This window comes from Limanda limanda, chromosome 5 (genome assembly GCF_963576545.1).
Source record: "Limanda limanda chromosome 5, fLimLim1.1, whole genome shotgun sequence".
NCBI classification, from domain to species: domain Eukaryota; kingdom Metazoa; phylum Chordata; class Actinopteri; order Pleuronectiformes; family Pleuronectidae; genus Limanda; species Limanda limanda.
Genome location: NC_083640.1, coordinates 25,234,100 through 25,375,281, shown reverse-complemented (window position 1 = coordinate 25,375,281; position 141,182 = coordinate 25,234,100). Strand labels below are relative to the sequence as shown.

Below are 141,182 nucleotides of genomic sequence, written 5' to 3'. Positions count from 1 at the left end.
CTTATGTTTTGTTGTGACTTATGTTCAGTTAAGACACCGTGTTAAGGAAGTATTGAGATGTCCTGAGGGTCAGTGAACAGGTCGGGGTGGGGCATGTGACACTTCTAGACATAGTGTGACATCTTCGTGTTGACTTTAATAAAGTTACAAATCAAGAAGAACTTCCGTGTCATCTATTAGGCGATGATGTTACAGTACTTTGAGATGGTACAAGGATCTTCAGGATTCAGCTGCTCAGTGCGCTCAGTCCGTTCAACAGCTCAACTCCCTTAAAGACGTCCAAGGGGGTTCATCTTCTCTGATCAGTGTTTGGAATGTAAATTTCCCAGCAGCCTTTAGGACACTTGCCAGGAGAAACTGATTTAAGATGAATAATAACAACAACATTCGTATCAAACAACAAACAGCAGGAGGATACAGACTGTACCAGTGAGCTGAGACTGACCCTCCAATGAAGGACGGTGCATCTGTGGAGGAATATCAGAAGTGAGTGACTCAGAATCCTCCCTCCACTTCATTTTGCCACGTTTTCCCGCACAGATTTTAACGTCCGGTGTTTTGCTCTTCACTTCCTTAGGATTCTTGGTTACCGTGTGGATGACTCTGGGATTGAAGGTCAGGACAGTTTCCTGAAGAGGATGTCTGGGATGATCCGTCTGTACCCTGCCGTGATTCAGCTGGCTGGCCCTACGGCTCCAAGCAGGGGGTAAAGACATTCTTGACATCTGTTGAGGTTCTCGTCCCTCACGAATCAAAAGTGTCAAGAGCTGAGCTCAAGTAACACAAGTCAGGGATGATCAACAAGAACATGAAGATCGAACAACAAGCTCAGATGTAGGAAATATTTAAACTCACATTTGCAAACAGCTACAATTTACATGTGGTTCATGTGGTTGTCCTTTAAATCACTTGTTAAGTCTTATTAATAAATCCTATTGTAAAAACTTCTCATTTATATGTACATTTTTATTTTAGTTCCACAATCATTATTTTTCCTCTTATTTCAAGCCTGGTTATTTTTATTTTGCCTAATTTTTTTTGTTTTAGCCTCTTTTTGTCATAAATCACAAAGTTAGTTGCTGAAAATGTTATCTCATTGCACATTTGAATGGATTTTAACTGGTTATTTGTTGTGTTTCAGTCCGTCCGCAGGTTGTCTTAGTAGACTGGTGTGACCAAGCAGGTTAACATGACCAGGGCCTGTCGTTTATTTATGTCAAACCCTGAGAATCGCTTGTGTTTCTTTGAAAGCTGTAGATGGAAGTGTAACTGTTTGTCTCTCCCGGGTTTGTGGAAATGCTTTAATGAAGCAATACCAGAGCCAGTTCTGGAAACTCATCCTGCTGCTCAAAGAGGAATACTTCCCCAGGTGACCAACACGCTCCCTCGGGATTTAAAATACAGATTAACAGCAGCTGTCAACAAAGCTTTGAACCTTTTCTCTAAAATGTGTCTCCAGGATCGAGGCAGTGACCAGCAGTGGACAGATGGGCTCAGTCCAGGGGCGTCGTTAGGCCTGTTTTAGGGGGGCTGAAGCCCCCCTAAAATGTTCTTCAGCCCCCCCAAATAATTTTTGGGATTTTTAAAAAAATAAAATTTAATTTTTTTTTTTTTTTAAATTAAACTATTGTTTTACACTTGGACACGTTATTTATAACTCTAACATGCTACATATGTGAGTGCGTTTCTGGTTATTATGTTTTCTCCCCCTTCAAATTACAATCCAATAGCCTCTCATCATACTTAACTTTAAAAGACCGGGCACTAGGACCTTGGGGAGTCTGCATCGCTGGTGCGCTGGCTTTCTCACTCTGTCAAGTAACTAACGTCTCTCATCAAGACAGCAGGATTAAAGCCAAAGAGTTTAGCTCATAGTAAATGATGCACGGAGTGAAATTGTCAGTACAGGTAGTTACAGAATGTGGCTATCTGTAGTTTCTAACGATTGTTACCTGCTTAAATTTAGGTTTACTTGAGGCAAATGAAAGGGAATATTGTAATGAGCTATGTTAACACTAAGCTAGCTATTTTGTTAGAAAATGTTTCCAGTGAGCAAGAGTGTGAACGAGCACATTTGAAATGTAAGAAATAACAATTTTTTGAAATAATTTGAATGTATTTTTGTGTATTGTGTATCTTATTCCCTTCTGCTCATAATACAACTAATAAACAACTCAGAAGTTGACACTGGCAGGTCCATTCTCCATCCATTCTGTGTGGTCCCTTTAAGAATAAGGATTTGGGAGTGACGCGGATATGAAAACTAGTATATCTGTCTTTCCTTTACAAGCAGGAAAATTATTTCTCTCTATTTGAGAAAAGTTCATATTTGTGTTGTCAAATTTCACAATGACCCTGAAATTCTGTCTCTTTTGTTATCTTATACTGAATGAATGCAAGCAAAGATACAGAGAAAAATCACACTCTTTCTAATTGAACCAATCTATGAACTGTCTGAAACAATGGATATCCCAAATGCCCCAAATTAGCCCAAAAAAAATTGGCGCGCGCTGCGTGGCAAACATTCGCCACCATTAGGGGCTAAGCCCCCCCTTTCTTTCAATCCTAGAAACGCCCCTGGCTCAGTCCTCAGACTCAAAGAGTTCATGGAGGTAAGATACTCACCGCTCATGTTAGACGAAAGAACAACGATGAGTCTAAACGCTTCTTCTGAAAAGAGACGTTCATTACGAAGCTGCTTTCAGACGTTCACCTCTTCACACTTTTCATAAATGTCATCAGAACTTAATTCACATTAAGATGAGGGCTGCAACTACTGGTTATTCTCATTATCAATGAATCTGCTGATGATTGTCTCCATTAATCAGTTAGTTGCTAAGAGGGTTAGTTGACTTGTTGTGTAAAACTTTGAATCCCTCACACAGACATCGCTGCAGACAGAAGACATCAAACCTCCCAAAGGTCAACTGAGCTCCACGTTCTGGAGCTCATGAGGACGAGGACATCTACCAAAGCTTCTGCGTCTCTGCTTCCATGTTCTGGACAGTTTTTTCCATCAGCAGCTTTGTGTGACTCAAACAGTTTATCCAGGCAGATAGTTTGTTTTTATTTACCTGAGAAAGTTAAGAATGTTATTTTTTTATTTATCATTTCATTGATTTGCTTAGAAAATGCAAGAAAATTGTAGAAAATGCCTGAATCACAGAAAATATTTAGAATTTTTTCCTTAAAAGATGAGAAGAACCTTTTCGATTCTCAAAATAACTTCCCACCTCTCTCCCCTGTCCCGCCTCTCCCACTGTCTCCCCTCTGTCTTTCCTCTCTCCCACTCATATATATTTAAATATTTCTCTAAGAATACAATTAAGTGTCTTTTTAAAAAAAATCCTTTATGATCAAATTGATATTTAGGTCCCAAGAACCAACGTTGGGAGGCCCTATTGAAATTGTAAAGCAGTAGGAAGGCAGCAGGAGAACTGAGACGTGATCCGATTTGCCGAATGGGGGGCAGGGGAGCGCCTTATACGCATCCCGGAAGGGAGTGTAAACATGGTCGAGTGTGTTCGCATCGCTCGTAGGACAGCTGATCAGCTGAAGAAAATCCTGCCGAGATACCATCAGCAGGATGGTATCTCGGCAGGATTTTCTTCATCTTGGTGTTGTTAAAATCACAGGCCATAAAACACTTTTGAATGCAGGGCTGTAAGTGTATTGTTACTATATCTACTTGACAAATTAATATGAATATACATATTCCAGGACCATTATAAAACAAACATCATGCTGCACAGCAAAACATGAAACAGCTCAACATTTCACCTTGCAATTTTAGATATTTGTTAGTATCTGGTGGCTAAATACCATTATTAAAATACTATTTCAATACCTATTTTGAAAAAACAGCAATACCAGGGTCAAACATGTCATTTGTGAAGATTTTTATTTTAATAAAGTAAAATCTCTCAGCATTAAAAAGCTGATCAAACAGGACATCTGAAACATTCATCAGGTTTCTAGAGATCGATGGTTATCTTCTGTATTTGACATTTTACAAAAAACTTTAGGAGAGAAACAACAAATTAAACATCTGTTTCAGAACTTGTTTCAAAACAAGTGAGGTAACGTTATCAGTTAAAAAAAACAAATAAGAGCTGTTGACAGTGGGAAGCCATTTATTTGATTTAATGATCAACACGTAACAGCAAGATTTCCATGCATGCACCTCTTTCAAATAAAAAACAGAACATTACATGTCCAAGATCAACAAAACAGATTACCCATTAGTGAACTCTTGCCAAACACTGGAGCACAATTAAATTTCAAAGATGCAACCTATTTGATCATTTTGTAGCAAACTCAAAACTGTGAGCCAATACTCTAACTCAGGGGTGGGCAAACGTTTTGACTCGCGGGCCACAATGGGTTCAAAAATTGACAGAGGGGCCGGGCCAGGAACAGATGGATGGAGTGTTTTTGTGAACTAATATAAATGACATGGAAAAATCATTACATGAAAGGATTTGGCCTTTACCAAGTAGCAAAGCGCTTATTTGCAAGGCCATTTAACAAAAACCCGCCTTCAGAGAAAGGTTTGCTAGCCTTTACTATTTCGAAGGCCCCCCAAAAAACATGCCTCGGTAGATGACTCTTTAATCGCAGTTTGTCTGTGAAATTTTTTTTTAGCAAAGTGACTGCTGATGTTGTACTCCATGAAAACTGCGACAGTTTCTCAGCATATCAGGCATACAGCCTTCGATTGGACTTCAGTGAAAAAGTATTTTGTTGTCAACTCCGTGTTAAACACTCGGCACTCATTGTCCACTTTTCGTTTCCTTGATCCTCTCATTTTACAGAAGGGCTCACAGGGCAAAGGGTAAAAGTGAAGGGAGATCATGTGCCCTTTCGAGCCCTATACACCACACTCCCAGGCAAATTTAATTTAGCTGACGCTTTTATCCAAAGCGACTTACAATAAGTGCATTCAACCCCGAGGGTTCAAACCCAGAACAACAAGAATCAAGAAAGTAAGATTTCTTAAAAAATAAAGCAAAACTACAAAGTGCTATAAGTACGTGCCATGTAAGTGCTACTAAATTGTTAGTTAATTCAATATTTTTTATTTTTTTTTTTTTAAATTTTTTAAATTTTTTTTTTGGTTATTTGGACAAGTTCGGCGGGCCGGACTAAAAAGCCCAAAGGGCCGTATACGGCCTGCGGGCCGTACTTTGCCCATGTCTGCTCTAACTGCAAAATATCAAAAGCACAGCAAAATCGTTCTGCTTTTTTCCACCAGGTGGCTTCTTAGTTAACTCCTCTCAGACGGAGCGGAGCACAAGATGGAGGGTGGATTCCTTGTGGATGTGGGAGTCGGAGAGAGTGCGGCCGTCTTCCAGCTGTTTGCCCGCGAAGATCAGCCTCTGCTGGTATGGATGGATGCCTTCCTTATCCTGGATCTTAGCTTTGACATTCTCAATGATGTCACAGGGTAAAACCTCCAGAGTGAGAGTCTTGCCTGTGAGGGTCTTCACAAAGATCTGAATCTCTCTTCTCGGGCTGAGCACAAGACGGAGGGTAGATTCTTTCTGGATGTTATAATCTGACATGGTGCGACCATCTTCCAGCTGCTTGCCGGCAAAGATCAGCCTCTGCTGGTGTGGATGGATGCCTTCCTTATCCTGGAACTTAGCTTTGACATTCTCGATGGTGTCGCTGGGTTCAACCTCCAGAGTGATGGTCTTACGATTCAGGGTCTTCACAAAAATCTGCATTCCTCCTCTCAGCCGCAAGACTAGATGGAGGGTGGACTCTTTCTGGATGTTGTAGTCGGAGAGAGTGCGGCCGTCTTCCAGCTGCTTGCCGGCAAAGATGAGCCTCTGCTGGTCTGGAGGGATGCCTTCCTTATCCTGGATCTTAGCTTTGACATTCTCAATGGTGTCACTGGCTTCAACTTCCAGAGTGATAGTCTTGCCTGTGAGGGTCTTCACAAAGATCTGAATCCCTCCTCTCAGGCGGAGCACAAGATGGAGGGTGGACTCTTTCTGGATGTTATAATCTGACATGGTGCGACCATCTTCCAGCTGCTTGCCGGCAAAGATCAGCCTCTGCTGATCAGGAGGAATGCCTTCCTTATCCTGGATCTTAGCTTTGACATTCTCGATGGTGTCGCTGGGTTCAACCTCCAGAGTGATGGTCTTACCAGTCAGGGTCTTCACAAAGACCTGCATTCCTCCTCTCAGCCGCAAGACCAGATGGAGGGTGGACTCTTTCTGGATGTTGTAGTCGGAGAGAGTGCGGCCATCTTCCAGCTGCTTGCCGGCAAAGATTAGCCTCTGCTGGTCTGGAGGGATGCCTTCCTTATCCTGGATCTTAGCTTTGACATTCTCAATGGTGTCACTGGCTTCAACCTCCAGAGTGATAGTCTTGCCTGTGAGGGTCTTCACAAAGATCTGAATCCCTCCTCTCAGGCGCAGTACAAGATGGAGGGTGGACTCTTTCTGGATGTTGTAATCTGACATGGTGCGACCATCTTCCAGCTGCTTGCCGGCAAAGATCAGCCTCTGCTGATCAGGAGGAATGCCTTCCTTATCCTGGATCTTAGCTTTGACATTCTCGATGGTGTCGCTGGGTTCAACCTCCAGAGTGCTGGTCTTACCAGTCAGGGTCTTCACAAAGACCTGCATTCCTCCTCTCAGCCGCAAGACCAGATGGAGGGTGGACTCTTTCTGGATGTTGTAGTCGGAGAGAGTGCGGCCATCTTCCAGCTGCTTGCCGGCAAAGATTAGCCTCTGCTGGTCTGGAGGGATGCCTTCCTTATCCTGGATCTTAGCTTTGACATTCTCAATGGTGTCACTGGCTTCAACCTCCAGAGTGATAGTCTTGCCTGTGAGGGTCTTCACAAAGATCTGAATCCCTCCTCTCAGGCGCAGTACAAGATGGAGGGTGGACTCTTTCTGGATGTTGTAATCTGACATGGTGCGACCATCTTCCAGCTGCTTGCCTGCAAAGATCAGCCTCTGCTGATCAGGAGGAATGCCGTCCTTATCCTGGATCTTAGCTTTGACATTCTCGATAGTGTCGCTGGGTTCAACCTCCACAGTGATGGTCTTACCAGTCAGGGTCTTCACAAAGACCTGCATTCCTCCTCTCAGCCGCAAGACCAGATGGAGGGTGGACTCTTTCTGGATGTTGTAGTCGGAGAGAGTGCGGCCATCTTCCAGCTGCTTGCCGGCAAAGATTAGCCTCTGCTGGTCTGGAGGGATGCCTTCCTTATCCTGGATCTTAGCTTTGACATTCTCAATGGTGTCACTGGCTTCAACCTCCAGAGTGATAGTCTTGCCTGTGAGGGTCTTCACAAAGATCTGAATCCCTCCTCTCAGGCGCAGTACAAGATGGAGGGTGGACTCTTTCTGGATGTTGTAATCTGACATGGTGCGACCATCTTCCAGCTGCTTGCCGGCAAAGATCAGCCTCTGCTGATCAGGAGGAATGCCTTCCTTATCCTGGATCTTAGCTTTGACATTCTCGATGGTGTCGCTGGGTTCAACCTCCAGAGTGCTGGTCTTACCAGTCAGGGTCTTCACAAAGACCTGCATTCCTCCTCTCAGCCGCAAGACCAGATGGAGGGTGGACTCTTTCTGGATGTTGTAGTCGGAGAGAGTGCGGCCATCTTCCAGCTGCTTGCCGGCAAAGATTAGCCTCTGCTGGTCTGGAGGGATGCCTTCCTTATCCTGGATCTTAGCTTTGACATTCTCAATGGTGTCACTGGCTTCAACCTCCAGAGTGATAGTCTTGCCTGTGAGGGTCTTCACAAAGATCTGAATCCCTCCTCTCAGGCGCAGTACAAGATGGAGGGTGGACTCTTTCTGGATGTTGTAATCTGACATGGTGCGACCATCTTCCAGCTGCTTGCCTGCAAAGATCAGCCTCTGCTGATCAGGAGGAATGCCGTCCTTATCCTGGATCTTAGCTTTGACATTCTCAATGGTGTCGCTGGGTTCAACCTCCAGAGTGCTGGTCTTACCAGTCAGGGTCTTCACAAAGACCTGCATACCTCCTCTCAGCCGCAAGACCAGATGGAGGGTGGACTCTTTCTGGATGTTGTAGTCGGAGAGAGTGCGGCCGTCTTCCAGCTGCTTGCCGGCAAAGATGAGCCTCTGCTGGTCTGGAGGGATGCCTTCCTTATCTTGGATCTTAGCTTTGACATTCTCAATGGTGTCACTGGCTTCAACCTCCAGAGTAATAGTCTTGCCTGTGAGGGTCTTCACAAAGATCTGAATCCCTCCTCTCAGGCGGAGCACAAGATGGAGGGTGGACTCTTTCTGGATGTTATAATCTGACATGGTGCGACCATCTTCCAGCTGCTTGCCGGCAAAGATCAGCCTCTGCTGATCAGGAGGAATGCCTTCCTTATCCTGGATCTTAGCTTTGACATTCTCAATGGTGTCGCTGGGTTCAACCTCCAGAGTGATGGTCTTACCAGTCAGGGTCTTCACAAAGACCTGCATTCCTCCTCTCAGCCGCAAGACCAGATGGAGGGTGGACTCTTTCTGGATGTTGTAGTCGGAGAGAGTGCGACCATCTTCCAGCTGCTTGCCGGCAAAGATGAGCCTCTGCTGGTCTGGAGGGATGCCTTCCTTATCCTGGATCTTAGCTTTGACATTCTCAATGGTGTCACTGGCTTCAACCTCCAGAGTGATAGTCTTGCCTGTGAGGGTCTTCACGAAGATCTGAATCCCTCCTCTCAGGCGCAGTACAAGATGGAGGGTGGACTCTTTCTGGATGTTATAATCTGACATGGTGTGACCATCTTCCAGCTGCTTGCCTGCAAAGATCAGCCTCTGCTGATCAGGAGGAATGCCGTCCTTATCCTGGATCTTAGCTTTGACATTCTCGATGGTGTCGCTGGGTTCAACCTCCAGAGTGATGGTATTACCAGTCAGGGTCTTCACAAAGACCTGCATACCTCCTCTCAGCCGCAAGACCAGATGGAGGGTGGACTCTTTCTGGATGTTGTAGTCGGAGAGAGTGCGGCCGTCTTCCAGCTGCTTGCCGGCAAAGATGAGCCTCTGCTGGTCTGGAGGGATGCCTTCCTTATCCTGGATCTTAGCTTTGACATTCTCAATGGTGTCACTGGCTTCAACTTCCAGAGTGATAGTCTTGCCAGTCAAGGTCTTCACAAAGATCTGCATGTTTACCCTGTGAAGGAATTTTAAAAAGCGTTAGGAGTCGTCAATAAATTTCATTTAGATAAGGGCTTGAGCCACAGATAAAATTAGTTTTAAAGCTTCAACAGCTTTCAAGGCGAGTGACACTTTAGAATAGAGCCAACTTTTTTATTTAATTAAATCCATCAAATTTTTCAGAAACGTATCCAGCCATTGAGATCAGTGAGACTGAAACAATGCCCCATCTCATACAGACAAGTTAAGATGTCGAGTCAACATCTATATTGCTAAGCTAACAGTCACACATTGTAATGTTAATGTTTAATAACTCACTTTCAATCCATTTATGAAAATGTAAAAAAGCTGAAGTATCAAACAAAGCAGCATTAACCTAACAGAGTAATAGTGTTCAGTTTTTCTGCGAAATTAACCTGACGCTTCCCATTGTTGATGGCCTGCTGCCCAAACAGCTGTTAAAGCTAACCAGCTAATGCTAACAAGCTCATGTTAATATCACAGAATGATAGCATGAAGTCGGCGTTTGTCATTTACCACGAAGTTAATGTTCCCACTGAGTTTCTCTTCTTAGGTTTAATATCATGCCTTAATAGGAGTTAAAAGGTTTTTTAAGTGAGTTAATCATGAGCTAAACTGCGATAAACACTGTGGCTAACATCATTAGGCTAAGGCCCGGTTAACAACCAAAACAGCTGATGAAGCCACTTAATCATTGTCACCTGCGGCTGAATCACCGTTAATTCAACCCATACATAACATCATGAAGATTGAAAGACAGCATATATATGGTAATTGTAGTTTGAAAAGAAAAGCTACCTACAAATTGTTTCTGATAATGTTTGACGTTTCTTTCTCAGTAAGAGCAAGCCCAAATCTTGGCAGCGATAGTTCGTAGAGGCACTTGCGGTGTCTTCTTCTTTCTTTGTCTTGTTTAATGGCAGGTGGCACCTAACATTAAAGTGTTTGTGTTGGGGTCAACAAAAACTAGCACTGATGTAAATGAAGCTGCCTTTGATGACACACTGATTAGAGTCAGCTGCCTATGATGACACACTGTTAAGAAGACGTTGCCTTTGATGACACATTGCTCAGAGTCAGCTGCCTTTAATGACACACTGTTATGAAGTAGCTGCCTTTGTTTTAAGACTCTTTAAAGGCAAAAATCAACATCACGTGAGGAACGCAGGAAGTGAAGCATTTATCCTGCATGCCACGCTGCCCCCAGGTGGAAAGGAGCAGCATGGTGGGAATTGTGGGAAAACTAACAGACTCTGCCAGGCATCATGTGACCCAGGTGCTGCACGTCGGCTGTTCCTGTCTGAGTACACAATAATGATAAAGAGGTCTCTGGTTCAAGTACGGATGCCCCCTGAGTAACACTTATGCCAACACACAATTAGACTCAATGCCACAAACCATATTCCTGTCTTCTACACTCTGGACAATAAACACACAATGAATGTCTGAGGAAACATGAATAAAACCTACAGGAGGAGAACAGAGTCCCCTTCTCGTCAACATGTGTTTCTTTCTTACACATTAATGTACGTAAGACATTCCCGATGGTCCAGGCATTTTTCTCTCTGTCTGTTGCATCTGAGGTTTTTATCAGTTTGGCAAATGTTGTAACCTGAAGTTTGTTCTCCTGCTGCAGGTTTTAGATCTGTGTGATGACCTTAAGGTATCATATATATCCTGTCTGACTGTGATCAGTACAACTGGGGGTATATAGCTCAGTGGTAGACCATTTGACTGCAGAGCAAGAGGTCTCTGGTTCAAATCCGGATGCCCCCTGAGTCTAATTTATATCCACTCTCCACAGAGATGCTGCCAATGACCATGTGATGTCTGTGTCTTCTACATTCTGGATAATAAACACATGATGAATGTCTATCTACCAACTATAAAGACTTATTTCAACCAAACTGTCCTCTTACCATCGTGAATTCTCCCTGTAGCTAACGCAAACTAAGACACACATCTATATTTCTATAATATTCGGGGATTAAATAAATTAGAATATGAGTATTAAAAAGAGAAACTTAGTCTCACCTCTGCAACTCTTCCTCCATATGATGCAGTTGTGTAAAACCACCTTCCTCTGTTTCCAGATGCCATGTTTGTGTCTCTGTCACCATCATGTAGATTTACTGGCTTCACATTGTTTTTTCTGCACTTTTAAAATCTGGTTTCATACAAAATCTGAAGAAACTGAATTTATACAAACTCAGGCCTTCAAGGAGGGCTCGTGAAGTCCCAATCTTTATGAATAATGGAATTTAATGGAATTTTCCCACTGAGTTTTTCTTCTTAGGTTTTAATATCAGGCCTTAATGAGTTAATAGTTTTTTTTAACTGAGTTAATCATGAGCTAAACTGCGATAAACACTGTGGCTAAGGTCATTAGGCTAAGGCCCGGCTAACAACCAAAACAGCTGATGAAGCCACTTAATCATTGTTACTGCAGCTGAATCACCGTTAATTCAACCAATACATAACAACATGAAGATTGAAAGAAAGCATATATACGGTAATTGTAGTTTAAAAAGAAAAGCTACTTACAAATTGTTTCGGATAATGTTTGACGTTTCTTTCTCAGTAAGAGCAAGCTCAAATCTTGGAAGCGATAGTTCGTAGAGGCACTTCCGGTGTCTTCTTCTTCTTTCTTTGTCTTGTATAATGGCAGGTGGTACCTAACATTTAAGTGTTTGTGTTGGGGTCAACAAAAACTGGCACTGATATGCAAATGAAGCTACCTTTGATGACACACTGCTTAGAGTCAGCTGCCTATGATGACAGACTGTTAAGAAGACACTGCCTTTGATGACACTTGTTCGGAGTCAGCTGCCTTTGTTTTAAGACTCTTTAAAGGCAAGAATCAACATCAAGTGAGGACCGCAGGAAGTGAAGCATTTATCCTGCATGCCACGCTGCCCCCAGGTGGAAAGGAGCGGCATGGTGGGAATTGTGGGAAAACTAGCAGACTCTGCCAGGCATCATGTGACCCAGGAGCTGCACGTCGGCTGTTCCTGTCTGAGTACACAATAATGAAACAGATCATGAGGGGAATATGTGGGGGGTATAGCTCAGTGGTAGAGCATTTGACTGCAGATCAAGAGGTCTCTGGTTCAAGTCCGGATGCCCCCTGAGTAATACTTATGCCAACTCACACTTAGACTCAATGCCACAAACCACATTCCTGTCTTCTACACACTGGACAATAAACACACAATGAATGTCTGAGGAAACATGAATAAAACCTACAGGAGGAGAACAGAGTCCCCTTCTCGTCATCATGTGTATACTTTCTTACACATTAATGTACGTAAGACATTCCTGATGGTCCAGGTATTTTTCTCTCTGTCTGTTGCATCTGAGGTTTTAATCAGTTTGTCAAATGTTGTAACCTGAAGTTTGTTTGCCTGCTGCAGGTTTTAGATCTGTGTGATGACCTTAAGGTATCATATATATCCTGTCTGACTATGAATTAGGGGGTATAGCTCAGTGGTAGAGCATTTGACTACAGATCAAGAGGTCTCTGGTTAAAATCCGGATGCCCCCTGAGTCTAATGTATATCAACCCTCCACAGAGATGCTGCCAATGACCATGTGATGTCTGTGTCTTCTACATTCTGGATAATAAACACATGATGAATGTCTAACTACCACTTATAAACTCTTGTTTCCACCAAACTGTCCTCTTACCTTTTTGTATTCTCCCTGTAGCTAATGTCTAACACAAACTAAGACACACATCTATATTTCTATATTATTCAGGAATTAAATAATTTTTTAAACTGAGTATTAAAAAGACAAACTTAGTCTCACCTCTGCAACTCTTCCTCCATATGATGCAGTTGTGTAAAACCACCTTCCTCTGTTTCCAGACGCCCTGTTTGTGTCTCTGTCACCATCCTGTAGATATACTGGCTTCACGTTGTTTTTCTGCACTTTTAAAATCTGGTTTCATACAAAACTGGAAGAAAATACATTTATACAAACTAAGGCCTTCAAGAACAGCTCGTAAAGTCCTAATCCTTATAAATAATGTAATTTAATGTAATGTAATGTAATATAATGTGATGTAATGTAATATAATATAAACAGGATTTTATTTTCATAAAGGTAATTGCTATATTGGTTACCAGGGATCGCTCCACTCTTTTATCAATTGTAATAATATATAATATGTTTATAAAAATTATCTTTTCAGACACTCTGAATGCATCAGTGAAGTAATTTCCCACTTGTTACTGATTACTAAAACAATATAAAACAAAGTGAGCATGAAATGTAATGCATTACAAAGATGTAGTGGAGTAGAAAGATTTTTGCTGATACGTGGAGTAAAAGTGAAAAGTACCTGAAAATGAAAAATGTAGAACTTTATTTTCAGTACATTAAATATAGTAACCCCTGGTCGAGACTTCTTCCGTGTGGTCTGGTTGAGGCTGAGTTTACATGTTGCTGCAGCTCCAGCTCCTCAGCGACAGAGGTCAGTCAAGGCCGCGAGTTCCAGATCCCTCCTCTCAGGTCACATCAGTTCACATCGGCAGCTGTGCAGTGGAAATCAAACCTGCTGCAGAAAAACAGTCGTGTTTACACAGACGTGTTTGTGAGACAGACAGACTGACAGACACACACTGTCTCACCTGCAGCAGGAATGCAGCCAAGTGGAGCGACGAGAAAATAACTGTTATGAAATGTGAAGAGGTCAATGAGTCAGTTCATCAGACGCGCTGACTCAATGTTATTCCACTGTGTCCTGAAACCTCCCCCGGGAATACCATCGTGATGAAGAGCTGCAGGAGGCTTGGTGTCATTTTAAGACATTCATGCAACTACTCAGATTCCAAATACCACAGAGCAGAATATCATCAAGCATGAAAACACAGAAATACAACACAATAGTTTTTAATTAACTTTACATATTTTAAGACTTTTAATATAATTTAACATAACGACTTTGCCAATAATTATCTTCATAGAATGGAAAGGTGAATTGATCTTCTGAGTACTGATACGATTCTGAAACACAATCAATCTTCACATGCTTTAAGTATCACAAGTGAATGTATGAACGGCAGAAAATAATTCCTGTAAATATTGCACCATTATACAGTATATGATTAGATTATTATTTGCCATGGATTCATGTGCAAAGCAACATTTTACTGTTGTAGCTGCTTGAGGCGCAGCTCATTTTTAAACAAATTAAACAAGAGTCAAGACTGAAACTAATAATTATTTTCATTATGGATTGATCTCCTGATTGTGTTCTTATTTTATCGTTTCATTTAAAACAAAGCATCCTGTTCTGAAAGACTTTCAAATAAAAAAAATCTAGTAATTTAAAGTAATAACAATATGAAATATCTGCATCAGCTGCAGATAGTTTATCTTAATGTCGCCACACTTGAGGTTTGATGTGGAGTAAAAATGCTTTGAAACTCAAAAGATTTCCACCACATCCGACTCGGATTTAATCAGAAACCTGCAGCAAGTGGAGATTTGCTGATGTGAACTCAAAACAACTTATTATTTGACCGCAGAAGATGATGATGCATGACACGCATATAGGGGAAACAAAGATAAGGAGCCGCAGCAGAACACATTTCTGTCTCTGTTTTGATTCCCCGTCTTTCCGCCTTCACCACTTTGGCCCTTTTTTCTGTTGTGGCGAGGCCTGCCAGGGGTCAGCCAGGGTCGCGCCAGACACAGAGAAATAGGGTAAATGCTCTAAAACTCACTAATAACCCCTGGTGAGGTCCCCTAACCCCCTCCAAGCGTCGGAGGAGCAGGCGGCTGGACGGCGGCCGCTTCCATCCACTCGTCTGGTTTGCATTAAATGGACACATGTGGTCTCCGTTTTGAGAAGTGCGGCTAACACGAACCCATAACCAGCCGTATGACAAAAGGCAGCGGATTTAAGGCAACACTTTGCTCAGGGTCAGTGTTTCACTTTAAACAGGAACTACTGCATGGACAGGAAGCGTGTATGATTTGATTTTAAGCCCTTCGTTAAGGATGGCGGGCGGAGTGCCACTGCGATATGGAGCCGTTGATCTGAGGGGAACTTTGTGGACGATGGGAATCTGCTGCCAGGAGGACGCACGTTTGATGTTTCGGCTCAAACTTACATATCATATGTCAGACCGTTACAGCTGCGAGTTGCTATAAAACACGAGACAACTCTTTTGACCACGACTGAGATTTATCCTCCAGCTCCGCACACAATAGCTTAGTGTGTAGCTCAGGGACACATGGCGGGTGATGGACACGTTAGCTGTGGCAGGGATCAAACCTGTGACCTTTTTTGTTTACGAGCAGACAATCTGTCTAACTACCGGACCACCCTGCAAACCAAACAGCCACTGGATATTTTGATAAAGGGACAAGTCTGATCCAGAACCAACACTGAACACATCCCACTAACAAGCTTTGTGTGTTTGAAACATCTCTTTTTTCTGTGTGGACCCTATCACCTTCTGTGTGTTTGATAGAAACTAGATAGAAGCTTATGGATAATACTGAGGAGAGACGGTCTATTCAGTGGCTCTTCTGGAACTTTCAATCACATCCCATGATCCTCTTCAGCACATGGAGTTGCCCAGTCGTCATGACAGTGTATGAAATTCCCATTTTTGTACTGTTTGCTTTAAGCACTTTCTCCTCCGTGTTCGCAGTTTGCGTCACAAGGTCAATTGAGCTGATGTTCTGAAGCGCTCGACCATTTCAGGTTGATGATTCATGTCTTCAGTGAACAGTTTTCTACAGGCAGGGGAACCAGAACCTTTGGATTTGTTTGTATAGATCAAATATAGAAAAAATACTTTATGGTTTAAAGGCCGATGCTGAGGCCTTTCTGAGTTTTTCTCTTCTGAGGGAGGTGAAAGTTTGAAACTTTGGGTAAAAGGAGTTGCAGGTGTCAAAGCTCATTTCCCTCTTTCACAGGAATTAATTTCATCAATTCCATTATAGGAACTCGTCCAGCTTCCTCCCATCAGTGATTCATTGTGTCACACTCTGCCTGTTCTCAGTCACTTGAAACCAACAGGAAGAGCCTCCTCAGCTCGCTGACTTTCACGCAGCATGAACACAAATGATTTGCACACACACATAGTAACTCACGTTCAGAAGGTGGGACGTCATTGTTTTTTTGCAGGTAGGAAGTGAATCTCAAATTCTCATTACGAGACCTTCAGGGATAATCTTGGACTTATTCCAAAACTCTGCTTAACACATAAAATCAGCTTATTATATCTTCCGGTTATCCTCAAGATGTTTCCTAACCGCACCAAAAAAGAGAAAGAGGAAACATGGCCCAGAGTTCTGTGTTGTTTGGGCCAGAAAAGAAAATAGTGGGACGGGTCACTTTTTAATCTGGGACTTGTATTTGGCTTTTAAGGAGAAGTGTTGACTGACTTTATCACTGAATGTTAACATGTTGAATTGTAACAAACCAAACTGGCTTAAATAAAGAGTTGTTTTCCGTTTGGCCCCACACTTTGTTACTTCTATTGTAAATGGTTAAGCAGAAACTGAATCAAACATTTTCCAATAATATTGTTCGGAGAGACAGAGATTTTAGGTTGATCCCTGCTCTCACAGAAACAGAAAATTGTAAGATAAAGGTCGTTTTCATTCCCGTGTCTCTTGGTGCAGAGCCTTTTCCGAACCACAGTACGGATGTAAAAGATGCTTCGGACCACTGTTCAAACCAATTGAACCAGTTCAGTCATTTCCCCTTCCAACGTCATCAGATCCAAACGCGTCTACAATCCAAGTCATGTATAGATGGATGCCCACGTAGGTGATGACGACTGGAACATAACAAAGACACGAAGCTTGGTTCAGATTTTTACATGAGAAAATGTCATAATAGAAATTGGTTCAAGTCTGTGTGGTTTGAAGTCAATTTCACAAACAGACTTCATTCTCTATTTGGGTCAAACGGAAATATGAAGTTTCATCTTCACACTGTTTAGTATTTCAGAGCAAAGCCTTCATGTGCACATTAACCAGAAATAAATATCCATGCAGCTGCAACTAAGTTCCAGGTCTGCATCTAATCCTGTCAGCATCTCCCCCTCGCCCAGGTGAAATCAACCCAGGGATGTTTTCAGATGAAAAGCCTTTGTGGTTTCCATCTGGTCCCGAGGAAGCAGCTGTTGCTCCGTCATGAATGGAAGCCTCAACGTGTTTATTGCATGCACAGGCTCTCCTAGAGTGCCGTGTTTTGCTTTTGGTAAAAATTCAGAAACCATAAAAAAAAAAAAAGAAGAAAGGACCACAACAAAAGTGCCCAGCGTGACTTTCCTGTGAGCTAATGCTGAGTTTGTGTTTGAATGTGTGTGTTGGGGGTTGCTCATTCCAAGAGCTTGACTTGGTTAACCCTCACTGCATCTGCTCGTACACACACCTCAGCTCGCAGATCCACCCAGATTTCAATCTCTAGTGATGAAGTTCATTGAAAGGCGCCAATGTGTTTTCTCTGGAGCAGAAAGTAGGTTTTTTTACCAGGAGCACATGGTGGCAAAGTTTGCTTTCCAAGAACTTTGGCCATCTTTGGGTTTACACGACAAGAGGTTGTGATACGTGCTCCGGGTAGAATTAACTGGACATAACAGCGACTCGCTTTTGGAAAGTGACGGGGCTAGCTGGTTAGCATATTCACTTTGGTGGAAGCAGATCAGAAAATGCCTTGTTTTCCACCACTAGCTGTAAAAAATCGCCCTTAAAGACTTAAATATGAGGAGATGACAATACAATCAAGGCTGGAGAAGAAAGCTTGTGTCCAGCATGATCAAATCTGAATATAATCATTCCACCATGATTGCCTGATGTGCCTTTGAGCAAGGCACAACATCCCCAGACTCTGGTTGGACTTGACAGAAAGGCTTTTGATTGATGAGGTTTGGAAAAGTTTGAAGTTTGGACAACAATGTTTATACCAGTGTAGTGTGGGATACCCCACGCCGATCATGAGCAGAATCGTGATAAGAAAACGGGTTCCTGCTCTTTGCAAACCAATCATCTTGCAAACTGTAGGCGGCAGTGCATTGCAAACTCGTGGTTTCCCTCGTGTCCCAGTCCGTGTGTCTGAGATGAGCGGATAGGTGAAAAGAAAAGAGCATCTAGTGGCCATTAGAGAAACTGCATCCCAAAGCAGTTCATCATTGTTTTTCCTTTTTGCACTTGACTGTATTCTCATTAGGACTTTTACAGTTGCTGTGTTTAAATGACATCATTGTCCTAACACCCTTAATCACCATGTTATGTGAAACTCCAGTTGTTTTTCAGCATTCCCCCGCACCAGTGTCACTTACGCAGAATACTATATTTATGCGACTTGGCAGTGACTTGAATCCTGATTTTGAAGCGTATTTCTGGTGTAATTGAGAGCCGCTGTCATCGGCTGGATCTCTGCCACCTCTTGTAAAAAACACTGAGGAGGAAAATGTATTGGTACCATCTGTGTGGAGCATGAGATAACTTGTTTATATAATTCACGTTACGCCAGTGCAGTGCAGTTAATTTAGAGCTACACGAGCAGGTTTAAGTTTGCTCGGCACAGACAATAAAAGGGTTTGTGGAAGGTTCGGATTAAAAACACTCTTCTCTCAAACACAATAAAAATATACAGAGTGCGATTAAAACCTGAACGATCTAAGTTGAAGCTACAAACCTTCCTCAGATGCCCGAGATGAGATGAAGCGAACTGGGGAACTTAAACAGGAAAAACACTTGTGCTTGTACCTATACACTATAATTATAATGACTTATTTCATAGCAAATGAGCTATTGCAATGTAAACACTAAGGTTAGTTCAGAACACCACAGCCAAACATCAGGATCAAACACAGAAAGCCCAAATACAGCCAACTTTGTTATGTTGATATTTCGATCGCTTGTTTCTGGATCGTTATGAGTGTTGCACGATATCTTGTTTTCCTGACCAACAATTCTCTGGCAAGTGAAAGCTAAATCCAGCTTTGGAACGGATCCCTTTATCTAATGGGGCTCGCTTCATATGTTCAGAGAGAAACCAGCGCTGGCAAAGAATGAATGAGGAAATATTTGGTATGTTTGCAATAACAATTAGAATATTCCTGCAGCATATGCAGACAAAAGCTCACACCTTGTCCCACCTGATGCCATCTAGCTGCAGCCATGTAAAGGAAGTATTAAAACCTTTTATCGTGTTATACAGCGTGTTACAGTTCCTGTTTCCATTTCATTACTTCAGGAAACTCCTCCGAGCTGCAAACTACTACTACTACGAAAGTGGTTTTGACCAATATTTAATTTGTGCAATTTGACACAGTTGATAGGTAATGTATTTGTAGAGGAACAAGCCATTTTAATGACAGTGCTCTCCTCCCTCCACATGTGCCAATGTACTACCAACCCAAATGCTCCACCAAAAAGTTCTGGGTCTGTTGTTCTTCTAAATATAGCTCCACCACACTGGAATCAAAAGCTAGCAAGGCTAACTGTTTCCAGTCCTAATGGTGAGCTAAGCTAATTATCCGACTCCAGCTCTGTCTGCAAGAAACAAACCCTTCTTATCTTTTCATCTCACTCTGCAAGAAAAACAGCACACTTGCCAACATTTTTTGAACCTTTAATTTTTGCAGCTGCCCCTCGGATGGACTGTGCATCAAACAAAGGACAGAGTCATTTTGTGAGGGGATACGATGGTAACAGTACTCAGCCAGTTGTTTGTTCATAGACGTGACTTGTTTTTGGGCCAATGTCACAAATGCAACCTACAGGTTTTATCACCCAACACCCAACACACTTACAGCTTAAATCTGAGGGTAAAGGCCAAACAGCGCTGACATTTGACCAATCCAGTAACAGCCTTGAATCTAATTGGCCACCGTACGTAATACATCTGCATGTAGTAACATAAATTACAGTTTCCTATCCAGAAATGAGCAGTGTCACCTTCCTGGAAAGCCTTTCCCTTTTCTCTTTCATTACACTCAGATTTTACTAGGGCGACTTTTTTCATCACCAAAGAGCCTGCGGAAATCTGACAGCCATTACACAGGAAAGCACCGCTGAATTCTTTACTGCTATTAGTGGTCGTAATTATAGAAATGATCTCAAACCGACTCACAAAGAGTTATTTTCTGAACAAAGGGACCGAGGCGGGTCACAAACCACCGGTGAGTCCGGCAGGGGAGCTTCATTCTTCTGCCTCACACACTCTGAACCCCCTTTCTTTGAAACATTTTAATTGAGAACTTTGCCTTATGGGGGACTTTGTTTCTGAGGGTTGCACGAGAGGATTGATTAATCTCCTGCCTGTGCATTAACTACAGGGCTGAAGTGAGGAGGTGGTCAGTCTAACTGGAACCAGACTGGCTCAGTTCAAAGTTCAAACATCCACCTTCCAGCACCTGCAAAGCCCATTAAACATCAGGCTGTATCTTGTTTGTTTAAACTGTACAAATACAGAAACGTATATATATTTAAAAAAAAAGAGGAATGTATTTATCTGAGTACAGAATGTACTTCTGTTCAGTGTCTCTGTGATTCCCCCTAAAACCTCCATTATTTGTATGTTTACATTCTACAACTGTGGATATTTTATAGGCTTTTACTAAATCTTATTTCATGTCATGAGGAAATCAAGCCGTCTATCTCCAAGTGTAGTGATTTTAAAACTTTAAGTTTCTTGAATGTAAATTAACTCTGATGCCAAATGTGGATTCTCTCCAGGAGTAGGTGGTGGTGATGGAGTCTGGCTGAGAGATTCAACCACTGTTCACACAAGAGATCATCATACTGCTGCCTCCAAGCAGCACTACTTCAGTTCTACTTCTGGATGCTACAACGACTCGTAATTGCAAAAGTGACGAGACAGGCTAATTGGTTAGCATGCTAACTTCAGAAGAGAAGACAGCAGTGATGTTGCTTTTCAACCGCAGCCTCAGGATGGATGTGAGCGCTGCCGTCTCAAAATCGTGATATCATTCGGAGCCAGAATCTGCACAGTGGAGATCATAGAGCGGAGCCGCATCATCAAATAACTAATAAAAACGTATCAGCTGCGTCTCGATCCAGGGGACGCTGCCTTTAAAGACCCATTAAGACTTGACTGTCCCATTTCAAACGCTCCTTCAAATGTGTCCTTCAATCCCCAAGAAACGAAGGCTCCAACGAGCGGATGCGTCCTGACCGAAACTATCCCAGGATTCATTGGGTTTCAGTGACGGATAATGGCGCCTGCAGGCAACAAGATGATCAACGGAACAGCTAACAGTACACTTATTCTTTTAAATCAAGGTGCATTAAAACTTTTACGTTGTGTTGTACTTGGCTCTGTAGCTAGGCAACAGCTGTCTCATTCCGGTTCCGCCTTCGTGGTCGACACAACCCGTGGGGTCTATGACCTTTAATGCAGCCGGCCACCAGGGGGAGATCAAGATGTTTGTGCTTTACTTTTGCTATATCGTCCATCTTTATACACGTTCTTTGTGATGAATCTTGCTATTTGTGAGCTGGCCTGATAAGTAAACAGCTGTTGATGCTAACGGTGGCATGGAAATAGTTAAAACTTACATATACCTTTAAATATTCAATTGGTTGACGTCTTAGGCTTGTAATCGTATCTGAAGCTAAATTGTCTTCATTGATATAAAATAAATGAGGTGATTGTTAATCTCAGTTAATCTGTCATGAAAATAAAAATCGCTTTCTTTTAGTTCACGTATCTGCACAGGAGAGTTGTTCTCAATAATGACTAGTCTATGTTATTATCCTTATAAAAAAGGGTTGAGACAGACCAGCTAGGGCGGTTCAGTTGTTACTGTCGTGATTGTGTTCCTGTAAAACTCTTAAAATAATCCCATAATATTTCCATAGGTGCTGGAGTGTGTCTGTCTGTGCTCTGATCATTGGATCCTTCCTGACAAAGAACTCCATCTTGGATTTCTTGGTCTTTATCAAATCAAAAGGTGAAAAAAAAATCATCATCATCTGTTTCGAGTTGACGGGCACGCGGCGGAGAAGGGGTTAAGAGTCACGTGGTCGCGGTTGGTATTGTCAGCCTCGGGCTGTTGGGGAAAAAACTGCATGTGGAAGAAAAAAAAGAAGTGAAGGGAGAGAACAAAGAAATCAGAGTGTATTTAAAGAGGAGCAGCCCGTGAGCCCCGCACTGTGCACTGTGCACCTCCTCCTGAGCACCTCCTCCTGAGCACCTCCTCCTGAGCACCTCCTCCTCCTGGCTCCGGACGGCGGAGAGGATGCGGACTTCCCTGCTCGTGTGCTGCTGCGTCCTGGCGCTGCAATGCCTCCGGAGCACGCGCTGCCTCCCGCTGCGAGGCTCCGGGTTCAAGCCTCCGCCGGTGAGTTGCTCCGGTCCGGAGCCTCCTCTGCTGCAGGTTTGGAGACTTTCGCGAAGGTTCTGTTGCAGAACGAGACGAGTCGGTTCGACTTTGACCAATATTGCACGAATGAAAGGAAAAACGCGTGATTTTGCATTTGTAAATGTTCTGCAGCGTTGACTTATTCATTCTTTACCCCCTGCACACAAACACACACACACACACGCACACACACACACACACACACACACACACACACACACACACACATGCACATCCGCACGCACACACTCATGCATAACACTTGTTTTCTTGTTCAGACTTTGCAATAGAATGAGTCACTTTGCTCCAAAAATAATAACATTCACTTGACTGCATGCAGAATTAGTTTCTGGGTTTAAGTAAATATACGCTTGTCTGCAGCTAGTAGCCCCCCCTGCAAACCCCATTCACGGGCACGCACACGCACGCCCCTCTTCTTTGGAATCATCAGCACCAATGACACTGATGTTGTAATTAAGAAAATGGCTATTTTACGCGCGCACCCGCAGCTGACCTGTCACTGTAATTAGTCCGGGAGCTGCTCTTACTTTGAAGAAATGACTATCATCACTATTTATTTTGATTTTTTTTTTGTGCGTGCTCAGCAGCTCTGCGGGCTCTCAGGACTTGGCAACACAATGTGACGCGCTGCTCTCTCCGTGCGCGCAGGATGACACTAGAGTGTTTTGGTTTCTTTTGACCATGGTCTGATCTCTGGGGAGGAGAGAGAGAGGAAATCACTGCTGCTGAGTTGCCCTGTCTGCCGGGCAGGAAGCTGTAATAACAGGTCTTACAGGCATTTTGTCAACAACACCATAAAAGACAGGGGTCCTCCATATGGACCCGTCATGATGGCGTCAGTTGAACTAATACATATCGAGTTATGCATTTTTATCTTTATAGACTCACTCATACCGCGGTGTTAAACATCTACCATGTGTGCATAAACTTTATGTTTCCCACATTTCTATTGTAGTGTTGTCAGTTTTAATTTACAGCCTTACTCGTCTCGTAATACTCCCTCAAGCCAAACATCTAAAACTCTAATGACACAGAGAGTTGCTGGTTTAGCATTTGTGCTTTTGCACAGGAAAATAAGTCATTCATCAAAACAGACGGACAGCTGGGACGAGAAGAATGTGGGATTTCAGTGAGAGCTGTTTCAGAGGAGGATGCCAGTGTTTGGAATTGAAATCATTTTTGTTGCATCACAAGACACATAACGAGCACAGATTGAGATATAAGGGCCGCGGCTGGCCCTGCACAGCAATATTTAAAAGTGCAATATTCTTTAGATTGAAGATCATTCAATCATCAGACCTGTATCTACCTGCTAGGGGATGGTTGTTGGGTTCTGTTCCTAACTCTGATCCTGTCGCCCTGGCTGTGTGGAGGTATCTCATGTACCTGAGCAGCCGGTAGACGCTTGATGCTCAGTATCTTCTCTTTTGGCCCTGGGCTCCTCCATGCACACATTTAAACTGTATTACTTTAACAATACAAGGGGGAAAGAATGAGCATAAACAACACTTGTAGAATTGAGAGTTTTTGAGAAACTGCAGGAATGGAATGAGACAGAAGAAAGATGGTTTTAAGGTTAAAAGTAAAAGTAGAAAAATTATGTTTATCATTCAAATGTATCGTGATCAGCAAAACTTTTTTTTTCTAAGAGTACATGCATACAGGAAATGAAAACAATTGAGAGGCTACAATTTAAACATTACATAAATGATTGACAGCTGCAACAATCACTAGTATTTTCCTGCATAGTTCTGTCAAAGCAGAAGAATCCCAGGCAGCAGATGGCTCGTCTAACAACATCCTGACAAAATGACAGGGAGGTGATTATGTGACATGTTGCATTCAAGTACAATCGGATGTCAAATATATATGATCACCTACAGGAGGAACCACACAATTGAGTCAGGAAGAACCACAAGATAAACTGGAGGCGTCACAAGATGATTGACAGAAACTGAAAAACAGAACATTTTTCCACACTTTCCTCCAATCTTTGCTTTTTTACTTTCAAATGAACGGATACGTTTGTCTTCTTCAGGTCTCAGATTAGGATAGTGCAATAAGACAATATCAACAATTATTGAAAGATTTTCATCAATAGCAATGTATCAAAACTCAGGAGCAATAAACTTATATTGATCATTTTTAATCTATAGAAATAATTGGCCGTATCTCAAAGCTGATAGACGTTCAGTGTGCTATGGTGATGAGGAGCTTCAAGAGCATTAAACATAATCTGAAACCACCCCCACCCCCCCGTGTCTCAACAGGCAAAAACATTGAGCTGTTAGATGGCGTGTTTCCATTAGATTGATTCTGTAGCATTAACGCTGTGTTTTTACATGCTTGAGTCCTTTAGACGGTTTAATCCACAGTAATCACAGTCAGGCCGCTGTGGTGTTGTGAAACATCGTTTGTCGACTTTTACTTGATGTTTGATATTTCACCAGGTTTCCACACGTGAGAAATTCAACTATTTTCTGGCAACACATTATCAGGACCGGGCTGCACATGGGAAGAGAGCTTTGTTCAGTCTGCCGGTCATTTCACTGCGAGGTCTTATCTGTAGTTTTGTCAATTTGTTCCCTTGTTGTTGACAAAAGAGTGAGCGATTACACAGGCCCGGACAGGCCCCAGTGTCTGGAGCCTTCATGGCAGTGGGAGACACACAGGGCCTGTTTTCTCTCTGCACTGAAAACCTGAGTCCTTCGGCTTAGGTTTTTTGTTTTGTCCCATCATGTTGGTGTCTTGGGGGCGGAGTGATTGGTCGGGGGGAACTGTGAGAGCAAAGGTGACATCAGAGCCGGTCCGGGTTCCCATTGAGCAGATCTAGGTCACAGCTGCGTCGGCCTGTGAGTGGTCAAGGACACACAACAAGAGGGGGTGCAGTTAAACAGCAACATGCACCCGCCATCAGTGGATCAGATGCTTTTGTTAGTGAGCATGAGGAGGGACCATCACCGGGTTCTGAATCCAGCCATAAAAAGGTGAGGGTGGGGGGGGGGGGGGGGGGGCAGTAAACTCATTAGGATTCAGCTAACTCCATGAACCCTGTGACCGGGTACGATCGGCAGGATGGAGTCGGTTCTTGAAGTCATTAAAGTGCACATCACTGAATTTAAAATGTTCAAAAGAATCCCAAATAATTAAAGAAAATCAACTTCCTGATATAACAACTCTTACATCATCATTTGATCATTTTGAAAAGTGTGTTTCAGGTTTTACAACAGCACGAAGTTACAGATTTAAACAACAGTGCTAGCTCAGAGGTTAGCCTAGATGCTACAACAGAACCGGAGAGTGTTTATTTATTTAAAGAAAAGCAAACAACGGCACTTAAAGATTTTCTCCGTGGAAAATGCTCTGATGCACAACTATGAATTCTGACAACATATTTTCAAGGAAGCTTCCAGAGGTGGCTCCGTGTAACACATCAGGACATTTAACAAAAAATAATGAGCTTCAATTAGTTTAAAGGATGTTAAAGTAATTTCTTTTGCGATACTTGGTAATAAACCAAAGTATTGGACATGGTGACACTTTGGCCTGATGGTGGTGCTTGACCACAACTGAGGGAACCACCAATCTAATCTTTAATTTGATTCAACTCGATGGGGACGTGGATGTTGAAACCAAATGGCAATCCGTGTGAATTACTTTAATTAGATTGAGCTAAAATTATGGGTTTGGAAACACTCTAATTTCCCTTAGAAGTAGAACGACTTGTCTCTTATCTGTCGAATCAAATAATGACATGCATAAAAGAAAAAAGAAAAGATACCTTAAAAGCAAACTGAACAAAAGAGAAAGACACCTGGTAACCATCACTCCCCTGGGAAAATCTTCTCACTCATTATTTCACCTCAGTCATCAGTGGAATCATCAGCCGGTCATCGTGCAGCAGACGAACAGACGATCTGTGTCTCACGAGCCAGAGGAAGAGTTTCCTTTGTGCCAGGAAAGATGAGAGATTTCAGCGAGTGGCCAGATGTTGTGCATCACCTTCCACCGCCGCGTGTTTCTCATTTTCTGATGATATATCGGATGAGGAGATTAAGAAGAGAGATAACAAGGGATTTGCCCACTCCCCCTATCTGGCAAAATGACTCCTCTCCACTGGAAGCACACCCTTCAAATTGAAATCTTATCTGTCTCCTCAAGTAAACACTCGCTTATGACTTACTTCCTCTCATCCAGATTAGTTTCTGTTGGACACTAAGATACATGTTGACGAGGCACTTCTCAGTTTCCTGTGAGAAGCACTGGCAGCATCACCTGCAGCGAACAGTCAATAAACCAGTTTGTATTTTTTGATTCACACGCGTACATGCACCTCAGATACATGTGCTCTTTAGAGTTTACATGAGTTTGTGACGTTCAAAGCACTTCAGGAGGAATTCTTGGATCAACTTTTATCATTTCCTTTCAGATTAACCAAATTCCTGTCAATCTTTTTTTCTACCGCTGCTGCAGTTACCGATTTCCCACTGCACTTATATGGGAAACACATTTTGCGTGCATTCAATGTATTTACGTGTTTTATGTTTTTATGCACAAATTAGTCTCTCTTTTGAAAACAAAGAAATATACAAATTATTTAATTCAACAAAATTGCCTAAAATGGTTTGTCTGAGTAATTTTGTTTGTTGAATCAAACTTCACTTAATAGAATAGAAATAGAATGATATCTTTACCTGTACAAAATCAACAGAAATGATCAACTGAAGGATCCAGCTGCTGAAATTAAAAAGTTATTGGGCCGAAATAATCAGGAATGATTTAGTGGTCGAGATCAGTAACATGCGTTAAAGTCAGTAGTTTGAAAAGCAGACACCTGATTAACAGGGGAAATATTAATACTCCAGTAACAGATGAGTGCCGTCTGTCTTGTTCCACACATGTACCCATGTAATGCAAAGCAGCCGAAGGAAATAGTTCATTTGTTGGGGACTATTTTCACCAGCGGATTAATCCACATTGGCGCTCTCGCTAGCTTTAGGGGAAGCACCCGTCGCATGTTAAGTCCTGCAGTCAGGGTTTGAGAGAACTTGAAGACGTCAGAAATAACAGGAAGAAAAAGACACAACAAATACACACAAGCAATGTGGTGCAGGGCGAGTGGAACATGGGACAGAGTGAGGGAAGAACCACGAATATCAAACTGTTCTGCGTTTTAACTGCTACCGTCTTCGAGCACAGTTCTTGAGTTACTGCAACTAATTGCTTCCACGTTTGTCTCTAATGTTTGAAATGAAGGGTCTCGCTCCTCAAGTGCAGACGTGAAGCTGCTCTGAGGTTCCTCAAACGTCTGCTCCGCCTTCTGTCTCAGGTTGTAGGCCACGTTAAAGCACGGTGACCTGACGGGGGTGACGGAGGTGGGGGGGGGTGGGTTTGTTGTTCCACTGGAGACGCTCCTCAGACGCAGCGTGACCAGACATGCCCTCTGAATACCACAGTCAGATCCCCTGCACCGCGTCTCGAACATCTTGTCATCACTGTAACCAGAAGCTGGATGTGTCCATACTTGTAATGGACGCCCCCCACTCCCAACCCCCCCCACCCGCACCCCCATCACCAGCTCCTTCACGTGTTCCCAGCGTGAACAAGCATCTACCAGGCCTTCAGGCTTTTGGGGTAGTTTCGTATCTCATCACCCACTTTCTGCACTCTCAGCGGAAAGTGACAGACTAATTGTCCCGAGGGGATTTTTTTTTCTCTACCCCCCCGTTCTTTCTCAGACGTCGTCACACAGTCTCCTGACAGGATTTCCATTGTCTGCTCTGAAATTACACGTGAACACGCAAGCACGGCCACAAGACCCGTGTCTCACTGGTTGACTCACGGTCGTGGTATCACCTCCTCCGAGTGAAAACAACCTCTAATCTCACTCTTTAGCTTCCTCTTACAGCTGAGCCTCAGATTTAAAATAAGTGCACGGAGCTGTTTTACACAGGTTAAGGAAATAGAACAAGTCAACCCATATTAAACATCTCGGGGAACTAGTGTCCTGAGTTCCTGAGTCAAACATTTGACCCTACAGCCTATACGCCTCATCGTGTTCCAGATTTCTTTTAGTGTCCAACCCCTGAGGGTTATTAATCTGCAACTGAAAACAAATTTAGTTTGTAAAGTATTTATGAGCTGTATTTAAAGACTTATCCCCTCGGTAAGATAGATAACACTTTTCCTCTTGCTCCCACCTCCCAGAAATGAAGCCAAAAAATCCTGGATGTGAATTCTGACATATTGTACAGAGGACAAACTTTGGAGTGTATATCGACAAGTCGATCTCAGCTGTAAATCAAGGCGTTTCACCCTGTTTTTATGTCATCAAATAGGTTATTAAAACCAAATTTAACGAAAAAGCATTGCTACCAGCCACCAGGGGGCGATGGAGGTAATAACATTTCAGAACATTTGGTTTTTTGTTGTTGTTTGTCAGAGGAAAAGGGTTCAGAAACTCATTAACTCAGTTTCATGTTACACGTCTATTGATTAAGAAATAGCAGGAAACGCACCCGATATCGTAGATGGAGCCAAATCTGTTGTTTGGGTTTTAACCTTGAACTTTGATGTGCAGTCTGTTGGGAATCAGGAACCTTTAGTGTGTAGCTGTGCTGCCGGGTCAGACAGGTCAAACAATCCATTTGACACGCCGGCGGGACGGGGGGGCGGCTTAGTTCTTTAACCACTTTTCTCCATCTCCCTCTTTGAAATGACAGAGGCGGCTCCCCCCTCCTCCCCCTGTGCACACACCACTTAGAATTAGCCCAGGTTTTACGACCCTGTAAGCCGACACCCCCCCCCCCCCCACCCCACCCCCACCTGATTGGGATCAGGCAACGGGCAGCGTCGGTCTGAACTGTCTTGTGTGAGGACAGAGGTTTGCTTGCGACCAGGTGATTGACAGCTCAAGTCCCAGTAGACAGGTCCCAGTCCCTCTCAGTGAAGACCACAGGGAAGTTGTTGACGATGTCCCAATCAATGTTTTTATTTTAAAAGCAAACAAAAGGAGATTGAGTTCCATGCTGGTAGCGATTTCCATCAGTTTCATGTCATCAGTCTTTGCTCTGATACGTTTCTAACCTGCTTTACACCTTGATGAGGGTTTCGTTGTTTATCATGAGGTTGATATCAGTGCTCAGAGGGAAACCTCACGTCAGGCTGGTGCCACGTGCAAATCAAGAAAACTGCTTCATCACTCTGACGACTCATGTGCTGCAAAAAGAGAAACGCGCGACAAAAAGTGAAAACGACGACGGAAATGTTTCCAGGGAACCTAAAAACAGCAGGTTCATCACTTTTTTATGTCCCCGGTAAACATTTCAGTTGTTGTTTTTCACAATCTGCCGTCCATGTTGTCATATCGATGAAGATGTTTTCTTAATTTGCATGTGTTTTCTTTGTTAACAATGCAGCTGTTTGTTTTGGGACGTCTTAAAAAATCTTTTGGGAGCTTAGGACACTTAGAACAACCCCCCGACCTTTTTAACGTGAGTAAGTGCTGAGGGCGTTAGAATCCAAGCTCTGAAATCTCCTTGAAACAAAGTGAAACCCAGGAGGTGCAGGGGTCGGAGGGGCTCTGAGAGGAGGTGTGTACTGTTTGTTCTGTGATCCAGGCCCATCAGTCACAGGGTTTCTGCAGTCTGGAGCACATTCCTCCATTCCTGCTGCGATTTGTTCCCCATAACCTACAAACAACAACCAGTTTGAGTCCAGCAGAGCCGAGGGAGGGAGGCTGCTGTTCACACAACACAAGCACAACTTCCACTTGGCTCAGATAAACATCCTGCAATTCGTTATTATAGATTTTATGGATGAAGTGTGAAAACGTGATGTCAAAATACTACAGTTTATATGTCTTATCACTTTGGTTTGTTCCGCTTGTCGAGGCTGTAACTTTAAGTTCAATGTTTCATGTGATGTTTGATTTGAAAGCAGTTGCATGAAGTGAAGTTGTATGAATAGGAGATACATAGTTTATCGATAGCAAACCAGAATTGGTGAAGTATTTAACAAGCTATGTTGGCCAAAGTAGCAAAGTCAGAGGTCAGGACCCAGGTTCAGCTGACGTCAGCAACACGTTATAAGCAGCATAGTTCATAACCCAGTTATATTAACTTTTTTAATGCAGCTTTCCTTTTCCGACAAACTGATTAAAGCCTTCAGCTTCTCACCTGCAGCTCTCAGCTGGAACCTGCCTCCATCCCAACAGTGATCCTTGAACAGTTCAGAGGGAACTGAGGTCAAAGGTCAGACTGATGGTGGTTTTCAGATCCTCTGGAGAAGATGCTGGAAGATTCATTGGATCAGATGATAGAAGTTAATAGTTGTGTCCCTGCACAATATATATGTATATCAGGTCTTTTCCCACAGGTTGTTGTTAGTGGCAGCGGAAATGGCGGCTCTCCTCTGTAAATTGCTGTTGTGGAAATGAGCAGAGCCATTTCCTCTGAGGTGTGTGGGGGGGGTTAACGATAATGGGACACTCTGGGACCGAGCGTCCCCTACTACTCGTTTCTGGTGACCTGATTATGAGTGCGTGCCGTCATTAACCTCAGAGTTCAAATGCCGCTGGTTCAGGACTTAAGGCCGGCGCATGCTTCTGCGTCGTCAGGGGCCCGCAGGCACGCAGCTGTAACGCAGGACTCGTTGTCATTCATGGTTCTCCAACCGTTGCCCGTGTTGCCATGCAATTCCCCGCCCGAACACTAGGCGCAGTAATGTTTTTTGTCGAAGTCGGCTCTTCTTCGTGTGTTGCACGAAGAAGAGCGATTTATTTACATCGCCACGGCGGCTCCGCAGAGCCTTTTTCTGGCGGAAAAATCCGCCGGTTAGTGACGGGTTATACTAGTGGACATAGTGTCGGATCTCTTCTGCCAAGTGCTCTTCTATCTGGTCCATATTCGTTCTTCTAAATCTTCCGTGGTTTCCGGGCATGAACCGGAAATGCGACTCCGGAAATGATGTAGTCAGCAGACCAATCACAGCCCTCGTGGCCGGGTGACGCTTGCGGGGCTTTGCCGTCTAGTTAGAAAAATTGGCCGACGCACGTAAGGACGTAGGAAGGGCCGTGAGGGGCCTGGAAGGGCTCCTGCGTCTCCGTTCCCCTGAAAACGCAGAAGCATGCGCCGGCCTTTTGTTTGTCTCATACTTCTGATGAGTTTTCCTCTAGCGCCACCAGCAGGTTGACATTTGTCAACAATCATTGGAAGGATAGCAATTCAATTTAGACCACATACATTCACGTCCCCCACAGGATGTGTGTAACAACCTTGGGGATGAAATTTATCATTTGATTTCTAAGATTTTAAATATTATACCTGCTAAATTCCATGTGGGGGGGGGGGGGGTGAACCTGATAAGGTGCACCTTTAGATTAACGACCCTCTGCTTGTCGCCATGAACCACAACCAACCCAGAGACGACTAACTGAACCGCTGTTGTTCCAGGTCTCTGAAAAGTTCCCCGACCTGAAGAAGAGAGGGAAGGCTCCTCACGCTCAGGACCTAGTGAAGGAGACGAGTTTGTCAAACAACACCTCCAACACATGGAACCGACCGCGCTGTGGTGTACCGGACTACCCTGCCCAGAAGGGGGTGCACCATCGTGGACGACACCGCCAGAGACGCTTTGTCCTCTACGGAGGACGCTTGGACAGAACGGACCTCACCTACAGGTACAGATCTGCACACAAACAATCAGTTCTTAACAGTGACAGCCAGTGACCCCCTGCTGGTGACCACATCACAGCGGCCTGTTAGGGTTGTGTTACTGTGCACTTCTGTTCCTCATGTGATTTGAATGAGAAAAGGAAATTAAAGTTGGTATTTTCATAAGATTCCGTCCAGCTGGCGTCTTCGTCCGGCAGGAAGCAATTTGAGGAGGCAAATGTAAACAAAAACTACAAAATAGTTTATTTTCAGTTAATCAGAAAATCTTTTCAAAGACACATTGAACATAGTGGAACGTTTAGCAGCTACAGAGCAAAGATATTTCCCCTCAGGAGTTGGTGGAGACCGAAACCAGAGCTACGACTGAAGGATTATTGGACCTGACATTCTTCAGATGGAAACAAACAGGACTCCATGTTTGAATGCTACATGTTAAATTGGATCCCCTGTATAAAGCACGTAGAAAATGAAGTCTTGAAATTATGATTCTGACAAAAGGGGGTGCTGGTTTTCTTTCATGTGAGGCCTTGGCACCAGCGAGTGTCTGGCAGCCGTCTGGTGGCTGCTGCCACTCTGTCTGTGTCTCCTGGGGTCCCTTTCATTCTAGCCATTCTTTAACTTAACAGTATATTAAGACAAGCAGAGGGCGAGAGAGGGAGAGAGAGGGAGAGAGGGGGGAGGCAGAATGCTTTTATTAGCAGCACCGGCCGCAGACTAATAAGATTCTGCTGCTTTGGACCAATAAAACGCTGACGACGGTGACACCTGACAGAGTGATTTGGTCAAACGGGACCATGGCAACAACCCACAGAGTCAGAGGAGACTCTTCCTGGACCTCACGGGTCCACTTGGGCTTCTGGGGCCTTTCAGCAGCTAAGATATGAGCGTTGACAGAGTGGAGCCTTGCTAATGATTCCCCCGTGTTTACTTCTTTATTCAGAATCAGCCTGGATTTGGAGCTTGGGGAAGCAAGTTTGGGCATGACCCCCCCGCAGTCATGCCGGGTCGGCTGAGAGATCTGTTGTTGTAGCTGATTTAACGGCTGTTAGCAGAGCTGAATAGAGGCTCTCAGGTGGTCGCCAAACGTTAAAGGCCTGAGCTGGTTGTGGTGTCAAAGGTCACTTGTTTTCACATATATTCATATTTACAACCTCATTCTTCACATATTTACCTCAATCATTAAACACACACACACACATACCGCCCTGCGGACTAAATTACTCAATAGAGCACCAAATTAAGATTAATCCACCACTGAGAGTAGTTCCCAACTCCCAACAAATTAACTATTTCCCCTTGTTTGTTTGATTAAAAGCTCCAGAGACAAGTGAAGCGTTAAATTTCACTGAATAAAGAGGAACCAAGACCAATTTGCACATGAGCATTAGCATCGCTTGTCCAGAATAGAGTGAACACATACATGTGTTTTCAGTAAGGACAGTGGGAAGGCGATAGCTGCAGCAGAAGGAGGAAAAAAGGTTGAGAGGAATTTGATTTATCTAAAAGGAAATTATAAAAATACCTCCTGAAGTTTTCTGAACGTCAGAGACTGAAGAATAAAAAAAGGATTTGAGGTGCTTGTGTAAATCCAAACTACAAACTTCTTTGTTTCAAAGCAGCAGGAGGTGATGCTGCTGGTGCAGACACAACATCTGCATTTCGCTCAAATAAAACTCGGTGTTGAGATATTCAAAGCTCAGCCATGTGTTTCTGAAGAGTCATATTCAACAAAGTGCTTCATCTTTAATCTGGAGGGTGTTTGTGCAATAAGTGATAAGCTGGAGGATTTCAAGCTACGTGAACTTTGCTCTGAGGAAAGTCCCATTGTGCAAACTTCAACGCAAATATTTGCACTGTTGCAGGAATCTGTTTTGCACAAGAACACGTTGTTGATCAAACAAATTATTTCCAGCCAATTTTTAATACCATGCTGTTCCTTTGCCATGTGTCTTAAAGGTTTAACTCTTTCAGAAATGTTCCATGACTCTGCTCCACCTCTCTTGAATGATAAATTCCAGTGGTATTCATATATCGAACTCTAAATTAAGACCACATTTCCCGTTACTCCTGCTGTCGTTTGTCCCTCTTGACCCTCGTTGCATTAAGACAGAGCTGATCCCGGCCTCAGGTAAAGCTCACGTGCTCTGGACTGACCTTCCCTGAATTCTGCTTTGTGCCATAAAGTGATGCAGCGTTTCTCTTTTTTCGTCCTTCGATCGATAAAGCCGTCTCCTGTTTGTCCTGCTTGTCCACACATCTGCAAATGTCTCATCTTCACAGAATCAGAGAAACTTAGGAACTTCGTGAAGAAATGAATAGGAGATTCTCACTCATATCTCATCTTGTCTCTAATTGAATACTGCGATACCCCAAGGAGATTGTGTTTACCTCATTATGTTTGATTGTCCGTCTGTTAGTTGGTTATCAGAATTACTACTGGACGGATTTCCTCAGAACTTGGTGGAAGGATGCAGTGTGTGTAGTTATGTGCAACTTGATATACGGAGACTGTTGGGCCTCGGGGGAAGAACGAGCTGTTCTGAGTGACATTCTAGTTTTATTAAATTATCCTTACATAGCCTTGAACATGCTGCTTCTCTGCTCTCATCGTGATCCTACATGTCCAGACTCCGCAGCGTGTCATGGACCTTCTGCTCCCTCTCCACCCAGGAGCTCCAGGTTATTCCACTGTCCACTCGCTCGCCCTCTAAGATTTGGAATAGTCTCACAATACGCTTTAGGTGTTCGGGCACTTTTCTTTTATGTCTTTTCCTCTGACTCTATTTGACGGGATCACTTGGAAGTGGAAGCAGCTTGTAGTGTCTGTGAGAGGTGTTGTATTAACAAACGCTTGCTTTGTTCATTCAGACCCAGACCTGAAGATGAGCCGAGCTCCTCCATCAACAATCTGCTCATGTGATGATTTAACAGAAAACTCGAGGTTAACACATATTTTTGGAGTCAGGACATGTTTAACCCAACTCAGCGTAAAGTCTGGAGACAGGGGGGAGCAGCTTGAGTCTAAAGTTCAGAAATACTCCCACAAGGAAATCACCCTGATTAACAAGCTCTATCTTATCTGTGTTGAGTCTGGATGCAGCAGGTTTATTGGGAGTTTCGTTACCGTGCTGCAGTTATGTATTTGTGAGCAGTCAGGTTGCCAGGTCTGGCCGCATTGTGCCAAAACCCAAAACCTGCACTTACCAGTAGCAGCTGGCAGCATGTGCAACAGACGTGAACGCTGCACGATTAAACACGTCGGGGCAGATTCACACTTTACCCACAAGAGAGGTTTCAGTTTTCATCAGCATTTCTCTCAGAATGCTGAACTGTCCCTTTAGCTGTTTGGCAAGGAGACATGTGAGGAGACTGTTATTTAAAGGAACAGTTTGGGAAATTATACCTATATCATTTTTAAAGCTCTATAATTAACGCATTATTGTTGTTCATTAAAAAATATAATCCATGTCTGGAAAATGCTGGTTTCACACTTGAGCTTGTAGCTTCCATCTGACTCCCTGTGAACTACAGGTTGAACTTGTGGCCCTTCTGCAACATTTTCATCTCATTTTACAAAGTCAGTCAAATTCCATTTTAATTAACAACTGATTATGTCGCCCTGTCATGTCGGCTGACAGTGATTTATTCCAAACTGACATGTGAGCATTTATTCTCATTTTAATGCAGCATCAACTCACTGATTTGATGCCAAGTGTACCCGATGCTCTATATCATTAATGACGTGTTTATGAGCTGTGGGTAAAACGAGGAGGTTTCTCCTCTTCTTCCTCTGGTTGTCACGCTGGGTGGTTTAATCTCAGAGGAAACGGGAGGAGACGATTCAGGGTTTTGTTAGCGAGCCTGAGGGCCTGAGTTCTCACCTCCCGCTGACGAGACGGCTGTAGATATCAGATTAGAGGGAGGTGTGCGAGGCCGGTGGTCCCGCTCTGCCACTGCTGCTGTTCATCCTGTGTGCAGTGTGTGTACCATGTGTGTGCAATGTGTGTACAATGTGTGTGTGTGTGTGTTTGACACCTGTCCCAACTTCCTGTGCAGGATCGTCAGGTTTCCGTGGCAGATGGGCGAGGAGAAGGTTCGACGTATCTTCCGGGAAGCGCTGCAGATCTGGAGTGACGTCACGCCGCTCACCTTCACTGAGATCCACAGCGGGAAGGCCGACATCCGCATCGACTTCACTAGGTGGGAGCACGGAAAAGACACAAAGACGTTTTATTAAGTGACAATGAAAAGGAGCCTGAACACAAGATGTGAAGAAAAACACATGCTCAAACAGGATATATTTCATAAAAGTACTAATAGTAATTATACCTTCACTTACCAAGTATGAAATAAGCCTCATCCCTGATATCATAAACGTAGGATACAGTGCGACATGTTTATGATTGATATCCAGGTCCTACAGAGTTCTGCTCTCAGCTCTTGTTTAGTTTCCTCGCTGACGATGAGCAGATGTTCTTTCATCTTTATTTTCGTGGATTTCTATAATTTCCTCTCGTCTGCAGTCGCCACAAACGATCCCGAGCTTCACCGTCACCTGAGGCAAACACTGTGTTTTCAATCCACTGTGTTTATGAGTGAGTGCTGGGCAGAATCAGATCGGATCAAATCTAATTCGGACAAAGATCTTTGGTACAAAAATCGAGAGATAGTCAAGCAACAAAGAGCGGAAAACAAACAACACTTTCATCCTCTTTTATGTTGCCTGGTTTGTTTGTTCCTGCAGCGATTTCATGTTTTTCTGATCCGTGCCTCATTGTTATAACTCTCAGACTAACTGATAATCAAATATCATCAAGAATGTTTTCAAAGATTTGATTTCATTCATTTTATGTGAACCCGAGCGTTTGTTTTACGAACTTGTAGATACTGGCACGGAGACAACCTTCCGTTCGACGGCCCGGGTGGGATCCTCGCTCACGCTTTCTTCCCCAGAACCCACCGACAGGGCGACGTCCACTTCGACTACGATGAGTCCTGGACTCTTGGAAACCACATGGGTGAGTGAGACGCTGAGAAAATACAGACAACTGTCTCTTTACTTTAATGCTTCTAGTAGAAATGACAGATTAGAAAAACCTTCACCCAACAGCTGCAAGTTAAATTGAAGAGTTTGTCAAAGAGAAAAGTCAAAATCCTCCACTATTATTTACAAACTTTTAAGTAAAACCATTTATCAAACTCCCTTTTTCTTAAAATGCTACTTCTCAGAGTTTGAAATACTTTGTCATCCTTTTCTAAAAAGTGATTTTATAAAGGTACATTTCTTGAGGATGTTTCCGTGGCGTTGGGCCTCTGCCAGCGGCTGGAGACAAACACACAGGACCTTCACACAGTGAGTGAAGCAGCTGTGGTTTTGCATCATCTGAGGTTTGTGGAACCTCCTCTCCTGCAGGCACAGACCTTCTCCAGGTCGCTGCCCATGAGTTCGGGCACGTCCTGGGCCTGCAGCACTCGCGTGAGCCTGGAGCCGTCATGTCCGCCTACTACACCTTCTCCTACCCGCTGAGGCTGAGCGAGGACGACAAGCAGGGCATCCAGTATCTGTACGGAGCTCGTCCACAAGTCCTGCCCTCGCCGCCGCCGCCGCCGCCACCACCCACCCCTCCTCCCTCTAACCCGGAGACCAACGAGATCCCCACTAATGTGAGTTGAACCGATGAAGGTTCAAAAGAAACTAAAGACAGGATGTAGTTAATTCTAGGAAAATACGTGATACATGACGTGAGATCAACTCATTTCATGGGTTTCACTGGCAAGGAGTAAAATAAAGAAACTCTGTCCTTTAAGAGGAAGTCGTCTCTGTGCTTATAAACCAGTTGAACAGCAAATATCAATGGAGCCGCATCGTGACAAAGTGTATTTCTGAACCGTGGATGTTAAACCTCAGATCAGCTTCTCCTGTAAAACTTGTAACTGAGAGTTTTTACACTGACATAAATCCCCTGAAATTCTTTGTGATGGTTTTGTGGTGAAAGTCGTCTTCGGCTGGAACTCAAACACAAACCCCAGCTCTGATTTACCTTCAGGCAGTAAAACTTCTCTTTATCACTTCATCTCGCTGCAGTTAAAATCCCTGTCGTTAGAAACGCTGCTTTTCCTCATGTGGAAAGGGATGAATGATGTGTCTTCTCTGCAGCCCGACGCCTGCCAGACGGACTTTGATGCCGTGTCTATGATCCGAGGCGAGCTGTTCTTCTTTAAGTCGGGCTACGTGTGGCGGATCAGGGACGGGCATCTGGAGAGCGGCTACCCGGCGCTGGCGTCCCGGCACTGGAGGGGGATTCCCGACAACATCGACGCCGCCTTTGAAGACAAGTCGGGGAATATTTGGTTCTTTCAAGGTGAGCGGGCGCTGCTGTCCTGTGGTTTGAGATTTCATGTGAGGACATGAAGAAGAAACAGAAAGTGTGACACACGCTCAGGAAAGCAAAACAACAAACAACAGCTTGTGAATATTTTCATTTAAGTTTAAATGTCTGGTGGTCTCAAGGCTGGACTTGTTCTCTCAGGGATCTGCCAAAGATTATCTAACAAAATATTTAATACGAAGTTTATTTAATCAGAGTCAATACTTCACAGCTCATTAAACCAGGTAACATGAAATATGAGGTAAAGTCTGACGGTAGCTGTTGCTCCTGGGAAAGTCAAATCAATAGATTTTAGAAAAGTGTTCCCGACAAACCATCTAAGATTAGGTTCATTCCCCAATTGAATAAAGTATCTAATTGTACATACTGATAATAGATAAATATATAAGACTTTGACTAAGACTAAGTGAAAAATGTAGTATTATGATTTGACCTGGACTCGCCTGTTTCCTGAGATGAGGGATCGAACCTGTGACGCTGCTACAGACTGAAACAAAGGTCATGTCAGGTCACTTCTGCTCCATCAGGAGGAAAACTCTCTGCAGGGGACGAAGCTCTGAGCGGACGAGAAAGTCTTTTAGTTACAGACACAAAAAGAAATTTACCAACCGAACTGAAGTGTCGTCCGTGTTCCTCCATCCTCCTGCAGGTGAGAACTACTGGGTGTTCGATGCCGAGATGCAGATCCGAGGGCCGGAGTCCATCCGCAGCTTGGGCCTGTCGGTGTCCGGGATCCAGGCTGCGCTGCGCTGGGGCCACGACTCCAACTACAACACCTACTTCTTCAAGTCCGGCAGCTACTGGAGGTTCAGCCCCCGTGAGAACCGGCTGGAGTCCGTGTACCCGCGCAGCATGCAGGACTGGAGCGGCATCCCCGAGGACGTGGACGCAGCCTTCAGGGACGTCTACGGTAAGATCCAGACAACAAGAAAGACCAGAGTTTATATATTTAAAGCTTTTCACGATTGTTGACACTGATTCTTTGACATGAAATCGCCTGCGATTTGTCTTTCAGGCTACGCTCACTTCATCCGAGGACGACAGTACTGGAAGTTTGACCCTGTCGGTATGAACTCTCTGGAGGGATACCCCCGCTACATCGGCATGGATTTTTTCGGCTGCAGAAACGCTTGAGTCTTCAGCATCGGAGAATCACGCCAATTTTTGTTTTGTTTTGTTTCTTTTTGACAATGAAGAGGAGTTCTTTGTGAACAAAGCCGTTTTGTATGTTCAGATTCAAAGGGGGCGAGACGACCTCCTTTGAATCTGTTTGTGCTTTACTCCATTTATTGGTTCTCAGATCGACTTCAGCTTCTTCTCAGGAAAACCAAGCGATGTTTCCTCAGACCTGGCGCCTCCTGTGCAGCTATACTCATATTTATTTTGCACATTTTGTCACCAGAAGCCTGAGATCTGGGCCCTGTATGAACCACATGTGAACTGATCTCACCTCCTGTCTTTGAGCCTGACGATGACATTCTGGTTCACAGACAGAACAGACTCTTTTTCCCTTTATTTCTTTGTAAAATCGTGGATGAGACTGAGATTCCCTCGTGTTTGAAGAGTGGCATTAAACACGTAGATGTGTACGTGAATTTAAACCCAGATATCAAAGATCCTGCAATTTTAAAGACGTGACCACACGTGCAGGATATTTTCTTTCCCTCGCTCACATGAATCATATCTAACGTTGTCGCTCTCACGTTGAGTAGGGTAACTGAAACTAAAGCTTTTACTAATTTGAACCAGAAAAGTAAAATCAACGTTTGTTGTGTCGGGATAAAGTCAGAGGTCATTAAAACTTTACAGGGGAAGAAGAGGGAACATTAGGTTAATACGTGGAAACTGGGATGGAAACATGATATTTCTGTTTAAAGTATAATTTCAGGTTATAGGTTTAAAATGTGGCACGGACAAGCAACGCTAAAGTCACGTGCTTTGTGCTTAGAGCATCGCATTCATTCCCCTTCTCTGGTTTCAGACCTGTACGGAAGTCTGAAAATTTTCCTGAAGTTTTCCCGAGAGGCCGTAGGTGAGAACGCAGACGTCTGAGTCAGCTGCTCTGGACATTTTAGAAACTTTTCCAAGGAGATTCGAGATCTTTCAGGTGATAAAGATAAAAAATAAAAACCCTTTCTGCCGCAGAGAGAACATTATCCTGTTCTTGTGAACGAGTCCGATCCGGACAATCTCCTGCTGCTTCTTCACATGTGAAAGATAAACTCCTGACAATGTCTGAAAACAGCTTCATTACGTTTTCATTTGCACTTTATAGCATTTACTTTTATTCACACACCAACTTTTCCCAACATGAACAGATGGAAGAAGCACTTTCACACTGACAGAGAGTCTGGACAGTTCTGGTCTCTGATGAAGACCTGAAAACTATTTATTTTCCTTGTCGGGATCAGATTCTTCTTTCTGTTGTTGTGACTCGACTTTCCTACATTAAATCTAATGTTTCCTTCGTTTCCTCCCCACGCAAAATATTATTTTTCCAATTCAGTTTCCACATGTGAAAGTATAAGCCAGATCACGTCTTGGTGTCACTCTTCCAACACAGCGAGTCATCACCACGTTTCAGTCTGCAGGCCTCTGCTGCCGGACAAGCTCCAGGGCGCCACCTAGGGTGCAACTCTGTCTCCCTGCAGGCGGAGACAGTGTCCTCATGTTTTTTGAATCTCTCTCATCCTGGATGAAGTCATTTCTTCTCCGCCACATGGTGCTGTTTTCAGGTCGGGGAGTGGAACTCATTCAGGGACGATCAGTGGTTCTCAGCCGGCTCAGTCACTCAGCAGCAGACCTTAGCTTCCACCCGGATCCGAAAAACACAAAGAGACAAATACTATAAAGTTGGAACTAACTCTTTTTAACTAACTGCAATCTCTGCATGTCATTTTTTTTCATTCATATTCCAAATACACTCAGTTCATTGTTTGACAGTGAAGAATCAAATCTTCATATGTGAGAAACTAGAATAAAATTAATACTTGATATTTTGCCCCAGAAAATCAGTTAAATGTCCAAAATATGAGTATTAATCAATATAAAGAGGTAATTTACCACCGTCCATCTTTTATTTTTAATGTTTTTATTCTGTATAGTTTCTCTTTTTGGAGGAAACTTGAGTTTAGTACTAAAAGGTCATGAATGGTTCAAACGTCTTGATTTCAGGTTAAAATAACCTCAATAATAAATGATTATTCTCACGACTCTTCAGATTTACCCGATGAACTAAACAAAGGAAAGTAGTTAAAACTTCATAAATCAAAATATGATAAAACATCAGTCACATTTTACTGCACAACTTAAGAATTCAGGAGTTCTACCAGAATATGTTTCCTCACATGGAGGATGTGAGAAACTTCTCCTCTGCTGCCGAGTGGACGGATCTGGTTTGAGACCGGCGGGTTGAGACCCACTGGTCCTGCTGATGGGGACGTGTCCTCCTCTGTGTCCCTTCCCACTTCGAGTGCTGCAGTGTGCCACAGACAGAAGTGTGAGACCTGTGGGACTTTTCCTTGAAGTGTGAAGTGTCACTTCATCTCGTTTGTCTTCCAGTGCCGGACACTGAGTCGTTACAGTTTCAGTCGTTACAGACGCCATTTCAAGTGTTGACTCTTTTACTGCTTTGAAAAAATATTTATACGCAATCGACTTAGCAAATGTTTCTTGTACATACGTGATTGTTATGTTCTCCAACGGATTAACTTGTACATTGAAATGTATGAACCGCATATTGTTTCTTTCTAATAAAATTATAACCTTTTTACCAAACTGCCTGTGGTGAGAGAAAGTTTAAATACACACACACTATATATTTATATTCTATTCGTACTTGATCAAAAAGTTAATTATTGAATTTGGATTTACAGAGAAATACATTTTTATCTAAATGTCAGATTGTGTCAATTTAACTGTGAAATGTACTTCTCAACTAAATCTTAATTTCTATCATCATCTATCATGATCGCTAATTTGCAGATCAAACAAATATATATATATAAATAATTTATAAGCTTTGAATTATTGAGTAATTTCTACATAAGAAACATTTGTTTAAATAAATGTTGGAGTATTTAAACAATATTTTACGCATCTAGTCTATTCTTCTTAAATTTTTCAATTGTTGTTTCTTGCACTTTATTTCAAAAACTACTCGTCACATGATAAACATACACAGTTTAAATACCAACATGTGTTTTTATCATTGTTTTGGAAGTAATGTGTTGATGGTGTGTGGGCTGGATGGTGTTAATTGATCGGTGGATCTGATTGGCCGGTGCCGGGGCAGTGGGTGGGGGGGGGGGGCTGTGCTGTTGATTCACTGATGGTGGAGTCCTGGTCGACAGTGAAGCAGCAGCAGCAGCAGTGATGGCTCACAGCTTCACTCAGGAGTATTTCCAGATCCCTGTGGTGACCCGAGCGTACACGACGGCCTGCGTCCTCACCACTGCTGCCGTGGTAAGAGACAACAACAACAACAACAACAACAACAACAACAACAACAACAACTACAACTACAACAACTACAACAACAACAACAACAACAACTACAACAACAACCACTCAGGGGATCCTAAACTCTCCAGGTTAAGATCAGCCTGAAAACCTCCAGTTCAATCAGGATAATTCACAACACTGCTGAATGTGAATGTTTAAGACTATATATTTTTAAACTAGACACTGATTACGTTAGTATGATGAATACAATTAGTTTTCCTAAAGGTTTTTTTTAAATTCAATTATTCAATGACCACTTCCAGGAGACGTTTCTTTATTTCCTGAGAAATTAAACAGCAACAAGTTGATGTTTCTTATCTTTTAGAAAAGTCTAAAAATAGTTTAATGTTAAATCTCTGAGCCAAAGAAGTTGAGCTGCAATAAAATGTAAATTCTTCTTGTGAGGCGATGTTTTAACTTGTACAAGACAGAAGCATTTAAAGTGTGAGTGGCAATGTAATATATGAGAAAGTCGTAAAAGAGAGAATTTGATTTATACATTTTAAACAAGTTTTCTTGTCGGTTGACATGTAACAGATGAAAGCAGCGTTAATTAATGAATAAAAGAAGATTTATTTCAAAGTGTCAGTTAATAGGTAAAAGGGCGAAAGCAGCCGAAGTGTCACTTAACGAGTTCAAGATGAAAGTAGTTAAAATGCATATTTCAGTTGAAGTAAAGAATTTAAAAGTAGCTGAAATGTGACTTGAAGGGACGAAGTTCAGGACTTAAATCACTCAATGCAATGAAAGGAGTTGAGGTGTAAAAAAAACAACTGGAAACATTTGTGTGCGAGCACTGGCAGCGTGGATTTAGATTTCTAGAGCTGACACGTTGAATCACAGAGGAGATTAAACACAAACTCACGTGAGAGATTATGATAAACGCAGCGGAAGTTTTAGTTGATGTAAAAATAATGAAAGTACTTCAACATCTGGCTCCAACACGTCGTACCCTGTTTTTCTTTTAGCAACTTGACATCATCACCCCCTTTCAGCTCTACTTTAACCCCGACCTCATCATCCGCAGATACCAGGTGACATTTATCCACTATTTTAATCAACTTAAAACAATTTGGATTTTCTTGTGTTGGTTTCATCGTCTAATATTGCCGCACTAGAAACTTTACGTATTTGTACTTTATGTTAAATTTGTGTTATTATATTGAACAAATAACATTTCATTATATATTTACACTTTTTTTGTCTCCGTCTCTCAGATATGGCGTCTGATCACCAGCTTCCTGTTCTTTGGTTCTCTTGGATTCAGTTTCGTGTTCAACATCATCTTTCTGTATCTTTTTTTTGATTGAAATATCTCAGATTATCTATAGACACTCTTCTATAAACCACCTGCAGCAGAGACCTTGACTTCATGAAGGTATCGATACTGTCGGATGCTGGAGGAAGGTTGTTTCCGGGGAAGAACGGCAGATTTTGTTTTCATGTTCCTGTTTGGAGGAGTCGTGATGACCGTATCCTTTGAGGCTTAAAGCGAAACAAGGCAAAAAACAAAGACACAATTAAAGTTTGTTTACAACAGGGAAGTTTCACCTCCATCGTTTGGTCAAAACAACTCAAATGACGAAAAAGCATTTTCTCATTCCGATTAGATTAAGATGTCTGGTCATCAGCGACGGTGACAACCAATGGAACGAAATGTAGTTGAGAAAAATGTCACAAACTGCCCGGACAGGAGATAAAGCCGGTGGAACTAGATGGCTTCAGTTCTGGATTGTGGGAGGATGTGGAGACGCGTTATCTTTATTTACTGTTTGATTGGAAACCAACAGTTTATTCTGTTAACAGTGAAACGAGCTTTGGTGTTTTTATATGTGAAGTGAGATAAATGTAGTGGACTGAAAAGGACACTTCTTAGGTAAATGTACTTAGTGACTTTTCAGCAAAGGGAACTCTATTTCACCGTTGAAAGTTTTTAAATGTAAATTCCAAGAAATCTAACAGGACAAGAGAAAAATCCAGAATCTAATTATCTGTGAAAAACCACAAGATTATAATGTGTTGTTTTTCGAGTCGACACTTTTCACGTGACAAGTTGGATGATAAACACTGAAGTTTTAACATGCTCCTGTTAACTGAGGGTTTTTCTCTGTTCCTTGATCAAAATTAGAACGCCCACTGTCCATAAACATGTAATGGACACGAGCCTGTGTGGTTTTGATGATGCTCAGCAGTTTGCAGCCAGGAGCTCTTGTCCACATTCCAGGGTAATGGTACAGTCCCGGCTCTGTTTACTGCCGACGTGCCTCTGGGCTGTTGTGAAACTGTCGGTGTGCAGATTTATGGTTTTTCTCTGGAGCCGCAGGTTTAAATGCAGGTACATGACGACTAATTGTACAGTAATGTTCGGGTAGTACAGTGTTGACTGTGTTTCAGGATGGTAACGGGCTTCGCTGGCACTAGAGGAACGTAAGGGGGTTGGCTTTTATTGTGAAGGGTTCAGCGTTTAGTAAATAACAACATCAGGTCTGAGAAAATGTTTTTGAAAAACTCCACCCGTATAATTAAGTAGGGAGGAAGTTTCAGGTCCTTAGTCAAAAAAGTTTGTAGGAAACTGCATCGTCTGTACAGTGCCTCGCATGTTATGGTTGAGTTAATTATTGTTTGTGTATGTACGGAAGCTCATTCCTGTCACGAAAATAAAAATACAAGCTTTCAAGAATTAAAAAATAGTCCTTACACGTCACCATGAGTCGAGATTAAATTGAAGTTATACGACAAGTCGAATTTTGACTTTTATAGTCAAGTAAATCATAATTTATATTTACACTTTTAATATCCATAATGTTAAATTATTCTTATCCTGACAGGAGTGGGCTTCCTTAATGTGAGATCAGAAATGTGTTAGACCACTTCACACTGGTTGGACTGGTTGAGTTCATCAGTCAATATAACAAACAGAGCAGATTTATCTTCTCGGGAACTTTTGTCAAACTGATATCAACATCTGACTCAGATGTTGATTTCACTGTCGCTATGAAACAAAAATCAAGTGATGAGCTGAATTTAACCTGAAGCTCCGCAGCTGTTAGGTCTGTTCGCCAACGTCTTCTTCCTGGGTCAGGCCTTCATCATCATGCTGGTGTACGTGTGGAGCAGAAGACATCCGCTCATACGCATGAACTTCTTCGGCCTCCTCAACTTCCAGGCCCCGTTCCTGCCCTGGGTGCTCATGGGATTTTCGCTGCTGCTCGGAAACTCCATTGTGGTCGACCTCCTGGGTGCGGTAACACACACGTCCCCAGAAACCAGCCACATCGGAGCAGACACCTACCAGACCTGGTGTCAGAGGGCTGCAGTGCACTATGGGAAGAAATAAAAAAAAACTTCCAACATGTACATTTTCATTGCAGGAGGCAAACATTTTATTTTCAAACTAAATAATGTGTTTAATTTAAAGATCATAAATGGAATTAAAAGGACCAAGACGCTCAGATTGATCAAACTGGAGATACTATTAGAGTCTTGAAATGTAATCAGTTCTTCAGTCCAAGCTAAACTTTCACCGACACACTGAGAAATCCTGCAGCTGATCCACAATCAGCTTCAACGGCTAAATAACCCATGAAGTTAATAGCTCATGGGCTGAGTTATCGGCTCCTGACAAAGACAACGTTTTGTAAAGTATCATTAGTTATTCACTGGTTGTCTGAGTAGTGCAGTGTCTGTTCTGAACCTGCAAGTTTGCTATCTGCTGTCAGTTTGATCTGTGTCTGACAGCAGGTTCCACGTACACACAGACAGAGGTTATTAAGAACTCTCATGTAAAACCCAAACCAACAAGGAGTTTGTCTCTGGACACCTTCTGACTTCCACATTTCAAGAACAGCAAACACTGTATTGATGCAGGTGTTGTAACATGAGCTTTTTATGGCCTGTCAGTTCCTAATGTCCTCTGATGTCTCTTCCCTCCTCAGGCATCAGTGTCGGCCACATGTATTACTTCTTGGAGGACGTGTTTCCAAACCAGCCGGGAGGAAAGAAGCTGCTTACCACACCGGAGCTTCTGTACCAGAATTCATCTCTCTTCTTTTTTTTCTTTTTTTTAAAACATATATTTATTGGTTTTATGTAGTTTTATACATTTACATCAATTAACATACATACAAGAACCTTCCCCAACCTCAACATATGGCAGCATAAAATGAAAACAAATAATACAAATATCAATTGCTAAGATATGATTACAACATAAATTCAAGGACAAAAATTTGAAAATACTAATTTAGTTTAAACTAAATTAAATTTAAAAAAAAAACATATATATATATATGTTTTTTATATATATATGTATATATATATGTTTATATATATATATATATATATATATAAATAAGTAGAATAAAATACAGTCACAATAATGGAACAGAGCACAGCACACATTACTCACAACAGATTAGTAACTTCACATTTCCAATGCCTCTTCAATGTCACCATTCTTAACAAAGTACAAAAACATCTCCCAGATACTGTAAAATTGAGAAGCTTTCTTCCTAACTACATATGTTAACTTCTCAAAAGCCAAACCAGACGTTAAGTTTTTTAACCAGTGGCCTAGAGAGGGGCATCAGCTCTCTTTTTTAAATAAATCACAGGCCGGACACATTATGACAAACACTCACGGGCACTTCAGAGTCAATTATTGTAATCTGCACGTTTTTGGATTGAGAGAGGAAGCTGGATGAAACCCACACAGACACAGGAAGGACATGCTCAACACATAAAGGTCGTGGACGGTCGTGAAGTCTGAACCCAGAACTTCTTTGGATCGGTGTTATGAGGGTTTTGGAGTGATAGTTTTACACTGAAATTTACAGTAAATAAGATCAATAGCAGCAAACAAACAAACAAACCTTACAATGTTGTCAGCCGTAACTTTAGATAGATAATTCATTTATTGTTGTTATCTATAATTGCTAACGTAACCTGGTCTTGTTCTCTCCTCGCAGGCGAGCGATGTTTGACGAGCCGGAGGAGCCAGACTACCGCCCCCCCCACGAGCAGCAGCAGGACGAGGAGCCGCTCAACTTCAACTGAGATCCCGAGATCATCGGAAATCTGCTAAATGAGCAAGAGAGTCAGAAGACGAGGATCTACACCGAGTCCAGAGCCGGAGGAAACTTACTCATAAACCATTTTGTCTTTTCTTTACGATTTTGGGATTCGAGACACTGGATGTTTGAACTTGTTGAATTTGTACTTTGAGGGGCTGAGAGGACTGAACAGTGACCCCCCCCGCTGCCGCTTCACACAAACTGCCGACGGCCTGAAATCCCATCAGGCCCGTCTGCACACGTTGCACTTTCCCCCCCCACGCTTTGTGGCTCCAGCGCTGGGGACCAAATGGAAACTGCTTAGCACAACAACACGCAAACAAGTATCTGTGGGAGCCCGACAACAAAACACAAACTCCATGCTCCTGATAAATATGAGTCACTGCTTCACAGTCACAGAGTCACAGTTTGAACTGTTCGACAATATGAAGAAACCGGGTTTATCACGTCAGGATGGAAAATCATCTACAGGATCATTTACGGTGCGATTAAAAAAAAACTCAATACTAACTGGCCTTCATATGAATACTCATAAATTAAAATGTAAATATTTTTTGTCTATTTCCAGGCTCAGTGTTTTTTCTCAGTCTGAATTTGTAGCTCTACTTGAACAGGTTTACCTGCTGGAATGTTCATAATAAATGGGACTAGATATACGTGGAGCTTTTCTCCACGACCACTGACAGTTCACACACACATTCATAGCACTCGTAGTTCATTGTCCAATCACTCACACGTCCCTGTCATGGGGCAGATTTAGTTCCAAGGTCACATACACATGGAGTCTGGAGGAGCCGGTGATCAACCACACCGACTTTAAACACACTTCCTCCTTCTACCCAGAAATTACACTGAAATGTCTCAGATACAAACGCTACCATCTTTTGTCGATGACGTCATTTGGAGAAAGGATCTGCAGTTTTATGTCGGTGGGGACAAGGTCATTTTACACCATGATTAATTTTCTGTAGTTTTATTACGTCTGATAAAACTAAAATTCGGCTTTAATGCTGTTACCCCTGAGACTCCTAAAGTGTTTTGTGGACTCACACACTACACCCCCCCCCCCCCCCCCCCCCCATCGGCCTAGGCCTGGTGAGTAGGTAATGAGTGAATTTTCAGTTTTCTGTTAATTATGCCTTTAAGGTTCATTACTGCTCTGTACTGCCATTTACTACCTTCAACACTGGATGTACGCATCAATATGACAGAGATCAAAGACAACAAAGCAAATTATAAAAGCACCTTGACTGGTCTGACGTGACATCTTGAAGGGTTCAAAGTTTTAGCGAAAGCTCAATCTGCTTCTTTGAGGATGGTTGTTGATTCTTATGATGGTGGGGACAATATCAGGAGAAGAGTGAATCTGACTGGGCTGGCAATGGACGTCACAGCATTTGACATGTATGACTACGGCAGAGCAAGAATTGCTGCCAACCTCCGGTGGCTGTTTACAAAAGCCTATGGCATTGGTAAGTCATATAAAGAGATGATGTTGAGTTACAACAGAAAACATAAAGTAACCCTGAAGCTTTGGTGATCAGAGGGCGACAACTCCCAGGTGCAGCCGCTGTTATCTTCCTCTCATGGGAACCTAACATATTAGGTCCATTTGATTTCCCCCTGGAATTTAGACGGAGAGCTGGGCAGCTCTAACGTCCTGTTATGTCCTAGATTAATACTTCAGCTTAATACTTTCCAACATATTTTAGAGGTTTCCTAAAAGCCTTGTGTGTTGTCACCTCACATGTGCAGTTCAGCTTTTGGTTTTGGTTCATTTTCACCCCCAAAACCCGCTGGGAGTAGCTGCCCTCCTGTTTTTGTGAGCAGGAGATTGCTGAGGTTTCTCTCTCTGTGTCCCGTAGGTCAGAGCAGACGTTAAGAACACATCACACACACACAGAGTTAACACTGAGTTACTGAATCCAAAACAGATTGAACCGAACCAGCTATCCCATTTATCTCAATGTAGGTCACGGTTTATTATTATCATTATATGCCACAGGGTCACCTAACCATTCTCTCCATTGCAGACCATATTCCAGAGGACTTAACGAACCCGTTCTACACTGACCAGTACGACGAGGAACACATAAAGCCGCCTGTCGTCCGCCTGCTGCTGTCCTGTGAGCTCTACTGCCGTGTCTGCTCCCTCATCCTCGAGTTGGAGCAGGCAGCGGCTCTTCAGTCCCACGGGTCCGTCATCCAGGCCCTGTCCAGAAAGAGGGTTTATGTCGTGGACAGTGACGATACGCCCGTCACAGATGGAGACCTGGCCTGTGTGCCCATCAAAATTGTGAGTAGATGCACTGAGAAAAACGAGCAGATGTCCTCATCGATGCCTCGGTTGTAAATCACCATCTTCATTCTCAGTGTGAACTACTTGATCACAGACTTAAGCTTCTGCTCTGGGTGAAGGTTATGTCCATAATATTGATATGTTTGTACTAGTTCTAGTACATTATCCAAAATGTTCAAACGAAGTTCCAACACAGAGAAATCTCCCAAATGCATCATATACGCTTTACCTTTGGCATTGTTTAGACTGCGATGTCATTTTGTGAAAGGCTTGGAGTAAGTTTAATGAAACCCAATGAAATTGAATTGTCCTCTGTTTCTCTTTCTCTCTCTCCCAGAGTGCTCACATGCCCATGATAGATGCCCTGATGATGAGCTACACATTGCAGTGCTTCTCTTCTCTCAGTGCTTCCAAGGACCGGCCTTCTGGCCTGGAGGACGCTTCCCCATTCTCTCTCTGCAGACCACTGAGCCCCAACATGTTGCATTCAGACAGTGATTCCGATATGGCCTCAGGTGTGAGTCTGTCTACAGACAGCCTGTCGTCCGATGTCATCAACCCAACACCCGAGCACCAGAGCTCTGTCCACCGGCCCTCACAGGGTGCAATGCCCAGAGTCAACAGCCACAGCCTGCTGGCCAAAGTCAACAGTAAAGATAACAACGAAACTCTCGTGGCGGTCGCAGAGATTGACTCCCCCGCCGTCCCCAAACAGACTGACAGGACACAGGCGACTGCCACCATGGCACCCCCCTGTCTCAGCGCTCAATCCAAGGCCAGCAGCAAGGTCAGTGTCTGCATGACCTCCTTTGCAGATCGCAAAACCCAGCAGCGCTTTGGCAGCTCCACGAGGACCAAACCAGATGGATCAGAGAGCAGCGAGCCCTCCTGGAGGCTCACAAGAGACCAGAGACCCTCCTCACCCAGGGGAGGGAACTCTGGCACAGGCGACGGTAGCGGTGGTGTCCCGGCTTCTGAACATGTCCATCTACAAATGCAGCTGCAGGAGAAGCGACGTGACATTGAACACCAGAGGGAGGAAAGGAAACTGCTGTCGGCGAGGCGGAGGCAGAATCTGGGAAATGAAGCTCTCCTGCACATCGTGAAGAAAGGTGGAGGCAGGAGAGACACTTTACCCAACCCGCTTAAGGCCGACATCGCAGAAGAAGAGCTCAATGGCAGAAAAGGACCATCAAATAAAGATGACTTATGTGTAGAGGTCCTGAGGGGGGACAAAGAGGTGGTGGGAACCCCCCCGCCTGGTGCCTTAGAGGCAGATAAGAACGAAGCCATCGGCAGACTCCAGCAGCAGATGATGCAGATGTCGCTGCAGCAGGAGATGCTGATGAAACAGAATGTACAGTCGCCCCCTGCTGGTGCAGCTCTGCCTCCTCCTCGCCCAAGTGACAAAATCAGTGACTCTAAGTCGGGGGCCAGCTTCCGTCATGTGGAGCACATCTCAGGCAGCACCACCACCCACACCAGGAAAACCCCCAAGCTTGGGTCAGACGGGAGCTCCAGGTCCAAACCATCAGAGCTTAAAATACCCAAGGAGCAAACCCGGCCGGCGTCCAGGATCCTCACCCCCACCCAGAGTGGGTCACAGACATTACCACATCAGAGGCTTTCAGCTGGGGCCAGGTCCCCGAGGGCCGAGCAGCCCGGCAGCACCAGAAACCCCACAGCTGGAGAGACAATCGACAGGCTGGGCTTGAGCACCAATTTCAGGCTTCCTGACGAGGCTAACGTGCGTCTGCTCGCCCCAGAGGACGTGACGGCAGTGACGGCCTCAGAAGTGACCTTAGACGACACAGGAGGAGGAAACGGAGAGCAGAAGACAGCCGTGGGCATCTTCTCCAAGCTCATGTCTTTTATCACAATTGTAATTGTTCCATTTCTGATTCCTATTGCAGTTCCGATTGAATTCTTCCACACACAAATGATGATCCTTTGGTTCTTTGTCTCACGTTGTAGGACGAGCAGAAGGCCGTGGAAGAGCTCGAGAGGAAAAGAGCAGCGTTCTTGCTGAGGCAGCGGAAAAAGGCAGAGAAGGCTCAACTCCGTAAACAGCAGCTCGAAGCCGAATCTGAGCTGAGACGAGAGGAAGCAAGGTACCTCATCTCCACCAGCATCCATAGCAGGATTCAAATTCAAAAACTCTACCAGAAAGATGCTAACAAGCAGGTGTTTGATTTCTACACCAGACGAAAGGCGGAGGAGGGTCGCCTGCGTGAAGAAGAGGAGAAGATCTCCATTGGCCATTTCTCCACTTGCTCTTCTCCACGTGAGACACGACACATCCTCAGTTTTAAATTTAGCTGAAGCTCTTAATACAACTTATTGTATTCAGATCTCTCTTGATAATGAAGATTTAGAGGCACCACAGTAACTAATGCACATAGTTTATACTGTTTGTTACAGCCGACAATCTGAGCTCTGGCCAATCAGGATCCAGTCTGTCTCTGACCTCGACCGCGACCAGCGAGGCCGACAGCGCCGTCTCCGAGGGAGCTGGCTCTCAGCGGTAAGCTGCTGCTCACACAGGATTTCTTTATTCACCTGTAATCTTGTGCTGAAGACTATTCTTACTATACTTCTATTGCTTTTTTTTTAACTATTTAATTAAATTTCTGTTTACGATAAATCTCATCATTGTTCGTCCTGGACTTCCTCTCGTTCCAGCAGTGGCTCTGGAAAGCGGTTTCCAGGACGTGGTCACAACAGTCGAACTGCAGACTTCACAGCTGAATACACTGGTGAGAGCACAGATTACCAGCTGATATCACATGGTCCTGTTACAGCAGCTCCCCCCCGATTGTGTTTCTTCACTTTGCCATTGATCAGTGATTTCCTCTCTTGTTATGTGTCGTATAATAAATCATGTTGTGGCTGATGTTCCTCCTCCAGGTCCCAAACTGTTCAAGGAGCTCAGTGCCAAGTCCAACAAGCAGCTCATCCACAACGCCATCTCTCACTGCTGCCTGGCCGGCAAAGTCAACGAGCAACGGAGGAGCCAGATCCTCGAGGTACGGACTCTCTGATGTGTATTTGAATGTAAGGGAAATTCTTGATAACTCTATTCTCACTCCTCTTTCACCAGGAGTTGGAGAAGTGCGAGTCCAACCACCTGATGATCCTGTTCCGTGACGGCAGCTGTAAGTTCAGGGCGCTCTACACGTGCCACCCGGGCACCGAGGAGATCAAGAAGCTGACAGCCGCTGGACCCAAGAGCATCAGCAGGAAGATGATTGACAAGCTGTACAAGTACAGCTCCGAGCGGAAGCAGTTCAACCTCATTCGTGCCAAGACTGTGTCGGTGAGCGTGGACGCCCTGACCATCCACAACCACCTGTGGCAGGCCAAGAGAAGACTGTAGGTAGTTGTGTTGGAAGCACCAGACAGATAAGATGGCACTGATGCACCTTGACGTTGACTGCAGAAGAAGAAGAAGCAGCAGATGAAGCACAGCGCCCCCTGGGAAATATCATGGACATGCAAAGCCCCTTGTCAATAGTTTGATATATGCATACGCAGAAAATCCGGAGAAGCCAACTCTATCAAAACTGCCAACATTGATTCAAATTATATGAATAAATATATGTATATATTCATCCATTTTCTTGTCTTCTATAAAGTTTGTGAATATATATTTTTTTAAATCAATGTATACATTTATTAAGTTAAAACACACATATTCCATATATATTGATACAGACACTTGGGTGACACCACTCGAGCAGTATGGAGGCATGTTGTGTTATTACATCTGAAGAAGTGGTCACCAGTTACTTCCACTGTCGTCAGGAGATGAGGATGATTTGCAGCCATCAGTTACCAGAAGAAGATGTAATATTGCCTTTTCCATCCTCTGTTCATTTCAACAACTCAGACAGAATGAATGTTGTTTAGCTGCAGTTGAGTTAATTTGTCACTTGCTATATCGCTGTTTAAGTTATAATTCAAACTTAGCACTTCTACGTATGACAGTAAACTCACATTCTGTAGAAGTATAAATTATTTATAACAGAGCCAGACAGGAAGTCAAGTTTTCAGTTTTTTTATTTTGTAAGAATTATTAAAATGTACAAAAAGACAACAAGTACAACATAACAATATATTATCTGAGACTGGTTGTTGTTGTTGTGATGTTTCTCCCTCTGATCAGGGAAAGAGAGTCAGTGGTCAAAGTGAGGGAGCAGCTTCTCCAGGCTGAGGGTCGGGAGGAAAACATGAAGGAGGGAGATTTGTTTCTACCGGGGATTTCGTCCAAGACGACAAAATATCAATAATAACAAGAATAAAAAGCGACATGGGGAACGGCTGGCCGAGCAGGAAACACATCCAGCGCGTGAGGGAGGGACTTCTTTGTTGCTGCTGTTGGGAACCGTGACAGAGTCATACCTCCATCAGGCAAGCACCGTTCTTGTAGGGGGGGTTTAGGGTGGGGGGGCAGCGGCATGGATGCTGCCTCGTCTACCAAGCAGGTGCCGTGTTCGCCAGTCGCCTCATTCGCCTGTGAAGCAGACAGGAGAAGAGTGTCAAGAAAACAACCTGAACAAATTCAACAACTAAAACAAACGATGAAGCTGCAGAACAGTTTTATTTCAAATTGATAAATGAGATGAATTTATATATTTTTAGGAGAGACCGGGCCCGACACTCACCTCGTGTTTCTGTCCTGGTCTCTGATCTTCTTCTCCATCTCTGCGTCTGTCAGGGTCTCCAGCAGGGGGCACCACTGGTCAGCATCGCCTGTGTTTCTAATGGCTATCTCCACTGTGGGGAGGGGGTTCTCACTGAAAACACAAAACACCAGACAAACATGGTTCAGTACACAACTGCAACACTGCCTCCTGCTGGATCTCGAAGTTACTGCAGATGTAGAAAAGATTCCAACTCTGAGTGAATCCAGAAACAAACACATTGTACTCGAAGCTTCAAAGACATTGGACATATTTTCCTTAACGACAACTTAAATATTTTGAAATGTAAGTCGAACATGTATCATATGTTGTTATTATCTTAAAAGTGTGCGTCATGAAAGAAAATCAGGTTGTTGACTTTGCTGGTGTTTTTAACAAACGTCTCAGCTCAGTGGAAACAAAGTGTGAAAACAAAGCACGAGACGAGAAAGAAAAACAACACGTGGGATCGTCCTGTTTGGGGAAATTTACGCACAAACATTTGAATGAATAAAAGAGCTGGGATCCGACAAACATGTTGTTGAGCTGCAGCCTGTTTGTATGAGACACACGTTACACATCACCAGTGTTCTGGAACGACCTTTCAACTCCAGTCACACACGGACGGGACAATAAGACCAACAAGTATTTATTCATGACACTAACCTCCAGGCTGAAAGAACTCATCGTAATATAACTGATTCATTGAATGTGATTATTGAACAGATTTACAGGCACAGACTGAATCTTAGAAGAGTTTACAACTACAGGTTTTCAATTTGTTTGACACAGTGAGGACTCGATTTGGCGGTTTCCCTTTATGTACAACACATAAAACTGATATATATCGTGCAGAATAGAGCAGAGAGAAGATAATGAGACAGACAGTGAATGACAACTATCAATATACAGCTGGAGGTTAAACAGGACTTGAAAGTGTCTGAGTGTGAGATGGTACCTGAAGGCGTACGTCCTCTGGTGCCAGCTCAGCTGACCGCGGATGCTGTAGGCGATGGTGGTGACAAACTCCCCCCCCAAGCCGAGCTCGGAGCACAGCTTCAGGGCAAACTTCTCCGGAGAGTTCTCCCTCTCGGACATGTCCCACTCAAACTGGTCCACCAGAGAGATGTTGCCTACATGGATGTTCAGCTGTAAGGCAAAGGAAATGTGTCAGTCTGGGGACAGTTTGGCATGAGACCATTAAACCCATCAGTGTGAGCTACTGGCAGAGTGGAGCAGCACCTTGATGATGACCCTCTGGTCCGACTGCTCCTCCAGGATGCTGTCGGTTGGGTAAGACTCGATCTGCTGTCGGATGGCGGAGGCGATGGCAGGGACGAAGGCCAGCGGGTTGAGGTCCAGGTCATCGCACAGGATCTCAGCAAACATCTCGGGCGTCATAAGCTTCTCTGAAATGTTCAAAAAGCATCGGGAATTAAAGGGTTTCTGTCTCTTTTGTGGCACGAAAATCTTCTGAGTTCAGAGAAAGTGATGTCGTTACCGTTCATGTTCCAGGTGAAAGCATCTCGGAGCTTCTGCCCCTCGATCTCCATGTCCAGGCGGATCGGAACCAGGACCTCGGACTGAGTGGCGTTCTCGTGGATCACAGCTGGATCATGGTCATCAAAGCTGGTCAAGACAGACAGAGGACAGAAAGTTAAAACGTACGCCAAGTGTCAGACGTTACACACCTTTGTCCCAGCTGTGAGGAATTGAACATGCGTTTAATACAGTAGGGTCCTTCTAGCTCCAGCTGCCCGAGCTGGTTCCTGTCACTCACCACAGTGGGAAGGTCCTCTTCTTGTCGCGGCCCAGTCGGCTGCGGTTGATGGTGGTGGAGCAGGGAACGGCGTCCAGGTGGTGGGAACTGTTGGGCAGCGTGGGAACCCACTGACTGTTCCTCTTCGCCTTCTGTTCCCTGGGGACACAAACACATGAACATGCGTCTTAACTCTGTCAACTTCAAACGGTCACAAAATGAAAACATTGAGGATGTATCGCACCAGACCTGAAACTCTCACACCACAGATCAATATCACAGATATGAATGCAAGACCTAGGATTTCCACAGTTTTCCTTTCCCTTCACATTGTTGAACTGAACCGAGCTTTATATAAACCAGATGGAATTTCAGATACCAGCTGATTCTTTACAAACCTTAATATAAAGTTTCTACAGGTTCACAGAGTAAGTAGACCTTTAACTCCGGTCGACTAAACCTAACCACTCTACAGTGAAAGCTACGTTTCATTTAAATAACCGATCAACAGTTACTTTAGGGACAAATTGAGATGTTACCTGAGGTAGGCCGGGGGCTCAGTGCTGATGGAAATCGCTTTGTACTTCTCATCGTTCCCCTCGAGGATCTCCTCGACCTCGGAGGCCTTCAGCAGCGTCACGCTGGTCGCCAGCTGAGTGTAGCCATGATCTGATGAAGAGAGACGAGTCAGAGAAAACAGCCTCTGACTGGTGGTCGGGCTCAGCGAACAGGATTTCAAATCAATCCCACAACTTTTACCTCCATAACAAATGATTATTTTTAATATTCTCTGACAAAATAAACCTGTGATAAAGGAGGAGGTTTATAATGGTGGAGATCTAAAGCTGGACACAACCCCCACTCAGCTGTAGATGTTTCATGACTCCACTCCACTGACCGTGAGACGACTCCACTATTTTCTTCCGTTCTTCTACCGATGCCAGTTTCCTCCATAACGACGGATATCTTTTATACAGGGAGCCTCTGAACATGCGGAGGTAGTTTCCCACCTGAGGACAAACACAGAGACACAGAGATGATTCGTTGAAGCAGATCATTTAAAGCTCATCAGTGGGATTCGAGAGGAGAATCATGTATTTGGTCCCTGAACCACAGCAACTCCAGACATACAGAGTTATAACGAACTGTCGCGATTGGAACACGGAGGAACAGTTGTCCAATTAGTAAAGTGGTCTATGAATTCTTGAGCGTTTCAGAAACGTAGAAAATGACGTCTTCGAGTGTTTATATATTCGACCAAAAGTCCAAATACACAAAAATATTCTGTTTACAATGATATACGTGAAAGAAACATCCTTCATTCGAAAAGGCTGCAATCAGAAAACGTTGATACAATTTCACACTGCAAAACCAGCAAACATGGAGTATAGTTAATACAGAAAATATCTTTCTCTGGATCGTTGCACAAACTGATCGACTACATGTTTTATTGCTGATGTGCGTCAGTGAGGATTTCAGATGTTTGTGTGTTTGAACCTACTGGATTTATGGTAACAATGAATGATATATATATTTATATACATTTATCCATCCATCCATCTATCTATTTATTTAACTATCTATCTATCCATTTATCTAACTATCTATCTTTCTTTTCTATTGTCCAAATTATCAGCTGACTGATCATTTGTTGGTTCAGCAGAAAGCATCTGAAGACGAGACCTTGAGTTGTGTTGAATTGCAGCAGCCATTTCCTTCACTGCTGTGTGGGGAAAGTGGTTTAAATCAGGACCAACGTGAGTATTTAACGCGAGAGGATGGAACATGTCAGGAAACATCGCATCGTAAATTTAAAACACGTCAGAGTCTCGGATTTGGTCTGAATCGGAGTTCAGAGGAAGAGGAGGCAGCTTGTGTTGTGATCCGCGCTGTGCAGACGCCGTTAGCTGCGGAGCTAAGTGATGCTAAGCTAAGCTAGGCTGGAGAAACCCAGGCTGACGTGCGAGGAGTTAAACCTGGATCCCGTTTAACGATCCTTCAGTGTAACACGTGTTTCCTCTGTGAAGCCTCTAGATTCACACATTGAGCCAAACGATCCAACGAATAGAAAAACAAATGAATGAGTGTTCGTGCTCGAGCTGTTAGCATCGTCGGCTAGCTGCTAGCGGAGCGACCGACTGGGGGAGAAACCTCACGAATCCCCGCTCGCACGATCCAGTCGGTGAAAGAACCGTTTTCTAAACAAGTGACGAACCTCCGACCCGATCATGTAGAAGTCTCCATCCTCCTCCAGCTGGAACTTCACCGGCTTCTGTCCGAACGTCTTGCTGAGCGCCATGTTGACACCAAACAACAAAGATCTGTGCCACTGCGCAGGCGCGGGCCGTCGCGCGGAGATGACTTCACAGTAGCGACACGACAAGGATCATATTAGCTGCATTTATTTTACTTAATTATAAAAATGATTAAATTCCTTTTTTTATATAATCATGTAATAATCTAATTCTGGTTGATTTTATATAATTTTACTCAAATACAATTTAAAATACAGGAATCATTCAACAAGTATTTTTAATGGTTGTCAAGAAATGGTTTGGATCATTTTTCAAGCAAAAAAAAAAAATATCATTACTTTATTTATTTTATATAACATAATATTTATTATGACTACGACTTTAAAGAAATGAAACAGACTCTTGAGTTTTTTTCTAACATAAAAAGTTATATTAAAACTATGAGATTTGAGACTATGAAGAAATCCTCACAACTCTTATCCAATTAATTTTTAAAGTTTTACTTGAAAAATGACAAAAACTAAAAACATATTGTTAAAATGGATTTAGATCAATTTCCTGATTTGTACTTTTACTTTAGGAAAAATAACTCTTACATTTACATTTTTTCTATTTGTATCTCTTTTTAGCTGTATGTGTGTGTTCTCTTCATTAATATACAAAATTAAAAATGTAGTTCCCTTAACCTCATCTTTTGTATTTGAATGTTTGTCCTGTTCTTAATAAAACAGTAGAAAATAACCTCATGTTGAATTGAAATCAATAAAAAAAATTCACGAAAATCTCAGCAGAGACAGAGTATCACAGCGGGAAAAAGACAAAAGAAGAAGGAACTCTTTTTTACCTTCAGAAACTTAATGTTTATTCGTATATACATGAATATATTAATCTATAACCAAGAAAGGAGAGAATGTACAATGCAAAAGAAAAAAAAATCTCTATATACAAATCAATAAATAAACAAAGGGATACTTAAGGACAGGTTTGTTTTTCTCCACAGGTTTAGTTTTCTTGGGAAAGTTAGGAAACGTAAATGAAAGAAGAGACTGCAGTTAGAAAAAGTTTCAAAACCCTTTGTTAAAATGGAAAATGGCACCCGAGCACAGTTCAGGGGAACAAAACCCAGAAAGAGAAATAAAGTCAGACACACCACGCAGACTGGTTTCCACTTCTTTTTTTTTTTTTTTGTGTCATCTTCTTGTAAACGCAGCTTTTTTTATTTTATTTTTTTTGTTCAAACTCGCACAGAATCAGGTCAAATCACAAAAGGTACTTCATGTCAACACGAGACGACACACAGACCCACCCCCCCCCCCCCGCCCCTTAGGCTCCTGGGAATCCACTTCAACCTCCACAACACGAGCACAAGCTTCACCTTCTCAAACCCGGCAGAGGAAGAACCAGCACACGACAGAAGCAGAAACCACGACGGCTCTCGTTAGCATCGGTTTATCAGCGGAAAGTTTTTGTTCCAAACAAACAGGCCGGAAAAAACGATCTGATGCTGAGTCCAAGTTATGTTGGAGAAACTTTAGGCCCGATTTCCCCATTATTATTATCTCCATTGTTTCCAGTGACAATTAAAACGACGTCAGCGAGCTACACTGTGTCACATGGTCACATGGTTCTTCATCACCACACACAGAGTTTTGTTGCCCCAAATATTCGCTGGCACGGACCAATTATGAGACAATGCCCCCCCCCCATCTCTGCTGTGTACGAAAGGGAAACTGAAAGACTCTTTTGTGTGTTTTTTTATTATTTGCTTTTGTCTTTGCCGTCATTCTGAAAGTCTTTAGAGAAATGTTGTGTCCCTCTTCAGTCGCTTTGGGTCTCTTTGTGTATTTTTAACACTTGAACACACAGAGACCTACTAACCCCCCCAACCTGTAAAGCCTAATTCATTTGATCTGTTTTCATTTTCAAAATTATGTGACATTCCTCTATTTCTATATGTAAATGCTATATAAATCAAGTTTAGTATTATTGTTATTACTAAAAGACCAAATATGGGTTTATCTGCCACTGGAAAGAGTCCCTGACAAATTATTACTTTCCTCTGATTCCCATTATGTCCAGTTGTTTAGAAAAAGAGCGACTGAATGGAGATGCATTTGTGCTGAGACACATTTTTTTGGAATTTGTCTGGTTGAGTAATCAGTAAATCACTGTTTCAACTCATCGTGTAAAAAAAGTACGAATTCTCTCCGATAATCTATAGTCAGAGGAGGAGCTCTTAAAAACCAGACTGCAAATGTCTTAATACATCCAGAGGGAAATAATCGTCTCTTCACTCTTCATGAATGTTGGTGTTGGAAGATAAAGTGTTTTTTCTTTTGAAAAAGGTTTTTTTTATCCCTGAAACATCCACCAAAAGAAGCAAAACTGTCTCTGCTGTTAAATGTCGAGCACCAGTTAGAGGAAATGTGCAACATTCTAGAAGTTTACAGTTCTGATTAAATCTTTCCGATGAAGCCCGACACCATCGATCCCTTACGTTCACATTTCTTTTTCTGTTTCAGTCGTCAGCTGCAGCGTTTGTCTGGAATAAAACCGGCTTCATGGATGAAAACGGCGCCAACATGAAGGATTCATGAATGTGACGGCTTCACCTTCAGCTCCTGACAAACATCTGTGCTTCACGTGTTCCTGGACGTCTCTAAACCAAACGTGATCCGTCTACATTGTTCATAGTGTTCAAAACCTTTTCTTAGTTTTTCCAGCGAGAAAAAAAGCAACAACAGTAAACATTCAAACTTGTTTTTTTTTGTTCCACTGTGAAAGGCAGAAAACTCGTGAGTTAAATCCACCTCCTCTCTCTCTCTCTCTCCTTGTTATTTTTGGCACATGAAGAGTCAAGCCTGTCACTAGGTTCACCACGACACCGTTACCGGGAGAATGAGATGGAGTTTTTAGTTCACAGTGCTCGACATGACGGAGTGAAAGGGTCGAAGGTCACAGTGTTCAACAGCGAAGGGTTTCACGCCACAGTGGCACCAACGACATCCACGACAGAGAAGCTCCTCCTGCCGCCGCTCACCAACATATTGCTTCCTCAGGTTTTTTTTGGGGTGCTTCATTCGTTTGATGAATTATAAACTTCATGAAGGCGAAACAATAAAAAAACTAAAGAAAGAAAAGGCAGAATGTGGCAACGGTGGAATCCAGGTAGAGTTGAGTGTTTTGTCTGTGTTGCTGTGGTATGAAAAAATCACCGGGAGAAATCCAACCTTTGTTTTAGTTTTTCTTGTGTGAACCCACTTTCCCTTAATTAGTAATTTCCAACATTTCCCAGAAGTCTGTGAGATGTGATTTAATATGAATTAACATGATTATCATGGAGTTGGAGTCTAATTCCAAACATGAAGTCACATGGTTCCATCTCATATCTATTATATTAAATCTCAGTTACTTTTCAATCCAAGAAGAAGTGAGTGACGTCTTTGAAATTCTTCTTTATTTCAACAAACTTTCATCAAGGAGACGATCCTGGTTCAATTCGAGTTTTACTTAAATTTTGTATAACTTCTTCCGTTTATCCTTCATCTCTCATAATAATTTAGATTTCTCTTTGTTTCCCTCGGCAACGTGAAAAGTGCTCAATGAATAAACATGATTATTACATTATCATTATAAAACCGACAAAGTTCTCACCCAGTATGTTTGTGCGGAGCTGAACAGCCAATAAGAGGAGCTGGGGTTTATTTAATCATATTAAAAACCAGATCTTTTCCTAAATGACTGTTGTGAGCGAGCAGATAAAATCCAGAAAAAAAGTCCCAACAACAACGATCCATGAGAATGAAACGTATCTGAATCTGAATGGAAAGCACATCCCAGATGATTTCTTTAAACAGTGCTTAGATGTTTTCAGGTTGGATTTTTCCTTTAAGAGAAGCAGCTTGAGAGCAGCACAGAGACAATGAGGGAGTTTGTTCCCTCGTGTGCGGTTTGGAAGCATCGTCATCGTTAATCTCGGCTCGGACACAAAGTCTCCATCAAAACTCAACCATCTAAAGAGCTTCTCTGCATTTTTGACTCATTTTACAGTCACGATTCATCAAAATCCAATCTTTTCCTCACCGGCTGAGAGTCGGAGCCCAGAGAGGAGAGACTCCCCCGTCATCACCATACGTTAACCACAGCGACACGCGGTGAAACCTCCTGCAGGATAAATCAGCAGGACGTGTCGGGAGCTTCTGAAACACACAGGCCTGTCATGGCACATTTAGAAAGTGGTTAAGATTGAATATGAAGGACGAGCCGCCATGTTGGAAGAGCTACAACAATATTATCTGATTGAGGATCCTGGTTGACTTGATGTTTTTATTCATTCTGTAATAACTATCTTGCGTATTCAAAAGTTTGTCTTGTGCAGTAGATGATGATGTTACAGCTCAGGTTTGATTCACCTCGACCGGCCTGCACTGCCGCTAACACTCAAATCATTCAACAAGTATTTTTAATGGTTGTCTGGAAATGGTTTGGATCATTTTTCAAGCAAAAACACACAATTATCATTACTTTATTTATTTTATGCAATATTATATTTATTATGACTAAGACTTTAAGGTAATGAAACAGAATCTTCAGTTTTTTTCTGACATAAAAAGTTATATTAAAACTATGAGATTGTAAATCAAAATATTAACATTCTGACTTTGTCTCATATTGTAGATTTTTTTTGTCTTTTGTCGTACAAAACACAAAGAAACAGAAAAGTAGAAAATCCTCACAACTGTTATCCAATGAATTTTTGAAGCTTTACTTGAAAAATGACAAATACTCAAAAGATATTGTTAAATGGATTTAGATCAATTTCCTGACTGTGTGTTTGAGAGAAATTTCTTCCAACATGGCGGCCGGCGTCAGGAAGCAGAGGAAGCAGCGACCTCTTCAGAAAGATGATCAGAAGCACCAGAGCAAGATGCAATAAAACAAAATGTACAAAGCCAAATCCAAATAGTGTTGATATTGTGTGAATGAGTCTATAAACAAAATCTCATGGTCCACTTGAAAAGAAGATACTGCACAGTCGGTGTTAATGGATATTTACACTTTGTGTACGTTTAGTTGTTTTCAGCTCGTTTGCTCTTCTCTCAGAATCGCTTCCCTTCTCACTGTAGTGGTTACGATTCATTAAAAACAAACACAGAAACATGGGATTCATGGCTGTTGCCCACTGGGCTGCACTTTGACACTGTCTACGTCTCCACCTGTCGTTTCTTTGTTTTTGTAACATGGCAGCGTTCAGAGGTTAAGAGCTCAGGTTCCCCCTCGTCAGTGTCGCTGGTGTGGAAATCCGGACGTGAGTCCCGGAGTCCGAGGGACAAACGTTCAGTGTTGCGGTCCCAGAATCACTGTCCACATCAGGGACTGGGAGGGGGGGACGGGGGGACGGGACGGTAAAGGCGGCGGTACACTCATGATAAAAGGTCCCTGAAAAAATAGAAACACATTCGAACACCCAGCGGAAACACACATCTGCGTTTAGCCGCTGTGGCTTCGTTTTGTTCATTTATGTACACTCCACGCCAGGAGGGGGCGCACTTGACGACCGTGGAGGAAAACACGGGGTAAAGGCTGTCGAGGGATTAAAAAGTGTTTAAGTGAAGGTGCAAAAAAATCCTCTCGAGGGAGGAAAAAAAATCTTAAGAGCTGACCAGGTGATGTTCAAATGTAAACAAATGTAAACAGAAATGAATGAAATGAATCTGCTTTTCCACGAGCCGACGCAAACCAGAGCCCTGGGCGGGGGGGCGGACAAGTTGAGCCACCGAGCGGCAGCACACGACTCCAACGCAGCTGTTTGTTTTCACACAAACGTCAGAAACAGCTTGTGCGTGGGCGTGTCCTGCGTGGGTGTGTCCTGCGAGCGACGTCGCTCACTTCAAATCCTCGGAGCGTCCCGATGCCGCGGCGGCCGTCACCGAGAGCGAAGGCGTTTCCTCTGCGTCCTGCTCATCCGCAGAAAGGCGGCGTGGTCGTTTTCTCCTCGGTGATCTCAAGTCTTTGTCCAAACCGAAAACTCAGATACTTCGGGCTGGTTTCCCTCCGGCAGACGCGAAACACAAATGTTTCCTCTGAGGAGCGGCGAGCAGAGAGGGTTCGGGGGGGTGAGGGAGGGAGACAGAAAGCTGCGCCCGTCGCCTCAGAAGATCCCCTTCGCGATTTTCAGTCCCTTCTGCTTCATGCGCGGCAGCGTCGAACTGGCCACGTTCTTGGCTCGCACCGGCCGAGCCAAGCCGCGCTTCTTCAGCACAAAGTCGTAGTTGGCAGTGGAGTTCATGGCGTAGAAAACGTTGGCGTTGTCCGGGATCCGCAGCTCTACAGAACCAGAGGAGAGAGAAAGAGAGAAAACACAGAGCCCATTAAAACAAATACTCAAGCAATGACCATGAGAATAAAGAACCAGCTCGACCCTGAGAGACGCGGCTCTGTGATGAGAAGTGAAACGCTTTGTCTACCTTTGTCCTCAGAGATCTTCTGCATCAGCTCGTAGTCCTCGGACTTCTCCCGCTCCAGGTTGTGTTTGATCATCGCCTTCCTGATGACGGCCGGAGTCTTGTCTTGACTCGTGACCTGAATCCAAACGACATCAGTGGGTTCGACAGACGTTCAAACTACATCTGTTCCTCCACATTTCAATATTATCATCTAGATTAGAAATACTGTGGAAAACAAAAAGCACTCAAATTCTAAATCTGGCTTCCATGAAAACTAAATCTCACATAAAGTATACCTTATGTGTCCTGACGTTTTTATCTGTTGTTTGCGTTTAGCAAAGTCAACAATGTCCCTTTGAATCACAGTTTTTTGCTTTTCCTGATATTTCCTGGATTTAAGGTTCCCATAAGGGATGGAAGAACATCAAATACTGCAAATGTTTTAATGTGTTAGTGAAACACAGTGAGAAAAAATGGAAAATTTACAGAAGACTCTTCAAAGAGATAATGATTTTGTTACTGACACACACACACACACACACACACACACACAACAGCATGAACGTGTCTCCTCACCAGGATGCTCTTGTACAAGTTGCCGTTCTCCACGTCCAGACTGACCCTGATGATGCAGCAGTCGTCCACCTGCTGGTTGTACAGCGGCAGCGACAGCGTGGAGTAGTTGGACACGGCCGACACCGAGCGCTTGTGTGAGCGGTTCGCCGACAGCGGCGTTGACGAGGAGACAGAGGAGGAGGAGGCGCTGCTGGAGCCGGAGGCCGAGCCGGAGCTGGAGCCCATCCCGGACGTTTCCAGAGACGACAGAGACGTACACTCCCAGAACTGAGCGGGGGGGATAAAGCATTACAGTGCATTGTGGTTATTTAATACATATTACAACAAAAACATCAGGCTATACACAGCATGTGTGTAACAGAGTCTGCATCACAAACTGAGGCCGAGTTTGAAAAATCCAGGGAGGGTCGATTTAAGAAACAAATTGCATGATGGTTGATGTAGTCAGGATTTCTTCAAACTTTAAAATATAAGAAAACTGTGAAAGATTCACATTCAAAATATCTAAATATGACAGAAACACAATAATAATGTTTGTCAGTTAACTAATTGTTTAATGGACTGATCCTTTTAACAACACCCACACTAATACCACGAAGATTTCTGCTATATAACATTTTGCATTGTTAGCTTATTAGCGTTAAAATTGACATTTTGACCAGCAGGTGGCACTGCACAGGATTAACTCTCCAGGGACCATGAGCATCTCTGCAGAACTTCATGCCGAACCATCCAACAGTTGTAGATAGTTGAGAAAAAGATGATAAAAGTGCAAATAGTGCAGATTTAAGTTTAAGTTACCGTTGACGTAGTTTCTGCTGCTGGAGCTTCTCTCCCCAGAGCGGAGACGGTGAGTTTCACCGAAGGAGTCGACGTCTAAAAAAACAAAACAGAAATCATCAACAAACAGCAACAAACAGCATCAGCTGATTTATCTCCACGCTCGTGTTTATCTGGCTTATAGGAAATTAAAAAACAAGTTCGGTTTGCTGGTGTTAAATATAAAAACACACAAACTTTACTGCAGCTTCCTTTTCGCTCACCTTCCTCTCGTGTCCCTCAGGGGAGTCGGACAAGAAGCTGGGGTTCACGTCCTCCAGGTCCGAGCCACTGGAGCTGACGGAGGTGACGCTGAGCGCATCGCCGCTGTCCCCCCCGCCTCCCTGGTACGGTCTGTAGTGCGACTGGTCGAAGGACTTGGAGTGAGAGCCTGCGGCGCCGCTGCAGCCGGCCTCGGTCAGCTGACGACTGGAGAGGAGATGAGAACAGGAGGAAGAGTCATATTGTTATTTCCAGATTTTTGTGTCACAATGTTCTGTGCGTCCCTTCTGAGCGGCGGCGTCACTTACTCGCTCCAGCGCTTCATGATTCCTCCGTTCTTCTTGGCCCTGAGCGTGTTGCTGGCCGACTCCGACAGAGGCTCGATCTCACAGGACAGGTTGTAGCTGCAGGAACAGGAAGTCAGGACGGAGGATGGGTTCATTTGACGTCATATTAAGGATAAAAAGGAGTCATTGCCTTGCAGACGGTTTGTTATTACACTGTATGCATTGTTTTCTATCTTTCATATTTCCTCATGTTTACATTTGTAATACTCTAACTGATCTTTTCATTTTTTATTATCTCCTTTGCTGCAAATGTCCCCATTTTGAATTGTTTTACGTTTTATTTTTGACCCTGAATGAATTTGATCCATTTTGACGTCACCATCACCCTTTTGAAAAAGTAACGTCTTTCATCTTTGACACAAATCAGTGTTGAGAATTCAGTTTGGGGCCCAAGGAGGGACTGACCCTTCACTGCCCCCCCCCCCCCAGCACAGTGTGAAGCGGACTGACTGACCTCTCGGCCTCGCTGAGCTTCTCCACGCATGCGAACCACTCTCTGAAGTGGCTGTCCTGAGTGAAGCTGTAGTTGTTGGAGGCCAACTGAAGCAGCTTGATCTGAGCGATCACCTCGAACTCCTGCAGACAAAGAGCAGGGATTAGGATTTAGGAACATCATTTCTCACAGTGTAAATAGCTCTACTGGGTTTGTTAGGTCATTAAACCCAAATGAGAAGGTTTACTTTACCTTTCTTCTCTTCTCAAAGTTAATGAGACCACCCTGGAAAAGAGACAAAAACATGAGCAAGTGATAGAAACAAGTTATGTCGGCGTCAGCTTGTTGCCAGGCAGGAGTCTGACCTCAGTGTAGTCCTTCATGGCAGTGTCCATCATCACCAGGTCGGTCAGGAAGGTCCCCAGGTACGGAATGGTCCCCTGCATCACCCCCTGTTCACAGAGACACAGTCAGAGCAGGTGAAAACTAAAAATACTTAAACGTAATGAATACACATGATATACAACAGTCAACTGATAAATTCACTCTTCAATTTTTGGAGGAAATAAGTTCAACCAGACAAATGTCATGTTTTTGCATGATTTAAACAAAGTGCAGGGACTTTGCTTGCCACCAGGTGACGCTGTTGGTACAAAGGTTCAGGTGATTGATGGACAGAGTTTTTATTTGTGTTAAATGGAACCTGTTTGTCTCCAGCGGACTCACCAGGTCTCTCTGCTGCTGGTGTCTCCTCTGAGCTCGCTTGGGGTTGATCTCCAACGTTGCAAACTTAGAAGTGCCCTCCTAGAAAAACACAGAATCTTGTATAAAAGTTTCCCTGTAATTCACCTACAAGGCTTCATAACCTGCCAACATAGACCACAACGTCACCAGTCCTATTGTTACACTTCCTAAATTATTTTCATAGCAATAGAGGTGAAGAAAAAACGTTAAATCAAACATCTGTTTCATTTTCAGGTGTGTGAAGTATTTTGTGTTATTTCAAAGCACGAACACGAACAAACGTTTCCGTGTTTCAACGCCGACTCGTCTTCACAACACTTTCGCTTTGTTGCTTAAGTTCAGGAGGAGAAAAAACAGTGGAGAAAATCCCCCTGTGAGCATTTCCAGGCACATTCCTCAGAACCACGTCAGAGCGGCCTCCTGCCCCCCCGAGCAGCTCCAGCTGACTGAGTCACCAGCGCCTGGGCCGAGCAGATAGAGCCAGAGACACAGGAGGTTTCACAGATCTCTGCTGTTATCTACACCTGCACCCGAAAGGTTCCCTCCCTGTGACGTCAGCAGGGATTCCCTCAGAGGAACCCCCCCCCCCCCCCCCCGGCCGTTACATCAGCCAATGTCTCAGCTTAATAAATAAGTGATTATACATTCACCATCTTCTGTCGTCACCTGGACAACATTCAGGGAAGGAAAACGTCAACTGTTTCCAGTCGTTATAAAAGATATTCGAGATATTGTTTAATAGGGAACAAGTAAAAAAAACATCAAATCATTTATCTTATATCCAACTTCTGAGATATTGTATTAAATAACCCCCCCAACAAAAGCACTATTTCCTCATTTGTTTGCTTAAAACTTCAGGGAGCATCTGGTGATAGGAAATGATTGAGCCATTTAATATATTTTTCTATATCTTCATAAGGAACCAGTGGCTTCACTACCTTTTGGTTGTGATAAGACTTTTCTTTTCCATTGGGGGATAATCAGGCTCCACATTTTCCCACAGACGCTGTTTTCAGACATGAACTCCAGAGAAGAAGTTTGCAGTGTATGGAGCATGTAGATTGTAGACCAAATTGTAGACAGACTCAATCAACTGGAGCTAGAAAAACACTCGGGAGGCGTCAACACCTCTTTGCATTGAGCTCACGCATAAATCCCAATAATGATGACAGCAATCTGTCGGCTGCTCGCCGCCAAGCCAGGACATCATGAGCGATATGTGGACGCTGGGAACCAGAGCGACGCTGGGCACACAGCGTTCTGCCTGCAGGACGTTTCTCTGGATGTTCCTCTGCAGCTGGTGTGAGACTCACACAAGGAAGAGCGCTAATGGGACGGGTCACTGAGCCGCTGCCATCTGCTCAGGAGTTATATAACTCGTTCAGATTGATTTATTGGTTTTATTATATAACATCCGGTAAGGTTTGGCCTCTCTGGTCATTTTTTCTTTTTGTGACACTCATCTACTGTATCTTACCATGTAATCCTTATTCAGGGTAACAGAGAACGTTTGGAGGTTGCTTAAGATAAGAATAATGTTATTCTTTCCACATGAGCACGGCCGTGAGGGGCCTCATTCACGACCCCTCGAGATGTTTCAACACTTCTGGGTGGAGAAGCTGAGACTCACCTTCACCAGCAGCTCCCGACTGAGGGAGTAGTTGTTGTCGTCTGAGAAGATCTCCGACAGCTCGCGGAAGGTGCGGAAGCTTTCTCTGTGGACCAAGAACATAAAAGTTTGCACAAAGATAGAAAAGATTGTTGTGTTTCTTTGAAGCAACAGGACTTTTACAGAGGAGAGACTGAAAAACCTACCGCGACACTTCCTCCCAGGTCCTCTTCAGGCGGTGGATGGCGTTGCACTGCAGGGCGGAGAGGATGGCACGCAGCGACGAGAAGTTCTTCAGGATCCGACATTCCTGAACATCAGGAACCATCAAAACAAACTGGGTTTAGATTTCACGCCTTTGCCTCGCGACTGTTTTTTTGTCATTTCCATCTCGTTAAAATCATTTTTGAAGTACGCAGTCGGCGGCTGCTCACCCGAGCCACGTCGATCCACCGCTCCAGCAGCCGCGCTCTCTGGTTGGGCTTCAGCGTCGGGTTGCTCAGGCAGGTGGTGATGACGCAGTTAGTGACGGAGTTGAACTGGGCCACGGTGGCTCTGATGGTGGGAGCCAGGTGCTCCTTCCCCTTCTTATCCCGCTGAGACCAGATGCCGCCCAGACAGTGGTAGGGCACCACCTTCTTAAACAGATCCTGATGGGAAATATTCATGAAACACAATGAGAATAATCAGTATTTTGTTTATTTTACAGACAAGTTCCACAGGGAAAAGGAAAGTTTTTGGAAATGGTCAACTGTGATGTGAGAGGTTAATGGGATAAAACACACTAAAGCACCCGATTTTTATGACAAGAAAATCTGTTTTTTTTAAATCTGGTGCCATCAGTTTATTTTCCTGTAAAACTGAAACAATTGTTTGAATTGTCAAAAAGTCAAATAAATAATTGTATTTTGAGGAGTGGGAGTAAACAGGGGCAGAACAAAATCTATTAATAAAGTTATATCGAATTACACAAACCTACTTTTTACATTGTGAACGTTTTCAACTTTAATATATAACTCAAGCATTCTATAAACCGCTCAAACAAATCAAATACCTCCTTTTGCTGCAGTGGATTAATGAGATAACTGTTTGTATTGATAAATCAAATGGAAGTCTCACCGCGTCCATTAACGTGAACTGCTCTGCGACCATGATGGGGTCGAACGACAGGAAACTGAAAGCAGGGATCTCGTCCTCGAAGCCGCTCTCTTCCTGCGTGGCGAACGGGCAGCCGATGTGATCCCCTGATGAGAGGACAAAAACAAATCTTTTTTCATGACGCCGTCTCAACCTGAGCTCAACCTCAACACGGCTCCTGCTCTTCTTCTCTTTCACCACGTCATCCTTTCTCTGACCTCGGCGTTTGTTTCCCTCTCTGCGCTCAGTCTCATGTCAGCTGAAGGGAACTGTCAACATGTTCTTATCACTGGTACAACCCAGCTGTTGTTTAATATGTGTTGGAGCATGTGAACTGACACTGTGTCTACAGCTACACTACGTGTGCAGTTGCTGTCCTTGATTTTGCACTTTTCTCAAAGTGATAAATCAAATGTAGCTTTTGTTTCCCTGCCCTGGCGTCCCTGTCCTCTCCTGCCCTCGTACCATCAGCGTCAGGCTCACACTGCTGTCGCCGGTGGAAGTGGGCCACCAGGTTGCGGCCGCGGCGCTCCAGGTCCGAGCCGGCGAAGTGGTGGTGAAGGTAGGACAGCAGCTGGTGCAGGCAGTCGTAGTTGGGAGGAGTCCAGAAGTCCTCGGAGTACTGGTCCAGCCAAGCGCCCAGGATGGACGAGACCGTGCTGCAGCAAACAGACGCAAAGTTAGAACCACAGGAACTTAAAGGTGTAATTATGGAAATTAGTTAAATAAATATGGAAAATAAATCTTAGGCAAATGTCTAGTTGAATTTTAAGTGTTGTTGTCACTGCTTAATAAATTCCTTGAGAGAGGAAAGCTAAATTTATTTTGACGATGCTAGAATCCTTAATAACACAAGGTTCAAATAGAGGCTTTTTAAAAATCACATAGATTTATATATTGAGTATAAAAGTACAATATGGCCCACGATTGTATCCAAAGACATTTAGCTCTACGACAAATAGGAGAAATGTTAATTCAAGAAGAAACTGAATTCAGTGAGTCTAACCACTCATTTATGTCAGTAAATCAAACTACGTGAAACAACACTGGCATGTATATGGAAAGATAAACACATTTTTAATGGTAATCACTAGAGAAGTTCAAGGTAATTAAATATATTACTCCACTGTCTTCACACACAAATACAGCTGAACCGTACTAAACTATTAAAGAAATGAAAGAACATTATTAAAGGAACATCATGTACCGATGCTTACAAAGCTTCTTTCCTGTTTCAGTAGAACCGAAACGGATTTCCTCCCTGGGATTCACGACATTTTTATCAGTTCACAAACTGCGTTTTATCAAACTCAAGCAGATGAGGGCCTGACAGGTGTCTCTCGGAAAGACAAATAACCCGCTGCAACTTTAAACTGTGCTGATATCCCTTTAACCTGCGGCGGGGGGGGGCGAGGGAGAGGAGGGGGACCGGGCTCGGCGCTGTGAATGTTCGTGCTGATTAATGTTGGCAGCTCGACACCGAAGGTCGCGGCACACTTACTTTCTCAGCTCTGTGCAGTCGTCCTGGGAGACTCTGTGTGCTGTGGCTGCAGGCACGTTCTGGAGCTTGGCATACCTGCGGAAAAAGAAACACAAGATATCGTGAGGAAATAAAATAAATAAAAATAAAGAACCTGTGTTCAGACTCACTTACACATGCATATAGATACAGACAAACCCACTTTAACCTAAGGGTTTGGGGATTTGCAATTCCTGCTTCCCTCATCTTGAAAGAAAACATCTTTCTTACTGTTTGATACTAATCTCATTTGAGAGTCATGTGTCGTTTATTACCCCCGACAAGGAAGTCATGTTTTTATCTGTCTGTCTGTCTGCCTGTCTTACTGCCCAGCTTCCATGAAAGGATGTGGAAGCGTGTGGCGTGACTCGAGGAAGAACCCATTCAATTTCGGAGCTGATGGAATAAACGGGCAGATCCAGGAAGTGTGACTCACTGTCTGTAACATGGTGATATCAAGCATTAGCCTTGGTGGAGGTGTGCACTCTCACAGCTTACTGCTAGTTTAATTTAATTTAGATTCAATTAGGATTTATGGGAAGTTTCCCCCAGTGTATTTATATTCTATTCATTCCTGTGCTCGCTCTGTTTATCTCATATAACATGTATTCATCCAGGTGAGAGGTCAGCCATCTCTTTACCTGTTGAGCAGGAGATCCAGCACCTGCTTGGTGGAGGCAAAGGAGCGGTAGGTGCAGAGGAAGATGGTGACGTAGGTGGAGTCTTTGCCCCTGAACGCCGACACCATGTACTCCACCAGCCTCTCCAGTGTGCCGGCCTTGATGGTGCGCACCTTGCAGGTCTCGTAGAGGCTCAGGGCGGAGTCCGTGTCCACGCCCAGCCATCGCTGCCCCTTGCTGGCCGACTGGTGAAGCTGCACCTTCCTCAGCGTGATGGTGAAGATGGCGTCGTCCTCGGCCTCCTCACCGATCTCCTGCGTCGAGCTCTAAGAGACACAGAGGGGACAGACAGTGAGACATTCTATTCTATATTCTACATAAATAAGTGCAAATGGTTGGAAACAAAGGATTCGATTTTCTCCTGTTGAAAATGTCTCTTTAAATATCCGTGTGGAGCTGATTACAGGGAGTTGAAGACTGAGAGGAGATGTTAGGTTACTGTACAGAACGTAAAGTTAAACATCTCTTTTTGGGGAAAAACCCTCTAATTAAGACCTTGCTCTCTTTCCTTTGCTCTGACTGAGTCATCCTTTTTTGAAACATGCACATAGCAATAATAGCTTGTTGCTAAACAGAGCTTACTGGATAAACTGCCACTACAATGCAGGCTGCAGCCTGTTTGTACCCAAACGTTGAATCAACACAAGCTTGTTGCCTGAGTGGGAGCGCTGTCGGCTGCCGGGTGTCACCATCACTGAAGTCTGTCGTCGTTTTCTCTTGAATGTTGCGAAACAAAGATGCAGAAAACCACGAAGCACCAACGTGATGATGATGGAGCAGAATATAAGTCCCAGTGATGATGCACGTTCACTTTCAGCGTTTGTGCATTTCATTTTAAGGACATGAGACACCAGCAATACCGAGCGTGACTTCGGTCTGTTTGCAATATAAACAGAGACCCACAATGATCTGTTCTAGTGAAGAAAGAAGCAGCAATATTCTCTTCAAAACACTGTGATACTGCTTTTGTAACCAGTATTACATGAAAACATAAAGAATATTATTTCCTGAAATAGGAAAATCTATTTGTGTGTGAAAGAACCTGAATAAAACTGGTCACAGCGTCAATGCAGACAGGGAGAAACGGATTCAAATTAATTTCTGATGTTTTCATTATTTGAACTGCGGAAAAAAACCAAAATAAAAGTGTTCTCCTTGTATTTCTAATAATTCCTAAATAAAGAGCCTCTCTCTCTGCTAATATTAAAGTTTAGTAATAACCTGCCTGCTCTCAGTTCATCTCATTCAAGTTTGATTCAAACATTTCATGCAACTCAGCAGCGTCGTGAATAACTTGCTCTGTGACACAGGAAGAAAAAGTTCATCACACCACAGCATGTGCTTCCAATCAGCAGTTTGTGTCACTGCAGGGAAATAGACCGTGACACTGAGCGCTGAAGCCGCCCAGGATATCGGCCGTAAATAGCCGAGCTACAGCGGCGTGAATCATGGGGCGAGTGCAGGCCTTGGCGGAGGAATGGCATGTAATCTGGCGTGCCACAGTCATCTGTCACGGCCCCTTGTTGTGTGTCCTGGGAGCGTTAGTCATCAGAGTCAGTTTCAAAGGCTCAGTGTGCATCGGGATCTGCTCGCTTACTTTAGGTCTACCAGGTTGTGTCCGTGTTACCGTGGAAACAAGCTGTGACCAGGCAGTGGATGTGGGAAAACCAGCGTGATGAGAAGTAACAGTATCTGCAGCAGCTGCTCGTGTTGTTGTGTTTAAGTTTTATGATCAGAAAGGGAAAAGACATGAAGTGAAACCTGAGAGAGGCTCATTCAAGAGAAAAAAGAATTGAGGCCACAAGGTTCACGATCATATTTCTAAAGAGCTGGGAACACAAATATTGAACAGAACAAAATCTAATAATAACGTCATATCAAATCGCAAAAACCTATTTTTAACATTGTGAACGTTTTGAACTTTAATATATATCACTCAAGCAAATCAAATACCTCTTTCTGCTGCTGTGGATTAATGAGAATAACTGTTTGTATTGATGAACAAACTAACAAACTAATACTCACTAAAAGGTTTTGGAGGGAAACTCAAATGAATCTTTTGCAAATCTAATAACGTGCTTCTCTCCCCAAACACTGATGGTTTCTTGATGTATAATCCAAACATTAGTTCTCCAATAAAACAGGATAAATGTATTTACTTCACATTTCTGCTTTCTGCATTTCAGTCACAGGAGATGATGTGATATCGGACAGATTCAGACCTAGATAATAATAACTGTTTTCCTTTTGTATCAAACAGCAAAAAAGTTCATTTGCCTTAAGTGACTTTTGAATTGTGACTATTTGGCATGCTCACATCTCGATGATGATGCTGAAGTGATATATTAAGGAGCCCTACTTCATAATGACATAATCATCATCTACAGCATTAGTAAATAGCATCACAATCTAAGACGAGCCTAAAAACAAAGACTGAGACGCTGTGGAGTTGTGAGACTCTTTCCCCGATTAAAGAAAAACTGACTTTTCCACAGGGATCAGATCAATGACAACTCAGCTCGTACAGAACCTGAGCTCCAGCCGGGATCCTGACCCAGTGTGTGTTACAGAGAGAGAGGGAAAGTGTGGCAGATAAATGGGGAGAGAGAGAGAGAGAGAGAGAGAGAGAGAGAGAGAGAGAGAGTAGACAAACCCCTGGACTGTTGTAAATCATGCACAGTTAAATGGCTGAGGCACAGCTGCAGCAGGAGAGCTGCTTATCAGCCAAACCACAGAGGCCTCGACGCTGCTATCACTTCAACAAAAAACACACAAAAAAAGCTCAAGGGCAGAACCTCGCTCCATCCGCAGAGTCAATTCTCACCATAATGCCTCCATTCATCCCTGCTCCAGTGAGGATGAGCGTTGCCATGATAACCACACTCCTCTTGCTACTTCAACAAAACAGTGACCGGAGGGTTCGGTGTCACCTCATGACGACGGGAACAGGTAAACAAACCAAGCAGAAAAAGCCTCTAACGCTAAAACACTCAAATATCAAAAGTGGCCATGAGGAGGAACAAGTGAGGACACAAGGTAAAGACCTAACTTTTGCTTTTTAACCAGGCAGGAAGTAGCTGGATGTGTTTTCTAACCAGGAATCTGACATGAGACCACTTCAGTAAGAGGGAAGATGAGCTGTAGCTTCAGATGCCGCTGACAGGTTGAACTTTAATACGACAGCTGCTGTAGAGAGGGACTTTTTCTCAATGTCAGTTTGGGCAACCACCTGATTTACATAAAGACTCTGAAGGGGCATGATGCCCCTCTCGGGACGTTTTGTTCAAACTACTCAGATGATTAGAAAAAGGGCAGAAGCTGCAGTCAACAGCCTCCCGGACACGTCCTGGTTCAAATAAGCTTCAGCAAACACATAAAATCAATAAGGAATTTTATGGAAATTCCACTGAGATCTTGACAGGAACCTAACCCCCACTGTTTCCTTTTTAATTTAGGTTAGGATCACATTCCTTCATCCTGACTCAGCGACCAGATCTGTACCATACTGGTTACAAACAGACAGGAAGTGGCTCCACAGTAATTCAGCAGCTCAAAATATGTCCCAACACTTGAAATATACTAGAATATGAGTCAGTAGAGCTCAACAGTCGCTTAAACTCAAATCAAGCTGCACCAAATTTTACAAGTTCGTAAATGTCAGTATTTTCTTCATAAATATCTCTACATTATTACTTGAGAAATTCACAAAAGCTGCTTTTGGTCATGGACTGAACACTGGATTTTCCAGAGGTTTGGGGTTAGAGATAATTCTATAGTTGCTCTGGGGATTTTCCAGAAGTTTTCCGTCCAGCTTCCTAGAAAATACAGCAGGAAAAATGTTGTCCTGCTGACAAATAGACAAACTGCACTGAAACATCCAAATCCCTAAAGTGGATGTATAAAAAACAGCTCATTCAACACTGATGCACTTGTTAAATTGAGGCGTTTGACCCCCAAGCCTAAAACTCCACTGTTACTTTCTCTGTGCTCACATGAACTTAACCATGAGGCCGATGCTGTTCAAAGACCCATGTGACCGTTGAACAGCATCGCAGACTTTTACACCAGTGGTTTGCTTTTATTCACCGGCTGCTCTCCTGCACAAATCTGTCAACGTCTCGTCGGAGAAACATTGTTTGCACTGAAAATGCAACTATGTCCTTTACGCAGATGTATTGGACGTTTTATTCTATTACTTCAATCAATGACAAAATCACTTTTCAATATAAAGATGATTTAACTGCATCCCTAGACTGCTAATAAAGATTGACAACATGACAGCTCCCCCATAAGAGAATCCAAATCCTTTAGAACACCCCCTGGTGGCTGACTGCAGTAATGGTCTTAAACTCCACCTCCTCCACGTTAGCGAATGGAACATTGGGCCGAATTAAAAAAAAATGTCAAATAGGTTAAGATGGCAGCGTTTGTGTTTCGGGATATTTTGGCTTAATTTATGGACAGTGTAAGGAAGCAGAGACACGTCGTTCATATTTATTTACAATCTGTGATATCACCCAGTGGCCCCTCCTCCTGAATCCCGCAGCATCAGATAAACACTCACTGCATGAACTTTATTGTGCCCGTGCAGAACTAACGTATTTAACTCTGCAGTTAATAATCTGTTCAGTCTTTCTCTGCTCGCTGTGTGAGTTTTTGAATAAAATCAGAAAGCAGGGTCATCAGAAATGTCTGGCATCCACAATCCTCCACACTGGTTCCAACACTGATCAGATCTCGATCACCTACGCCGTCCTGAGTGTGAATGACCATGGACGGTCACGTGGGCCGGAGGAATGTGAGGCGAGTACGAGCGTCAGCAGCGAGAGATGAGGCAGAGAACAGGAAATAGGTTGACAGGGCGAGGGAAAGGGAAAATGATATCACATGAGCGACAGTTGTTTTTTCTACGACTGGATGAATGGATTTACTGTTCATTTATTAATAGTCATTTTAATGACTGTTAATAATAAACCAAGGAAATGACATGGTGCTATTTTCTCTGGTCACACAGTGAACTTTCTAAAAAACACTGAAATCTTCACAATGTAGTTTGGAAAAATTTTCACTTGACCCAATTCTACATTTAACCCTGATAGAAATGAATCAGTGCTGAGTTTAATAATCATTAAAGAAAACGATGTGTTGATGTTTTGTAAAAAACACTGACGCTCATGTGTAAACTGTGATGGATGTTGACAGTGACACATTTGGACAATATCTTCAATGTTTGCCTTTATTTTGTTATTATTATTAATGATGAGGATGATGGATCAAATTAAAAAGTAAAAGCTCCAAGTTAAGTGTAAATATCCTTCATAGCTTGGTGGAGTGAGTCTGAGAGCTCAGGACTCTCCCTCCTCAGTGTGGTGACTCCACTGCTCAGAAACACAATCCCCATTCTTCGTATGGAGTTAAAAAATGTTTATCTCTCACAATAGAAACCTCCTGTCTTCATATCTGATGGTTTACAGTCTCTGCAAACACAGCCACCTGGCACAGGGACACACTAAAACAAACACACTCCACGTCTCAGTAAAGCCTGACTTGCTGCCAAATCCCCTCAAGGCTGAACAGCGCTGTGGGAGCATGATCGGAGGCATTGGCCAAATCATGACGCTCATCAACAGAAAACACACCTGCTTTTGAATGCGGCCGTCCTGAATGAGCCCACTGAAAGCCCCCGAGAGCTCAGTTCTAAATGTAGATCAGCAGGGAAACTCCCAGTGGAGAGAGAAACCTGCCGGCTAAACAGTCAACGGCGAAACAAAGCCAACAATAGCGCGCATCCATTACAAGCCTGTAGCACAAACCAGCGAGTTCCCCTCGCCGACAATGGGCGCTGAAAGCCAGTGAGGACAGAGGAGGAGAGCAGGGCGTAACTCACAAGGCCAAATCCTCGTTTTATCTCCCACTGTCAATGGAGCTGGTCAAGAGACGGTCAAAAAGCTAAAGGTTATCCTCCCTCCTCTTTCAAACCCACTGATTGAAACAATGATCCATTTATTTATTATTTTGCATGAAAACACAAATGATTAATATTGAAATCAAACACAGATAATCAAGTCAGAGAATCTACAAAGAAATTAATGTGAAGAGCTGTGTGCCCAACTGCAGAGTGACTGTTGAGACAGTCCAGCGCTGTAGGAGAGATCACAGGATCCTAGAGGTGCAACCTCTGGGCACCATGAATGTCTGTGTTAACTGTCATCCAAGGGTAAATGAGATGTTTCAGTCTACAGTGTCACAAAAACTAGCTCAAAGTTAACTATATCATTCTGAATCCAAGATTTCGTAACGACAATGAGGCAGCGACGGGACAGACATGTTCAGTCTAACTTTAAATCTCATTGTGATCAACAGACTCCTTGTCTTCCACCACAACGACAGTCCTCTCCCTGCATCGGCATCATAAAGGCTCGGGACTGTTTCTCGTTCGCAGTCACCATCATGAAAAAAGCTCTATTTTTATCTGTATTGTTGCCTCTTCCAGCGAAAAAAACTTGACATGATCAGTTTTTCCTGTGTGAGCAAGTTGGGGCAGCGGCCGCAGGCCAAAGAACGACTGATTAGATGATGAACATGACCTCAATTTACATTTCCTGCCATCAGATGACTGTGTTTTTTATTCAGCTGTTACATTGAATCTTCCAGGCGAGTTCAATATCAAGTAAATTCAACGTGACAGGAGGGATTCAGTGTCAGAGAAAGTTGGAGGTTTGTTTTTTCTCAAGCGCCTTCAGGTCATTTTCCTTCTTCAAGTTGCACACACAGTTTGTTCATATTTGTCACTTTCAATCCTCAGCACAGCAGAGAAGCATAAAGTCTAAATTTAAACCTTGCTCTAACTCTTGAGCTGTTTTCAGACGTGTACTAAGGTCTGGACATTTTCCTGAAATCTTCCAGAGGGGCTGAATGTTCGAGTCAGTTTCTCAGGACATTTTCTGGAACTTTTCCTGCCCACTAGTGAAATGTCCCAGAGAGTCCATGTGAGAACACAGCAGGAAAAACAATTTGATTAATAAATCTGATAAACCAATAATGAAATGATCAAACTGGGAGGTTGATTCTGAATCTTTTCAATGTGTGGTTCCTTGATTGCACCAGACAGTCTCAGAGGAAGGGATGTGGTCGAAAGCTCCGGAAACGACAAATGAATTACATGTGAGATGTTTTACGCCAAACTGCTGTTTCCAAGAATGAACCTCAGAGGCCAAATCAAATTTGGTTGCGGCTTTTGAGTTATTTGGCTGCTCTTCGTATTAACTTGCTTTTAGTTGCCTGAAGACTTAGTTACTTTACAGATTAGTTGATTTTAAAAGTAACTAAGTTAGATTACAAGTTACTTTATTAGTTACATTCAGCAGCTGCCGACAAGGACCCGCCGCCTCAACATAAAAATGACAACCGGTTTTGCCAACACTCACTTTAGAAGTGCATTTTTAACAGTAATGTACACAACAACAATGTATAATGTATCTTCTGACATTTTAAGTTGAACTTAAAAACTATTTCCTGAAAAGACAGTCTTTCTTGACTTCACTTAACATAAATACTTGTTTTTTTGATAAAAAAATAAAATAAAGACAGTCTTTCTTGACTTCACTTAACATAAATACTTGTTTTTCTAAAATAAAATAAAGACAGTCTTTCTTGACCTGACATATTTAACTGTTAACCCTGTAATGGAAAAACTTACTACTTATGATCTACATTGTTTATAAATGTAACTATTAAATTCTTTTCAACATGTTTTATGAACATAGTACTTGTTGTTCATAGCATTAGAGAAGCAAGGAGTGGCTTTACAAAAATCTGTTCTGTGAGGCAGCCCGGCATTGACAGTAGTAGGGATCTTGTTTATTATGGCACAAAACGAGGGCGATTTAACTTAATTGTCGCATAGGCTACATGACTTCACTCCCAGAGACGCAAGAAGAAAATCAAATATATTGTAACGGACTGGGTTTATGTTTATGTTTGGATTTGACGTATGTTCAGTAAAACACTGTGTTGAAGGAGCGTTCCGATATCCTGAGGGTCAGTGAAGGGGTCCTGGGACATGTGACTGTTTGGACCAATAGGATGGGGTTGTTGGGGATGTCAGGCCCTCATTGGCTGGTTGTGTTGGGGATCGGGGGGTCAATGAGGAAGTGAAGTGTTGTTGATGTGTGCGAGTGACAGCGAGAAGTGCACATGTTCGTGTAGCTGTAGATGATAATAAAGGTAATAAAAAGTAAACAAAATAGTAACGCACAGTGACTTGGACGAGTAACTTTAATCTGATTACTGGTTTGGAAATAGTAACGCGTTAGATAACTCGTTACTGAAAAAAGTGGTCAGATTAGAGTAACGCGTTACTAAGTAGCGCGTTACCGGCATCACTGCTGGTAATTACACCACAGCAAACACACAGACGGTTTGAGAGGACTTGGAGAATTGAGTATTTTCCAGGCGTGGAGGACTTCACATTCCTGCCGCTCTCTGTTTCTGTCGTTCCCTCTGACGCTGATCTGCGGCACTCAGCTTCTCGACTCTTTTCGAGATGAACTGCGGAGACAGAAGCTCGTCTGTGCCGAGTCCGCCGAGTCCGACACGTGACGCTCGGCCAAACTCCCGCCCGCCGTACTTGAATCAATGCTAATGCTAAACGAGGACACATCCCAGATCACCTCCACTCACACTGCGTGTCCCGGTGTGACTCCCCCTGTCCCCCCCCCACACACGTGTCTCAGACCTGATGATTCCTCATTAGTGTCGACAACGAAAGGCTCATTGAAGTCACATTTCTCCACAGCACAGATTTATACATATAAACATAGATCCGGAGACACTCGGTGGAACCTGCACACAACACAACATATTCCTCTGCTGTTGGGTTCTGTCCTTAAAGTCTGTTTTTTTAACTGCACATGAGATTATTTCTTCCATGTGGTGAAGCTACAGTGGCACCGTGTCATTATGTCATTCATCTGGGACGGCTTGTAAGCTTGGCTGAGTCCCAGTGAGCAGCACTGAGGACAAGCAGACCATGATAGAGAGAGAGCTCCAGTTACAGTCTGTTCACTTCATTACCGCTCAGGGCACAGATATCTTCTCAAAACAGAGCAGAAGGAGTTTGTCTTTCACAGACAGGATGAAGAACGCAGCAGGAGATAGTTGGAGTAAGACTCTTTCACAATAGAGTGCAGCTCGGGCCACAGTGTTTTGTCCAAACTCTTCTGAGGACAATGTTTTACAGTGTAAAGAAATCAAGATGACAGCCCAGCCGATGGGAACAAACCTGACCCGACACTAGAGTTCACAGAAACAAATTTGTCCTTTACACACAATTTCCAGTTTCACGTCTGTCGTCAACACGCTCGCTGTAGTTTTCCAGACATCTTCCTGCTGTATTCTTACATGGGCTTACGTGGGAAAAGTTCTAGAAACCGTCCGGAGCAACTGTCACACATACAGCCTGGAGATTTTAAGGAAAATGCCTGTTTGGTGCATGTCCGGAAGCAGCTTAAATATTAGGGAACAGGAAAAGTTCAAGAAAAGTTCTAACAGTCAGTCTCAGTGTGGTCTTCATCCTGTGTGGTGTTAAGATCAGGACTCTGAAGGGGTGGGGACCATTTCAGGTCAGACCATTTGTTGAAGGACTCCTTGCTCTTCTGGAGACGGTTCTTTACCACCCTGGCTGTGTGTTTGGGATACTCGCCTCCCTGATGGGATTATATGCTGGATAAGAATCTAAATATCTGAAGTGCCTCAAACGTCCAGGCCTCGTTTGACGTCCTCAGCTCTCGATTCAAACTGATTTGTGACCGAATGAGCGGTTTTCTGTGTTTCTACGACTTATTGTTTGAGGCCTCCTGAGACGGTCTCAATGCACAGCAGTGTTTTCTGCAGGTCTGGCCCCTAATCCCACTGGTTGGGACTGGACTGCCACATATAGAGAGCTCTCACAGCTCCGCTCCGGTTCTTAGCCTGAATCTGCTGTTTTGTAAACCGTTTGTTCCCTGACTTGGCTCCCATTAGTGTGATTACTGTGGGAGTACTTAGTTACATAAAATCAAACAAAACATGCAGTATGGAAAAAAGAGGCTTAATCACATGTTATTCAAACAGCTCAGTTGCACCCCCCCACTCTTTACCATCACACACAACTGCAATCAATCAATCAATTCTGAGCCAACTGCTTCCTCTGGTTTGTCTTTTGAAAAGTGTAATCTTCGATCCAACAGGTTCAGATCACTCACTCTATAGCTAGAACGTAAACTCACCAGAGGAGCTTCGTCTCTGTTATATCAATCTCAACCTCATCATGTTTTTCTCTTGCGATGACGTAGTCATGTTTTAGCTTGTGGCGTACAAATGTGTTGATAACGTGCAGTGACGCCAGAGAGTGATGAAAGAGTGGAGGACAAAAATCTCAAAAGCTAAAAACTGCTCATAGTACAAAGTTTATTTGGTATTTCTGTAGTTTTTTAATTTACAACACAATTTCTGAACTTTTATCATTTATTCAGGTTTATTGACTGACTGAAACGTTTAGCTTAGATTGTAGAGAGTTTAGAGATATGAAGCGTTTAAAGATCCTCCGGTAAACAACAGGACAGGAAGTACAAATACCAATGTGGACACTGGAGGAGCATTTCTACTGCAGAGTTCAGAGGTCACCATGGAGCCAGAGAGATCAACAAATGACCTGAACCTGAACCAGTCCTCCTCTGTGACGCAGACGTACTGTAACCAAACCTCGGCATCAAATCACGCCCGTGTGCCGAGGAGAAGAAAGGCGGCGATTGTGGAGGAAAGCTCTCAGCCTCTGCAGGAGGGGGATTAGGCATTAGGTAATTGTGTTAGAGGGGAGGATTAGATCAGAGCGAAGAGACGAAGCAGAGCAGGTTAGCTGGAGACGAGAGAGAGCGCCGCTGACCCCCCCCCCCCACACACACACACACACGCTCAGGCAAACGCAAGGGTTTTAATAAGAGGCCTGTGACGTCGGTCCAGCTCCGACTGATGACAAACAGAGCAGAGAGTCAAAAAGAGAACATATTAGACTGTCTCCCGTGTCTCGAGGACAGAGGACATCAGGTCGTCTCGGTGTGGTACCAGCTAAGACGGTGTCCTCATCCAATCCTGGGCCTTACATAAGACTGGTAAACACCCTCCTCCCTCCTTATCTGATCGATGTACAGCATGTAAACCATGTAGAGCTGGAGAACGTTACGCTTAATCCATACAAATGGGCATTTTTATGGATAACTGTGAAACTGCTGCTTCGGGCGTTTGGGTCAGGAGTGAGACACAGATAAGGTTTGAGTGGAAAACACTTAACTGCCACACAACTATAGATAAACACATTCATCTATATATCTTGTTGTCATTAGTGCTGTACATTTGCATAACTTCATGAATTATATCATCGAATGGGATTTTCTGCAGAGACATCCCAATAACAACTACAAGCACCAACAGTACAAACCTCAGAGCTGAATCGGAATCTGAAGTAGACTTGAATCAACGGAATGATCATTGAGGGAAGTTGAATGTGTGATATTTTACCTGCTTTGGACCGAATAGATAATCAATAAATAGAGAACTTACTTGAATAATTAAAGTAGTTGCAGCTCTGTCTGATAAAAGTTAAAGCTGATTCCTGTCATGAAGGCAGGGAATTTACATAACATGTGGATTTATGTAGGCTGAAGTGGATTTCTGTACCACACACACACGTATGTATATATACACAATATGTATATGTACAATATGTACATGTACAAGCACTCACACAACAAACCCCTCGAGCTGAAACATGTGGAATCGGCAGAAAACGTATTGTGAACTTGTTGTAATAATAAAGCCTGAGGTTGTGCGTCATTTTAAAGCTTTTTATGATCAAATACGTTTGTGCCGAACAATGACAATTTATCTTTTCAATCTTTGTAATAACATGCAGTGCTCTGACAAAGCTACAGACTATTCTTAAAGATCAATATATTGAACGTTTTTGTACATTTGACTTGTTTGAGCTCAGTGAAAACTGTACTGGGACGGCTTCAGTTTCCGAATTGAACGAGATGAACACAAGCTGAGAAAATAAGCAAGTCATCCTGGACCAGTTCTCCTGTAGCAGCGTGTGGGGAGTGTCACTACAGCCACATCACGTTTCTCTCTATACGACTGATAACGTATGTGAACTCTTTCTGCTCTTCATGACACAGATAAATGCTCTGTACTTTCCAGCCACTCAGCAACTGTACAGTGATAAGCTGTTTAATCAGCACGATTATAATAAGACGGTTTATAAAGACGGGATTAGAGTCTGTCTTTGTGTCTGATTCGATTATAAATACACGTGAAGTCATTCCATGTGTATTTTGGACACACACACACAGACACAGATAATTATAAGATGGTGAAATGTCTATTAAAGTGCCCAGTCTTTGTAAAAGCAATGAAATCGCATCTCACAATGTGGATTTTCTTATTTAAGTTAATTCTCAAACAATTCAATTAAACTAATTTTGATCTAAAGTCTTGAATGAATATTTTCTAATGAGCTGCGGATCAACTCAGAATCAATCACCCTGGATCCTCCACCCAGTCCTGGACCCTCCACCCAGTCCTGGACCCTCCACCCAGTCCTTGAACCATCACAACAAACAGCCCCAGCTAACGGGCCTCGGACACCTCTCCTCCCCGCCTCTCCTGCACCAGCCTCCCGCCCCGGGCCCTGCCACCTCCCCCGGGCCTCCTCCTCCTCCTCACCTCCAGCAGCGGCAGGTCCGGGTCCAGGTGGGTGAAGCTGTGCAGGACCACCGGGCTGCGGTCCTCCACCACCTCCAGCCTCACCCCGTCCCAAATGCTCCGGACCTTCCAGGAGGAGTCGAACATCTCCGGCAGAGGACCCGGCTTCAGGCTGCGAGCCTCGGCGTGCATCCCCGGGAAAGAGACCATGGATGCCCTGCGGAGCCCCGGGCGTCGGTCACGGTAATGGCGGCGACATGTCCCCGGTGTGTGAGGGTGTTTGTCCCGGGCAGAGTGAGCAGTGATCCCCGGTGAAGGAGGAGGAGGAGATGGAGGAGGCGCTGCTCGGAGCGCCTCCACTGTCATCTCCGGTGCAGCTAAACCCCGCCCCCAGCGCGCTGCTGCCTTCACGGCCCTGGGACATACCAGCACCCGAGGGAACGCCGCAGGACTGAAGGGATGGTTCAACCCAAAACTGAAGATTCCCTCTTTATCTTTTCACCACTATAAAGCAGCGTTGCAGCCGAAGACAATAGAATTGAACTCAATAGCGAGCACTTCTTCAAACATACAGAAAACAACTGAGAACACACATAATGCCTCAATGCTGCTCCTGTGGTTTCCTCCAAATGTCCGCAAGCCCGACACATTCACATTCGACTATAAACATCGTATGATCTGTATCTATATCACACTGTTTATCACAAAGACTTTCTTATGTTCTCCAACAAGGACTATGCTGTGTGATAGGTCATCATTGACAAATGTACGAGATGTCCCTGAAGGCAGCGTTAAACTCCTCCAGCCTGACGTAATGCCTCTGGGAAATGATGCGAGTGTGTGTTTGTGTTCTCACTATGGCAGCGCAGACACACACACACACACACACACACACACACACACACACACACACACACACACACACACACACACACACACACACACACACACACACACACTTAGTATGATTAATCTTACATTTAAGTATTACTTATTATTACTTACTGACGCCCATTTTTTAGTAATATTGCAAATTTCCCCATTGCGGGACTAAAAAAGAATATAATATCATAATGCTGCAATCTGCTAGATTCCTAAAATTGTCTTGATAATGATAATTATAACGCAACATATTTTTTTAAAAACAGTACAACACTCAATAGTATTTCTCTTACCTCTGCACTTTTAAAAGGGTGTTTTGACATTAAGGAATTACTTATAATATCCAAATAGGACCACAAGTAATCATTATGTTACATAGGACGAGATGGAGAATATTCCATCGATCAATTGTTTTATAACAATAATAAATAATGATAATAAAATCATCGGATTAATCAACATTGAAAATAATCATTCAACTTATTAAACCTTAAATTACTCACACAAACGGGTGGAAATGCTTTCCAACATTTAAATGCAGCTTTAAGATTTTCAACACCACAAAAACAAACCGTTCATTTAAATCAAGATTCGGAGAAGCAAATATTTAAAGTCCAGCACCTGAACTAGTCTTGGCCCAGTTTGACTGATCTTCTTTATTTGGATTTTTTTGATTCCTTCCCTGTCAGATCACAACTGGAGACTCTGTGGATCTGACATCCAACACTGCCTCCTACTGGCAAATGTCAGGAACAGACGTCAGATCCAAGACACCATCAGTGATCTTAATAAGATGCCGGACAAGCTATTTGAATGAGAACTAACTCAGATTAATTCAGCTCGTTCTGGATGTGCAGCAGTTACGTCAACAAAAAAGACGAACACAACAAACCTGCAGCATCATGTTTCACAGATAATTGATGCTGAACTTTAATTAATGATATTTATTTGAGAGACGTTGTTGTCGGAGGAGGACATTTCTTCTGCACAGACAGCCGGAACAGGTGCGAAAGTGATTAAGAAAAGTTAAAAAAGAAAAACATCTGCTTCACCAGCTGAGTCTGAATCCAACAGCAAACATGTCCGACCTCAGCGGCCTCCTCTCGCCACTGAGCTGCTGCGAGTTGTAACTCACGTAACTCTGCAGCTGCAGGAAGAGAACCACAAACTGTGGGTGAGACACAAAGAAGAGGAGGAGGAGGAGGAGAGCGGCGAAGGATCAAAATGGGTTTTTCACGCCTGATACAGATTCTCATAGATCTTTAACTACTGTTCATGTCTGTAATCCTCTGAAACATTATAGAAACAGTCCAGTAAAACTGATCAATCCCGAACAGCAGCTCCATTGTTAATATCCTTCTTCCTGAGTCCAAGAATTCTCTGAGAGCTCCGAGCGACGTCCCACTTTTCGTCTGCTGTGATTTAACTGAAGCACTTCTTCCATCTGCTGGAAATCAATACCAGAGGATGTTGTTGTGCTGCCGCTGCCGTGGCTCTGGCTCAGACTGACGCGCCGGCATGTTTTACTATTCCCTGAGGAGGGTGATGCCGAGAGGCCGCCCTGACTCTCTCACAAACTCAACACAAAGAAACACGGGCTCTTACGCAGATTCACGCACAAAATGCTACGCAGCCGGACCAATTAAGAAGTCGACCACACCCACAAAGAGCCTGGCAGACGTGAAGGAAGAGGAGGAAGAGGAGGAAGAGGAAGCCTTGTTCGACGGCAACAATCAGAAGTGGCAAAACATCTCAGAGCAGCAACATCTGCAAGATATTTGACTCCAGACGACACCGAGCCAGGGAGAAAGTTTAACTTCTGCAAAACTCCTGCCAGGATGCCATTTAGCAAGGCCCCCCCCCCTAACAGGGGCCGGCAGTGGAGGGTTGTTGCTGTGCTGAGCCTGTGCCAGACGCTCGATGTTCCCCAGACAATAAATCTGTAACAAATAAAGGACGAGCAGAACGCCAGGCGTGGACTGAGTACCGAGTTACATAACAGAAAAAAGATTCAGGCAAATAGAATGAGAATAAAGTGATTATAAAGCAGACGTAAGAACAAAAGTCATTCCAAGAAATTCATTTTAAGTCAATTAAATCAGTCAAATAAAACTTCACTGACATAAGGACAAGTAATATCTACATCCAAGAGTTGCCAAACAATTTGGATGCATTGGAATGTAAACCTTAAGATCTGAGTTTGACAGTTTAAAGCTGCACTGGATAAAATGACGACATCAAATGTTAAAGGAAACTCAACTCTGCTGCTCTACAGAACCTTTAGACTCTTTGAGCCCGTTGTTTTGGTTTAAACTACAATCTCAGCTCACATAAACCATAACCAGGAAATACTGATGGATGACTTGACTCCAGCTGCGGAGACAGCGTCCTCCGCAGGATGTGCTCACTGAATTGAGACACAGCTTTTGGCTTCACTTTGGGAGCCGCCATGTCGTCCATCTTTGTTTGCTCTCTTTGTTTTCGCTACCTGCAAACAGCCAGACAGCAGCAGAAGCAGCACAGAAGAAAACAGTTGAACGGAGGAGCAGCTCAACGTTTAGAGCACATTTTCTGTTCGCCCCCTTTGACACCAGTGAAGGCTGCATGTCGGCTGATTACCCCGGCCGGGCGACAGCTCATCAAGATGATTGACAGGTGCTGGGGCGACATAACCTGACCGGCTGAGTGGGAGGAAGGAGGTAAGAATAAAACATTTCATAAATCCTCAGGAAGAAACTACTTTGTGAACCAATGAAGAAATTGATTTCTATCCGAACAGAGACCTTCACCCGACTACATCCCCTCCTGTCAGAAGATTTGATTGGACAGCATCATCAGGGGTAGGGGTGCAACGATTAGTCGACGTCGTCGACAAAAATCGATGACAGGAATAGTCGCCGACGAATGTACTCGTCGATGATTCGTTGGTTACGTCATAACACGTGTTTTTCGTGCCGTGCAGTTGAACTAAACGTTGTTTTACCGGAGGTGCTGATGAAAGCAGCTGAGGAGTGAGCCATCTCGCTTCCTTCCTATCTCTGAAAGTCGCGCATGTGCAATAGCGACAAAACACGGGCCAATGGCGTCCTCCGCTGTAGCAGCATCGCGCACCAGAAAGTAAAAAGTTCCGGAGAACTTCACCCGTAACAGCCCGAAAAAAACTACCTGCAATATCTGTACGGCGGACCTGCTCTGCATGGAAGCAGGACACGCACATTTGAGGAGGAGGAGTCACGTGTGACTTCGTAACGGAGACAATGCGGACTCGCCTGTCAGACGTTATATATACACGTATATACCTGCGCGCAGGATTCTAGCATCCATTACAAAACTATGGTTTAAACTTTTTATTAACGAGTTTAAAAGCGAAATATTATCCTATTGCCTGACAAACGTCTTGTTTTAATCAAAATGATTTAGTCTGAAGAAGACTGTAGTTTCGTTTGTTGATGTTTTTATTGCTGTTATTTTCCCTGTCATTTTTGTTAACAGGAAAAATGAATACTTGATTTTTAATTTATTTGTTTTATTAGCACTTTGCCTGTCCTTGCTTTTAAATGGACAAAAACTTGATTTGTCTTTGCTTTTGTGTCAACAGTACCCTTATATGAAACAAAGTTTATTAAAAGACATTTTTTTTAATGAAGTATCAATATTTATTGCCTTTATTTTCAGTCATCACATGCCTCGAACAACCTCAAGCTAAATTTAAAAGCTGCTTGCTAAATAAGAGCAATTGAGAATTTGTGTCATTCATAATCCGATTAGTCGATTAATCGTTTCAATAATCGGTGACTAATCGACTATCAGAATAGTCGTTAGTTGCAGCCCTAATCAGGGGGTTGTTTTATATTTCAAAAACCACGCAGTTGGGTATTGTTTCTCACGGCTGCTGAGTTTTAAATCTCGTGGTCAGAGCAGGTAGCAAGTGGACAGAGGAGAGGCTGGCTCCCGGCTCTTCCTGCTGTCTCAGTTTGACAGCTCCTAACAGGAGCAGGCTGTCGAGGTCAGACCTCACGTCACGGAGAAGCCAGAACACTGAAGTCACAGTTAATGGGATCAGATTATAGTTGGTGAAGCATCAACTCTTTCATTTCAAATGCAGGGATCTACGCAGGAGTTTGTGTATATTCACAGGTTGTTCACTCAAGACCTCACCTCAATCCTGTTCTTAACAGATCTCTGAGTCAGGTTTGTGTTGGAACAAGTTATAAAGAACAACACTGGGCAGGTCAAAGTCAAGTCTGAAGAAAAATGAGTCATCTATTCATTTTTAACTTATACGTATGTTTGGAAAGGTGCTATGTCAAGAAAGATAATCATTATTATCATCATTATTATAGAAACAGGGGATAAGTGGTATCAATACCAGAGTCTGTGACCTGACGAGCAGGACGACCTTTCACAGAAACTCTTGTGACACAGATCCAAAGTTCAACCCGTCTATAAACCAAAAGCAGCGCAGTCTCTTAACAGTCAGACTCGTGCGGGACAGAATAAGAAAACATTAGTGGATCCAACCTGTCTGTCTCCTTCTCTCCTCGCTGTCTGGTAATAATCCTCGCCATCCCAGCAGGCACTTGTCCGGACCAGCAGTCCGCAGGTCCACATGCTTGTTTCACTGAGACAGCAGAAACCTCGGGATCCAAACCGTCCTCGAGCGCTCGCTCCCACTCCCCTCGTCACAGTTTGGCCGAACCTCCGCCAGTGCTCTGCTCCAACGTGTTTACTCTACCAGCTGTGTCAACACCAGGACCGACACTGGAAAAAATTAACTTACGAAGGAGAATAAAGAAAGTAGGTCTCTCCATGTCTGTCAGAGGTGAAGTGATTCGCTCAGTAATGACAACAAGAAGAAACCTGGTGAAGCCGGAAATGAAAATGAAAGTTAAAGACGCCGGGGAATTCAAAAAACTTCCCCAGTTGCCAAGATCTGGGAATTACCTCCTCAGGCTCATCAGTGGTTGGACACCGAAGTGAAACCATTCATTCACAGTCAAATACAAAAGTATAATGTTTCTCATCTGGATGTAATTCTCCACTCATTTATCCATTAATAAAAAAAACCTACACTTCTTGCAGCCTGGCTACAACAGGTATTAAAAATATTAATTAATTTCAGCTTTAATTAATGCTGTCTAAATTAATTTGTGGATATTTTAAATATAAAATCATCAGCGACTAAAGGAAAGACACCAAACAATTCATGAAACACAAACTCTACTGTGGAATGAAACATACTGCAGGTCCTCTGAGGCTGAAAGGGAATTACGTTTTTTTTGTGTTGTTTATGTGTAGATTTATTTTCTTGTTACTTCTCTGATTTGTTCTCATTTCTGTTTATTATGTGTTTTTATTATGTGTTTCCTTTAGTTGTGTTGGCTTCTTTCTTCCCTCTTCCTCTTTTCTGAGGGATTTCCTCTTGCAGTTCAAAATGTGCGGTTGAGGCCGACACGCGATTTGTTAAAACTGTATTAAATAATGTTTTTCCTCCTCTTCTCTAAACTGCACAGCTCAGTGTGGGCCTGCATCTGATTTTAGTATTATCAATGCAGCTGAGGACGTCATTCTGGGGATGAAATCTTGTAGATGATGACATTGGATTTAAATATGTGTTTAATACTTCACAATGACGTCGCTGCCTTTTTTAACGCATCAGGGTTTATGTGCACGTTGCTGCTGATTGGACAACAACCTTCGAGTCAACCACAAAACAAGAGAAAATCGTATTTCGAAGCCTGTTGCACAAACATGTCGATCAACACGGTGGAGAACGCTTTTGAGATTGAACGTGCTTCTCCACTTCCGCCAGCCTGTCCTCAGCCCCCACCCCCCCCCCCCCCCACCCCCCCGTACACAAACCTGAGTCATCGTCTCTCAGCCAGTTTGTCCACTGTTGTCTCTCTCCCTCCTCCTGGCTGTTTACTCTGTCTGGCTTGTTTGTTTGACCCTCGTCTGACCTTTCTGGACTCTGGCCTGTCTGCTCATGTCCCTTTGGACCTAGTTGGTTCTGACGGCTTCATATCAACCAAGTGAGGGACCAGTGCATTTCCTGCCTGGAAAATAAAATCTTTAAGTGTGCATTAAATTAAAAACTGAAATATGACTGCTCCTTTAGCCAGATCTCACTTTTTTTTTTAATTCCACTTACACAACTTATTATTTATTAAAAACTGTCTCACTGTTTAATTTCTCTTAAACAAAGTGGTTGACACAAGTCATGAAGGTCACAGTGAACATTATCAAGCAGTCTGCAGACATCCATTCATTTCCTTAAGAGCCGACCGACAGTCACTCTGACTTCGATTTAACTTTTCTTCTTCTAGCCGGGAGCAGGTGCTGCTGTCACTTGCCAAACACTTCAGTCATCATTGTGTTTACAAGATAGGTGGTTATAATAATACACCGTCTGAGTGGTTGCTACAGCCTCCCCCCCCCTGCACCAACATGAAACGGGATCTGCTCAGAACCAGTCACCTCATTCTGAAACCATTTGAAACATGTCATCCAAAAATAATTTGGTTCAGCTTTTTACAAGCAAACCAAATCAGTGGTTGTGTCATATTCTACAGTTTGGAAACACAATATCTGAAAAAAAGAGTACAAACACTTTCACTATGATGATCCACCATTTTACTTCTGTTGTTTACCTTTGTTATGATTCGTTCAGCACGCTCTGTTTATGACGCATCCCTGGTTACAATGGTTTCACTGAAAACGTGGGCCGGCTCACTGGGTGGCACTGAGGTTCCCACAAACCTCAATGGAACCAGTTCAAGGACCAGAGCTGACATACAGGAAAAGGATTGAATGACTCACTATCAGAAAGTACCCAGTTGATCTGGGGCTCGCTGGTTGGCATGCTAGCTTCAGCAGAGGCAAAGAAAAGACAGGGCTGTATACGAAGGCAGTGAGTCTCATGTATATTCCTAAAATCGTCATGTTTCAAATTAACTATAGCACTGGTTTTGCTCAAATTTTCAGAAAATTTGCGCACGAAAACTCGAATGAATGCACATTTCCATCCTCCACTCTGTATATTTTGGGGGTAGGTTCATAATAAACAGCTGGGTGTCGCTAATTCTCAAGTCAGGTGCGACCGAACTGCTGCAGAAGAAGAGGACACAATGAGAGGATGGGCTGTGTCACTAATCACTATATAGTTAGTTTGCCATTTGGAAGTGGTGTCCAAATGTTTAGAGTAGTTTTTAAACTATTTATGGTGCACCCATTGTTTGCCATAATGCATCATAAAAAATCATGTGCAACCGATGGTCACTAACTGAGCAATATCTACCATCATGCATTGCACTCGTTTCCCGATGTGCTCATTATGTAGTTGTCTTTATAGAAGTCACACGATATATTACATTTATTAATTTGTTCACATTACAACATGGCTCATTTTGTTTTTATCATTTTAGAAACTTTCCTGCAATATTTATACGAGTGAACAGTAAGTCGTTTTCCAGTTGTGTGTGAGTGTGTTGCCCTTCAGCTAAACACAATCAGCTGTTACAGCCGTCGGACACATAGAGACAGGATGAGTGCGATACTTCATCCACCTCTCACACAGCGGAGCATCAAATGGAATCCAATATTATAGTTGGAGCACATGTCACATGACAATATAACCTGCTCAGAACAAAAGGAACGACCGGCTGGAACTAGACAATCAGACTGGAGAAACCACTTCTTTATGGAGCTGCCTTTGAGCACAAGCATCATTTATCTAGTGATTAATCACAGAATGAGTTGAGGCAGCAACACAGTTATGTAAAATAATGATTTGTTTTGAAAGATGTGCCTGTTATCACATTCAGACGCTGACAAAAACAGAGCCGCTCAGTGAGGACGCCAGAAAACAGCAAAAGTCATGAATTAAAAGTTCAAAAACTATCAACAAAAAATAATCGTTTAAAAGAAACAAAAACACATCAGTCCCGGCAGGGAGACTCTGCGGGTTCGATATCAGGATGTGACCAGGAAACAAACAGGCCTCTAAACTCCCTTATCGTCGTTAATCAAGGGTTCGCCCACCACAGCAGAGGACGTGTCTTCGTCTCTGCATCGGTTTTAAATCTCAGGACTCGTTAACAGACCGACACAGGACCACGTTCATTAGGCGCCGCAGGATTAATCCAGACACGTCCAAACATGTCAAAATATCAGAGGACACAGGCACCTCTGCAGGGAGACGGTTGCCTGGGGGGGGGCATTTTGGAACAAAGATACACAACTGGATGAAGGTCGCGTTCACACAAGACCTGCATATTACAGAAGAATAACCACCTGAGGATAAACAGTCATTGTGAGTTGATGAACAGCAGGAAATGAAACCAACAGGGGTTTTAAATCTGTGACCTGCAGATCTGACCTCCTTTCCAGATGTGATGCTACTGAGTCATGTGACTGTCGTTTACTGAAACCTAATTGGCCAGAGGTGCCAAAGTAAAAAAACAACTCCAACTTCAGAACAGAGAATAATCAATCACATTTTGCTTGTATGGCCCATATTCATATTCACAATTTGTCTTGCAGGGTTATGTGAAGAGCAATCAGCTGGGATCATTGTTTCCACACACACAAACACACACAATGTGCTAATGTACTCTGCTGTAAACAGTACGTCACACATGAGAGCACAAAAACACGACTAGACATATACACATTCACAGATAGAAATAGGCACACAAAAACACACACACACAATGAAACACACTTGCACACATACATACATGCAATTATATTTAAATATATCTGTGCAGACAGAAGTGCACATGCAGCTACACACACACTGTATGCATACACAGAAACATATAATAGAGCACCTGCAGCCATGCATACACAACATGTTTGAACATGTAAACACACACACACAAACACACAAGCACACACACACACACACACACACAAACCCACAATGGTGGCGGAGCTCACCAGGTCGTCCAGGATTGTGACGGGGAAATCGAACATGCACATCTTGACGGGCTGAGCGAGGGCTCTGTGCAGGCTGAACAGAGACTTGGTTTCCATGATGCACATGAAGGCAGCACGCAGCCGCTAATCCACCGCTCATTTAACAAAACGAAGAAATAAAATAAAATGAAAAATAAATAAAAAACTCAAAATGGAACTCAGCAATCCTGCTGCTCGCTCGCTGGTTATTCCTCTCACTGAAGACGGAGACAGAAAGAGAAATCTCTCCACCTCCTCCTCCTCTTCCCAACCCCCCCGCACTCCCCTTGTTCCCCTCCCTCCTTCTTCCTTCCTTCTCGCCTTTCCTCCTCGCTCACCGGGGACCGTCCTAACCGTCGGCAGCTGCTCTCTTGTCTTTCCGTCTTCTGGAGGTATTGCCCCACGGCTCAGGAGCACTCAGCTGCTTTGCCACGACCGCAGTGGGTTTGCTTTTCTCTCTGCGACGCTCAGACTCGCCACGGAAACGCATGCGTCTGCCAGAAGGAGGGAAGAAAGGGAAATCTGGCCGAATGCAATGAAGCAGGTACACAGAGGGGTTCTGAGTTCCCGTCTGACTCTCTTCTGCTTCATTATGCTGCAGCGATTTAATCAAGAGAGAGGGGACGGCTCTGTAGTGCAGACTGTCTGTGGAAGCCTATTAAAGATGAATCAGGGCGACCGGGTCTCACGTATGAATCTCCCGTCTCCTTCCTGCTGCTGATACATGTGAAGACACTGCTGGCAGGTTACCAGCCCTCATCTGAATATTGAATTGTGTTCTTTCTCTCTCTGGTCGAGCCGTCACACTCAGAGACCACCTGTCAATCACAGTCAGGATTTTGGAAGGAAACACTCGTTCTCCATCTCTTGAGTTTCTTTCCTCTAGTGCGTTATAAAAGGTTTTGGTCAATGTAAAAGTTCCACTAATTTGAAAAGCGTGTGTGCAAACAGAAAAGCCTGAAAACACCTCATCAGCAGTCTGGACATGTGACATCACGATAACCCACATTTGCTGATAATGCAAGCCCCACTTTACTCTTCTCACTCATTCACATACATTGATTCATCAGTGGCTGCAATATCAACATTGATTTACACATCCCTCAGTTTTCTATACTATTTCAAATGAGTGAAAGCTTATATCATTGTAGAGCTGCCATGATTATCTCTCTCTCTTTCTCTCTCTCTCTCATCTCAAAAACAACATCATTTGTTCTTTTTGCAGGGAACTATCAGGCGGCGCGCTGAGATCCGATGACATGTGGTCACGAGAGACAGATTTGAACTGTTGAGTTGTGATCAGATGTCTGACACTGATGGTTTTGCAGCCACTTGCGTGACAGTGTTAACCAGAGACTGTAACTGGAGATGGGGAACACGTCTCTTCCTCCCACTATCCAGAGGCCAAGCTCAAATCTGTTGGATACAAACGTCATCTTGTGCCGATCTCATCATTTGGCGTCAGACTCCGTGCTGAAGGGATCACGTCCCCTGAATATAAACGCTATCGTCTCGACTGTCACGCTCAACCAATCACAAGTCAGTCTCAGCTGTCAATCACGACGTTTCACCCCGCTCTTATATCATATCAAATTAACAAATAACAAATTAAAACAAATGAACAAACATCTGTGTGTAGGTGAGGGATCCACCGGCATTTTGCTATTTTCTTCATCTCTTTGCAGCCAGAATTTGAAGGCTCCTGTTGTTGAACATTATGTAGGTCACATGCTTTTACCCCAAATGACAGAGACAGTGATAGAAAGGAAGTAAGTTTGCTTTGACCTGAATAATAAGGTTGTCTAACGTGTCTGTAATTTGTCTTTAAAAGCCTCTGTGGGCTTTTGCTTTATCTCTACAAATAAAACAAGTCGGCCTTTCTGTTTGACATTTGGGCTTTTGTGTTTCATCATCTTGCAAATGTAGAAAAACTTAACCCATTTCAGAGTAAACATCCATGCTGTGTAATCATTAACTGTGTCTTTGGGGGAAAAACACTCCAAAATAACACAGAATGGTCCGGCTAAATAGACAAAGAGCACAGTGCTCAGTCATTCCTCATTTGAAAAGCTTTCTCTCACTCGTCTAATGTTTATTTATTTACAGTCTAAACATCTCAAAGCGTGTGCTGGCGTCGAGTCTGAGCCTGGAGTCTTGAGGAATTCAAACAGGAAACAAAGGCATAACTCAGCCCTGATTCACATGCAAATGATGGTGGACATTTGTTAGAGTACAGCGGCGAGCGAGGATGAAGTGCTGCTGCTTTTGAAAAACAGAGACAGTGGGGGAAGACGAGCGAGGCTGAAGGAAAAAGAGCAAGAGGGTCTGGAACACCACTGGGAACTGCTTTCAGATGCAGAGGCCGTCCCACGGCTGAATACTGTAGGAGAGCGGTCGCCATGGAAACAGGGAGGAAAAGCCGGCTCTTCATAGGGCTAAATAAGAACCCACCCACCCTCCCCCCCTTCTTCTCCTCCTCCTCCTCTCCTCCTCCCTCCTCTACAGATGCCGAGCCAGGACAGGAAGTCAGACTGTAACCCGCAGGTCGGCTTCCTGTGGACTCAGACAAAAGCAGGACGGGGGGGGGGGGGGGGGGGTGCAGGTACAAAAGACGTCTGAGACACGTGACTACAAACTGTAAACATGTCATTCCAGCTCTCACTATCATCTTCTCTGCTTATGAGCTCATTAAAAACAATGATGATGTGACTGCATGTCCAAAGTAACTCACAGCTCAACAGGCAACAGGGGAAAGACTCCGATCTCACAATCGGCCACGATACAGGAAGCTGCAGACGTGCTGTATCTTGTATAAACAACACGAGGATCCAGATTCAGTGCATTCACTCAGAGAATCACAGTATTCGGCAAACAATCGTTTTCAGAATTTGTTCGACCGTGCAAATTCTGTGTTTGCCAAACCTCAGATTTTATCTTGTGTTTTTGTCAGCACAGCTGGTTGCTCTTGTTCCATTGGAACGCAGCGTTCGGTGGAGAAACCCCCTCAAAGTTTCAAAGTTCAAAAGTTTAAGGTTTTAAAACCTAATGTGAGATTCATCCTCAGTGTTCTTTACTTCTGCTGTGATGCTAAATGGACTGAAGATATTATGATGTTGTTAAAGCTGCTCTAAGTAATAATGTGGTCAGTTGTTTTCATCAACCTGCAGAGAATTAGGAGCTGAAACTGGTTTTACTGGGCTTTATGGAGAGTTTCAGCTCATAGTTCACAACCCTCTCTGCAGAAAAGACACAGTTAAAGAGCAGCTGGTGAACATGGTGTCAAGTGCTAAAGAACAAAGATAATTTCCTCAAGAGGTGAAGACCAAACACAGAGGGAAGAGAGAGTGGCTATTTTCCTCCCACAGAGACATTGCTATTACAATCATAATCAATTGATTTTAAAGCGTGGGATCCAATGAGGTGCGATTTTAAACTAATCTCCAACATGAAATATGATGTGATGTATATCTGCAGGAGATTCACCTCCGATCAGGAGTCATGTGTTGTGTTTCAGAGCAGATGTCACTGAGAAGGAAAAACATCTCAAAATCTGGAAAATAATCAGAAATGAGCTACAGCCAGACTTCATGTTTCTGTCCTGCAGAGAACTTTCCTCGTGTCAGCATGAACACACACTTCTGCAAATGATTAGTGCCTCAACACACACACAGACAGACGCACACAAACCTGATCCAGTCACTTTGAAATTACCAATGTGGACAGTCGGCATTAAAGAGCAGAAAAACAAATGTACGTTTTCAGACTGAACAAACAGCTGAGGAGAAAAACAGTGACAGGAAAACACTGCTGTCACAAGTCTTATCAGCGCCCGTGCACTTTGCATCACTGCTCATACACAGTACACAACATGTCAAGGACGGGCTCTTCATCCAATCACACAACTAACGCTGCTGGGAAAAAAAGAGAACGCGTTCAACAAAAAAACCTCTGGACCAAAAATAGAGAAAAAATGTCTAAATCTTGTCACATTCCATCAGACAAAGAGGTCAGATGTGCTTGGAGTGAAGTCAAGCTTCAGGAACAGAGGGGTTTGAGGAGCCGTGCAGAGAAGCTTACAGCTTTATCTCAAACTCCGACAATGGTTAAAAACGGAAAATACATGTTTCTAAAGAGGATGAACATCAATAACATCAGAGAGAGGAAACAGGATTTAGGTGGAGGAGAAAAGAAGAGAAAGGGTTGTTTACAGGGAAATCCAGGCTGTGCATGTGTGTGTGTGTGTGCATGTTTTTGCCACCTCCTCAGGACCTATTCCAGTATAAACACAGATTTTATCAGGACCAGTAGACCTCGTAGGGACCAAAGCCAGGTCCTAATGAGGCTGTTAAGGATAACTGCGAAACGCTGTGTGTGCGTGTGCGTGTGTGTGTGTGTGTGTGCGTGTGTGTTAAACCCAGGCAGTGGGGAGTCTCCACATCCTGAAGCAGCAGCTCTCATTCATTTGTCACAGACAAATCTCAGCACCGACCTTTGACACCGATTCGTGGTGTTTACCTGATTTCTGCAACATTCACCGCATTTAACTTCACAGAATGAACTTTAAAGATATCATCACAACCACAGAAGGGTTGATAAGGCCCAGAATTAATCAGCAAGACTCTGAATTTATATTAACTTACACCACATATCTCCCCAGATGCAAAGAATAATTAATATCATTAAATGAGCATTGATGATGACCTGAATGTGGATATGCAGCCGAAAATTGATGGACACATAAAATAATTGTATGACAACAACTCATAATCACACAGAGAAACAGTCAATTTCCTGTTGTGCGACTGATGGATGAGCTGACTTAGTCGTTTCCAAGGAAACCACACAACCAACCAAGAATCATCCACTTGCATCTCAAAACGCTCAAACCCAACACTGTGTCATTGATGCTGCTCGGGGGGGAGTAAACAAGAGGAAGTGATATCCTCCACACACACACGCACGCGCACACACACACACACACACACACACACACACACACACACACACACACACACACAGTTCTTGGACAGAGGAGGATATGAACGCTTCTGACTGATATATATTTCCTGAAGGGCTCCTGTTCTGCAGAATAGAAACTGAGTCTGAACATTAGTGAGTTTATATCTGGCAAATAAAACAAAACCGTCTTTTTATCGATTATGTTCCTTAATCCTTAATTAGTCTTTCAAATATTGGAACGTTGCAAGTTCCCAGAGGCCAAAGTGTTGACGCCCATTTGCTTATTTTGTGTCAATAAATGTTTAATAACACAAACACAGGATAGAGAAAAGCTGTAGATTATTAGACTGTAGAAGCTGATTGTTAATTTTCTTTCAATCAAAGATCAATAATTTCTGCACTATTTCATGAGCATCTTTAACTGATGATTAAGCCCAAACCTGTGGTCTTTAAATGTCTCATGTTCCATCAAATATAAAACGTTTAATAAGCTGGATCCCGTGAATATTTGTTCTTCTGAAATTCTCAGTGATCGAAACATTTGCAGATTTTTTGTTGATCGTCAAATTAAATAAAAACATCTTTGCCATAATTTATATCTGTAAGTCGTGACCTCGTACCTCATAGTTTAATATAGCACAGATATTTCATATTACTGATCCATACACTATAGTACACTGTGTGAAAACACCAGTGTTGTGAAAATACACTTTGATTTCAATATTTTGACAGATCTTTCAGTCTTATAATTACACATTTTCATCGCAAGTTCGAACAACAGCAATAATAAACATAGCTAAAAAGCAAAATCCTCATATTTGAGGTAAATTATCGAGAGAATCTTATTATGTTTTATACCGTAAATTGAGCCTCTTTGGATTTTTAATCTTTGTGGAAGAAAATAAGCAAATTGGAAACATCAATTTAGAAATTAAACATTTTTAGATAAAAATAATTGTCAATAAATAGTTCATGGATAAAGAAGATGAGTCTTCTCTTTAGCCGAACCGAAAAAGTTTGATATTAAATTAGATATCTGGTCAAATAAATGTATAATGAAATCTAGTATTGTCTCAACACAATCTAACAATTTAACCACGATTATTGTGGAATCAATTAGAGGCGTATACCAATGTATATTTACTGGATTAATAAATCAAATTATAAATCGCTAATTGTGACGGATTAACGCTGCTCTGTGATTCCTGCAGCTTCCCTGTGGATTAAACAGCAGCTGGTGTTGATGGTTAGGAGAGGTTGAGTGGAAACAGGCCAGAGACGGAGACAGACACGAGTGCATCGGGGTCATCAGCAGAAAGACACCGATCAGCTGCACGATCACCGCGGGAATCGAACCTTAACACATCTGTACCGACACATGCAGATGTTCCCAGGTGTGTGAGGCTCCTACCTGTTTTTCCAGCATGATCATTCTCTCAGTATCATGACCTTCATGGAGTGTATCACACACACTCCTCCTCTGACACCATCTTCTTCTTCTTCTTCTTCACGGAGCAGGGAGGAGGACTCACGGGAGGGAGGACAGACAGAAGGACGGGGGGCACCGAGGCTCCTCACGGGTCTTAGCTCCGGGAGGCTAGCACACACGGCCCCGGTGATTTATCCTTGAGACAAATGTCCCCGCTGGCTCCAGCATGTCCCCGGGAGGATAAATAACAAAGTGTTTACTCATTCATCACGGAGAAAAGACTCAGAGAGGAGGAGGCAGGCGGAGGAGGAGAGAGAGGAGGAGGAGGAGAGAGGAGGGCTAGCTCCCGTTAGCCTCTTAGCGCTATTAGCTACACCCAGCTACACCCAGCGATGATCACGGTTTATTTGTCCGCTCCTGCCCGCATCCATCGCCGCTCCGCCCCGGAGACACGTCCTCTGGCCCCGGCTCCCCGGAGCGAATCCTGCCCGCAGGTACACGACGACATCCCGGTGAAGAGCGCTGAGTCCGGGGGTGGTTCGGGGGGGGGGTGATGAGGTCTGATGGACCACCGTCACACCGGAGCCTGGGTGATGAGGATGATGCTGAGAGGAGGCGCCGCTTCGCAGCTTCACCGCTCTCTCCGCTGCCGCCTCTGCCGCTGCCGTTTCGCCTCTGCCGCTTCGCCTCTGCCGCTTCCCCTCTGCCGCTTCGCCTCTGCCGCTTCGCCTCTGCCGCTTCGCCTCTGCCGCTTCGCCGCTCTCTGACGCCTCTGACGCCGCCCTCCTCGCCGCTGCTGCGGTGGTAGAATAACAAGCGTCTCCGAACAACGATGCTCCTGAACGCACCACACGTAGCAAAACCATAGACTGTACAGCAAGACAACAGAGGCCCTGAACGCACCACAGTCTGTGTTTGTACCATAGACTGTATATATAAAGGTTTGTACATAAGTAAATAAAATGAAAAAAAAATTTAAGATCTACGTGTCACTCTCTTTTATTTGTAATGAAACAAATATGAAAATATAAATATCAATTTGATGGTAAAAGGATTGAAAAAAAAGACACTTTATTGTATTCTTAAAGAAAGGTTAAAAGATATCTAGGTGGGAGAGAGGAAAAACAGGGGAGAGAGGGGAGACAGGCGCTAATATGAAAATATCAATGTCAATTTAATCATAAAAGGATTACAAAATTACACCTTAGTTTATTCTTGGAGGCAATTTTTAAGATATAAATATATATATATATGTATGTTGTGTATACATATACATTCATATATAAAAGTTAATAAACACATATCACTCTTCAATTGTAAATGAATAAATGAATGTAAAGATATAACTTTTACGTTTGGGGAAAAACACGTCTAAGGATATAAATTACATTTAATTTTATTTGACAAAAATATATAAATATAAACACTATCATATCTAAAAAATAAATGTATCAGAACATCAAATAAAAAGAAATCCTGGCACAAATCCCCCCCATTGTATATTTTCAGTTTATAGGGTATATATTGTTTCTATTTCTTTAGTATTTCCTTGTGATTATATTTTCTTTTTTTTAACTTTTACCTATATTCCTCTTTTTACTATTCCTTTTTTTTTAATCTTATATGTTATCATCAGTAAATAACATGTTCATGTATTCGCCTGGCAGCAGCACCCCGCCTGACAGACTCAACTCAGGGAACACGCGACCTGTTTATAACTCATCCCGGTGCATTGTGGGACTTTATGTAAGCCCAACATGGCTGCCCTGTGTGCCAGAACTCTGGGTAAGGTCGGCTGGTCCCTTCTGGAGTCTCCGGGGCTCCGCAGGCCCGGCACCGTGTCCTCTCTGGTGGGGAACCTGAGCTCGCATGGGTCCCGGAGGTCGTTCGGGTCCGGGGGGTCCGGAGTCCGGGCCAAGCTGCTCTCCCTGCGGGGAGCAGGAGGCAGGGCGCTGGGGTGCGCCTTCCTGCTCGGTGGAGGTCTGGGTCTCTATCAGTCCGTGAAGATGTCTGTCCAGCAGCACCTGGCCCAGGAGGACACCAAGGTGAGTCAGCTGCGGGGAGAGAGCTGGGACATAGGGGAGACAGGAGGGAGAGAGAGGGGACATGGGGGAGAGAGGTGGGAGAGCTCGGACAGGGGAGAGAGAGAGAGAGAGAGAGGGGACATGTGAGAGAGCTGGGAGAGATAGAGAAAAAAAGAGAGAGAGGGGACATGGGAGAGAGGTGGGACAGGTGGCGGAGAGAGAGGGGACATGGAGGAGAGAAAGGGGGACATGGGAGAGAGGTGAAAGAAAAGTGGGAGAGAGGGAGTAGGGGGGGGGCATCATATATTTGTATAAGGATCTGTTTCAGCCGTCTCACTTTGTTTTTCTACTTTAATGCTCATATTCCTTTTCTAATCTTTTCATTCCGACCACCTAAAACAAATCTCCTCGTACACACAAACTTGTTACATACATGAACATGTTACATACATGTAGACATGAACATGTTACATACATGTCCACATGAGCATGTTACATACATGTCGACAGGAACATGCTACATACATGTAGACACGAACATGTTACATGCATGTCCACATGAGCATGTTACATACATGTCAACAGGAACATGTTACATAAATGTAGACAGGAACATGTTACATACATGTCCAAATGAACATGTTACATAAATGTAGACATGAACATGTCACATACATGTCCACATGAACGCGTTACATACATGTCCACATGAACGTGTTACATGCTTGTCTGTCCACATGAACGTGTTACATACATGTCCACATAAACATGTTACATACATGTCAACATGAGCGTGGGAGAGTAACGTGGGACTGTGCTTCCGCTTCCAGCCTCCAGGGGGACGTCTGAACTTGACCCTGTACCAGTACAAGACGTGTCCGTTCTGCAGCAAGGTGCGAGCGTTCCTGGACTTCTACGGGCTGCCGTACGAGATCGTGGAGGTGAACCCGGTGATGAGGAAGGAGCTGAAGTGGTCCACCTACCGGAAGGTGCCCATCCTGATGGTGCAGGGGGACGTGGTGAGAGAAGTGTCTCCCTCAGTGGACCTGTTGGTTGCAGCTGTAAACTGGAGTAAAACCCTTTTTCTCAACCGTATTCATTTTTTCAATGAAACCTTCAAACGTGTTTTCTCTTTTCGTTGCAGCAAGTGAACGACTCAACCGTCATCATTAGCGCCATCAGGACGTATTTAATCAACCAGTAAGTTCATTTTAAATATTGGTTCTCTCCTAATAATGATTTAAATGAGGAGAATGTAGATATTTTATTGTAAAACCACCTTGAAGTAAATTAACCTCTCCTCGAGGAAAGTTATTTTTGATAATCGACAAAGCTCTTGTCATCTTTAAAGCGGAATATTCTAAATATTTTCTGTGATACAGGCATTTTCTACCATTTTCTAACCGAATCAATGAATTCATCAATAAAAAACTCAAATGTCTTTACTTTCTCAGGTAAATAAAAACAAACCATCTGCCTGAATAAACTGTTTCAGAGTCAAACACACACGGTTGTTTTATGTGTGGCCTTGTTTTGTCGTCAAGGGAGAAAAGTATGTCTGAAATCCTCGGCTTTTACCCGGAGATGAAGTCGAAGAACGACAGCGGGAAGGAGGTGACGGAGTTCCTCAACAAGTACTGGCTGATGCTGAGCGAAGCCGATTCCACCGACATTTACCCCGAGAAGGGGATGCAGAAGTAAGTCCACGACTCACACAGGGGTTAGCTGTTTATCATTCCCATCTTTTCCTAACGTGAGTAATGAAACTTTAAATTGACTGGTCGTGTAAACTCGTCACTGCAGTGATCGTGTCTGTAAAAGGTTTAACATCTTCTGTTCCTGTTTCCAGAGAGGAGATGAAGTGGCGCCAGTGGGCTGATGATTGGCTCGTGCACCTCATTTCTCCGAACGTGTACCGAACCACTGGGGAGGCCCTGTCCGCCTTCGACTACATCGTGCGCGAGGGCAAGTTTGGTAATTTTGAAGGTTTCTTCGCCAAATATGTCGGAGCTACGGCCATGTTCCTGATCTCCAAAAGGCTGAAGAGTCGGTGAGTGAAACCAGAAGAAACATCTCGGATCGGAACACGTTCTCTCAGCTGAATTCTTTCAAGTATTAAAAACTTCTCAACCCAACAGATACAACCTGCAGGACGACGTCAGGCAGGATCTGTACAAGGCCGTCAACGACTGGGTGGCGGCCATCGGCAAGAAGAGGAAGTTCATGGGTGGAGATCATCCGAACTTGGCCGACCTGGTGAGGCAGCACAACAGCTCGAGAGTATTTGTACACCACGAATGTGTAAAACTCCAGGACCAGTAAAGTCTGACTGGTACTGAACCGTCCAATAAAGTGAAGCCAATGTCCCTGAAACCCACATTCTCAGGAATGACCAGCAGAGGGAGAGTTTCTGTAGAAGTTCCCACTTGATTTATAACATCAGTAAATATTAACTTGAGGAGTTTATTGTCGCTCTACTTTAAAATCTTCAACACTGATGGTCATTTAGTAAACTTTGATCCATTTAGAGTCAGAAATATAAAGTACTGTACGTCTAGGGGCGGGGATTCCCTGTGATTGACAGCTAGTAACATCCAATCAGTAAGGCGCACTGTGTCGTGGCCTAAGCACTGGTCCAGGCTCCACCCCCCTCGCTCCTCTAAATATGGTTACTTCTGGTTTATAAAAAACAAGATGGCGCAATATGCCAAACTGAAGGCTTTGAAACGGCGGCTCACAAACCAGTGGGTGGAGTCACGCTTGATGGTCGACGGTTATCGTGTCTTCTAACGTTTTCCCTCGTTCCTGTGTGCAGGCGGTGTATGGCGTCCTCCGAGTGATGGAGGGCCTGCAGGCGTTTGACGACATGATGGAGAACACCAAAGTCAAAATCTGGTACAGACGCATGGAGAGAGCAACGCTCGACCATGAAGGTCGAAACTGAAGCTGAGACACTGAGACGGCTTCCAGCCTCTTTCAAATGATCAAAACGAACATTTAACCTCCGGGAAGAAAAGTGACCAGCGACCGGGAAGCAGCACGTCCTGCTTCCACGGTGTGAGAGCAGTCGCTGCCGCCATTTTCCATTTCCTGCTCGACTCAGGCTAATTTAAACCTGATGATTTGTAAGAACGAGTAGATAAAGACATCACACCTGAGAAAATTGTGTCATCACATATTTAATTTAACCTTAAGTGACTTAGCTGCTCTTTGGCAGAACCAGTTAATTTAAGGACATCTGTGACTTTTACTGAGCTCTAGTGGTGAACGTTGGAACTGCAACAAGATTCAGAAAACTCAGTTCCTTTTCTGCAATTTTAATTCACTTGACCAACACAATGAAGTCAAATTACAAGTGAAGGAATAAATAAACATATTTCTGATGAAGCAACTCTGTGAATTTCCTGCAAAATGTTTAAGAAGAGAAAATCTGACATCTGTGCACATCTGGGAAATTATTTTACATGTTTCCAGGCCTTGACAGGTTTCTGATGGAATCTATTTGGTCCTGGTGGCCCTCGTTTTCAAGCCAGTAAAAGTTTGAGATGTTGTAATATTTATCAAACAGAACATGATCTCTCTGCCTCACAAATCCATTTTCCTTTCTCGAGATTCTCCTCATAAATACTAAGCTGTCGAACTCTTCTGAAAGTCTCAGAGTTGAAAAGATACACTGTTTGTCCACATTAAGAGAAGCTCGTTTGGAGGAAACCTTTAAAAGGACGACGTTTAGAAATGTTATGGTCAGTTAAAGCTATGGATTTTAATTTTAGAACTGGTTATTCAGATTTTCCTCTAAAGTAGTTTGGTCGTCCAAGAGATCGGATCATCTCTGTTTTTATTTCAGATGATTTATTTAGTCTGTAACTGATACGGGATCAGTCTGGTGGTGAGGAACCAATAAGCTGAGCTTCTCGGTGGTGAGCTGCCAGTTTGAATGTCTTCCCTTCACGTCGGATTTTACTATTAAGAACATCTCGGTGTGCATAGCTGTAAAAAGGTACAATAAAAAAAAAGGAAAGCTGGGGCTGTGTGTTTAATTTACATACCAGATAACAACTCTACCACATTTATGATTGGGTTAAAGTGAAAGGGTTAGCAGCAACACATGATTAGTGCCAGTGTTTAAGTCGTATTCTGTAAATACAAAATACATCTTATCAGCTACTATTAACAACGATGGTTTCTAATTACAGATGTGAAAAGTTTCCCTTGAACAAGGAAGCAAATATTTTAAAATGAGGCAAAATTTATTTACAGTTAATCATGTGGCAACAGAAAACATTTGCATGACACTTGATTTTCACCCTAAAAAAACAAACAAATGCTAGAGGGTAAAGAAAAAAATATCCAGTGAACTGAATCTTCAGACGTCTGGTGGACGAACATCTCGGATACGCAGAAGCTTTTATAGATTGTCCTCGTCCTCACGACCTCCAGAAACCAGAGCTCAGTTGACCATGAGGAGGTTTGATCTCTCCTCTTTGCAGCGATGTCTGTGTGAGGGATTCAAAGGTTTGCACAAGTCAACTAAGCCTCTAACGAACGTCTCATTCCAGAAGAAGCATTCAGACCCATCGTTCTTTTGTCTGACATGAGCGGTGAGTATCTTACCTCTAGAAACTGCTTGAGTCTAATGACTGAGCCCATCTGTCCAGTGCTGGTCGCTGCCTCGATCCTTGAGACACATTTCAGAAAAAAGGTTCAAACCTTTGTTGACAGCTGCTGATAACGAACATAGCCCCGCCCACAAAATTTGAGATCGGGAAGTTCGGTCTGGCATTGCTCCGTTGGGGAGAAACTATGGCCGATCAGAAACTTATCGGACCAATCAAATTGTCAGGGCGGGCTTTATACGATGATGGACAGATGATCGACAGTAACGTAATCAACCAAGTCACCAAAGAGCGCTTGGGTTAGCACCGTGAGCGCCGATGCCAGCTGTTAGCATCGGTGCTGCGCCTCTTCAGGAACTGACCAGGCAGTATACTTGGTTAGAAGTAGAGAGAGAGAGAAAGAGAGCATGTATCCTGCAAGTAGGGATGGGCATAATTAATCGACGATCGATTAATTGATCATTAAGAATTAGTCTTTCATCGATAAAACTATTGCATGTTCGCTATGTGGCAGGAGGTCGTTATATCCGAGGTGCCCTGAACGCAGCACATCTAGGCTGTTAGCAGCTGGAGGAAGCAGTCCGGAGCTAGACTACGCGGCTCGGCTTCATGTCCGCACTCGGACCGTCAGTCCACGGGAAGGGAACCCGAACCCGGAGCGGCTAGCTGCTGCTCTCAGCGGGGCTTAGGAGCACAGCAGCGCACATTTTCAAGTGTAACCATTGAACGGATTCCGTTTAACTGCCACAAGAGTTGTTCATCTTGTAATAAAGATATCAATGAGGAAACACGCTGTGTTGTTTTTTCTTTTTACTGTGGTATCGAAATTGGCATCGAGAATTGTGTTATTTTACTGGTATTGGCACCGACTACTGAATTTTTGGTATCTTGACATCCCTACTTACAAATGGTAAGAGAAAGTCTTGACTGTATGACTTAGTAAATAACTCACAATGTCGCTTGACATACGTGACGTCACATACTACGTTGCTCTGATTGGTTGTAGGTCTATCCAATTGAGCGAAGAGGCATTTTTTTTCCTTGTTCTGTTGAAACACGCCCCATAATAACAGCCCAATGGAGCAGTATCAGACTCATATTCTGACTAGAATTATGAGTATGACAACGTCAGGCTAAGCGTGTTGTGTACCTGGGGAAGTATTCTTCTTTGAGCATCAGGATGAGCTTCCAGAACTGGCTCTGGTATTGCTTCATTAAAGCATTTCCACAAACCTGAGAGAGACAAACATGAAAAACGCTAAATGTAAATAAAAAATTCACACAAGAATCTTCACACATGAACCAGCAGTGATGTGAAGGAGACTCACCTCCAGGAAGTCAAACAGCAGCGTTGCCGTGATGTCGGCCAGAGGCTCCATGTTGAGCATCTGAGCCAACCAACGCCAGCCGTGGTTCAGACCGTGAGGAGCGGACTGGAACGCAACAAATAACCAGTTAAAATCCATTCAAATGAGCAAAGAGATAACATCTTCAGATGGTTTGAACCTCAACAGAGGTCAAGAATGTCTTTACCCCATGCTTGGAGCCGTAGGGCCACCGCAGCTGAATCACGGCAGCGTACAGACGGATCATCCCAGACATCCTCTTCAGGAAACTGTCCTGACCTTCAATCCCGGAGTCGTCCACACGGTAACCAAGAATCCTGAGGAAGTGAAGAGCAAAACACCGGACGTTAAAATCTGTGCGGGAAAACGTGACTAAGTGGAATGGAGGGATGTTTCTGAGTCTCTCACTTCTGATATTCCTCCACAGATGTACCGTCCTTCATTGGAGGGTAATGTGGGACTGCGTACGGACACTTCTTGTGCAGGTGAGCGAGGATGAGGTCGCCCACCCGCGGGTGCAGCTCCCAGATGCCAGAGGCCACCACGGCGATGGGGTAGGCTGCTTCGTGGTGAGACGCCACCTCCTCCTCTCCTTGTTTCTGTCCAGAGAATTTAAAGTTATTCTTTGGATTGTGGAGTGAAAACAAGTCGTAAAAGTGATCATAGTGAATATTGTGTAATTTTCAACTCCTGCGAAGGTGAATTTTAAGATTGGTTGTCATGGTAGTTCATTTGTTGTTGCATCACCCCCAACACAAACTCATGTCTTGAACTTTAGAGATTCCATGACGACTGGACGGACTCACCACAAACTTCTCGGCCAGTTTGTAGCTGACAAAGTCCAGGCCCTGTGGATGCTGGGAGGTGGAGACAGACTTCCCCCCCGACACCACTGACCGCCCGGACAGAAGGTTATCGATCTTGTCAAAGATTTCTCGGAGCTGAGAACCTGAATTGCTGGAAATTTGACTGATTGGGATGTTGGCGGCTTTCTGAAGCTCCAGCTTTAGCTTCTTTAACTGTGAGAGAGAAGGAAGAAACCAGGTATGAAAATGATGTCATTGGAGTCAGTGGTGATCATGGTGCTGAGCCACAGTTTGTTAAACGCTCAATCAAGTGCGAGTCAGTCTCAGCTCACTGATACAGTCTGTATCCTCCTGCTGTTTGTCGTCTACTCTTGTCTCGTATGATAAGACTGTTGTTGTTATTCATCTAAAATCAGTTTCACCTGGCAAGTGTCCTAAAGGCTGCTGGGAAATTTACATTCCAAACACTGATCAGAGAAGATGAACCCACCTGGACGTCTTTAGTGCAGTTGAGCTGGTCGAAGGACTGAGCGCACTGAGCAGCTGAATCCCGAATGTCCATGTACCATCTCAAAGTGCTGTCTTCAGCACTGTTCTGCAGCCCTGTAGGAACAGGTTTACATTGAACTGTTATATCATTTGTTTCAGGGTTGATCCCTGAGGGTGAGGGACTAACAGCACCTAATGCTGCAGCTCGTCATTTCTTAAATAAATAGTATGAACCGAACACTGTTGTAAATCTTCCTGCTCCCTCTCACCTTTCCTCCGAGCCTTCTCTTTGGCCAACTGTGCCGCCTTCTTCTGCGCCTCCTGCTGCACCTGCAGCTCCGCCTGCTTCTTTAGCTCCTCCTCCTCCCCCTTCTTATGTTCCTGTACTCTTGCCACCTCCTCCTGCAGCAGTCGAATCAGCGCCCTCATTTCGTGGAGGGAACGTTCAGCAGCTGTCATGTCATCCATGCTGGGAAACGCCCCCTGGAGAGAGAAAAGAAAAGGAAACACTGATTAAGAGATTATATAATTTAGCCTTTACAGCCGTTTATTCAAAAAGCAACCTATATAATTCAACACGTTCACAATCATCTCCGATTGATTGTTCCTTGTCAGTGGAAGAAGGAACAAAGATCTGAACCTGAACTTAAACTGACCTCTGCCGTCTTTCTCACAACTTCAGACACCTGTGAGCACAGCTGGTTCCCTCGGGTGCTGTACGAGCTAAGGCTGGCTGGAGGGAGGTCACTTTTGGTCTGGGAGGACGGCTCCAGCAGCTGGTTCAGCTGCAGGATCTCCTCCTGGATGGTGTTAAGGTTTCTCAGCCTCTCCATCCCCTCCACCTGCCGCTGCCGCTCCAGCTCAGCCTCACGCACACGCTGCTGCTCCGCCTCCCTCAGTCGTAGGTTCAGGATCTGAGGACGACAAGGACAACAACTTCAAGCATTCTATCAATTGTAAAATAACTGGAAACGTATCTCAGCAGACACAGATTTAGGGAAACTTGATGATGTTAAGCTTTTTGAAACATAATCTTAACAGAAATGGAGCCAGTTTTACCAGAACAAATGGTTTTCTACCACAAGATGCTTGATAAATAAAGGGTTCGGACACTGGATCTTTAAAAGGCAAACATCTATTTGCTTTTCATTTAATGATCAAACCTTCATTCTGTGTCTTTGCTCTTCCTTCAGCTTCTCTTGTCGCCCAATGCTCTCTTTGGTTCTGGGGAGCAGACAGAATAACAACCAAACCGTTTAGATCACAATGTTTCAGAAATGAAATGAGTGAAACACATTGAGACTTGTCACATCCTTGCTGGTGGCTCTTACTCTCTGTCCATCATGTCTCTTATGCTCTGGCACTCCTGTCTTTGCTTCAGCTCCATGAACTCTTCGAAGCGTTTCAGCTGCTCCGACCCTGAACTCACCAACTCCGCCACAAACTTCTCCTGCATCTCCTGTCGCTGTCTGAGCGCCACCTGAGAGACAGATTTAAGATAATAATCACTTGCATATCAGGGTTATTACATCTTTCCAACACACAGCAACCAAATAAAATCCATATTACAGGAGTGAAAGTAGGACTAAGGAGAGGGAGGATTGCAGCCAACCTTCCATCAAACCCCAAATTCAGCTGTGCTGGCAGCGTGTGTGAGTGCAAGACAAAGCCACATCCTATGAACAGCAGCTCCACATCATGACTTACTGGACTAAAAAGACTGCTAACGTGTTTGAGTCTGAAACAGGACATACAGCAGGTGGGAGAATCAAAACAAAATCCCTGTGCCTGACCTGGGCCTTTTCTCTATATTCCTTCTCAATCTTGATAATGCGACCGGTGATCTCCATGGCTTTGGGCGACAGCAGGGAAATGGCCGGTGGAGGCAGAGGACTGGACACCTCACTGTCGTCTTTCTCTGGATCTTCATCCTTTGCCTCATCGCTGGGAGTCTGCAGCACATTAACACAAAGAAATTACAGAGTTAGATATTATAGACAGGCTGCTGCTGCCGTGAAGTCTAAGCTGCTTTCAGACATATACTAAAGTCGGGGCATTTATTTATATTGCGTCCAGATGTGACTGACAGACATGCCTTCTCACGCTCCACCTGTAGCGCCTGAGCGTTGATGTCAAAGACTGATTCTCTGGACACGATGGAGTCTGTTGTCTGCTCAGACAGGCCGGGGCTGGAGTGTCCAGAGCTGGAGTCCAGGAAGCTGGACGTCTGCAGGGGTGAGGAGCCAAGACGGTCTAATATGAGGCCGGCTTGTGAAGACAAGCTGATCGTGTCTTTATAGCCGCCCAGAATATCCTGCAGGAACAAAGACACGTAATAACACAAGTGAGGTTCATGTCTTAATGTCTCAAATTACTAACTTCTATTGGGAGAGCATGACCACACATCCACTCATCGCACATGGTTTCATTACATCAAACATCTTACACTGGCCTTTTTTGAATCTTCACATGGGAATGATCCTAAATAACTTTCTCCAGCTGTAAATGTTGAAATCTTTGAACACAGATCAGATCTCTTTAAACTGGGTTTGGGTTTATAGTCATTATTTTAGTGTATGTGTTTTAAATTGTATTCGGTTTGATCTGGTAATGTTAGAAGGCTGCTTAACATATAATTCTACTGACATTTATCTCTTTAAATAACTGTACATTTGTATCTATTAATTGCTATTATCCATTTTAAATTCACACTGTATTCAGTGGTATATAATATACATGAATGTTTTCCACCAAGCTGCTTCAGTATCGGTACATTTAGCTGATTGTTCTGTTATGATAAAAGAAGTTGGTTAAATACAGCTAAATAAGCAGGGGTAGCCTGTTTGCTCAGCCTGGCTAACGTGACCATCAGTATTAGCTAATATCTGAATTAGCCCGAATGCTAACTCACCTCGCTTCTCTCCCAGCTGTGAGGGCCGAACGAGATCTTTCCCTTCTTGGAGTTCCGTAAAGCCTCCAGAGTTTTCCAGCGTAAACTTTCCGAAGGCATGATGACAGATCAGTGTTTTAAAACTTCCTCCTCCTCCGACCTGGAAGCTCCTCACGTCTCTGAACCAGTCGACCCGGACGGTGTTACACGGAACACAGACCGACGGCACACAGACGCTGGTTTTAGTATCCGGGCCGTGGTCGTCTATGGTCACGTGACTGCAGGTAAAATTCAAATCGTGGCAGCGGACGCTCGGTGGAGGCACTTCCGGTGTCAACAGAGAAGAAAGGGAAGAAGCGATGGACGTGGAGTTTCTTGTGTTTCAAAGTTTTTTCTTCCACAAAAGCAAATTTAATAAATCATGTGAATGTGGCTTCAATGTATTCAAGGTATTATTATTTATGAGCCTTGAAACCCCCCCACCAACCCACCCATGGTTTACAGGCGGTTACAGGTCACAGACAACATTTAACTCATATAGGAAGGAGTGTGATAAAAGCGGCGAAAGGAATAAAGGAAAAATTTAAATAAATGTTAATATGATCTTGTACTGAGTTGACACCCTGTTGTAGATTTGCCAGCTACAGCCACCTCCAAGCGTTTTTAGGGAAATGGTGCGAACCACCTCGTCAACCGGTAATCATGATTCATACCTCATCTTATTCTTGAGAGCGTCTTTCTGAATCATCTGCACTCACAAGAACATTAATTGTCTTATAGAATCGAAATAAACATATTCGTACATGTATGATTAGCAGATAATTATTACTTCTGCTAAAGGTTGTCTCCCCACTGCCCCCAGAGCCCAGGCCTTCTGCTTATTGATGAGCTGTTCCTGTTCTTGATGTACGTGTCCCTGTGTCTGAAGGAGGAAGATCTAGCCAATCGCTTCAACATTCATCCGACCGCTGTCAGAGAGAAAATCAAAACATGGGCACATTTTTTGTACGCCTTACTGGGCGCCGTTAGAATCTGGATGTCTCCTGAGAAAATTAGAGCTTTGCAAATAGGCTGAACAGACTGCAGTTCTCCAGTATGCCCCTCTTGCGACTTTCATAAAGAAGTCTGCGTTTCCTGATGTCAGCGGTCTTGCTTGGGCTCTCTTCCCAAGGCGGCATCTCAATCAGGTCCCCCCTGGTGTCTTTGGCACGTCGCCGCGGTAACCACAAGATGGTATTAGCCCTTATAAGTTCATTTACGTGATCCACATAAGGAGACTGTTACGACCCTGTGTGTATATGTGATACTGTTCTGTTCCTCCTCCTAGAGTGTGAGCAGTCTTCTTTGAGTGTGTGTGTGTGTGCCTGATTGATAGCAGGTTGGACCTGCTGATTGGCGTGAGCCGCCTGATTGCTGCTCCAGGATTGGCCAGAGTGAAGAGAGGAGCCTACTTGAAGCACTGACTGACTGCAGTCTCCCTCTCTCTACCAATTCTCCCACATCCAACTGGGACCAGTGTCTGTCTTAAGTGTTGTTTTGTTGCGTATGTAAGTAGAAAAGTGTGGGTGGGAGAAGCCTTTTTATTTTCCCTTGTTTTCTCCTGTGTTTCCTGGTTTAGAAGTTAGGTAAGCTTTTGTCTTTTTGTTAACATTTTTGGTTTGTAGCAGGAAGGTAGGGAGATAGATTGTTTTGTTTGTTGTGTTGGCCTTCTCTCCCTCTGAAGTGAAAATAAAAAGCTACCCCTAAACGAAAATACCTGGTGACACTGGCCTGCTTGGGAGTGGGAAGAATTGGGAGAAGCACCACGTGTTATGTCTCTGTTTTCCCCTAGACCAGGGGCGTAACAGAGACAGACAATGTTTTAAAATCAGACAAGATTTATTTACAATGTTTGGTAGATTTCTATCAATCATATGTGGCAAACTCCAGAAATGAAGTTGAGAGAGATTCATGATGCATCAGCTTCCTCCTGATTAGCTCTTGAATGCGTCCAGTACATGGACGCAGAAGATGTGATAGATGTGACGACGACTTCTCAGCATAATTCAGAGCTCAAAGGTCCTCGTCCTCATGAGCTCCAGAACGTGGAGCTCAGTTGACCTTTGGGAGGTTTGATGTCCCCTGTCAGCAGCGATGTCTGTGTGAGGGATTCAAAGTTTTACACAAGTCAACTAATCCTCTTAGCAACTAACTGATTATAGGATAATCAGCAGATTCATTGATAATGAAAATAACCAGTAGCTGTAGCCCTCATCTCAATGTGAATGAAGTTCTGATGACGTTTATGAAAAGTGTGAAGAGGTGAACGTCTGAAAGCAGCTTCGTAATGAACGTGTCTTTTCAGAAGAAGTGTTCAGACTCATTGTTGTTCTTTCGTCGAACATGAGCGGTGAGTATCTTACCTCCAGAAACTGCTTGAGTCTGAGGACTGAGCCCATCTGTCCACTGCTGGTCACTGCCTCGACCCTGGAGACATATTTCAGAGAAAAGGTTCAAAGCTTTGTTGACAGCTGCTGTTAATCTGTGTTTTAAATCCAGAGGGAGCGTGTTGTGTACCTGGGGAAGTATTCCTCCTTGAGCAGCAGGATGAGTTTCCAGAACTGGCTCTGGTATTGCTTCATTAAGGCATTCCCACAAACCTGAGAAAGACAAACAGTTACACTTCCATCTACAGCTTTTCAAACAAACACAAGCGATTCTCAGAGTTAGACTGAAAAAAAGACAGGCCCTGGTCATGTTAACCTGCATGGATCACACCAGTCTACTAAGACAACCTGAAGAGAGAAAACTAACTGAAGCCATTTTCAGACATTAACAGAAAATGTTTAAAAAGAATCCTTCACACATGAACCAGCAGTGATGTGAAGGAGACTCACCTCCAGAAAGTCAAACAGCAGCGTTGCCGTGATGTCGGCCAGAGGTTCCATGTTGAGCATCTGAGCCAACCAACGCCAGCCGTGGTTCAGACTGTGAGGAGCGGACTGAAACACAACAAATAACCAGGTACAATCGATTCAAATGTGCAAAGAGATAACATCTTCAGCAAGTAACTTTGTGATTTATCACCAAAAAAAGAGGGTTAGAACTTCAACAGAGGTCAAGAATGTCTTTACCCCCTGCTTGGAGCCGTAGGGCCACCGCAGCTGAATCACGGCAGCGTACAGACGGATCATCCCAGACATCCTCTTCAGGAAACTGTCCTGACCTTCAATCCCGGAGTCGTCCACACGATAACCAAGAATCCTGAGGAAGTGAAGAGCAAAACACCGGACGTTAAAATCTGTGCGGGAAAACGTTACAAAGTGGAGTGGAGTGATGTTTCTGAGTCACTCACTTCTGATATTCCTCCACAGATGTACCGTCCTTCATTGGAGGGTAATGTGGGACTGCGTACGGACACTTCTTGTGCAGGTGAGCGAGGATGAGGTCGCCCACCCGCGGGTGCAGCTCCCAGATGCCAGAGGCCACCACGGCGATGGGGAAGGCTGCTTCGTGGTGAGACGCCACCTCCTCCTCTCCTTGTTTCTGTCCAGAGAATTTAAAGTTATTCTTTGGATTGTGGAGTGAAAACAGGTCGTAAAAGTGACCAACTAGTTTTTCATTTGCATCACCCCCAACACAACTTCATGTCTTGAACTTTAGAGGTTCTCTGACGACTGGACGGACTCACCACAAACTTCTTGGCCAGTTTATAGCTGACAAAGTCCAGGCCCTGTGGATGCTGGGAGGTGGAGACAGACTTCCCTCCCGACACCACTGACCGCCCCGACAGAAGCTTATCGATCTTGTCGAAGATTTCTCTGAGCTGCGAACCAGAGTTGCTGGAAATTTGATTGATGGGGACGTTGGCTGCTTTCTGGAGCTCCGTCTTCAGCTTCTTTGTCTGTGTTGTGAGAAGGAAGAAAACCAGGTATGAACATGATGTCATTGGAGTCAGTGGTGATCATGGTGGGGACCCACATTTTTTTAATTGCTCGATCAAGTGCGAGTCGGTCTCAGCTCACTGATACAGTCTGTATCCTCTATCCGCTGTTTGTCGTCTGCTCTTGCCTCTTATGATAGGACTGTTGTTGTTATTCATCTAAAATCAGTTTAACCTGGCAAGTGTCCTAAAGGCTGCTGGGAAATTTACATTCCAAACACTGATCAGAGAGGATGAACCCACCTGGACGTCTTTAGAGGAGTTGAGCTGCTCGAAGGACTGAGCGCACTGAGCAGCTGAATCCTGAAGATCCTTAAACCATTTCAACGTACGGTCTTCAGCACTGTTCTGCAGCCCTGTAGGAACAGGTTTACATTGAACTGTTATATCATCTGTTTCAGGGTTGATCCCTGAGGGTGAGGGACTAACAGCACCTAATGCTGCAGCTTTCATTTCTTAAATAAATATTATGAACTGAACACTGTTGTAATTCTTCCTGCTCCCTCTCACCTTTCCTCCGAGCCGCTTCTTTGGTGGTCTTCTTTAGCGCTTCCTCCTCCCCCTTCTTATGTTCCTGTACCCTTGCCACCTCCTCCTGCAGCAGTAGAATCATCGCCCTCATCTCGTGGAGGGCTCGGTCAGCAGCAGCCACGTCCTCCACGCTGGGAAACGCCCCCTGGAGAGAGATTCGGCAAGAAAAGGAAAAACTGATTAAGAGATTATTTAATTTAGCCTCTTCAGCAGTTTATTCAAAAAAGAAACTTCATCTTCTTGTACAATGCTGTTTTTATAAGTATTACAGACATCTGCAACTTATTTATGATGATAATTCTAGATTCTGATTTTTACATTTAATTCCGAATACTCACAATTCAAGTTCATGATATCTACAACATTGTCAGGAGTTCAAACTTAATGTACCTTAATAAAGGAAAGGTCAAAGGAATCTTAAATTGAGCCAAATTGAAGATATCTTGAACTGGAATAAAAGATAATTCAATATTTCTACTGAATTGTAGATTTCTATAATGAGTAACAAAAGTTACAGACGTTGAAGAGTTTTGAGTAGATTAAACTGAATTAACGATTGTTTTTGACAAGTTGTAATGACTTTTTGGCTGACTGCACAAGTTCCTTGACTTAATTTAACTCGCTTGTTTAGATTATTTGAAAAAGAGAATAGAAACCAAGTTGCAATAACCTTCAACACATTCACAATCATCTCCCATTTCTCTAGACTTGTTCCTTGTCAGTGGAAGAAGGAACAAAGATCTGAACCTGAACTTAAACTGACCTCTGCCGTCTTTCTCACCAACTCCGCCACATATGAGCACAGCTGGTTCCTGCTGGTGCTGTAGAAGCTGAGGCTGGACAGAAGGAGTTCACTATTAGTCTGGTAAAACGGCTCCAGCAGCTGGTTGAGCTGCAGGATCTCCTCCTTGACGGTGTTGAGGTTTTGTAACCTCTCTCTGCCCTCCGCCTGCTGCGGCTGCAGCTCGGCACGCCACTTTGACTCCAGCTCGGCCTCGCACTCACGCTGGTGCTCCGCCTCCCTCAGTCGCAGTTTCAGGATCTGAGGACGACAATGATGACAACTTCTAGCATTTTATCAATTATATAATAACTGGAAACTTATCTTTAGTTCAGCAGAGAGAGATTAAGGGAAAACTTGATGACGTTAGACTTTTTAAAACATCTTAACAGAAATGGAGCCAGTTTTACCAGAACAAATGGTTTTCTACCACAAGGTGCTTGATAAACACAGGATTTGGCCACTGGATCTTTGAAAGGTAAACATCTGATTTGCGTCTCAGTTGATGATCAAACCTTCATTCTGTGTCTTTGCTCTTCCTTCAGCTTCTCTTGTCGCCCGATGCTCTCTTTGGATCTGCGGAGCAGAGAGAATAACAACCAGACTGTTTTCATCACAGTTAAAGTTTCAGAAATGAAATGAGTGAAACCCATTGAGACTTGTCACATCCTTGCTGTTGGCTCTTACTCTCTGTCCATCATGTCTCTTATGCTCTGGAACTCCTGTCTTCGCTTCAGCTCCATGAACTCTTCGAAGCATTTCAGCTGCTCCGACCCTGAACTCACCAACTCCGCCACAAACTTCTCCTGCATCTCCTGTCGCTGTCTGAGCGCCACCTGAGAGACAGATTTAAGATAATAATCACTTGCATATCAGGGTTATTACATCTTTCCAACACACAGCAACCAAATGAAATCCATATTACAGGAGTGAAAGTAGGACTAAGGAGAGGGAGGATTGCAACCAACCTTCCATTAAACCCCAAATTCAGCTGTGCTGGCAGCGTGTGTGAGTGCAAGACAAAGCCACATCCTATGAACAGCAGCTCCACATCATGACTTACTGGACTAAAAAGACTGCTAACGTGTTTGAGTCTGAAACAGGACATACAGCAGGTGGGAGAATCAAAACAAAATCCCTGTGCCTGACCTGGGCCTTTTCTCTATATTCCTTCTCAATCTTGATAATGCGACCGGTGATCTCCATGGCTTTGGGCGACAGCAGGGAAATGGCCGGTGGAGGCAGAAGACTGGACACCTCACTGTCGTCTGTCTCTGGATCTTCATCCTTTGCCTCTTCGCTGGGAGTCTGCAGCACATTAACACAAAGAAATGACAGAGTTAGATATCATAGACAGACAGATGAAGAAGAGTTCAGCGGGGACACATGGAATAAAACAAAGTGCAGCTCTCCTGCAGGTTCTGAGACAAAGTTGTAAAATGTGAGACACTGAATTAAAAGCCAGATGAATTTGCATGACAGAGTGAACAATTGTAATTTAAAACCTGTTTAGTTTATATTTGAATCCAATTCTTTAAAAAACATCTTTGTAATACGAAACATCTCTAATATTTATCTGAGAATAAACCCATGCAGAAAATACATCTTCAAAACAGACGAACAGACTTGCCTTCTCACACTCGACCTGTAGCGCCTGAGCGTTGATGTCAGAGACTGATTCTCTGGACACGATGGAGTCTGTTGTCTGCTCAGACAGGCCGGGGCTGGAGTGTCCAGAGCTGGAGTCCAGGAAGCAGGACGTCTGCAGGGGTGAGGAACCCAGACGGTCCAATATGAGGCCGGCTTGTGGAGACAAGCTGATGGTCTCTTTGTAGCCGCCCAGAATATCCTGCAGGAACAAAGACGCGTTATAACACAAGTGAGGTTCATCCATGAAGGTTTTTTAACAGCTTTATTGTTTCAAATGACTTGTTTTTTTTTGGAAGAGCATGACCACATCCACTCATCTCACATGTTTCATTAGATCAGACATTTCACACTGGCCTGATGGAATATCTGCAGGCACGAGCGCTGCTTTTGAATCTTCACATGGGAATGATCCTAAATAACTTTCTCTAGCAGTAAATTATAATATCTTTAGACACAAATCAGATCTTTTTAAATAGGATTTAGGTTTATAGACATTATTTTAATTTATCTCTTTTATTAACTGTACCTTTGAATCTATTAATTGCTATTATCCATTTTAAATTCACACTGATTGAGTTGACATGTTAAACAGTTTAATTTATATGATTAAAAAAGTTAGTTAAATGCAGATAAATAACGTGAACATCAGTATGAGCTAATATCTGAATTAGCCGAATGCTAACTCACATCGATTCTACTCCAGCCATGCGGGTCGAACGATATCTTTCCCTTCTTTGAGTTTCTTAAAGCCTCCAGAGTCTCACGTCGTAAACTTTCTGAAGGCATCGTGACTGAAAACTGGTTAAAACTTCTTGTGAGAACCTTGGAACTTCCGGTGTCAACAGTAACTGCCACTGTTTGGAGGCAGCTTGCTTTGATGTCAGTGTTTATAGGCAGCTGGCTTTGATGTCACACTGTGGTTCTCAACTGGTGTGGCTTCGGGACCCACCATCACCCTTGATGACAAGCCGTGACCCCAATCGAGGAAAATGTTCAACTTCTCATATTTATACAATGAAGAGATGGTGCAGTTTGAATGTGAGATAGTACAGAATATCAGTACGCCAAAACAAAAAAACAAGTTTAATGATAAACCAAAACGACCAGCAGGTGGCGATGCTAGAGAGGGAAATATTCCCTTTTACACTCAATTAGCTTCATTTTAATAAAAAAACAGAAAGTGCATCTTAAGGACACAAGGTAATACAACATACATAACAATTGAGTACCTTAAGTTACTTAATTAAGGAGTATGAATAGACGGCATAGGAAATCCCCTTCAAAATAAAAGCACAGGATTTTTTTTCTTGACATTTTCTTTTGACCCATTTAAATCAGTGATTCTCAACCAAACAGTTGAGAATCACTGGATTAAAAATCTGCGCCTGTTGCCACTGTTTTCAACATGAAGAACTGCATCATTTGGGGTAAATAAAGATCGAGAATAGTGGTTCATTGGATAATTAAGACAATTTTCACCACACTTTCACAATACCACTCAAGGCTTATAAACACTTAAATATCTATAACTACTCAACAAGTCATCACTCCAGTTTTATCTTGCTATGCATCAAGCCTTCAGCATCGCTGACAATATATTACATACAGAGTTCCCAGTCCCCACGTCCCCTTGTAAGTATTTTCTCTGCGTTATCAATAAAGAAAATAGATTTGGTCATCAAGTAGTGTAACACAATGATAAACATGTATCCTGAAAAGCCTTGTATCCACTACTGACAAAATCATTTCAAATGCTTATTTATACATACCTTAGTGAAATCACTGTGCGCCTTTGTTACGATGTACAAAGCATACTGTAATTATAACATAAGTAGGTTATCGTGATGTAATTATGATTATTGAAAATTAAAAATCCCCCAGGAATATACCCTTTGATGTACAAACTCACAGCATGTCACATCAATTCTGCATGAGTTTGATGTATGTTTTTATGTAGTGTAAAATCAGTTGCAAGTAGGTGTCCAGAGGAATAATAAAAAAGACCAGCAAGTGCCTGAAGGGGATCTGGAACGAAAATTCATTATTGTAAAAATATGTATTGTATATAGAAGCATTCAAGCATATATGATTTATATGATTTACATATTTAGAACAGCCTCAGTACCTTTCATTAACTTTCAGACAGCTGTTCTGGCAGAATACAAACACATAATAAAGTAAATACAAAGTAGGCTAACTGAAAAGTGCCAATAATAAAAAAAACATGCATAAAATCAATAAAGCATAGATACAGTATATATAATAAGTATAGATACAACATGTTCTCCAAGCTTACCATCATAATTCATACTGATTTATTATTACTGATATTATAAATCTGACAATGATTCCTAAGAACCCGTGGTGTGAAGTAGTGACTTTTCGAAGTGTCCCTGAACGCAGCATCGCTTAGCAACAAGTTTCTGTTGTTGTTTTACGTCTGAAGTTAGTTCCCCAATTTCTTCAATTGCATTAGATTTGGCTGCTACACTGTTTACACCTGAAACTCCAGAAGTGTTCCTTGGAGTCAAACACTTCAGCCAGTCCTCCACTGGCACAGGGGTGAGTAGGTTTATACCTCTTAGTGTATTTTGTATTACTTCAAATACAACATCCTCATTACTTCCCCATATTTAACTGTTCCCTTATCCAACCCATTCCTCCTTAGCTGCTCCCATATCGAACCTTCCCATATCTAACCTACCCATTCCACTTCTGTATATACTCTTATATGTATCATGTATATTATTGCTGAATGCACTTCTGGATGGACCCACCTAATTCCGTTGCATTGTGCCTGTACTGTGTAATGACAATAAAGTGAATCTAATCTAATCTAATCTAGATAATGAGTGAGTTTTAATTTCTGGGTGACCTATCCCTTTGACCATTTGACACACACGCCATGTTAACTCATTCTAATACACAACATGGGTCAGAAATGACCTTTATTCATTTCCTGGATTATTTCATGCATGGCTGAGTGTTTCTTTGCTAAAATCTTTTAAATCTTATTCTTCCTTTGTCCTAAACTTTAAGAGAAGGCTTCTTTGATGATAAAGAAGAGAAGTCCTCTCTAGCATTAGAGGAGCCTTGTCCTGTGTGTCTTGGAATCATGCTCCCCTGAATCAAGAAGGCTCCTTTGATGAGAGAATCCCTATGTCATCATAGGACTCAGAATCCAGAAAAGAACTGCCTCCTCATCTTCCTCATCCTGTTCTTCATTCAGCATCTTTATAACCATTTCAACCGTAAGTCTGAAATAATTGTGACCAGCCAGACTAACGCTCTGGATCAAGAAAATCTAAATGATATTTTCAAATGCATATCAATCAGTCTATTAAGTATATACTGTTATATTTCGAGTTTTATTTTGTTGACTATTACAGCTAGTTAGTTTTACATATTTCTCTTTCTTACGAGTAATGGATTGTAAGATAAGACTTGTGGATTTAAACTGTGTGAGTCATTTCTGACCCATGTGTGTAAAAGTGATGAAGAAAAACACAATTTACGTTTGTTTATGAAGTAATAATAATTATTTGTGGTTATCCAAGACAAGATATTTAATGAACACTTAGAATATTGAACAATATAATACATTAATTTCAAACCTAAAGCGAAGAAATACTCGTGGATGAAACAACACAGGAATTCATCCATTTTTGACCCATGTTGCGAATCAAAGGGTTATAAACTTGAACAAACTTTCTCGACAGATGCCGAAAAAAAAAGAAAAAGGGAGTGAGAAGCAAGAAGAGAAACCAGAAGAGCCGAAACCAGAAGAGCCGACTCCAGAAGAGCTGAGAGATAGAGAGAGAGATTTATTCCTGAATCAGATCCAATATCTGACCGATCAGCTGGAGAGGTAACCTCATAACCATCAGAATAATCCTAATCCTAACAGTAATACTAATAATACAATCCATTTGTATCGCTCCTTCCATACAAGTAATGCAGCTAAAAATGTTGTACATACAATAAAGAGAAGGAAATTAAATTAGATTAATAAAAAGTATAATAACAGGAAAGAAACAAAGTAGAGCTATTAAAGTAGAGCACTTAACATGTAAGTAGATGACCTGATTGAGTGTCTTTCAGTACATGAACATAGAACTGAACTGAAGCCTTTTAATGTTATTTTTAAAAACTCAATGGTGCTTGGATCAGTTGTGAGCGGACAGAAAGACTCTCGGGTCCCCAGGCCCCACAGGCACCAGTCTTGTGTTTCTTTGTGGTACTTTATTTTGCAGCTGAGCCCTTTTAACCTAGTTTTTAACTTTTATAAACTTTTATTTTATTTGTCCACTATATTCAGTCTATGTGTTCAAAATTCTACTAAAAACTCTTTCTGGAGAGGAAAAGATAGAAAGACCAAAACTCACAATACAGAAGCTGCAGCCAGTTATTTGACGTCATTTTCTTTTTGGACACGACTTTTAAAAGTAATCCAAAACAACTTCACGCATTGAAAAATCCTCTCGCTCCTGTTCCAGATGCAGTTTATTTTATCATCATGAATCATTATAGACGTCCCTCCTCCTCTGACAGGTATCAGCTGAAGTGTGACGACCTCGAGCTGCAGAGAAAGGACTTTTCCTCTCAGTTCAGTTCACTGGAGAAAGACAAGAATGACATTGCAGATTATCTGAAACGCACGTTGCTGGAGAAGGAGGACGAGGTGGACGAACTGTATGTGAAGCTGGAGGCTCAGCGACAGACTGCAGCAAAAGACAAAGATGCTGTGCAGCTAGAGCACGCTCAGATCAACCAAGAGCTTCAAGAGCGGATAGAGGAACTCAGCGGGGAGAACAAGAGACTTGGTGAGACTGAGCGTTAAACCAGAGCTTCAGATTTTAGTGCCGCAGGTCGATGGTCTGATGAGAAGATCTTGAGACCGTTAAGACCAGTATTAATTCCACACATCTTCCACCCTCTCCCCCTTTGAAATGTTTAGTGCAACAGTAGAACACAGAGTTTGACATCTATACCCCAACTTCATCGCTTCCTCAGATAAGATTACAGTAATGTCAATTGTCCTGTCAAACAAAGTGAAAAAATATTTCTGGATCTGCCTGTTTATCTAAATCCATATTTTGATGTGTTTCTTGGATGATCTCCCACCCCTTCACAAAACTTCATGGAAATTGATTTTGTAGTTATTGAGTCATCCTGCTGACGGATAAACAAACACAGAAGAGCGTTAAAAAAAAGTCAATCAAGCTGCATCAAATCACACACACTCAGAATTCAGTCCCCGAAATACGCCGGAAAGTGAGAAAACAATCCTGGATCCATGCCAGGATTGAATCTGTTCTCCCTTGTCCTATTGTTTCACAGAGTTTCGTGGAGACGGTCTCACAAACACACAAATGGACTCTAACCATGACCTCTTGTGTGCACCTCCCTCCAGCGTCCAGCTTGGCCAGTCTGGAGGAGTTCAAGAGGCAAAGAGAGCAGCTGACAGCCAACATGGAGTCTCTGGAGAAGCAGCTGATCTGTCAAGAGGAGAAACACACAACCGACCTGCACAACCTGGAGATGTCAGTACTGCTGGAGAAGAAGAGGTTGGTTTTGCACCAAACACAAGCAACAGGCAGTCACATGGCTCTAAAACAAACTTTCATGACTGTGTCTATCTCTCTCTGCTCCCCTGCTCCCGGATGACAGGTTAGAGAAGGAGATGGAGAACCACGAGGTCAACATGGCTATCAACGTGCAGCGCTTGGTGGACAAGCAGCTTCCTGAGGAGACCAAACAGGCCTTCGAGGAGAACACGGCGTTGCTGACTCAGTGCAGTCATCTGTCCCAGCAAGCTGAGGCCCTGATCAGGGAGAACTCTTCGCTGCAGGAACACAAGAGTAAACACAGCGTGGACTCGGTCATCTTGGAGGAAATGAACAAAGATCTGTCCCACAAGGTCTACATCCACAGGAAGGTGAGAGGACGAGTCGCTGGAGGCTTCGGATATTTAACCACTCATTAATACAGCCTGTATGCAGTATGTGAGGAACAGGATTGTACGGTTATAGAATTAATAAAATTTTAAAAATTCACGTTTTCAGGGGGTAAGGGTTAGAAAGAAATCAATGAAAACCTTTAATTTGTGCTAGATCAACAAAACATCAAAGTTTATTTTTAAATTTTTACGTTTAATATTAAAAACTGACCTCCTCCCCCTGTCAGGTGTTCAAGCAGGTGACGGCTCAGAGTGAGCAGCTGCAGGCGGAGCTGAGCGTCTGCAAGCAGGAGCGGAAGCAGCTTCAGGCCGAGCACAAACACGTCCTGGCCGAGATGGAGGCGCTCAGGTCAGAGTTCACATCCCTGACTCCTCCTTCACATTCTGTTCAGGGTTCAGAGGGAGATTGTCTTAAAGAGAAGTTCTTCCTCTAGGAGGCACCACTCTCCCACATACTGTATGGGATTTAAATGCGTGAATGGAAATGGGTGTATTGGATGTGGAGGAGAAATTGATGGAGAACTGGTGACCGGGCGGGGGGGAGACTCAGTGTTGAGGTTCTGTTCTGGGATGAAGGATGGAGGGATGAGAGATGAATCTGAGACAGAGTGTGTGATGGGTTGATAAAACTTCACAAACTCACAGTAAATCAGAGGTTTATAAAACATTTTACTGTTGAAACCAGGGTTTTACTTTCACTAGATACAGTTATTATCATATTCATATTATTTATATTAGTAGTTGCAGAAGTACCAGATACTCGATTGAGAGCGTATTTGTTGGATAATGACTTAAAGTAGTTTTCCTGGAATTGAACCAAGGACCTCGTGACCTGCAGTCACCTCACCACCGAGCCAAACCCCCAGGATGACGCTTGTGTTATATTTCAGACAGGTCAGGGCCTCGGTGCCGGAACGCCCCGGTGAACACAGCGCCGAGGTGAGCCGGCTGAAGGCAGCGCTGCAGGAGGTGAAGAGGACGAGCCGCCGGATGAAGAGAGTCATGCAGGAAGCCGTCGACACGCTCAGACAAACTCTGCCGGTAAAACACCGAACACCTCACATCAGGAACATCTGGACCAAATCCACATCAACAACTTGATGTTTTTGGAAGTCGTGTAATATGTTTTTTAATGTTAAGAACTTTGTATCTCATCGTAGACCAAACTTAACTTCTTTGAGGCGCGGTCGTACTTTAAGTGACAGTTTTACTCTATTCAATTTAAAATTTTAGCACAAGCAAATAACTAAGAATCACTTTTCACCTCAGTTTTATTTGTAGATTCTTCGGCCATTAACTAGTTGGTGTTATGTAAAAATCCTGGTTGCCTTTGTCCGGATCTGCACCAGATGTCATTGCAGTTCAGTCTGTGGTGTTTGTGCAACTGACAAGCAAACATCATCTTGTTGATAAAACCAGACGATATCGAGGGTTTCCCTGACGTGTGCTCTGTTTCCTGCAGGAGGCGCTGGAGGAGCAGGACCCTGAGGCTGGCCTCCACAGGTGGAACCAGCTGATGCAGAAGCTGCTGGTCGTGTTGGACACAGGAACCAGCTCCTCCGCGGAGGACTTGACCTCTGACCCTGCAGCCGCCAGGTCATTAAATCCCTTTAATCCTATTCATCGTGTACAACTACAGCAGCTTTTTGATGCGCTGGTATTTTAACCAAGATCAGAAACTTACTGCAGCGACAACATTGTTTCAGTGTCTCATCTAATACTGAGTTCAAACCCAACCGACTCAATCTTCCTGTTTCCTGTGTCTCTGCAGTTCAGCGACTCTGGATCCAGTTTCCAATTTCCAGTTCCAGCTCGCTCGCTACAGACCCGGAGACCTCGGCCTCGTCCCGCCTCCGATTCAGAAAATCGTTCCCTCCAGGCCGGGACCCGGCTCCTTCCCGTCTCTGCCCAGGTTCGTCAAGAGTGAGACTCTGATAAATCCTGTTCAGTGTCGTTCATGTGTTTGCAGATAGAAATTGGATTAAAAACAAATATAAGAAAATAAAAAGATTTCTAAGAAAACATAAATTAGACTCACTAAAGAGACTTTAATAGTTTGAGAGACAAATTTTAATAGAAGTAACTCATACTTCTCATTTTAAAGCAATAATAGAGGCTGTGATTTGGACACAAAGTTGCAGTGTGTAGAATTTAGTGACGTCTAGTGGTGAAGTGTCACGTTGCAGCTGAACACCACCTCCCCTTTCAATCATGAAAGAGAACCTATGGTTCAGTTTGGACGACTGTAAAATTCAGAATCGGAAATAGTTGTCACTTTAATTGTAGTTGGTGATATTTTGAAAGTTTTTCTGAAAACACATTGATGAATTTTTCACGTTTGTTTTTCCTTTTCCCTCAGGAAACCGTCCGGTCAGAAGGCGTCCGACAAACCCAAATGATTAGAAACTCATTTTAACAACGTTTTCTTCTTTGATGCCAATTTTCAAAAGTTCACAAATTCAAACTTTTTGTGCCATCAATGTGATATTGAGACATTTATACGTTTTACTGTGATATGAGCATTAAAAAAAAATAACACACATCCTGTGTCGTCTGTAAAAACATGTGACTCATCTTACTCTGAGTAACAGCAGATTTGATATTTTTTAAACCTTTATGATGTTTAGTTTTTATCATTTGATAAATGAACCCCACAAAACTAACAGCTGAGTCATAGATGAAGAGGAGGCACAGATTTAAATTCTTTAATCGATGTTTATTGTTATATGGCAAAGTCTCAGGCACTTCAATTCTCATCTGACGATGAAAGTCAGTACCGTGATGAAGACGAGAGGAGGAAGGACAGTTTATACATTACGCGTGAGAGACAAAAAGGAGAATAACTAAACTAATGACCACCGTATGTACAATGAAATACATATATCTGCATTAAAAACTATACTTTGATAAATATATAACTTCATGGATCGTTAAGTAGGAATAGGAAATATTCAAAATACTGTGATTTCTTTTTAAATAGACACAAAGGATTTATATAAAAGTACAGTTTCTACGTCGCAGCTATTCATCGATGAATTCATCGGGACACAGAAGTGACACCGGGTTGTTGAGGCGAGCAATATATACAGGAAGTGTTTCCTCTAACGCGTTGGGTGGATTATTCTCCGTCTACTCTGACGCTCTGGAAAAAAAAAAAAAAATCAAAAAGAAGTTTCGACGCTCTTGAATGATCAACATTGAGCTTTAGAAATCAAAACGTGGTCAAATTGGAAAAAATGGAAAAACGTAAATAAAAGAAAAGGACAAAATTGCATTAGTCCGTGTCGGTGTGAACTCCAGTGGTTTGCTGATGGTTTCAGGACTCGAGGCACCAGCTGGTTACATTCAAAGGGCACTTTGGGTTCGTCCTGGACGACAGAGGTGTGCACATAAATACAAAATACTTCCAGAAATCTCATTGGTTGGTTGTTGTTTGGGAAGAACTCCCTCGCCCAGCTGTGGGTAAGGCGTCGCTCGGCGTGAACCAATAGCAGCGTGGGGTTCCTGGGCAGAGGCGGGGCTTCTAATCGAACACGCCTCTCCGGGTGGGACTGGGTGACGTCTTCCTGCCGAGTCGGGGGGTTCCCTACGAGTCGGTGGAACAAAGACACGTTTAAATCACACGGACGAGAGACTGGAGGTTTTTCTTTATCTGAACCATGTCATTAATAAACCCTAATACTCTGGCATGGTAATTTGTGCTTTAGGGACATAAAGATAAAGCTGATGTTTACCGGTGACTGGGCTTTGGAGAAGTTGACGTGTGCGTAGAGCAGCACTGCGATGTCCTTGTGTCCGGCCTCCAGAGCGATGGACAGAGCGTTACTCTCATCCTGGACGGACGGAAACAGGATGTCAACAAAGACAACGAGACAGAGAGGAGAAGAAGGAATAAAAACAGATTAGATAAAAGTCACCAGAATTAATGCATTAAAATCTATGAATTAACATTTCATCTGAATTAATATTATAAATTTGAGCTAACGGAAATAGAAAAAGTCATGTCAATTTCAAAATGATGGATTAAAAGAGGTTTGTCTATAGAACCTCAGTAGAAAACAGCAAAAATATTCAACCTGCTGTTAGACTTGATTATTCAATGCTGCTCGGGTCAATTGATTTTGCATGTGACCTCCTCTCGAGTTACTCACGCTGTCGCTGAGCCGGGCGTCGCAGCCGGGCTGGCCCAGCAGCAGCTTGACGATCTCCACGTGGCCGTGCTCGCTGGCGCACATCAGCGCCGTGGAGCCCTCGTCGTCCTGGATGTTGACGTCGGCCCCGTGAGCCAGCAGCGCCCGGACCATGTCCATGCGGCCGTGACTGACCGCCAGCATCAGCCCCGTCTGACCCGCCTGAAACAAGGGCTCGGTCAGTGGGTTCGGTTTGTCTACATCATAAAAACACTACTACTATAAGAAGTTCCAACAGACTGTGATGATACTTTCAAACTATTTGTTCTTTCTGACCAACAGGTAAAAACAAGATGTTCAGTTTAGTGTCACATGACAAAGAGAAACACCAAATCGTCCTGATAAATAACTCAAACCTGACTCAAGCTTCAGAAATTAAGCTGAATGTTGTGTGTTAATGTGTTATGTTTTTATATTAACCGCATTGTGTTTGCTGTGATTTGCACTTCAGGACAACGGAAGGTTTTGACAGTTGTTGGGAAAAACAAGAATCTTTTAGGGCATCACACTGAGATCTAGGAAGGTATTTTCCACTGTTTTATTAATAATTAATCATTAACCAGCTACAGCCATAATTCCTGCATCTTTTTCCCCAACACACGCAGTCACATCTGGATTCAGATGATAAAAAAACATAAAAACTCCTCCCGACAGCTCAACCTTTGCAAAACGATTTACACATTTTCACCACTTGGTGTCACTGATGTTCCATTTTTCCAACCAAAGAGTAAAAGTTCATCTTTCTGAATTTGGTGCTTTTGTAGTTTACAAATTAATTAGTTTTAAACTTCTCAAACATCTGCCTCAGTTTGATGTTCGACCTTCCAATCGCGGCTCGTTAGGACCTGAAACACATGGTGTGGTTGCGGTTGATGCCCTGCTGCTGCCTTTTGACCTTTCACCTCTGACCCCCGACCCCAGCGTCACTGACCTGGCTGGCCCGGGCGTTGACGTCCCCCTTGCTGAAGAGCTCCTCCACAATACGCATTTCCTTGGGCGCCTCCACGGCCGCCAGCGCTGCCAGCATGATGGGTGTGTATCCCGCCTTGTTCTGCTGGTTCACGTTACACACGTCTGCACACACACACACACAGATAGACATGATGTTTAAAGCGCTATAAGATTGATTTGTCAGACAACACAACAAAGCACAATGTGTCGGTCCCGTGACGCGTCAGTCAATCAAGTCTCTTCTTCACAGAGACCTGGGACCGCGGCGCCTGGTCTGAACTCATCCTTTACACTCTGTGCAGGAGGAGAAGCTCGGCGGTGAGACATCAGAGCCGGATGGGACAGAGGCGGGTGTGAGGGTGGCACCGGGGGGGCTGCGGGGGCCTAAGGAACTGGGGGCCGGCGCGAGGACAAAGGCTACAATGGGAACAGGGGAGTGGATGTGTTGTCACACGGCACAAGGACACAAAAGGCCGAGGAGACAAAAGGCTTTTAAAGCAGCGAGTGGCCGGGACCTCATCACAGTCTATTGAGCCTTCAGAGAGAGTTTGGAGGAGGAAACGTGTTCAAGAGCAGAAGAGAGAAAGTTTCTTATCTTCCTTTCTGGCCTTTGGGTTGATCAGCCCACGAGCATTATCGTCTCAACTTTTATTTACCCCTCAAGGATTTAATAAGTTAAATTAAAGGCTTTTACGACCGTTATAATGAAGTTTGAGATCATGTGTGGCAGATGAAGGAATATCAAGAGCCCCAGAATTACTTAGATTTACTAATAATCAAAGATAAGGGGAAGTAGCCGAGTAGAGAACAACCCTGGAGACACCACGTTGTCTCCCAAACATGACGGATTCAAAACTATAAATTCAGATTGAATGTAGACATTTTGGGATGAGATTGTCTTGCCTGCAGTTTCCAGGGTCATAACAGAAATCTTTGATCAGTTCCTTGAAGCGCTCGGACAAATAGAAATGTAGAAAGACTAAATCGTATGATTGAAAACTAAAAAACAAAACTTCCTGCAGAGACAACATCTCGCCCCTCACCTGCGTCCAGCAGCTTCTTCACCACGGGGAAGTTGGAGTGCGACACGCTGTAGTGCAGCGCCGTGTTGCCGTTGCCGTCGGCCATGTTGACGATGTGGCGCAGCACGGCCGGCGAGACGGACCCGAAGCCCCCCAGGTAGTCCTCCACCATGACCCCCATCGCCGCCTTCTGGCTGGACACACGGAACCACTCGTGCTGCACCGTGTTCAGACACGCTCTCTGGAAACAGTCAGGACGGATTCATACTTGTTATGGAAATAAAGCTTTCATACAACTTCAGGTTATTTTTATATATAGAACATAAAACAGTTAGAATCAATGATGATGATTCAGGCTAAAATATACAGATAACATTTTGACCTTAAAGCTCAGACGTGTTGTTTTGCGGTAAAATAAAATATCTGTGAGCTTTTCACCGATATTTCATCATTCGTGTTAAATGTTTGCAGATATTAAAACTTATTTTACAGAATAAACCATACGGAATGTTCTTTGTTACAAGAGTCTGATAACGACATCTCAAGAATCACTGCCAATTGTTTTTTAAAATATAGATATCTGTGATTTATTTTTTGTATTCCTTAATATTGGCCTTAGCCTAAAAAATCCATATTTGTCAGGGTCTAGTAATTATTTCCATAAATGAGGAATTCAGCCTTGAATGTTTTGAGACTTGAACATTGAGCTTAATTGAGTTTAATCAGATTATTACAGATATAGTATGTGGTGATGGAAGCTTGTGACAGAAGATGTGTGAATAACAGTGGGATCTGGGACTGTGAACCTTTCACGGTGTTTTTGTCAGAACACAGATTTCAGGCAGGAAACACAAACAGGACGGGATGTGAACCATCTCCTCACCAGGTCTTTGGTGCTCACGGCCTTCGAGTCACTCAGGTGAGTTTTGAGAACGCTGCACGCCGCCAACATCTTCTCACTCAGCTCATACCTTCCAAACAAGAACATACAAACAGAGCTTATTTTAAAACTCAAATGACTTCAATTTAACAATTTAAATTATTCCCATGTTCACTCCCTGTGCTGAATCACATTCTTCATGAACCCACCTGTCTCTGGTCTCCTGCTTCTCTGAACTTTCCTCTTCGTCTTTCTTGTCCACGTCCTCGCTTCCCTCAGGTTTGAACTCCTCCCTGCTGACCTCATGCTCCACGTTCTTGTATTCCTCCTGTCCTCCCAACTCCTTCTCCTCATCCACCTCCTCCTCCTCGTCCTCGTCTTCTTCCTCCGACCCGGAGGAGCTGCTGTCTTCTGAGCTGGAGTCGTCGCTCGATGTTGTCTCGTACCTGGGCCACACGGGGGCGACAAAGGTAGAGAAACATGAAGTCAAGCTCACGTTAAAGATAACACATTTTTACAACTCTTTAAAAGTAAGGATACTTAAAAACATGACAAAAGACACCGTGCTAAACACATTTAACAGGTGCCTAGAAATATAAAGTAAAAGAATTTAGTTTAATTGAAGCAACATCCTCGGACTCACCCTCCGTTCACCCCGACAAACTGCAGGTTCTTCTTGGTGCCGTTGGAGTCGGGTCGGCCGTCTTTCTTCTTCATGATGGACTTCAGTGTGTTCTGACTGCCGGGCTGCCCTGAGGGGGACAAGCAGCACAATCACTCAGACAAAAAGACCACAGAGTAAATCTGAAGTTTCACGGATGATTTTCACATCCTTATGAAAGATACTTTTAAGATGCATCTTTTATTTCCCGTCTTGGTTTGTTTTTCTTCTGTTTTGCTGTAGTTTTAATTTATTCTTTATAATAAGAGTCCTTATAGAAACGTGTTGGTTTACTGAACAGACTTCAATACATCTGAGACAAAACAACAAAGTCCGAACAGAGTCTACAACCTCATCAAGACTATTCCTACTCTATGTTTGTATTGCAAGTTAACTTATCTCTAACTCTTTTACTTTTTATCTTCACTTTGCAGTTGTGACATTCTGATTTCCTATCTTCCTACTATTCCTCATCCTTTGTTAAGCCTCTGTGTTAAAGGAGGGAAACATCGACTCCTCTTCACCGACAGCAGATAACTAACTCCCTTAATGAGCCTGCTCAGCTCATTACACCCGGCTGATAAAGGTCCTCCAGAGCGCTCGGACATGATCGAGAGCTCTGGCAGAGAGTAAAGTGACCATTGACTGTCCATCTCCTCTTGTTTCCACGGCGATCTGTCAGCTAGGCATTGGACATTTTCCCAAAACCCTAAAGTATCTCAGTCATTTTAAGTACAGGACCTTGAAAACCAAAATACCAGCGAGAAGCGCCAGAACACTCAGCACATCTGCCAAGACTTGCCCCGACGGAGGGGCCTCTTTCACTGCTCCGGGGAAACAACTCAGAGAGTGTGTGTGTTTGTGTGTGTGTGGTGTGTGTTCATGTAGCAACATGTATGCAGTTGCATGTGTTTACATTGGAGAGTGTCAGCTCAGCAGAGTCATTCAGCAGGTTTCCCATGTTTTGACAGGTGGGAGCAGGAGCCGCCCGTCGGGAGGAATCCAGGCCCACGATGAAGATGACGATGATGGTTTGACTGTGGCCATGTTTTGGCGGTCACCTGGTTTTTTATATGAAGTATGTGTGAAATCCACACAGATTCACTCAGGCTCCTTCTGGCAGTAGGATTGTGGTCCATCTCCTCCCGACACAAGAATAGCTTCAACCATCTGCTGCGTTTTTCAAAACCAACTGTAAAACGATCACTTCACCATAGAAAGAAGTGATCAGTTTTCAGTGCAGTGGAGGTTTTCTTAGCTACCAAACCACAGCCTGCACATCTGGCTGGAGAACTCGGTGCAGGTCGGTGCAGCAACGCAGCCTCCAGCTGAGTTTGTGCTTTTTCTATTTTCTGGCTCTGTGCACCAGCTCACTGCATTTAAAAAAATGGAATAAAATTACCTTGTATTTTTGAAACCCAGCTCGATTCCGAAAAGGGATTTGCTTGGCTCGACTCTAAGGTGACTGTACATCATGGAGCTCGGAGATTCATTACAAACAACAAGGATCCATCGCATCATTACACTTCTTAATCCAGCGTCTGCTCCTCGTAAACCTCCTGTGTGTTCAAGCTCTGGACTATATTCATCTTTTCAGCCTTTCTCGAATTAAAGCGAAGATACGTAACAATTCTTCATCAAAATGTGCAAAAAGAAGACTAAACACATGTTTTATATTTTGTTGACTTGTATACTTACATTATCTTAAATGTTCAAACCCAAAAGGTAACAAAAAACGTCTTTGCTAGTCTTTAAATAAGGAAGTAAAACAGACTTTCTATAGATTGCTGACAATCCATCACCATAATTCACTGTCGTTTCACTGTCCAACCAACCCGAAAAGATTATGGGACAAGAAAGGGCAAAGACGACAACTCCCCTGATCCCACGCTGCTTATATTCACGCTTTTTTCTCTTATAAAAAGTGGCACAATTCCTCAGCCATCATTCCTAACCTTGGACTACCACATTTCAATTTCAGCCAAATCATCCACGTCTGTGCTGTGAGGACAGAATCGTACCGTGAAGCGCGGTGGACATCTGCAGGTCCATTCTGCTCTTCTGCTCGGCGGCACTGAGCTGCTGTTTGTCGGCTGGACTCGAACCCGCGGACGTGTTCTCCACCTGCGACCGCTCCGTCTGAGCGGAGAGAGACTGGGAGCTCAGCTGCTGACTGGTCTCTGGAAGGAGGAGACAGAGACGAGGGTTCAGTGTGTGAATTCACAGGGAGAAGGAAGCACGTGAGTTTCTGATGTCTGATGGTGCGTAGATATGATAATGAGCAGGAAACGTGTTGTTTTTAACTTCTCTTCTATGCATGTTGATGGGACAAGAACAAGACGTGACAGTGTGATGTCACCTTGAGAATCTGAGATGGACATAAAGTTGCAGTCTAATCGAAAACAGCACAATCTGGTGTGTTCAGGTTCATCACACAAAACATTGTCAGATCTATTAGGAAATAACATAATTCATTGACTTCAGATTCAAAACCACAACCTTCACTCTGGAGAAAATATCAGTCTTTAAACTCAAAGGAAATAATAATGTGACATTAATCTTGAGAATTATCGATATCGACTCATATGAAGATTTTTATCTTGATATAATTCCATCACCCAGCACTACATCTGCTTTTAGGACATTTTAATCTTATAGAAACAACTCGTAAACAGACATTATCTTTTGCACAAATGATTTAAAATTTTAATAAACAATTTGAAAGACCTCTTCAGTTATATTAGACATTGATTTTCCTCATGAGTGTTTTAGTTTTCTTCTCACTATAGATAAATAACTAAATATACATTTGATTCCACTGTTTGAACTGGAATCCACTACCATCAGCATCTCAACACACACTTCTCTAGAGTCGCTCCCACTTGGTTAAACAAGCCCAGTGCTGTGATTGCTGAGTTTCTGGTTACTTGAGAATGAACTGGGTCTGGTTAATGGTCCCAGATGCCAAAGAGGCCGGCAGCTGACCGCAAAAAACAGACTCGCACACAACGTGGACAATCGGCCTGCATTCGAGTGCCAGCCAGCATGAATGCATGTTATGTAACCCAGGAGCCATGAATCAGCGTGGACACTGAGGTGTGAGTGGAGGCAGGGCGGTCCGCAAAACCAACAAGTGGCCGATTTGTGCGACGTTATTGGCTCCTGAAAAGAAATGAGCTCATTGTTGGTTCAGGTCCAAAGCCCCCGTCGCATTTTTGAGTCAGAGATAACTGTGGCCTGTCCGATCCAATCAGGGTTCTGTTCAGACTGAGTGTGAACACTCGAACCACAACACCCCCGGAAAACTCTAACCCCGGAAAACTCTACCCCACGAAACCTTTCTGCTGTTCAGTCCTCAGCTGCATCTAAACGGCTCCGCAAACATGCAAAGGATTTATTTTACACTGCATGATCATAACATATATTTTGTTTATACTTGTTCCGAAAAGCTGTTATTTCATTGCAAAAAGTACTTCAGAGGAATCTAGGAACATTACAGTGTCCCAGTATCTCTCAGAACAAATCACTACATAAAAATAAATAAAAGCCCAAACCCCCCCTTATGAAAACTGATTCTTATTTGGATCTGCCCAAAATGTCACACTCTTACGAGTCCCCTGAATATGCCTGATTTAAATAAAATCAAGATCCATGAATTATTATCTGGGAAATCCAGGAAACACTGAAACAAAACTGCCTCTCAGACTGTTAAAGAAAGTGAAAATACATTTGAAAGGATTCCTCCCTGACTCACACCACGTCCTTCCACAAAAGGTTCCAGAAGTTGTTGTGTAATCCTGCAACTAAACAACAACATAACCTTGTTCATGGAGATAATAAGAAAACTGACGAATTTATCTTTAAAATACTAATTCTCTTTCTTTTCACCCATCGTAACATCTTTTTTTTTTTTAATTATTACTTTTTTTCCCCACGTTAATATAAATAAACTTATTTCCTAATCCTTTGTGTTATTATTACCATTTTTGAAAATGTCATGAATATTTGTGTGGCTTCTCCGTCCATTTCTGTAGAAACTGGTCTAATTTGCCTTTTTCTATTTGTCTCACTTCTGGGATTTTCTGTTTAACAGCTGTGTCTCTACAAAAGTTGTGATTACCAGACTGGTGAGAGAGTGACTCAGGTATTTTTCCCAGGAGACAAATACCTCTGGCCCAAAAGACACTAAAACACATTTGTGATTACTAAAACAGAAGAATTCTTCTTGTGACTCAGCATCTAAAATCAGTGTTTACCTGAAAAAGATCTAATGAAAGTAAAAATGTGATGAAATTAACTATTTCAATCTGATTTATGAAAAAGAAATCGAACAGCACCATCTCTTCAATGCCCCTAAAATATTAGGTAGTTGTATGACGGCCATAGCTAACATTGTTTTTCCGTGTGTGTGTGTGTGTGTGTGTGTGTGTGTGTGTGTGTGTGTGTGTGTGTAGGTTATCTGCTTTGATCTCTTGACACGACTTTACGAGCCAGTTACCACAGGAACCCTTCGCTTTCTGAAAGCACCTCTACACGTGGAACCAGCAGCCTTCTGCTGGACGAGATGAACCTCTCACCTGTTTCTGACTCCACGGCGTCGGACTCCAGCTTCAGGATGTCCTCGGCACTTCCGTACTTCATCACAGAGTTGATGGTCGACAGCGTGCTGACCAGCTGACTGTTGATGGATCCGAACTGGGACTGGGGCTGACCGAAGGCGTCAGCCAGCTCGGTGTAGTTCTCCGCCAGCAGCATTTGTTGCTCCTGCAGCAGCTTCTGGACCCTCTCTATGTAATGGTCCAGCCCGACCCCCCCCTGGGCCTCAGCTTGCAGTGGTGCAGGCTCCGTTTTAACCTCCATTGTCTCCTTGCTGCTGGGGACACCTTCAGCTGCCTGGGAGGGGCCGCATGCGATGTTTCTGGTTTTTAAGCCAACCAGGAAGTTCTCGTGGATGTTCACTGGTCCCACCCCACACTCTTTGGTTTGAGGTGAGCTTGATTTGCCAACAAGTGAGTCCACATCTGTGGTGGTTCCAACAGCAATCGAACGTGTCTTTGCTGTAGCGTGGACGTCTTTGACGAGTCCTTCTCCAGCGGCGACCGTCCTCGTTTCTGTCACAGTCGTGTTGGTGTGTTGATCACAGGTGACGAACCCCATGTCAGTGAATGAGTCTCTGAGGACGGCTGATTGTGTGTTGGTGGATTTGTTTTCCCTCCGTGTCTCAGTGTTGGTCTGTTGAGTCGATGACTCAGGAGCAGCCGTGACTCCACAGTCCACTTTACTCACAACATCTGGGTCCGTTCCTTGCGTCACCAGCGTCTTGATGGGTCCAACGATCACGTCCACTGAACAATCCCCACAGCCGACCGACCTGCACTCCTTGCTCAGCTCCGTCATGGGTTTGCAGAGAGCCAAGCTGTCCACTGTCTCCTCTGTGTTCACTCCCACCTCACACACATTCAGCTCTGTGCCGACCTGCAGGCTGCATGTCTCCACTCGCCTCCCTACACACCGGTCAGACACCTCCACCCGCTCATGCACCACCCACCGGTCCATAGGGATCTCTGGGCCTGAGGCAATGCTGGTGACACTGGGTTCACAGGAGACTCCTACAGTGTGACTCTGTGTAGTTTTAGCTGTGCTAACATGGCTGAACTCCACATGGTCACCCACCCCCTGGCTGCGCGTCTGGACTTTGGCCTCCACGCAGGCGTTGTACATCTCCGGCTTGGCCATCATACCTTTGTCTGCCTTTTTCTTGTTTGAGCCACCAGCTGCTTGAAG

At 43.5% G+C, this 141,182-nt stretch overlaps 11 protein-coding genes and 2 non-coding genes across 16 annotated transcripts in view; 7 read left to right on the top strand and 6 right to left on the bottom strand.

Annotated features, from left to right (window-relative positions):
* The window catches only part of LOC133001903 (polyubiquitin-A-like), a 10,809-nt gene extending 1,660 nt beyond the window's left edge, over positions 1-9,149 (bottom strand). Inside the window, exon 1 of the mRNA XM_061071613.1 lies at positions 5,318-9,149. Within this exon, the coding sequence (XP_060927596.1) occupies positions 5,318-9,149 (3,832 nt within the window). The remainder of the gene's footprint in view (positions 1-5,317) is intronic.
* A 3,069-nt stretch (positions 9,150-12,218) lies between these two features.
* trnac-gca (transfer RNA cysteine (anticodon GCA)) lies at positions 12,219-12,290 on the top strand. The gene has a single exon. It is a non-coding gene; the product is annotated as a tRNA-Cys (tRNA).
* Positions 12,291-12,633: 343 nt separating this feature from the next.
* trnac-aca (transfer RNA cysteine (anticodon ACA)) lies at positions 12,634-12,705 on the top strand. Its single transcript has one exon. It is a non-coding gene; the product is annotated as a tRNA-Cys (tRNA).
* A 9,531-nt stretch (positions 12,706-22,236) lies between these two features.
* On the top strand, positions 22,237-39,962 carry mmp11a (matrix metallopeptidase 11a). The gene is made up of 8 exons (XM_061072015.1): positions 22,237-22,504; positions 31,999-32,225; positions 36,277-36,420; positions 37,105-37,238; positions 37,634-37,884; positions 38,378-38,582; positions 39,259-39,519; positions 39,625-39,962. Exons 1-8 carry the CDS (start codon positions 22,403-22,405, stop codon positions 39,741-39,743), a joined length of 1,443 nt encoding a protein of 480 aa, XP_060927998.1. The 5' UTR covers positions 22,237-22,402; the 3' UTR covers positions 39,744-39,962.
* A 3,021-nt stretch (positions 39,963-42,983) lies between these two features.
* On the top strand, positions 42,984-48,167 carry LOC133002188 (derlin-2-like). Its single transcript, XM_061071955.1, has 7 exons — positions 42,984-43,073; positions 44,081-44,146; positions 44,330-44,403; positions 44,491-44,584; positions 46,156-46,351; positions 47,048-47,138; positions 48,080-48,167. The coding sequence occupies exons 1-7, from the start codon at positions 42,984-42,986 to the stop codon at positions 48,165-48,167; spliced, it is 699 nt and encodes a 232-aa protein (XP_060927938.1).
* Positions 48,168-49,499: 1,332 nt separating this feature from the next.
* On the top strand, positions 49,500-53,859 carry LOC133002187 (calmodulin-regulated spectrin-associated protein 1-B-like). The gene is made up of 9 exons (XM_061071954.1): positions 49,500-49,656; positions 50,218-50,480; positions 50,821-52,365; positions 52,458-52,594; positions 52,688-52,767; positions 52,905-53,007; positions 53,166-53,239; positions 53,391-53,509; positions 53,584-53,859. Exons 1-9 carry the CDS (start codon positions 49,500-49,502, stop codon positions 53,857-53,859), a joined length of 2,754 nt encoding a protein of 917 aa, XP_060927937.1.
* A 665-nt stretch (positions 53,860-54,524) lies between these two features.
* smarcb1a (SWI/SNF related, matrix associated, actin dependent regulator of chromatin, subfamily b, member 1a) lies at positions 54,525-59,234 on the bottom strand. Its single transcript, XM_061071407.1, has 9 exons — positions 59,140-59,234; positions 57,823-57,934; positions 57,464-57,593; positions 56,946-57,083; positions 56,667-56,794; positions 56,408-56,574; positions 56,124-56,314; positions 55,148-55,279; positions 54,525-54,996 (listed from the first exon to the last, which is right to left on the bottom strand). Exons 1-9 carry the CDS (start codon positions 59,221-59,223, stop codon positions 54,957-54,959), a joined length of 1,122 nt encoding a protein of 373 aa, XP_060927390.1. The 5' UTR covers positions 59,224-59,234; the 3' UTR covers positions 54,525-54,956.
* A 3,384-nt stretch (positions 59,235-62,618) lies between these two features.
* Positions 62,619-102,718, bottom strand: LOC133002336 (ral guanine nucleotide dissociation stimulator-like). Of its 4 annotated transcripts, none has more exons than XM_061072130.1 (18): positions 102,663-102,718; positions 73,673-73,977; positions 73,014-73,088; positions 71,978-72,171; positions 71,495-71,619; positions 70,810-71,025; positions 70,582-70,685; positions 70,397-70,481; positions 68,749-68,826; positions 68,388-68,474; positions 68,275-68,307; positions 68,044-68,165; positions 67,551-67,646; positions 67,245-67,449; positions 67,003-67,077; positions 66,202-66,468; positions 65,647-65,761; positions 62,619-65,506 (listed from the first exon to the last, which is right to left on the bottom strand). In XM_061072130.1, the coding sequence occupies exons 1-18, from the start codon at positions 102,681-102,683 to the stop codon at positions 65,331-65,333; spliced, it is 2,379 nt and encodes a 792-aa protein (XP_060928113.1). In that variant the 5' UTR covers positions 102,684-102,718; the 3' UTR covers positions 62,619-65,330. The 4 variants fall into 4 exon arrangements, with proteins under 4 accessions (XP_060928113.1, XP_060928112.1, XP_060928110.1 ...); XM_061072129.1 differs by lacking the exon at positions 102,663-102,718 and adding an exon at positions 91,856-92,033; XM_061072127.1 differs by lacking the exon at positions 102,663-102,718 and adding an exon at positions 86,474-87,278.
* A 1,695-nt stretch (positions 102,719-104,413) lies between these two features.
* Positions 104,414-108,095, top strand: ptgesl (prostaglandin E synthase 2-like; the record flags this gene model as incomplete). Its single annotated transcript, XM_061071597.1, has 7 exons — positions 104,414-104,725; positions 105,535-105,723; positions 105,849-105,904; positions 106,249-106,401; positions 106,554-106,754; positions 106,843-106,960; positions 107,520-108,095. Coding segments are annotated over 7 exons (1,158 nt in total), but the record flags the coding sequence as incomplete, so codon positions are not given.
* LOC133001887 (mRNA export factor GLE1-like) lies at positions 108,066-115,034 on the bottom strand. Its single transcript, XM_061071596.1, has 15 exons — positions 114,873-115,034; positions 114,057-114,275; positions 113,755-113,913; positions 113,293-113,441; positions 113,125-113,185; positions 112,618-112,875; positions 112,231-112,444; positions 111,963-112,075; positions 111,473-111,685; positions 111,075-111,265; positions 110,854-110,983; positions 110,649-110,753; positions 110,471-110,553; positions 109,319-109,382; positions 108,066-109,200 (listed from the first exon to the last, which is right to left on the bottom strand). The coding sequence occupies exons 1-15, from the start codon at positions 114,969-114,971 to the stop codon at positions 109,132-109,134; spliced, it is 2,127 nt and encodes a 708-aa protein (XP_060927579.1). The 5' UTR covers positions 114,972-115,034; the 3' UTR covers positions 108,066-109,131.
* A 1,885-nt stretch (positions 115,035-116,919) lies between these two features.
* On the bottom strand, positions 116,920-122,524 carry LOC133002401 (mRNA export factor GLE1-like). The gene is made up of 15 exons (XM_061072203.1): positions 122,423-122,524; positions 121,689-121,934; positions 121,235-121,378; positions 120,773-120,921; positions 120,601-120,661; positions 120,068-120,346; positions 119,227-119,449; positions 119,017-119,141; positions 118,522-118,734; positions 118,186-118,376; positions 117,965-118,094; positions 117,728-117,832; positions 117,408-117,490; positions 117,254-117,317; positions 116,920-116,988 (listed from the first exon to the last, which is right to left on the bottom strand). Exons 1-15 carry the CDS (start codon positions 122,519-122,521, stop codon positions 116,920-116,922), a joined length of 2,181 nt encoding a protein of 726 aa, XP_060928186.1. The 5' UTR covers positions 122,522-122,524.
* Positions 122,525-125,454: 2,930 nt separating this feature from the next.
* On the top strand, positions 125,455-130,093 carry LOC133002186 (cilia- and flagella-associated protein 157-like). Its single transcript, XM_061071953.1, has 9 exons — positions 125,455-125,603; positions 126,287-126,558; positions 127,149-127,302; positions 127,406-127,673; positions 127,922-128,043; positions 128,585-128,735; positions 129,157-129,290; positions 129,466-129,606; positions 130,054-130,093. The coding sequence occupies exons 1-9, from the start codon at positions 125,455-125,457 to the stop codon at positions 130,091-130,093; spliced, it is 1,431 nt and encodes a 476-aa protein (XP_060927936.1).
* Positions 130,094-130,389: 296 nt separating this feature from the next.
* kank1a (KN motif and ankyrin repeat domains 1a) overlaps positions 130,390-141,182 on the bottom strand; it is a 12,237-nt gene continuing 1,444 nt past the window's right edge. Inside the window, exons 1-10 of the mRNA XM_061072328.1 lie at positions 139,976-141,182; positions 137,420-137,578; positions 135,381-135,489; positions 134,947-135,183; positions 134,741-134,828; positions 133,879-134,098; positions 132,816-132,958; positions 131,846-132,046; positions 131,429-131,527; positions 130,390-131,280 (exon numbers count right to left, since the gene is read on the bottom strand). The exon at positions 139,976-141,182 is cut by the window's right edge and continues 1,444 nt beyond it. Coding sequence (XP_060928311.1) covers positions 131,218-131,280; positions 131,429-131,527; positions 131,846-132,046; positions 132,816-132,958; positions 133,879-134,098; positions 134,741-134,828; positions 134,947-135,183; positions 135,381-135,489; positions 137,420-137,578; positions 139,976-141,182 — 2,526 coding nt within the window. The 3' untranslated portion in view covers positions 130,390-131,217. The remainder of the gene's footprint in view (positions 131,281-131,428; positions 131,528-131,845; positions 132,047-132,815; positions 132,959-133,878; positions 134,099-134,740; positions 134,829-134,946; positions 135,184-135,380; positions 135,490-137,419; positions 137,579-139,975) is intronic.

Coding starts and splice junctions, on each gene's coding strand:
- LOC133002186 (XM_061071953.1), top strand. CDS start 125,455: ATGCCGAAAAAAAAAGAAAAAGGGAGTGAGAAGCAAGAAGAGAAACCA. Junction 127,674..127,921: donor AGGTCTACATCCACAGGAAG/GTGAGAGGACGA, acceptor TCCCCCTGTCAG/GTGTTCAAGCAGGTGACGGC. Junction 128,736..129,156: donor CGCTCAGACAAACTCTGCCG/GTAAAACACCGA, acceptor TGTTTCCTGCAG/GAGGCGCTGGAGGAGCAGGA.
- mmp11a (XM_061072015.1), top strand. CDS start 22,403: ATGCGGACTTCCCTGCTCGTGTGCTGCTGCGTCCTGGCGCTGCAATGC. Junction 37,239..37,633: donor GACTCTTGGAAACCACATGG/GTGAGTGAGACG, acceptor CCTCTCCTGCAG/GCACAGACCTTCTCCAGGTC. Junction 38,583..39,258: donor GAATATTTGGTTCTTTCAAG/GTGAGCGGGCGC, acceptor ATCCTCCTGCAG/GTGAGAACTACTGGGTGTTC.
- LOC133002187 (XM_061071954.1), top strand. CDS start 49,500: ATGGTTGTTGATTCTTATGATGGTGGGGACAATATCAGGAGAAGAGTG. Junction 49,657..50,217: donor TACAAAAGCCTATGGCATTG/GTAAGTCATATA, acceptor TCTCCATTGCAG/ACCATATTCCAGAGGACTTA. Junction 52,366..52,457: donor TCATGTCTTTTATCACAATT/GTAATTGTTCCA, acceptor CTCACGTTGTAG/GACGAGCAGAAGGCCGTGGA.
- LOC133002401 (XM_061072203.1), bottom strand. CDS start 122,521: ATGCCTTCAGAAAGTTTACGACGTGAGACTCTGGAGGCTTTAAGAAAC. Junction 121,935..122,422: donor ATGGCTGGAGTAGAATCGAT/GTGAGTTAGCAT, acceptor TTGTTCCTGCAG/GATATTCTGGGCGGCTACAA. Junction 117,318..117,407: donor AAGGAGGAATACTTCCCCAG/GTACACAACACG, acceptor ATATGTCTCCAG/GGTCGAGGCAGTGACCAGCA.
- smarcb1a (XM_061071407.1), bottom strand. CDS start 59,223: ATGGCGCTCAGCAAGACGTTCGGACAGAAGCCGGTGAAGTTCCAGCTG. Junction 56,795..56,945: donor AAGAGGACCTTCCCACTGTG/GTGAGTGACAGG, acceptor TGTCTTGACCAG/CTTTGATGACCATGATCCAG. Junction 54,997..55,147: donor GACCAGGACAGAAACACGAG/GTGAGTGTCGGG, acceptor TCTGCTTCACAG/GCGAATGAGGCGACTGGCGA.
- LOC133002336 (XM_061072127.1), bottom strand. CDS start 86,818: ATGACAGTGGAGGCGCTCCGAGCAGCGCCTCCTCCATCTCCTCCTCCT. Junction 71,026..71,494: donor AGTTCACGTTAATGGACGCG/GTGAGACTTCCA, acceptor ATTTCCCATCAG/GATCTGTTTAAGAAGGTGGT. Junction 67,078..67,244: donor CTGAGGGACACGAGAGGAAG/GTGAGCGAAAAG, acceptor TTGTTTTTTTAG/ACGTCGACTCCTTCGGTGAA.
- LOC133002188 (XM_061071955.1), top strand. CDS start 42,984: ATGGCTCACAGCTTCACTCAGGAGTATTTCCAGATCCCTGTGGTGACC. Junction 43,074..44,080: donor TCCTCACCACTGCTGCCGTG/GTAAGAGACAAC, acceptor TTTTTCTTTTAG/CAACTTGACATCATCACCCC. Junction 44,147..44,329: donor TCATCATCCGCAGATACCAG/GTGACATTTATC, acceptor TCCGTCTCTCAG/ATATGGCGTCTGATCACCAG.
- LOC133001887 (XM_061071596.1), bottom strand. CDS start 114,971: ATGCCTTCGGAAAGTTTACGCTGGAAAACTCTGGAGGCTTTACGGAAC. Junction 110,984..111,074: donor TCTGTGGAGGAATATCAGAA/GTGAGAGACTCA, acceptor TCACTTCCTCAG/GATTCTTGGTTACCGTGTGG. Junction 109,383..110,470: donor AAAGAAGAATACTTCCCCAG/GTACACAACACG, acceptor ATGTGTCTCAAG/GATCGAGGCAGCGACCAGCA.